This window comes from Microcebus murinus, chromosome 2, assembly GCF_040939455.1.
Source record: "Microcebus murinus isolate Inina chromosome 2, M.murinus_Inina_mat1.0, whole genome shotgun sequence".
In the NCBI taxonomy this organism is placed as follows: Eukaryota; Metazoa; Chordata; class Mammalia; order Primates; family Cheirogaleidae; genus Microcebus; species Microcebus murinus.
Genome location: NC_134105.1, coordinates 125201542 through 125318231, shown reverse-complemented (window position 1 = coordinate 125318231; position 116690 = coordinate 125201542). Strand labels below are relative to the sequence as shown.

Sequence of the window (116690 nt, the reverse complement as noted above, 5' to 3'; positions counted from 1 at the left end):
AGTTCATATTACTAAAGATAGTGATGTTAATTTGTTTCTGTTTCAATTTTTTAAATCAATCAATAAAGTAATATATTTCATTTGGAAGCCTCTAAGTTGTATGGTAAGGCCTAGCATGCCTATGACTCACCAACCTCTAAGCTAATGAATCGGCTAAATAGTGCCAGCCACTGAGATAATTTTGACCCTTTAAATAGCTTTTAATTGATTTATACTTTTATCTGTTGAAGACAGGAAGCATAACGAGCACTGATGTTAAAATGATACAGATACAGCATGTGAAAGTGCATCATTTAATGGGAATAAGGCTCATCCATGCACAGTTTATTTGTAGAGAAATACTTTCAAATAGCAGCATGAAACTTTTTTTAAACATGAAACCTTTTATTATTTATTGTTAAACCAGTACATCTTTATAAAGACCATAATATTTTATAAAAGCAGTTTTTATCTTTTTTTCAAGTTGAATATATAGTTAAATGCTAATCTTCATTTTAATGTCTTCACCAATCTGAGTATATTTCATTTTAAGATTTACTTATTGAGAACTTGTGATTTTGGTTTTTGTTCAAAATTCAGGTACCTTGAACACTGCATCACTTGTTCAACAGGAAAATCAATGCTTATCTTTATAGGAAATACTTGTTGTGAATAATAGATTGGCAAAGATGATGTTACCAGTTACAGGAAACTAAATAAAGTTAGATATCCATGTAAAATTTCCCCACATGACTTTAAAATAAGCCTTATTTTTATTTATGTCAAGTTTTAGATACTAGGTTGCAAAATACATAATGACGTGGGCCTAAATTTGCCTTATTCTAATGAGGCTGGGCTGTTAAAACTCTTTTCCAACTAACATACTGCCCTATAACTTCTGAGTCTACGCAGCAAAGTGCACTAGACCAATTCAAACTGCCTGAGAACACAATCAGCATCTTCTAATATGCAAAGACATAAATAATTAAGGCTTCAATGCCTTTCCTTCCAGTATTACCTGCATTGTCTGTGTGGCCTGCTTTGATGTCTTCAAAAATACATAAATTGGTTCTTGTATTGGGAAGTGGTCTCCCACTTTTCCTTAATGAGGCTCATAAACTAAATTTGCTCTTGGCTAAGAACAGTTATATGAACCAAAAAGGATAGTTCAGACTTAGGAAGCGACAGGCTGAATACCATTGCAGTAGGCAGAGCTGGCAAGATGTTATGCTTGCCAGCCCCAGCCCCACAGCAGTCCCAGGCTGCCTTCTCCCCTAGCCCAAACAGGCCTCAGCATCATATCAACACAAAACTCCAGGCAGGTTTCTCCTGGTTCATCAGAGATCACAAGAAATTTAAACCTGTTTGCCATCCCTGTCATAAAAGAAAGAAGCAGCACACTGACTTTCAACCCCAACTGCATTTTGCTTATTTGTACTTAAAAAAATAAAGGGGCTCTGCCAGTGTTAATGTCAGAGTTCTTGGCATTCCCTTTCTACGTAACTGATTGCTTTTGTATTTGTTTCTTGTGGATGTTGAAGAATGTGCCTTCTTCAGATTAGCTGTCTGGTTATTACCTAAATAAATCTTAGTCTTTCTCAGCTGACTAATTTTCGATTAATGTTCCAAAAATAGCAAGTTTGTAGAAATGGGCTTGTGGTCATTAATAGTGGGAAAGGAAACTGCTTTCATTTGGCAATTAGCTGAAGAGCTAAAGAATCCTGTGAGGGTTGGGTGGCATTTGTGGCCATCTGTGAAGTAGTGTAGTACAGACACCAAATAGAATCTACTGCAGTTCTCAGGTTAAATCCTCGTGTGCTGTTCCTACTTAACAAGACTTTCTTGAGTGGAGGAGAAGAGATTGGGTAGTAGGTAGATCCCTGGGAATTGCTCCCAACCTGGAGTGTGTTATTGTGAAGATGTTTCTTAAATGTGAGCATCTCTTGTGTGGGGAGTGGGGAGGCAGAGGTGTGTTAAGAATGTCTTAACCCTTTGCACTCAGATGTCGAGTGTGACTCGACACAGCAAAAATTATAGAGATTAAAATTACTCTTTGAATGTATCGATAATTTGAAATATTAAAAAATCCAAATAAATAAGTTTGTATGAAAAGAAACTCCAGTTTTTTATTCTACTGCCGTGCTTTTTAAAATCTAGGGTATTTAAAAAATTAAATCCTGAGTAGAATAAAGGAATCAAGAAAAAAGCAAGCGAGTACAAAGGGTTAAAAGGCACCTGAAAAGCAATAGCCCCTCACCTACCATCTCCCAGCTTTCTGCCCCTCTGTCTACACGCAACTAAAACCAAAGGACTTACACTTTTTACAGAATATTTTCTACCAAATCTGAATTGAATTTTGAAAATCTTCAAGATTTATTTTTGCAGCTTAGAAAAGTAGGAAGTCTCAGGAGTTAGCATATCATAAAATAAGAGCTTTCAGTGAAATGGGCTGAAGTCAAGTGTAAGATGAGCCTGAAGGTAAAGAGCATAGGATTTCCTAATACTCATTCCAAATATCCACATTAGGTTAGCAGCAACATGATTTTCTTGATGCATATACTCAGCACTGAATACCCAGGAACAGGCCTCAGTACTGATTCCTAAGGAAGGGAATGACTGAATTAGTTACTGTTGGAAGCGTAATATTAAACAGGCTACGATAAAAATGGTATCAAGTCTAAAGTTGCAATTTGGATCATGGAATATTTGGTGTAGAAGCAGCTCCATCAAACTAAGCTAGGAAAAGATCTTAGCTACTGGGCCAAGATCTTAGCTACTTTAAGAAAAGGAAATGAGTGGATAAATTTTGTATATGTGCAGGGCACTCATTACCAATGAGCCCACCCACATGGTATGTGACTTTAGGGTCCACAGAAGGTCCTCATACATACATTAAAAATGAGACATTGTAACTCATTTTTATCTATAACCTGATGCTTTCTAGGATCCTTAATTTTTTAATATACAAATCAATATTTAAGATGAACCATTAATTTAGTAATGCGATTATCATATTACCTGAGGTGTCATTTGAAGTTCTCACTAGGGACTGGCACTCCTCTATAACTCCAAACACAACAATAATAGATAAAATATTTCAAGGGAAAATGTAAAAGATAGAACCAGGCTCAAAAAGAAGGGATGCGTCTTTAAGGATCAGAAACAGCATAAAAACTCAAGGGCTGAAGCCACAGACCTACTAGACCCTGCATTCAAAGTCTGGAACTAGGAGTACTCAATGTCGGGTACACAGGTTACATAAGCAACGTTGCTTGCTTGTTGGCAAGCCCTATAATACTGGTATTGCTATCTGCAAATATTTAGTAATTACTTTGTCTCAAGCAGCCTTTTAAAAAACATCTTGTTTGCCTCATATAAAGAATGCTGAGTCAGTTTCGTAGTTTCTTATTTGTCATGTAGTTTGTCTTTGACAACTACTAAACACTAGTTTAGGTAGCCTTGTGATTATGTTATGGCTAGAAGAGGCTAGAAAATGTGTCTCAAATCTAAACATTCATATCTGAGTTCTAACTTTTGTGCTATAAAAACGCCAATTTATTTTTTAATTTTTTAAAAAATTATTTGTTTTATCCTAGGCCGGGCGTGGTGGCTCACGCCTGTAATCCTAGCTCTCTGGGAGGCCGAGGCGGGCGGATTGCTCGAGGTCAGGAGTTCGAAACCAGCCTGAGCAAGAGCGAGACCCCGTCTCTACTATAAATAGAAATTAATTGGCCAACTAATACATATAGAAAAAATTAGCTGGGCATGGTGGCGCACGCCTGTAGTCCCAGCTACTCGGGAGGCTGAGGCAGGAGGATGGCTTGAGCCCAGGAGTTTGAGGTTGCTGTGAGCTAGGCTGACGCCACGGCACTCACTCTAGCCTGGGTGACAAAGCAAGACTCTGTCTCAAAAAAAAAAAAAAAAAAAAAAATTATTTGTTTTATCCTCTTCTGATCATAAACAACAGCATATTGACTGGTACTAGTATTGAACTCTTTCCATATGCTATCTCCTTTAAACCTCACAACAACCTCATGAGAAATGAGTTGTAGACAGCACAGGTGTGTCACACAAATGCAAAGTGGGAGAGGCTGGCTGTGTGTTCATCAGCTGTTGGACTCCAAAGCCTGTGGTTTTTTTTTTTTTTTTTAGAGACAAGGGTCTTGCTATTTTGCTGAGGCTGGGCTTGAACTTCTGTCCTCAAGCGATCCTCCTGTCTTGGTCTCCTGTAGTGCTGAGATTATAGGTGTGAGCCACCGTGCTTGGCCCAATATTTTTCACACTCATGAAAGATGAGAATAGATTCTCTCTCCCTCTCTCTACCCCTCTCCTTTTCTCCTTCTCTCAATGGATTCTCTCTCTCTCCCTTTTTCTCTCTCCCTCTCCCACCTCCCATCCCCACCACCCCTAGACTGGGAGATTTCCTTCTATTGTCTAGAAGCAAGGAATATTTATTTATCTTTAAAATCACTCAATCACTGAAGATCCTCACAGAGATAAATAACTGCCCGAGTTATGCCTTAACTGCCATAGTTTTCTGTGAAAGGAAGCACCTCTCTACTTGATTGGATTATTTTGCAAATAATGTTGAGTAATAGAAGCTCTATGAAGATAATCATTCATAGACTAAGAATATAAACACCCTCATACCAAAGCCACTGGTGGTCTTTAGTTCTTCAAGTATCTTTAATTATCTAATCATTTTGTCTCCTTTTTTTTTTTTTTTTTGAGACAGAGTCTCACTCCTTTGCCCAGGGTAGAGTGAGTGCCGTGGCGTCAGCCTGGCTCACAGCAACCTCCAACTCCTGAGCTCAAGCGATCCTCCTGCCTCAGCCTCCCGAGTAGCTGGGACTACAGGCATGCGCCACCATGCCCAGCTAATTTTTCTATACATTTTTAGTTGGCCAATTAATTTCTTTTTATTTTTTAGTAGAGATGGAGTCTTGCTCAGGCTCGTTTCCAACTCCTGACCTTGAGCGATCTGCTCGCCTCGGCCTCCCAGAGTGCTGGGATGACAGGTGTGAGCCACCGAGTTGTCTCTTTTCTTGTTTTCTGTAGTCAGCAGATGACAGTGATGCCCCAGCTGTGATCTGGGGCTGGCTGTGTCCTGACAGGCTTCCATGCACAGCACCAACACACAAAACACAGGGGAATGCCAGCGTGCCTCTGGCAGGTCTGCGGGAACAGCCCTTTCGTGCCAGCAGGAATTCAACAGTGGCCTTGGGGAGACCTGCTCTGACGCTGAGAGCAGGTGACGTGAAGACCTGGAGCAGAGGTCGTCAAGACAGCATTTAATCCTCATCATTTAGGCCCATCCGACTTCCTGGGGGGAGCATCTTAAGTTTTTGTCACACAAAACATTAAATAAAGACCAATGGGTGGCTCACGCCTGTAATCCTAGCACTCTGGGAGGCTGAGGTGGGCGGATTGCTTGAGGTCAGGAGTTCAAGACCAGCCTGAGCAAGAGCGAGACCCCGTCTCTACTAAAAAAGAGAAAGAAATTAGCTGGACAACTGAAAAAAATATATATAAAAAGTTAGCCGGGGAAGGTGGCGCATGCCTGTAGTCCCAGCTACTCGGGAGGCTGAGGCAGGAGGATCGCTTGAGCCCAGGAGTTGGAGGTTGCTGTGAGCTAGGCTGACGCCACGGCACTCACTCTAGCCTGGGCAACAAAGTGAGACTCGGTCTCAAACAAAAAAAAAAAACGAAAGAAAGAAAGAATGAGAGAAAGAGAAAGAAAAAGAAAGAGGAAGAGAAAGAGAGAAAAAAGAAAAAGAAGAAAGAAAAAGAAAGAAAGAGAGAGAGAGAGAGAGAGAGAAAGAGAGAAAGAAGAAAGAAGAAAGAAAGAAAGAAAGAAAGAAAGAAAGAAGAAAGAAAGAAAGAAAGAAAGAAAGAAAGAAAGAAAGAAAGAAAGAAAGAAAGAAAGAAAGAAAGAAAGAAAGAAAGAAGGAAGAAAAAGAGAAAGAAAAAGAGAAAGAAAGAAAAAGAAAAGAAGAAAAAAGACTAGTGGGATGGCTTGTTCAGGTGCATAGACAGCTTTTTGTACAGGAAAGATAAGAACTCCTAAGTGTATGTTCCATGTTTCAATTAGCTCTCCGTACACCAAGCCCAACTGGGGCATCCACGGCAGGCATTTCCACCGTCATCTAGGAAAACACACCATATTAAACAGTTAAGCAAACAAATTTATTTTATAGGGGGTGGGGTTTCGAGATGTATTTGGGGAAAATTAGTAAATGGCCCTTTGCTAACCGTCTTCGCTCTGTTTTGTCTTGGGATCACCTGTCCCACCTAGTGTTTAACCCCTTCGGGACCAGGTGGACCACAGCCGACAGCCACAGAGGAACGCGCACAGCGACTTTGGCCCACAGCCGTGATATGACTTTTCTAATTTTTCGTTTATCAAAATAAAATTGTGAACGTCTAAAATCATGTGATGAAAACATATATGTATAAGTTACCTATTCTGATTCACATGACAAGTAAAGCTGCCTGTAAAGTAAAACAAGCTGTCAGTGCTTTCAAGCTTTCCTCAGCGCACAGCGCAAAGCGGCTGGTGGACGGCGGGCGGGGCCCGGGCGGCTGGTGGACGGCGGGCGGGGCCCGGGCGGCTGGTGGACGGCGGGCGGGGCCCGGGCGGCTGGTGGACGGCGGGCGGGGCCCGGGCGGCTGGTGGACGGCGGGCGGGGCCCGGGCGGCTGGTGGACGGCGGGCGGGGCCCGGGCGGCTGGTGGACGGCGGGCGGGGCCCGGGCGGCTGGTGGACGGCGGGCGGGGCCCCGGCAGCCGCGGGCGCCGGACCGAAGTGGTTAAAGCAGACGCCTCCAGTAGGAGCAGAAATGCCCCTGCGAGAGAAACACAACTATGCGTTGTTATCTGAAATTTGCTCTAGTTTCGCTTTTTTTTTTTTTTTTGAGACAGAGTCTCACTCTGTTGCCCAGGCTAGAGTGCCGTGGCGTCAGCCTAGCTCACAGCAACCTCAGACTCCTGGGCTCAAGCGATCCTCCTGCCTCAGCCTCCCGAGTAGCTGGGACTACAGCCATGCGCCACCATGCCCGGCTAATTTTTTCTAAATATGTTAGTTGGCCAATTAATTTCTTTCTATTTTTAGTAGAGACGGGGTCTCGCTCTTGCTCAGGCTGGTTTTGAACTCCTGACCTCGAGCACTCCGCACGCCTCGGCCTTCCAGAGAGCTAGGGTTATAGGCGTGAGCCACCGCGCCCCGCCTTAGTTTCACATTTTTAACACATTAAAAAATAGAGTGAGAACTGGCTTCTTTGCTGTGAGGCGATGCTGAAAACTGGCAGTGGCCAGGGAGCTGCGGCTGTGAGGCGGGCGGAGGCGGCTTCGCTGAGCGCCGCCGGGCCCATCACTCCCGCGGCGGCCGGCGCCCTTAGCTGCCCAGCGAGGATGTCAGATCCCGCCGCCGCCTCCGCGCGCTGCCACGGGAGTGATGGGCTGCCGCGGGCGGGCGGCGATCTGGCCTCCCGGCTGAAGCGAGGGGCTGCCGCGGGCGGGCGGCGATCTGGCCTCCCGGCTGAAGCGAGGGGATGCGCGGCGGGCGGCGATCTGGCCTCCCGGCTGAAGCGAGGGGATGCGCGGTGGGCGGCGATCTGGCCTCCCGGCTGAAGCGAGGGGATGCGCGGCGGGCGGCGATCTGGCCTCCCGGCTGAAGCGAGGGGCTGCCGCGGGCGGGCGGCGATCTGGCCTCCCGGCTGAAGCGAGGGGATGCGCGGCGCGCCTCGGCTATGCGATCGAGCGGCGCCGGCACGCGCGCGCATGCGCGGCTGCGGCGGCTACAGCCCCTGTAAACACACTTTCTTGTGGAGTCACAGAGACGCAGAAAGTCCTGCATCTTCTGTCTGCTTCTCGCCCACCCTGTAGCCACTCGTGGGTTCCCTCTTTTCGCCCTTGTGTGACTCCATTGTCTAAGAAACTAACACATGCGAATTATAGCCCCTTTTTATTTTTTAAGTGTCTTCTGCCTAAGTTTTTTCTGTAGCTCAGACCTTTTCTTCCCTTTTACAGAGCTGTGGCAGGGGCTTGAGTCTTCTGAGAGGGGTGAGGGCAAATGCAAGGCTTTCTCTGGAACCTTCGCAGCGTTCACCACGGCACTCGCCACGCCCCAGCGGCCGGGCCTGCCAGGACTGGCTTTGCCCTGCAGCGAGCGCCTCGCACTCCAGGAATGCCTGATCACCCTCAAAACTGGACACGTTTTCCTGTCAGATGGTTGCCGTGGTCCTGCTTCGAGGTGAGGTGACGTGATGACCGCAGGTGGTCCTGGCCCTAAGACTGTGACCCTGACAGCGGGGGTCAAGCCTTAGCACCGTCTTCTTTCTTCTCTTGTCTCTTGAATTCGCATTATCTCTTTCCACCCGCTCAAGACTCCAGCCTTCCGCCCAGCACGTCCTCTGCGCGTCTGCACACGTCTCGGGTTGAATTTCTCTTCACTGACTGCAACTGCTTTGATCATGGTTCTCTGCCCTCCCCTAGGGACCTAGGACCCATCCTTAGTAATTTCACTCTTTTCTCTCTAACCTGAGCAAAAAGTGTGGTGGGAGAGAAATGCTGTCGCTTATGTTAGCTTCCCAAAGTAACGACGCCATCTCTGGCAGGCAGGCAGCCCACCTGGCCTCCGACCCACGGCAGTCTCAGAACACTCGACTCTACTTCCCGCCTTCGGTCTCCACTGTGTTTATTTCAGTCCAGGGCAAGTAAATACTTGGGAGGGTTTAGTATTTTATCTGTGAAAATGTGTTAATTTTCTACCCTAGAGTTCAATACATTCTAACGTTTATTAACCTTGCGGGCAAGTGTGGTATTTTAACCACTTCGGTCCGAGCGCAGGGCCGTTGCACCGCCGTCCACCGGCGGCTTTGCGCTTGTGTGATGAGGAAAGCTTAAAAGCACTGACAGTTTGTTTTACTTTACAGGCAGCTTTACTTGTCATGTAAATCAGAATAGGTAACATGCACATATATGTTTTCATGACATGATTTTTAAATGTTCACAATTTTATTTTGATAAATTAAAAATTAGAAAAGTCATATCACGGCTATCGGCTGAAGTCGACGCTCGTACTGAAATGGTTAATTTTCATTTCACTAACACCTATCACAATGTTTGCTACCTAGAGTAGGTCCCCAGCAAATGTTAGTTGAATGAACAGTTTTGCCTCTAATGGCAATTTTTCAAAATCCATGCATGGATTGGCTTTGCTGCACATTTCAGCTGAGGAGCACTTTGGTTCACTGTTAGAGTAACAGTTGGATCTGAAGGGTCAAAGCTGTGCACACAATCATGGAGGAAACCACTGGGCTCATGAAGGGAATGATGGTTTCAGGCCACTTTAACTTTATGCAACACACAGATTCCTGAAAGTTACATGTGAGTTAAATTTCTGGAAACCCAAGTTGTTGTATCTTTACTCAGATGTTGTAACTTCATTTGATTGGATTGGACTCAGATAACCAATAGATTCCTGACATCTGGCTTTAAGTTTCTTTGCTTAGAGGCCTTTAAGTCAAGAAGATATATAATAGATAAGAAAGGGCATGACAGTAAAATGACATGATTGAAAAGGTCATATAGCCTCAAATCATTTTTTTTTCTTTTGAGACACAGTCTCACTCTGTTGCCTGGACTAGAGTGCCGTGGTGTCAGCCTAGCTCACAGCAACCTCAAACTCTTGGACCCAAGCAACCCTCCTATCTCAGCCTCCCGAGCAGCTAGGACTATAGGCATGCGCCACCATGCCCAGCTAATTTTATCTAATTTTTTTAGTTATTTGGCTAATTTCTTTCTATTTATAGTGGAGATGGGGACCCACTCTTGCTCAGGCTGGTCTTGAACTCCTGAGCTCAAGCAATCCTCCCACCTCGGCCTCCCAGAGTGCTAGGATTATAGGCATGAGCCACCGTGCCCAGCCAGCCTAAAATCATTTTACTTTTTATTTTTATTTTTTTGAGACAGAGTCTCACTCTGTTGCCTGGGCTAGAGTGCTGTGGAGTCAGCCTAGCTCACAGCAACCTCAAACTCCTGGGCTCAAGTGATCCTCCTGCCTCAGCCTTCCAAGTAGCTGGGACTACAGGCATGTGCCACCATGCCCGGCTAATTTTTTCTATATATTTTATGTTGTCCAGCTAATTTCTTTCTATTTTTAGTACAGACAGGGTCTCGCTCTTGCTCAGGCTAGTCTCGAACTCCTGAGTTCAAACAATCCACCCACCTCGGCCTCCCAGAGTGCTAGGATTACAGGTGTGAGCCACCGCGCCTAGCCGGACTTTTCTCTTATTAATCTACTTTATTGTGAGTTGATTTTCCAGCGAGCCTTCTGAGGGCAGGGGTTCCTCCATCCCTCTATCCTGGACTCTGTCCCATCTGGGAATTCCTGCCTGGGAAGAGGTAGACCCCTCCCTGGGGCTTGAGCTATGTCCTCCTTAACTACACTGTCATTATGGGTATCAACAGCAACCGTTCATCTGAGAAGGCTCTGCCTGTTCTTGGGCCCATATGTTTGAGGGAAGAGTTCAAAGGACTTTGCGAGAAGAGTTAGGCCTCTGTTGTTTAATTAGATCTAGAGCAAAAAATCCCATGAGGCAAGTGTCAAAGAGCATACTAACAGGTTTTATTTCTTCCCATCTAAAAAGCACCTTTTTCCCTGCTTCAGAGAAGAGAGAAGAGGAAAAAGCAAAGGTACTATGAGCTGCTGTGATGGAAGCCCCGTTCTACCGGTACCCACAGCAGGGCACAGAAGAGATGAAAGCAGATATGTGCAGATGGTGGGTGGCAGTGGGTGGCGCTTGGTGGGCTGTCCAAGTCTTCTTGCTGGCCATCCCCCTCCAAGGGTGCAAGAGAGGTGGTTTGATGTTCTTTTATAGAACTGGCAGAATTAGGCCCACAGGGTCTCATGTCCCATACTTCAGTTGCCTAGCACCAGTCAAGCTGCCTTAACTCGCCGTGAAGAGGAAATAAGTCTGTGAACATGACATTCCCTAAGGCATGACATTCCCTAAGGCGGCCTGCACTAACGGAGAAAACTTACCTAAATCATACAGTAAGTCAGGCGTCCTTGAACTACTGCCTGGGGGCCACATGCCGCCTGCCTAGGACACTTACCCGGCTCGCCAGGTGTTTCTGCAGCAGCTGCCTGTCCTGCTTAGCAGCCATCTTGTCCCAGGCCCACAATGGGCACTCTCCAGTGATCTGAGGGACAGTGAACTGGCCCCCTGTTTAAAAAGTTTGAGGACCCCAGAAATAAGTAGTATGACAAAACCAGTACAGATAGTCCTCAACTTATGATAGTTCGACTTATAATTTTTTTTTTTTTTTTTTGAGACAGAGTCTCACTTTGTTGCCCAGGCTAGAGTGAGTGCCATGGTGTCAGCCTAGCTCACAGCAACCTCAAACTCCTGGGCTCAAGCGATCCTCCTGCCTCAGCCTCCTGAGTAGCTGGGACTACAGGCATGTGTCACCATGCTCGGCTAATTTTTTCTATATATATTAGTTGGCCAATTAATTTCTTTCTATTTATAGTAGAGACGGGGTCTCGCTCTTGCTCAGGCTGGTTTCGAACTCCTGACCTCGAGCAATCCGCCCGTCTCAGCCTCCCAGAGTGCTAGGATTACAGGCATGAGCCACCAGGCCCGGCCCTGACTTACAATTTTTTGACTTTACAGTGATGCAAAAGTGATAAACATTTAGTAGAAATCACACTTCAGGTACCTACACACTCATTCCATTTCTCACTCTCAGGACAGTATTCAGTAAGTTATGTGAGATAGCCAATACTTTATTATAAAATATGCTTTGCATTAGGTGATTTTATTCAACTGTAGGCTAAGTGTTCTGAGCACGTTTAAGGTAGGTTAGGCATATTAAATGCCTTTTTGACTTATAATAATTTCAACTCATGGCGGGTTTATTGGGTCATAACCTCATGGTAGATTGGAAGCATCTACATTTGTGACATGAACAAAGACACAGCAGGTTGCAGAGTTGGCGTAGCCATTTTGTAAGCTGAGTAGAGAAAGAACCTTGATTTTATTTCTCAGGGAGTTTACATCCATTGGATCTAAGTGATCATATGGTGATTGGTCAGGGAATAGAGCCCCTGTGACCCACGGGTTAGGGTTTATAGCTGTGTCATCATTTCTCTTCCTTTTCAGTGGAGCCTTTGAGGAGGGTTCAGGGCAGGGGAAAGGTAGGTCCCATGGAGCCAGCACTGGCAGGAGTGACAGGCCTGTGGCAAGTCCAGTCCCTGGGTGGTTCTCCTTTGGTCCTTTGGTTTCCTAACCCTGGGAGATGCTGATGGTGCTCTGCAGAGTGCTTTCCCTCCCTCCCGCTGCTCGTTGGGCACGCTCCCTGCTGGGCTTCCTGCCCTCTCCTCTCACCAGCACCCCGAGTCCCTGCCCACTCTGGTGGCAGGAAAGTCAGAGTGTGCAGCAGGTCCTGAGTGAAGGCCAGGGCAGCCAGGGACGAACAGGCAGAGGAATCAGGCTCAGGGGAAGGGCTGCAGGTCTTCTGGTCCCTTCTGAACTACCTTTGAAACCCAAGCCTTGAACTTGGAAGCCCAGGAAACAAGAAGCAGAGCCAAGCTGAGAGCTGTGCTCTTGAGTTGGATTATGAATATTCTCCTTCATTCATTCACTTTACTGGGGCAAATGTGAGGCAAAAATGCAGTCCAGTTGCAGAGAGCACTGGTTCCTCAGAGTCGCAGGCAGACTTATTGGGAAGGAGTTCCAAATGAAGTGACAAGCACTAGTGAGCAGGAGGTGGCCCTGGCAATGCCTGGCTTGGGCAGGGAGAGGGGACAAGGGGGCAGGGCTCAGCAAGAGTGGAGGTGTGGGGGGGTGGAGGTGAGGCGGGGTGGATGCAGCGGGACCTTGCATCCTGATGCTCCTGGGGCCCTGCTGCCTCCGGAACTCAGATTCGGTCTGTCTATAAACCCTACTAATGATGGGGCTGCCATGTGTGCCAGGCCTCAGCTCGCTTAATTTCCACAATGGAAATAAGGTGGCCATCAAGACTCTAATTTTACAGATGAGGAAACTGAGACACTGAGAGGTCCCCAAAGCCGCCCTAAGTCACACAGTAAGTGCTGGGCCAGGATTCGAACTGAAGTCTGCTTTGGAACCCCGCGCTGGAACCCCACAGCCAGGTTGCTGTGTCTGCTGGCCCACAGGGAGAAAAGAGGTGCCAGCGCCCAGGGGCTCCTTCTTCCCATCCTCGTGCTGTCCCCACACAATGCCAGCAGTGGCAGGGTGCTGCGTGCGGGGGCTGGAGGACGGGGCAGCCCACCAGTGCCCAGGCATGCTCATGGCGCCGGCCCGAGTGCCACCGGCTCTCCACTGAGGGTCACGTGGGCGTGGGGAAGGCGGCCACTGGGATTCGGGACAGAGGTGGACGGAGGGCCAGACAGGGAGGGGAGGGACGAGCAGCTCGACCCAAGCTAACGAGGGCGGGCGAGGGGCTGGCCGCCTTGTCCCTGCTGACCCGGCGACCCTCCCTCAGCGCCTGAGGTACAGGCGTGGGCCGCGCCCCTCCTGAGCGGAGCGGGAGGGGACTCCTGGCTGCGCCCTTTCTTGCTGCTGTGTGTCCCGGGGGTCTCAGATATGGCGGTCTGGTGGCCGTCCCCTGGAGTGGCCTCTGGGCAGCTCTCGCCGACCGGAGTGCGGAAAACTGGGCGAGAAGTCTTCCTGCTGTGAGGAGCTTTCCTTGGAAGTCCCTGCAGAGACCCCAGGGACAGGGTGTGGGGACCTGGGCTGGACGACGTGCTCACAGGGTGGCGGTGACAAGGGCAGAGCATGTGGGTCGGAGGGCGCCAGGGGCGGGGCGCGAGGGCGCCAGGGGCGGGCGGCGAGGGCGCCAGGGGCGGGGCGGGAGGGCGCGAGGGGCGGGGCGGGGCGGGAGGGCGCGAGGGGCGGGGCGGGAGGGCGCCAGGGGCGGGGCGCGAGGGCGCCAGGGGCGGGGCGGAGAGGGCGCCAGGGGCGGGGCGGGAGGGCGCCAGGGGCGGGGCGGGAGGGCGCCAGGGGCGGGGCGGGAGGGCGCCAGGGGCGGGGCGGCGAGGGCGCCAGGGGCGGGGCGGCCGGGCCGAGCAGGCGCCGCGTGCTGGCGAGAGGCTGGAGACGAGGCGGCTGCAGCCATGAGATGGGCCTCAGGGCCCAGCTTCTGTTCCCAGAAACTGTGGTGCTGGAATCGTGGCCCGGCGCGTCCTGGGCTGAAGCTGAAGCTGCGCCCCGGGCACCAGGGGAGGCCCGCTGGGGGGCGGAGGCCCGCGTGGCCCGCCCAGGGCAGCGAGCGAGCCCTCTCCCGCGCTCCCTCCACAGGGCCGCGGGCCCCGCCGCCCCTTGTCCCCGCCTTGCCGAGGACGCCCGGCTCCCTCCCTCCTCTCCGCACGGGCTGGCCGCGGGCGCCGAGTGCCCAGAGCCGGCCGGGCCTGGCCCGTGCGGGGCAGGAGGGTGGGGCCCGTCCCGGCTGGCCGCCCGGGGCAGCAGTCACACGCCCGAGTCCTCCGCAACGAGCGTCTTCCCGGCAGGCGAAGGCCGTCTGCGTCTGCCGCCCGGGCGCGGCGGGCGGAGGGGCGGGCGAGGCGCAGGCGGGAGAGGAGAAGCCGGCAGACCTCGTGCTGGGAGCGAACGTGCTGGGCGTTGAAAGGAGTGCTTGCTCTCAAGTCCGTGCCCACTGCCTCCTCCCCAGGCGAAGGGTGACGGACCCTGTGGGATTGCATTTCAAATTCTTCGTTTATTTTGCGCTCACTTGGTTGCCGCTCCAAGTCTTCGGAGGTGCAAGACACGACGTGCGTAGTGGGAGCAGTGGCGGGAGGCGCGCCCCTGCCCGCTCCCCGCCCGGACGGGCTGCGCGAGCGCGTGCAGACGGCTTCCCAGGGCACAGACTCCGCGGCGAGGACAGTGCAGGGACGGGGCTCCCCTCCCGGAGCGCGCCCACCCTGGGCTGGGTGGGAGCCTACCCGAGCAAGGTGGGTGCACGCGGAAGAGCTGCGGCCACCCTCTCTCCTACGCCCGAACTCTGGTTTTGATTTGTGGGCTGATGGCATTCGCAGGAAACAGGATTGCATAGGATGCTCTGTACTCAGGGACTCTGCTAGATCAGGGGCAAGAAGCAGGTGATCGATAGTCAACTGGGTTGTCTTGATTAAATCAACACGGGTAGGATGACATTGACATAGCTGCTGTGGGATTCCAGGGGAGCAAGGCACTGGGGCTGGTTTGTCAGGAAGTGGGGAGCACTACCAGGCCCAGCAGCCCGTCAGGGCTTGCACTTGGCCCAGTGGGGGCTGGCGGTGGGCTGGGGCGTGTCAAAGCTGCACTGGGACACAGACCTCATGAGCCTGCTTTAGAGCTGCTTCCTGGTGCAGGAGAAGGGTTGCCATTTGAGGCCACTCAGTGGGAAGGTCAGATGAGCATGTTTGCGTTTTCACCGACAGTTAAAACTCTTTTGCTGCTGCTCTTGTGTTTTGTTGTGGTCTTTCACCCCTCAAAAAGCATCTCTATACACAGGGTCAGACAGGAAGGTAAGTCCTGGCAAGTACATCCAGCCCCTGCCAGGACCAGTGCGGGAGGGAGTGGCAGATCTCTAGGAAATCCTCACTTTGGGGATCACTAAAGGCCCTTAGAGTCCACCTGGGCAAGCCTTGCTTCCTTGTAGAAAATGGAGTGCCAGAGAAGTGACTAGTCCTAGAGCTGACGAGTGACTAAAATGTGACTAGAGGCCAGGTTGTCTGTTTCTCAACCCAGGGCACTTTAATTCCAGATCAAGATGCAAAGTGACAAGTTGAACAGGGTTATGCAAAAGGTGTCCAATCCCTTTCCCATCCCCTCTCCCTCACTGCACCCTGCCCTTTGTCAAGTGCAAAATCAAGATTTCAGCAAAGGGGCCAGCCCTTTCTCTGCTTCTCCCTCTGTAGCATTCAGTGGCTCAGGAGTGGGTGGGGGTCAGCTATGCCCTGGGGAGGAGAGGGCAGCTCCTGCAGAGGCAACTGGAAAACTCATCAGGCATACTTACTCAAAAGGCATTAGGCCACTGCCGAGTTATAAGTGGGCAGTGGGAGTTGGACGCAGGGCCAGAGTGAGACAGCAATACGTGGCCATCACCAGGAGGCTGGATGGTAGGGTGGCTGAGGAAAGGCAGTGAGCATGGAATCTAATAGCTGAGTCACATCCCTCCAATCCTCAGGATTGGGGGCTGTAGCTCTAGGTGAGGTCCTGCTCTAGGTGTCATGGGTGGATGCCCAAGTAGAACATCAGCCTCTAGAGGAGCTTATGTGGCTTCAGCTGCTGCAGCGTTGCCCCATGAAGAGCCCAAGCTCCTCCTGTTTACCAGCCAGCTGGTTGCCATGGGATTTGCCATGTTAATCACCTTTTGTTCATGCTGTCTGGGGGTCAGACTTTTCTTTCTAGATGCTACATCTGAGACCCTTCCACTCTGCAGCTCCTGAAGGTGTCTGCTGGTGGTGACGTGTGTGTGTGTGTGTGTGTGTGTGCACACTTGTACACAAACACACCCTCCCAGGCCTGCATCCATGCACTGCTCAGCGTGGTGGACCAGGGCCCAGAGACCATCACTGAGGTCTCCTCTGCCAAGCTACTAGGACTCTAGCAACAAAACTTAAAAAAGCTTCTCCAGCAGTGGGCAGCTGGTTCCTAAGGCAGAGAGAGGATTTTTTTTTTTTTTTTGAGACAGAGTCTCACTTTGTTGCCCAGGCTAGAGCGAGTGCCTTGGCGTCAGCCTAGCTCACAGCAACCTCAAACTCCTGGGCTCAAGCGATCCTCCTGCCTCAGCCTCCCGAGTAGCTGGGACTATAGGTGTGCACCACCATGCCCCGCTAATTTTTTTTTTTTTTTTTTTTTTTTTTTTGAGACAGAGTCTCACTTTCTTGCCTAGGCTAGAGTGAGTGCCGTGGCGTCAGCCTGGCTCACAGCAACCTCAATCTCCTGGGCTCAGCGATCCTACTGCCTCAGCCTCCCTAGTAGCTGGGACTACAGGCATGCGCCACCATGCTCGGCTAATTTTTTTTTTTTGTATATATATTTTTAGTTAGTCAATTAATTTCTTTCTATATTTTGGTAGAGACGGGGTCTTGCTCAGGCTGGTTTTGAACTCCTGACCTCGAGCAATCCACCCGCCTCGGCCTCCCAGAGTGCTAGGATTACAGGCGTGAGCCACCACGCCCGGCCCGCTAATTTTTTTTCTATATATTTTTAGTTGGCCAATTAATTTTCTTTCTATTTTTAGTAGAGACGGGGTCTTGCTCACTCTTGCTCAGGCTGGTTTCGAACTCCTGACCTTGAGCAGTCTGCCCGCCTCGGCCTTCCAGAGTGCTAGGATTACAGGCCTGGGCCACCATGCCCAGCCCAGAAAAAGGATTTTTAGGAAGCTAAGGTTAGATAGTCACTTGGTGCAAACCCCGCAAATAACCTCAGGCCATGGCCTTTAAAGTCAACTCAAGGCATTCCATGAGGAAGGGGCCAGATGGAGATGTGGCACATTCAGGAATCAATGTCCTTATGGGAGGAGCTATGGTGCAGCAGTGTCTACGATAACCCAAGTACACAACTAGACTGTGAATTAGCTCTGGGGTTCGTTTTAGCAGGTGAGTCCTCAAGAAGTCCCTTTTCCATGCCTTCTCCTCTCTTGTTAAATTCTGGAATGTCTTAGTTCTCACTTCTCCTCTTCCCCTTTGTCCCTCTTTCTTCTGGGCATGGACACTTCATCTCCCAAGGACTCTGGAAGCCTCCAGAGCCTGTGCTTAGCTTTCCCTGGTGCTCCTTGTCCCAGCGCAGGACAGGCAGGGGCCGGGGCGCTGCCAAGGGCTGCGGTGCTGCTGGCCTGCCAGGGCACGTCCCAGCCGGGAAACTGGCCAGGCCGCAGACTCGCCCTATCGGGTCCCCTCTGGGCCGTGGGCTTGGAGCCGGGCCTGTCCTGGATCTCAGTGCACTCAAAAGCTTGAGTCCTGGTGAGCCCGCCACTGCAAAGCAAGAAAAGCCACAGAAGCAGAGGCGACCCTTGTGGGGCTGCTGGAGGGCCTGCCACTCCCCTATCCCCGCCGGGCAGCAGTGTGGTGTGTGCGGTCAGACGTGGAAGTGGTTACACGTCTGTACTGACAGCCCTTGGATTGGTGAAGGCCTCACGCCCAGAGCCTGGCCAGGTCACCGGGTAACTCTGGGGCGCTGCCAATTTGAGGGATGGGGGACCCCCCTCTTTGTAGTATGTAGGGGCAAAGGAGAGCCTCTCGCCTCCACCCCCATTGGGCACCATGTCAGCCGTCCGTATGTAAAAGGGGGAGCTATATGGGGAGCAGGTGGTGCAGTGGCTCCCCCCCACCCCACACGGCTGGCTGCAGGGCTCGCCAGTGAGAGGCGCCAGGCTGCCTCTGCTGTCCAGCGCTTGGGAGCTGCAGGCATTGCAGCTGAGGCCTCTGGGATGCGCCGGGCGGTCGTGCTCCTGCTGCTCCTCCTCCTCCTCTGCACCCTCAGATCCGCTCTTCTTGCAGCAGTAGTACTGGGGGAGGGAGAGGGATGCTTCAGAGGGGGCGGATTCTTGCCCTGGCCCCGGTGCCGTTATGCACACACAGGCACCTGCGTCCTGCTCCAGCGAGGCCCTGGGGTGGAGCCCTTTGTTGGTGCTGCAGCTAAAGCCGGACAGCGCGGCCTCGTTCTGCAAGTCACGTTCCCAGCCTTGCAAGGGCCACATCTCCTTTCCTTTCCCCTCCCTCCACTCCTCAGTGTGTTAACACGGCTGCAACTGGGAGGCGGGAGGCAGAGGAGGGATGTGCACATGGTGTTGAGGACAGGGCTGCTGGCAGTGGCTCTCAGGGTCTCCCAGGACGGTGCTCTTCCCACCACTCCTGGGGCCCCAGAGGCACAGGAGACACAACACGGTGACCAGTATGTTGCCAGCACATTCCCTCCAGGTGCTGTGAAGGGTCCAGGGGTGGGGGTGCACAGCCTCCTCTCACCGGCCCCGACTCCCAGCCTCCCGGACTCATGCCTCCCACATTCCATGGCTTTGGGCCCTGTCCACACCAAAGTGGGCCTCTGGTTTCTGCTTCCTTGACCAGACGTGGTTTGCTACTGGTCTGGTGGCCATGGCTGCAGGCCCAGGGGACTGACCTGGAGCCTACAGTAGCACAGGACAGCGATGATGCAGAGGAGGATCACCGTAGCCAGGATTCCACCGGTGATCACAACCGTTCCCGCTGTCATCCGCCCGACGCCCCATCAAACTCTGTAAAGGTGTGTGTGAAGGGGTGCGGACCAGCCGTGGCTGCCCCTTGGGCTGGGCTGGGGGAGCCTTCCTGGAACTCTCTGCTGGGCTGGAGGTAGGGGCCCGGGAGCAGCAGGGGCAGGAGGCCCTGGCTGGCACTAAGCAACCCCCATCACATCTCACTGAATTCTCACAGCATCCTTTCAGGACAGTTATTAATTATCCCTACTGCACATCTGATGAACTGGGGCTGGGATTAATTGGCTGGGATTCCACCCAGCCTGGTTTACCCTAAAGGCTGCGCTCTTTGTTGCTGCCTAAGGAGCACACACGCCAATGGCCGCTGAGCCCTTGGCTGGAGGGGACAGGGCCCCAATCTCAAAAGTTCCACTTGGTTCTGTCCTGGCTCAAACCATCGCTTCTTTTGGGGCTGTCTCTCCTCTCCTTCAAACCCTCCTGGACAAGGGCAAGGACAGGACCAGGTGAGCCCAAAGGCAGCTCCTGGCGCTGTGGCCAGGTTGGGGGCTGGTCCTGGCTAAAGGGGCTGAGTGAGCAGGATGGGGCAAGCCCTGGGTGTGTGGCTGTCCTGGCCTTGGGCAGACTCTCCATTCAGGTCACTGAAGGAGGATTTCTGAGCCTCCCCGGGACCATGGGAACAGGAGGGTGGGGACTTGGCTTCTTGAGGGTGGAAGAATAGCTGCAAGCACTTACGTTCAGTAGCGGGAACGGTGACCTGCAAGACAACAAAAGGGACAGAGATGTTGGGAGAAGAGTGGTACCTACCAAATAAGGGTCTGAGGGTCAGATGATTTCAACCCCACCCTCATCTTGCTTTTTCCCCTGTGTGGTATATCATTGATAAACCTACAGACCCAGAGTCCAGGTCTCGAGCTATGTCTCCAACTGCTAGTAGGCAGACATTTCACTTGGATGTCCATGACAGGCTAGAGTCACCACTTTGCTCGCCAAATGAGCTCCCCACCTCTGACCTTCGTCTCTGTTAGTGGTTCTACCAGGGCCGCCCCAAAGAGTTTTGCAGGTTGTTCATGACTCGAAGGGCAAGTGTGGGCTAAGACCCAGCTGCGCTCTGCTCACAAAGCCGTGCGCCTGGACAGGCTCCCTGGGTGGAAGGGGAAGGCTTTTCTTCACCCAAAGACACCACATGCCTGCACTCTGCTCCCAGAGGGGCACCGCCCAGTGGCAGGCACTGCTCCTGACCCACTGAAAGGGCCTGCAGCTGCACCGCTCCGTGTGGTCTGTGGGCCTGCAGTGTGGGCGCCACCTGGGAGTGTGTTAAATTTGCCTCTCAGGCCCACCACAGGCCTGGTCGGTGAGAGTCTGCACTTCCACAGGGTCTTGGGTGATTAGTTGGCACATTAGAGTTGGACAAGACCATGGGATGTTCCCCTCACTGCCCAGACTTTAAAATCCTCAAATTCTTTGTTCTTCTGATCCCCATGCCAGTCAAGGCTCTTCACATCTCAAGCCTGCACTTGAGACAACCTGCCTGGTTTTGTCTCTGAGCACCCTTCCTAGCACTGGCAGGTCAGCCTCCCGCCACACACCCGTGGCCCTGTGGCTCCAGCGCACCATGCTACCCACAGGACGCATTTATCTGGGCACACGACTTTAGATGGAGCTGCAAGGGCCTTGCCCTCCCCCTTCCCTGCAGCTCACCACCCGTTTATCTTTTCCCCTCACCCTCCACTGTTCCCCCAGTCTGATGGCATTAAGACCACTGGGACTTAGGGGTGCTCTGTCTTAGGCTGTGAGAGGAGAGAAGGTGAAGCAGCCTGACATAAGTGCAGATGTTAACTGTCAAGTTGGGGGACATATACCAGCGATCTGGGAGTACAGCGAAGCATGCTCCGACCTCAGAGCCTGAGGGGCCTCATGCATGAAAAGCCACAGGTGGTCTGACATGGAAACTTCTCATGGCTGTAGAGGTGGATTGCAGTATGTCAGCCCGGGAGAAGGGTCTCAAGGCTTCCATGGTGTTTGTGCCCTGGGCCATGCTCCTTCTCTCCCTTTCTGTCAACAATCCTCAGTTAACGTAAATCTAGTCTCCCAGTGGGAAGCATGTAGTTTCTTTGTTCCTTGATCAAATGGGTCGCAGCTTCTGACATTAAAGATTGATATCCATGTACATAGCTTGAGTTTGGGATAAAATTAGCTAGTTTACCTTGGGACAGGTTGTACCTACTGAAGAATTACGTGTTTTTCACTTCTAGAGAGGAGAAGGAAATTAGCTAGGATACCTTGTGATTTTGGGGAGAGCCCCGAGACCTTTGATCACTGTATCCCATGATTTTTCCACGTGCAATCACTGTATTTTGCAGCATGGCAAAGAGAATGAAAAGCAAGTGCTGGGGTTCAGCCGCCGCCACATTGGCACCGGAGTGCTGGTGGTCCCCTGGCCTCCCCGCTGTCTTAGCTACTGTCTCTGTGTCTGTGTTTCTTTCATCTCATGCAGCACAGCCTGCCAGGGGACCCATCATCACAGGGGCGTCGAGAACCCCGATACTACACGAAACCTCTGCCCCACCAGGCAGTCCCAGGTCCTGAGCGTGTAGCCTAGTGATGAAGAGGCAGCACGCCGCAGGACACTGCATGAGACGCAGAGGCACAGCCCGGGCTGCAGGGACAGAGGTGGCACAGCTCATTACCGGGAGAGACGCTCCACAGGAGATGCTGTGTTTGAGCTGAATCCTAAAAGCTGAGTGACGGCTTGTCCACTAGACGAGGTAGAGAGGGCAGAATGAACAGTCTCGGGTGTGAAAAACATGGGGCAAGGGTGGCTGCAAGGAATCTGGACAGGCTGGGGCAGGCCCGGCAGGCATGAAGCTGGAGAGGCTGTAAGCCCAGCAGGGAACTAGGGTTTAACTCTCTTGGATGGGACAGAGGTTCCTGAGGGGCTTTCAGTAGGGAAGGCCATGACCCTTCTTTCTCTAGTTAAGTCCTGCCCATCCCGATGGTCTCTCATTTCTGGACTTCTACCACAATGCCTTTCCCTGCTCCATTCTCCAAATCCTAACTTGGTGGGGTAAGAGTTTACTTTTCATGTGGAAAAATCTTGACTCTTCCACTAAATTATCCGTCTTTTGGGACTGCATCACACGCTGTAAGGAAAGATTTCTGCACTCCCCTCCTAATGGCAGCACGGCTAAGCAACTACAGAGAAACATTGACTAAACCTCGGCCTTCTACAGACTTTGTAACTTCCATCTTGTTATAGCAGAACTGCAAAATAGTATGGCTAAGCAACTTTTATAACCCTCATCTCATGTGAGCATTATAACAATTTTTTCTTCTGTAACCAACAACTTCCTCATAACAACACATAAAAACCAGCATATTTTTAACCCATTTGCTCAGAATTTGGAGGCTAGACCCCGAGCCCACGGGTAATAAAAGCCTGTTTTGCAGTACTCTCGTGTGACCCTTGGTTTGTTTCCTGGTCCTGCTTGCTGTAACATTTGGTTCCCTGACTGGGAAACCCCGACAGACAGCACTGCCGCTGGGGCCACCAATCGGGACAGGACGCTGGCCAGCAGACCCCGACAACCGGTGAGGATCCAGGGGCACCACGACCCCGACTGGGGACGCTCTCCTGTTCCCTCAAAGGGGCTCCAGCCACCGCTGGTCCTGGAACCCGTCTGGACACTGAAAGAGTGCGTGCAACCAGGAACCGGGAATGGCCATCTGGACTGCGGAAAGGTACCGGGCACCTGTCCCAGGACAAAGGCTAGACTTCTTGTTAAGGAGAGGCAGGAGCCTTATAGGACGGAAGAGGAGACTGACCACCTCCTGAAAAGGTTATAGGGTTCCCTAGGAGGGGGAATACAATAACCTCTTGGCTTGCCGGCGTGTGAGTGTGAATGATGGCCGTGGCTCCGGGGCGGCGACAGCTGTGGAGTCTGACGGGGTCCCAGCCTGCAGCTGGTTCCATGACAGCGTCATGCGGCATCACGGTGACTCGCTCTTTCAAAAGGAAAAGTGACCTGGCCCGGGCTTTATACGGGTGCACCTTAGCCAAGACGTGCCTCCGTCCGCACGAGGGGAGTGGCCAGGCAGATGCCGGGAAGTTACCCCACCCTGTGCGACATGATCAGTAGACACGCTATAGGAGAGTCTGAGTCTAACCCAACTGTTCTCAGCTGTATAATCAAAAATTAAAAAAAAAGATTCTCCAGAGATTATGGAGTAAAGATAAGACCAGGACGTCGGCAGACGCTCTATAAATTAAAACGGCCCTCTTTTAAAATAAGGTGGCCTAGTAAAGACTTTAGCTGCCCCACTGTTCAGGCTGTCTAAAACCAGGTTACTGACATCCCTGGAAACCTAGATCAGTCCCCCTATATACACTGTTGGTAAGAATTGTTCAAACCTTGCCACCCTGGGTCCAGTTCTGCTCAAAAAAAAAAAAAAAAAAAAAGAGTAAGAAGACCTCCACTTGGCGGCTTAGCAAGTGTTTAAAGCCCAAGCCAGCACACCAAGGCTCACCGGATGACAGAGGCCTCCTGCTGCCTCCCTCTGATGGTGACAGCCCACCAAACGCCACAGCACTGTCAGTATCTAATAGCCTGAGGCCTGACGGCCCCGCGGGAGTGGTTCTGGTAGCCCACCACCTCTGTTCTGCCCAAAGCCATGGCCCAGCCCTACAGCTGCCGCCCCGTGAGACTCATGTCCCGCCCACGGTCACAGTGGATGTGGGGGGCCAGCCAATGACTTTCATGATAGACACAGGAGCTGACCACTCAGTAGTGACTATCCAGGTGGCTCCTCTCACCGGACGTGAGGTAACAATAATCGGGGCCACTGGTAACCAGGTGACTGGGCCTTTCTGCCAGAAACAATTGTGCCAGCTCAGGGGACGCTAAGTGACACACAAATTCCTCTATTTCCCAGACTGTCCAGTACCCATATTGGGACAGGACCTCCCATACAAATTGGGGGTCCAGATCATCTTTTATCCCCCAAATATCACAAATCTGTCAGCGGAAGTCCCACGGTCCAGCCGTAGGAAAATGGAGTGGTGCCACCACGACCGTCGGGCATGTGGCTGCAAGGCGCATGGGCGCAGCCACCGACCACTGGGCCTGCAAAGCCCTTACGCCCATGGCCACATTTTGGACACTGAAGGAAGAAGACAGCCGGGGCATGAGCGAGCACATGTGATCTGCTCCATCCAAGGACCAGCCACCCGTGGGCAGCTACCGGAGCTCCTGGGAGCGACACGACTCTGTCAAATATGGATATGGGTTTCGCGCTAATGGCCAACCCCTCCATGAGGCCCTGCAGGGACCTGAGACGCAGGAGCTAAAGTGGGGATCCAAGCAAAAAAAAAGCCTTCCGAGACCTAAGAACCAGCTACCCCGATCCTCAGCCCTAGAGCTGCCGGACCACACTGAGGACTTTAACTTGTGTGTATTGAATGTGACTGTGTGGCTGTGGGCCCTGGCGCAGGCCGAGGGCCCTTGGCAAAGACCGGCAGCTTACTTGTCCAAGCAACCCGATGTGGTGGCCTCGAGCTGGCCCTCCTGTTTGAGGGCAGTGGTGGCAACGGCCCTCCTTCTCGGGGAGGCTGAAGGGTCACACTGGGAGCACACACACGAGTTTGCATCCCCCATGGTCATCCGCCTCATTGATGACTTGGATCGCTGTTGGCTCCAGAAGCCGACTGGCCCAATACCGAGGACTACTCTGTGATAACCCACAGATAACCTGGGAAGCTGTGAGGACTTTATACCCCGCGACCCTCCTGCCCCTCGATCCAGGGCTCCCAGGCGATGACTGCTTTGAGGTGATAGAAGACATCTACGCCAGCCAGCCAGGATTGAAGGATACTCCCCTGACAAATCCAGAACTGGAACTGTTTATGGGCAGTAGCAGGGACAGGCAATGGAAGGTGGGATATGCAGTCACAACTGAGGACGAGGTGGTCCTAGCCGAGCCCCTACCGGCAGGGTGGTCCGCTCAAAAAACACACTGTAAGCCTTGATTCAGGCACTAAAACACACACACACAAAGGGCAAGCATATACACAGATTCCAAATATGCATGCAGCACCCTGCACATACATGGGGCCCTCTATCAAGAACAAAGACTCTTAATGGAAAAAAAAAAAAAAATCTTACAGATATTAGACGCCGTGTAAAAGCCCCAAAAAATAGCCATGACATACTCCGAATGGACTTCACTGAGCTAAAACCATGTTAATAATAATCATCTTCCCGGGATGGGTTGAGGCCATCCCCACCCAAACTAAAATGACAAAAAGTAGTAAAGGTGCTTCTAAAAAACATTGTTCCCCGCTACAGGCTGCCACTTTCAATAGGCAGTGACAACAGGCCAAGCTTTACGGCAGATGTCACGCAGGCTTAAACAAAGGTGTTGGGGGGTAAGTAAAAACTCCGTACAGCACACATAGGCCCCAAAGTTCAGGGAAAATAAAACACATAAACCGGACCCTTAAAAACACCCTCAACAGGCCGGGCGCGGTGGCTCACGCCTGTAATCCTAACACTCTGGGAGGACGAGGTGGGCGGATTACTCAAGGTCAGGAGTTCAAAACCAGCCTGAGCAAGAGCGAGACCTCGTCTCTACTACAAACAGAAAGAAATTAATTGGCCAACTAACATATATAGAAAAAATTAGCCGGGCATGGTAGCGCATGCCTGTAGTCCCAGCTACTCGGGAGGCTGAGGCAGAAAAATTGCTTGAGCCCAGGAGTTTGAGGTTGCTGTGAGCTAGGCTGATGCCATGGCACTCACTCTTGCCTGGACAATAAAGCAAGAATAGGTCTCAAAAAAAAAACACCCTCAACAAAGATATGCCAAAAACCTGGACTACCCTGGATAAACTTACTCAGCCTGGCTCTACTAAAAATCAGATACACCCTGGAGCCATCAAGATACTCACCCTTTAAAATTCTTCATAAAAGGTTCCCACCCATAATTAGGCTACTTAAAAACATATTACCCAGATAAAAAAAGACACTCTATAAGCCCAGCTTGTTTCCTTATCTAAGATCCTAAACAACATTCATCACACAGTTATAAAAAAAAACACCCATAACAATGGGGTACCCTGTTCACCCCCATCACCCAAAAAATTCAATATGGGTTAAAGATTAAAAAAAAAAAAGATGCCTCTTTAGCCCACCTAGACAGGCCCCCACACTATAGTCTTAATCACGCCCACTGCAGTTAAGGTTGCAGAAATAACTCCCTGGATTCACCACACCCAAATAAAAAGAGTATCAACTGAGAAAAGCGAGGTATCTAAACGACAGAGCAAGACCCACCAAAGATCCGTCTCCGAGGTGACAACCGCCGAACAGACGCGCCAGCATCCTCAAGACTGACCGGACTCACCATCTATGCCCCTGGGCTTGTCAGCACTGTTGGCCCTGTTACTGGGCATTGGATTTACTCTATAGTTCCCCAGAACTGGGGGACGAGTAAAAAGGTGTGTTTTGTCATATTGTTCTAGGTTGTAATAGCTTTCTATTTCTACTCCAGATATTCCTATAAACAATCAACAAGACCCAAAAAACCTGCCAAAAACCCATCTCTGACACAATACCAGGTAACTGCACCCAAGCCTAAACAACTGGACTGATTTCCTACACTCCCATTGGCCTATCAAGACTATCGGCCCTACTGCTAGACATTAGACTTTGCTCCACAGCCCCCCAAACTAAGGGATGGGCATATTACAGATGGTCTATATAGGTTATGGTGAAGTTCACAGAAAAATATTCATTACAAAATTTTATATATGGTTAAGTTAGCCATAACAATTTAAAAAGTTTTTGTTAAAATCACAAGGTTTTCTTAAAATATTAATTTGCTCTTAAACTACAGTCACCCAAAGGACCACAGCCCACCTCAAGGCCCACCAGGCATGCTAACTAACCAGGTTAGGCCAGGCCCACTGATGGGGCAGTAGCCATGGCGCATGTGGGGGCAGGGAGAGGGGCACTCCCCTCATAATGACAGCATGGTTAAACAACTATAAAAAACATTTGACTATGCCTCGGCCTTATACAAACTTTATAACTTCCATCTTATAATAAAATTGCAGAATAGCATGGCTAAGCAACCTTTATAATCCTTATCTCATACAAGCCTTATAATTTTTTCTTCTATAACCAACAACTTCCTTATAACAAAACATATAAAAACCAACATATTTTTAACCCTATTTGCTCAAATTTTAGAGGCAAGACCCCTCTAAGCCCACGCATAAAAGCCCGTTCCACAGCACTCTCTTGTGGGCTCGCTCCTCTCCCATGCCATCGCGGCAGAGGCGCCCCTGGCAGCGGAGCAGTCGGGCCAGGTGCGACTCCGGGCGACCCGCAGGGCGACAAGCACGACGCAGGGCCAGGTGCGACCGCCAGGGCGACAGGTGCCACGCCCGGCGACAGGCGCGACCCGCAGGGCTACAGGCCCGACCCGCAGGGCGACAGGTGCCACGCCCGGCGACAGGTGCGACCCGCAGTGCAACAGGCCAGGCTCTCAGCCCCGCCCGCCGCTGCTCACGTGCAGCAACTGCGCCCGCCCGCAGGGGGCGTGCTTCGGGGCTGGGCGTCCGCCGGGGGCAGCTTAAGGGACACAGGCAGCGGGGACCCTCCCGAAAGGCTGGTCGGGAGTTCGGGAGGAGCCGCGGAGGGGCGCGGGCAGGCGGGGGGCGGCGCGGGCAGGCGGGGGGGGGGGAGGCAGGCGGGGCGGCGCGGGCAGGGGGGGGCAGGCGGGGCGGTGCAGGCGGGGGGGGGGCAGGCGGGGCGGTGCAGGCAGGGGGGGGCGGCGCGGGCAGGCGGGGGGGGGGCAGGCGGGGCGGTGCAGGCAGGGGGGGGCGGCGCGGGCAGGCGGGGGAGGGGGAGCGGCGCGGACAGGCGGGGGGTGGGGGCGGCGGGGGCGCGGGCAGGCGGGGGGCGGCGGGGGGGGGGGCGGCGGCGCGGGCAGGCGGGGGGGGCAGTGCGGGCAGGCGGGGGGCGGCGGGGGGGCAGTGCGGGCAGGGGGGGCAGTGCGGGCAGGCGGGGGGCGGCGGGGGGGCGGCGCGGGCAGGCGGGGGGCAGTGCGGGCAGGGGGGGCAGGCGGGGGGGGCGGCGGCGCGGGCAGGGGGGGGCGGCGGGGGGGCGGCGGCGCGGGCAGGGGGGGGCAGTGCGGGCAGGGGGGGCAGGCGGGGGGGGGCGGCGTGGGCAGGGGGGGGCTGGCTCGGGCAGGCGGGGGGAGGCAGGCCCAGGACGCCTCACACGCATCTCTCCTTCCCTCCCAGGTATGACATGAGGCATTGTCATCGTTATCAACGCCTTTCCTCGGAGTTACCAAGTGTGACTGTGAGGAAAAAGTGAGAGGTATGTATGAATTCTTTGAAACTCTAAAAATCCCTACCAACAGGGTTATTTGTGGAGGAATGGAAGGTCCAGACGTTTTGTGGCTGTTTAAGTCTTAAAATCATAATCCAGAAAGGCGTGAGAGAGCTAACCAGCTCTCAGCCAGTTTCCTCAGGGCCCCAGTACTAATGGTACAATTTGGTATTTAAATTCCTGCAGTGACTCTCTACTATTTCAGGTGGGCTCATTTTCCCTTTGTGTCGGGGATGTAAATGCTGACAACAGCTCCCTGCACCTGAACAGCACCCCACAGTTTACAACGGGCTCCATCTATATTCCCACCTATGGCAAGCAGGCTCCGAGGTGGCCCCACATGCTCCCTGCCTCCTGTGCCCCCTCCCCTGCTCTGTGCCCCCTCCCCTGGGCACGGGTGCAACATGTGACTTGCTTCCAACCAATGGCATACAGGAAAGGTAATGGGATGTCACTTCCATGAATAGATTATGTAAGATTCTGGCTTCTCTCTTGCTAGCTAGTGCTCTCCTTTGCTGGTGTTGATGCATCAAGTTGCCTTGTTTGGGATGTCCATGTGACAGAACTGGGGGAGCTTCTGGCTACTTGCCATCTAGAGACTGAGGCTCTCAATCCAGCTGCTCAACAGCAACTGAACAAACACATAAAGGAGAGTGGAAGAAGATTCTCTTTCAGTTGGGCTTGCAGATGAAACTGCAACCCTAGCTGAGACTCTGCAGCAGTGGACCCAACCAGCCACGCCTGGCTCCTGACCCACGGAAACTCCAAGATAATCAGTGTTGTGTTGTTTTAAGCTGCTTAGTTTATAGTAGTTTTTTATGCAGCAAAAGACAACTAATGCACTTTCCTGAACCTTAAGAAAAACCCACAAAATGGGGCTCCACAAGGTAGGAGGTAAGCCAGACCACTAAGTAATTTGCCTGAAGTCACAGGCTATCGACTGTCTGAGTCAGGATGCAAGGGCCAGTACTGTGGAGCTGCCACCACACCAGCTGCCTCTTGAGTGGCTTCGTGAGCACAGGAGAAAGCAGTCTCCAGGTTCCCACCAAAGCCCTAGCAGATCTGGGACAGAATGATTAGTGGTGGCCAACTCAGGGGCTGGGGGCAGCCAAAGAGGACAAAGCTGATGTTCACCAAAGAATCCCGAGGGCCTGCCCTCTGTGACCAGGACTTTCTGAAGCTCCTTACCCACCCAGGGCCTCACACCTACGTGAAACAGCAGAGCCGCGGCAGCTCAGTCACGCAGGCTGTGCCTGGGCAGACAGCAGTCGCGCTGCGTCATGGCCAAGGCATCAGTCCCTGCCAGAGAAAAGAGAGGGGATCAGTGAGGCCTGGACAGGGAGGCTGAGAGGGCAGCCAGGCTCGGGCGGCACCTGGTGTGACCCTGTGGATCCTCGAGTGGAAGTTTCCAAAGGGGTTTGCTTCCTGATCTCTGCAGCTGCCTTGGTCTGTGCAGCCTAAGATCCTGAGGACAGATCTGTGAGGTCACATGTTCTTGTGTCCTAGTCTCCGTCCCTCAGTGCTGCTGTCTGGGAAGTAAGGTACCACTGGAGAATTCAGATCAGCCCCCAGTTGAAGTGTCCTTGGGCCTGTGTGAGTGATCCCTGTCGGGCCCCACATCTCTCTTTCCAGTTCCATTCCCCACTCTTCCCTGAGCTCGTCCGTTATTTCCCGTGTCTGGCACTGCATACTCCCTTCCCTCACTCCGATATGCTGACTTCCATCAGGCCAAACGCATCAACTGTGGGATGCACGGGTTCAGGCTGATGTGCTGAGGGAGGGGGAGGTGGGACCCTCCCGAGACATCTACTGTGTTTCCCCGAAAATAAGACCTACTCATAAAATAAGCCCTAGCAGGATGTCTAAGCATTTGCGCAATAGAAGCCCCACCCCGAAAATAAGCCCTAGTGACGGGCGTGGCTACGCAGCGCGTCTGCACAACCCATGCGTGTCCTCGCGGAGCGGGAAAGACGACGAGCAGCCCTTCTCATCCGCCCCGTGAGAGCTCTATGGTTCGACAGGAGAGATCGGGGCCGATGGTTCTAAAGGAAACAGTCGCAAGACATTCAGGATGGAATTCGGGGTTTGGAGAGTAAGGATGATGTTCCAGAAGATGACTTAAGTATATTTGAATCAATGTAGATGGTTGTACCGTACTTAACAAAAATATCACATCTCCTGAAAATAAGCCCTAGGGTGTCTTCTTGAGGAAAAATAAATAGAAGACCCTGTCTTGTTTTTGGTGAAACATGGTAGGAACTCAATGTAGGCTGATTACCAGGGGTCTCCTTAAATTCTTTAAACACTCACTCCACATTATTTAGAAGAGTTTGGGCCTTATGCTGGGAAGGGAGGAGGGGAGGCCTCTAGGGTGCGTGGGGAGAGAGAGGGCGCCTCTAGGGGAGGGAGAGGAAGGGAGGAGGGGAGGCCTCTAGGGTGCCTGTCTGTCCTGGGGAGAGAACCCAGCCATTAGCCACATCCAGAGAGCCACTTGCCAAAGGGGACAGGGCTGACCACCTCTGGGTTCTTGGCCTTGGCCAGAAGTTAGAGGTCAAAGGACGGACATTGGCATGTCTCAAGGAGTGGTGCTTGTCTGAGTCTAGTAGGTCTTGGGACCAGAGCTCTGGGGGAAACTGGAGGTTTCCCAGGAGGTGGCAGAGTGACCACAAGACAGAGCAGCTCTGTCTCCACATTTGCCTCCCTTCTAGATCTGGCCGTAATGCCGTCTCCCAGCTCCTGCCTTGGGCATTCAGGGCACTCAGGCTTTCTTTTCCCAAATATGTTCTCAGTCTCATTAAACTGAAAGTCACCTGGGACTGGCTGTTAGAGGGTGGTTCTTCCTACTCAAGTTTTGACTGATGTGCCAAAAGAGAAATCAGAAGGCTAAAGTGAGCTCAGCACAGATCCCTCTCCCCTGGCAGTGTGCAGTCTGTACAATGGAAATCTAAGAACATCTGTGTTAGGACCTGTGAATGCTTTCATCTATTCTGTAAAATACAGATGGGACAATGATTTGGTGAAGGTCTGGTAAGAAAGATTTCTGAGGTGAGCTGGGTCCTGAGCTACAGATCCCGGGGGAGAGGGCCATGGAGCTGCCCGTCTTGAGTCCTGTCTCAGTGCCAGTGGTGGGAAGACCTCAACTGTAGGGGCTAGGGGTGGGCTCCAGATGCTCAGGGGCTGAACAAGAGGTTGCAGGAGACCCCTGGAATAGAGATGTGGCACTTAGCACTGTTAAACTGGGAGTGTTTTGATTATTACTCATTATTACACCTTTTAATTTCTGAGTTGAGACTGTATAACAAAGTAACTGTAAGACAATTAAGAGTGGATGAAAATAACAATGGATTGGCTTAAGTTTTTTTCTATGGGCAGGGGAAGGTTTTTCCTACTGAATATATTTTAAAAGTAAAGGGGCATTCAAAGAAAAAAATTAAAGTTGCTTTTTGAGCACAAGTAATGCAATGTGCTTCTTTAACCTATCAGTTACTTATAGAAAAATGATCCATAGAAATGTAAAGACTCCCACTATCTTTTTTTCTAGATGAATAAACTGAGTTCAGAGAGGATAAGTGACTTGTTTAACACACAGAGCAAGAAACAGACGGAGTCACAGAGGCACTGGGAGTGGAGACCCCTGGCCCCAGGCTAGGGCCCTGCTGTTAGATGCTGTCCCTCCTTCCAGAAGATCTGTACTTACTTCATCAGGAGCTAAGGTGTCCCTGAAGTAGGGTTTCTCAAACTGGCTGGCTGGTAACAGTCACCTGAGCCACGGGCTGAGAGCTGGAGATTCCAGAGGCACAGAAGCAGCACGTGTGGGGTGGGGCCCAGGAATCCCTGCTGTTGCCAGGTGTGAGTCTCACCATCTGGCCCTTTTGGGAAATGACCTGAGAATGAAGGCCTTTGGGAAGATTTTAGTCTGGAGGCAGCAGGGGAGGGGTCACCTTGCAGAGCCTGTGGCATCATGTGGTGCCCAGCACAAGACTGGCTCTGGGTTCGGTGTCCTTGGGGCAAGCGGGCCAGAAGTCAGGAGGAGGAAGAGGAGGAAAGCCTGATGGGAACCAAAGGTGTGTGGTGTCAGCCTGGGTGGGATGGGGCCAACAAAGTGGTCGGAAGGAGGGACGTTAAAGGCCATTTCTCCAGCAGCGGCAGAGGCTGGGCGCTAAAAGCCACTCTGATAGAGTGTGTTGGTCCTTCGCTCCGCACAGGCCAGAGGTCTCTGTCGTCTCTGGAGGGCCCTGTCCTTAGTGGCTTCAGCCTCACTGCAGCAGGGTCACCTCATCTCACGCCTGGATGAATTCAGGAGGCGCCAGCCGCACAGCTGGCACCAGCATACGTGATTAACCATCAGCTGCCCCCTGCTCCTAGATCCGCCCCTTTAGGAGCTCAAGTTAATTGAGTGCGGCCTAAGCACTGGCTGATCTCAATTTCTTCCAATGCAGTCAAGCCTTCTCCAATCATTTATTAACTTGTGAAATTGACACAGCAGGTTAGCAGCCCCAGAGAAGAGGAGCAGTTCCCCCCCCTTACCTGTCTTCCTGGATTGCAATCCTCAGGCATGGCTGGCAGAGGGGAGCTGGGAAGGGGCTCCTTTTACTTTGATTGTATGTATGCCCATTACCAAGGCCTGACCCCCAGGAGGAGGGGCTGAAGACTTGGTGACATGGATCGCTTTGCCCCAGGTGGGTAACTACAAGCCGCAAAGAGATGTGTGCTATCTGAGAAGATGCGGGGAACTCTTGCAAATCAAGAACAAACCCAAGAACCTCAATGTAATAATGGGTAATGAACAAGGTGGTTTATGAAAGGTGCAGCCCCTAAAGGCTGACAAGGAAGTGAAGAGCTGCACAAACTCATTAGTAATCTGCAGACTGAAACCACAAAGAGCTCTCACTTTTTACCTGCTGGACTGGCAAAAACTAGAAGCAGGATGGGTGCAGGTGTGGGAACACAGGAGCACTGTGTCGGGTGTAGGGCAGCGCTAAGGGAGTGACCTGGCCCCACTTAGCCGCAGGAAGTACCCGTATACCGAAGAAACGGCAATTCTGCTCCTGGGTCTGTGGCCCCCGAATTTCTCAACACAGCCATGAGGGGTCATGTGCGAAGATGTTCATTACTGTACTGGGTTGTTTATGGTGGCAGGGAATTGGAGGCAATCTCAGGGATCGTCACTGGGGAGTGGAGAAGTCAAGTCAGGCAGGTGCACACCGTGGGGGCAATGCAACTGCTGAAAACAACGGACCAGACATACCTCAGCAGTATGTGGCAGAAAGGAGAAATCTCAGCACAGTGCCAAATGAAAAAAACAAAGAACCCAACATGAGCTGCATAACAATACTGCTTACATAAATTTAAAATATAAGCATACAGATCAACAATTCCCATTTTTCAAGAACACATACCAAAAACAGATACATATTATAGCTGCCTATGAAAGAAGGGGAATGAGAGTGGGAGAAGAAGGAAAAAAAGAGATGGCCTTGCAAAGAGCAATGATGAAGGATACTCTGCTGTGATCTGAGGAGTATAATTAACTTAGTCTTCTGCCTCTGAGGTCCAACTCAAACAAAAAGAGAAAAGAAGGAAGAAGGCTTTCACCTCCCCCAGGGAGCCTTCTATGATCAACTTAATGCTGATGTTTTTGTTTGGCCTTTTTAAGTCCTATCTGTCCTCAGGGATCCATTTATTGATATGCTGATGTCCTGTGGGTATGTTTTGCTTCCTTCACCAGAGTATGGGCCATTTGAGGGCACAGACTTGGAGTCACGCATCTTTGGTGGGCCACACTCCACGTTCTGCACACTGGGTGACCAGGTCTCACGGGCAAGTGGCTTCGCACGCTCAGTGCTGTCTCGGCACGGAGCCTTCCCTTCTGGGCTGCTCTGCTGCGTAAGAGTGGAAAGAGCACGAAAGTAGGAGTCCCAAAATTTGGGTTTAAATTATTTTACATACTCATTACCTGGATGACTTTGGACAATTAATGATCTCCTTGAGGTTCATCTGCAAAACGGAGATAAATAATACGCTTTTCTTTACAGGGTGAGGGTTACATGGGAAAATGGGGGAGGGGTGTTATTTAAAATTATGCCCCTTCTAAGGAGGGTAGAAGTTGTCCCAAGAGCCTCAGGGTCCCTGAGGTCCTCTGTGCTCCTGACAGAGGAGACGGCCCTTCACGCCCACTCTTCCCTTGGTGAGTCTGGCCACGCTAAGGTTTGGGAGTAGGCCTGGTGTGAGCTAGACCACTCAGCAAACAGAGTAAGAAAAGAGTGTTGGGGCCGGGGAGGCCAAGGCAGGAGGATCACTCAAGGTCACGAGTTCGAAACCAGCCTGAGCAATGTCTGGAGCCGCAGCTCCTGATGGCTGCCACAACCTCACATAGCCAGCCTGAGAAGGATGCCTGGTCGTGATCGGGAGACAGAAAGTGCATACTTTCTGTTCCTGCGACATGACGTAGCCCCCAGACCCTTACTGCCTTCCTTATACGGTTGTCCTTTGCCTCTCAGAGAAACCCGCCGAGCTACTGGCATATAAGTCTGCACTCTGTTCCTAATAAACGAGACTTGATCAGACTCCTGTCTTGTCTCCATTTCTTGTGTCTTATGCCTTTCCCAGGTCCCACTCCCTCCTCCGAGGACCCCACTAATAACTGGTCCTGCGGGTCGGGACAGAGCAAGAGCGAGACCCCGTCTCCACTAAAAATAGAAAGAAATTGGTTGGCCAACTAAAAATATATAGAAAAAAGTTAGCTGGGCATGGTGGCACATGCCTGTAGTCCCAGCTACTCGGGAGGCTGAGGCAGGAGGATTGCCTGAGCCCAGGAGTTTGAGGTTGCTGTGAGCTAGGGTGACGCCACAGCACGCTTGCCCGGGCAACAGAGTGAGACTCTGTCTCAAAAAGAAAAGAAGAGGAGAGGAGAGGGGAGGGGAGGGGAGGGGAGGGGAGGGGAGGGGAGGGGAGGGGAGAAGAAAAGGGTGTTGGGCGTGGGGTAGCTGGCAGATCAGAGAGGGTGGGGAGGGAAGACATGAGCCAGAGAGCACAGCCGAGGCTGGGGTTCTGTTGGGTCTCCTGGCCAGTTAAAATCCCGGCAGTTCATCAGTGCAAAAGGCTTTTAGGAATTGGGAGGTCTCTTATTTAATTCTAAGTTCTTGTAGTGTTGTTTCCTCAAATGTGAGTGATGTCTTTCTGTCTGTGGCAATCAAATGAAGGGGCTGAGCACACATCCGGGTGCACATCCATGGTGTTAGGGTTGTTCCAGGTGGGACCTCCAAAAGCATGTATAGGACAGAATGTGGATGACGCAGAGCTTAGGCTTGTAGACAACAGCCGCAGGAGTCTGGGAGTCCCGGACATTGCAGATCTGACGGAAGCTGCAGCCAGCACCCCTTGCCCTCCCTGCTCGGTGGAGACCAAGCTGTCCCTCCCCGGCTCTCCTGATAAGGATGACGCCAGAGCGGGAGGATGGATGTGACTGGGGCAGAGGGCTCGCAGGAGTTGGCTGTTTGAAGAATTTACTACAACAGCTGTTCTGCCCACCGTCCTCTGCCACGTGTGAGCTGCACGTCGCAGGAAGCGATTCTGGTTTGGCCCAGAAACAAAGAACTGAACGGGGCAGGTGGGAGGGGTTGTCTGTCCCGTTTATAAAAACCCTCACTAAACCCCATCTGTGCTCTCTTTTCGGACTCAGCCCCGGCATCCGGGTGCGGGAACTAGCCATGTGGGCCCCTAGCCTGTGTGTGACACATGCCCTTTGGTCACTCGCCCTTTCGCGTGGTATGTGATGACACACAGAATTCAGTGGAGGTAGAAGTTTAGAGCCAGAGGTGACCATAGAATGGTGGTGCTTGAGACAGACTTTGGGCTTTCTATGAGCCCTGTGGTGGGGGTTTGAGCAAGTCCTTTCTAGATCCTGCAGAACACGTGACCCAACTCATATCGAGTTGTGCCTGAGGCAATGCCTGTGAAGCTGCCCCATCATTCCTCTTCCACTCTGCTCTTGACCTGCCGCTGGGCTTAGATCGTGTCCCTAAGGCTCCTGGGCATGACCTTGACTAGCACTCTGACCGGACCTTTTATCTCAGCATGCTCATGGAAACTGTTATTCCCCCTTTGCTGATTCCATGTCTGCTAGTTATTGAGCACGAAGGAAACTGCTAGGCATGGAGCTGGCTCAGGGACACGAGATGAGAGGCAGAGTGCTCCCAAGGAGCTCACAGCAAGGGGAGATAGTAAATAAAAGTGGGTATGGCCTGTCCTCAGGTTTCAAGATGGGCAGGCCACCAGCAGAAGGCTAGGGGTGACACTGTAGTCTCTATCAGATCACCCAGGTGCTTGGAGCCTGCAGACTCCCTGGAACAGGCATATCCATCAGGCTCGTTCAGTGTTACCAATAAATATTTGCTATAGATAAATAGCAAAAAGCAAGCGGGGCCCTGCTCCTCTCAGCTGAGGAGCTGCCTGCATCCTTGACGCCTCTGTCAGGGGCAAGGGGGAGCTCGCTCCTTCCTGGTGGGGTGACACAGAGGCCGCTCTGCATGTTCCATCAGCAAACGCCACGCTGCTCATGGAAGAAAAGTGGGCACGGTCATGTGGGAGCCCCACCACCACAGCCCAAGAACCTGGCTATGGGCCCCTCGGGCTGCCGAGGGGAAGTGACTGTGGCCTGAAGCCCCATAAGCACGCTGCGCTGTGTCTGCCTGGCTCCCCAGTGAGCTGCTAGCTCTAGAACGCAGTAGATGCTCAATACACATTTGTCAAATGAAGAAGCTAGTGAATAGGTGTGTGCCAAGTTTGTGGGAAGTCTTCCTTATCACCACCCACCCCAGCACTGCCCACCTGCCCTGCTGTGGAGCAGCACAGGCGCCTCGAGCCCCACCTGCCCTCCTCACCACCTTCCCTATCCGTTCCCGGCCTCAGTTTTGCCTATAGTCTATATGACACAATTGGGGTCTACTTATGTGTCATTTTACATGTGTGTGGATAATTTTACACAGATAACGCTTGTCTCTGTTGCTCTTGAGGTTCTAAAATCATGGGTCTGTCTTCTCTGCTTCGGAGAGGCCAGAGCTAAGAGCAGTATACTTGTTAGGGTCTGGCTCACCTTGGGCTTGGCTTTGTTCCCTTCTGCCTTTCATCACGATGTTCATTAGTATTCACAGAGCTTTCCTATGCATTGTCTTGTTTGGCCCCCAGGTATGGAAGTTTTTGATTTCTCTTATTTTTCAGAAAACACTAAGTCCAGGAAGGCCACAGTGATTTGGCCAAGGTCACACAGCTATTTCCAGGAGAGCTGGGACACCTGCCCCCACTATTCTTCCATGACCACATAGCTTTTACTATTCAGGGAGCATGCCCAGCGGCCCATCTCTGTGTTGCCCAGCTCTCCTGACTCCACGCTCAGTGCTCTTTCCTGGCTTAACCATGCAGCCTTAATAGTGGACCGTTCACAGGAGGGCTGGGGGCACTGTGACCTGGTGTTGTGGGACAGGGGTTCACATTTCACAAGGAGTGTTGTGTTGCACCTTATGCTCGGATTTCTCTCCATCTGTCCTTGATATCTGCTATTGCTTGGAAGGTGTTCTGAGATCCCAGGCAGCAGGCCTCCAGCCCAACGACTGCTACACAGACTTGTCAGGAAAGGAAAAAGCATCTATGGCCCTTGTTTCTCCTCACTGATGAGATGTCAGCAGACTGGAAGAAATCCAATGAGAACACAGGACACTGAAGGGAAGGAGCGTTTGCTGTCTGAGGCTGGATGGAGAGAAGGAAGAACATAGCATTAGGCTAACAAGATGGCCAGAGGGAGCCAGCTGCAAGGACCAGGAGCTGTCAGGCCCAGGGTAGCAGGAAGTGGGAGGCTTGCTCAAGGCTTTCCAAGGAGAACAGGATTTGAATTAAGGAGTTAAAATTATACCAAAGAAATTTTAGACCAAGTCCAAGGCAAATCTCACAGAAGGACATAAACAAATGCATCAGGGAGATTTGGAAACTGTCCACCCACGTGGTGCGGGCATCTTGGGGAGCACTGAGGAGCCGTTGTCTGATCCTTTCTCCAGCCCAGAAGGCCTAGCCTGTTTATCCCGCCAGTCAGATCTGGCGGGGCCAGGCTGAGGGCTTGTCCCAAATGGGACAAGGCAGCTTCTGGGTTTGGAGGCCTTAAAAAAAAATGTATCAGGGTTTATTCAGAATCCTCAATCACTTCAAAGAAAATATCCTAAAACGGGCAACAGTGCCCTGAGGAGGACTGCCCCAAACCCAGTGCCAGGTGATCTGGAAAGGGAGGCAGCAGGCTTTCTGCTGAGTGGAGGTGGAGGTGGCATTCCCTGGAAAGTCCAGGAAGTGCCTTCAAGAGGGGGCTGCTGAGACAAGGCTGAGACCGCCCCCACACAACAGGGCCACATGGGGTGAACCCAGCATGAGAGAGGGCAGAATCTGTAAGGAGAGGACCCTACTGGATCAGAATAGAACTACGCCCTCAGCCGTGGCAGACTGGAGCTTCCACCCCCACTTAGTGAGCTGGAATGGGACACTCACATCCAAACATCACTTCTTCTCTTCTCCCTCTCCCTCTCCTCCTCCCCCTCCCTCTCCTCCTTTTCCTTTCCTTTCCCTTTCCTCTCCTTTCCTTCTCTTTCCGTCTCTTTTCTTTTCTTTTCTTTTCTGACAAAGTCTCGCTCTGTTGCCCTGGCTAGAGGGCCGTGGTGTCAGCCTAGCTAACTGCAACCTCAAACTTCTGGGCTCAAGCAATCCTCCTGCCTCAGCCTGCCGAGTAGCTGGGACTACAGGCATGCGCCACCATGCCCGGCTGATTTATATATATTCTTTAGTTGTCCAGCTAATTTCTATTTTTAGTAGAGTCGGGGGGTCTCACTCTTGCTCAGGCTGGTCTTGAACTCCTGACCTTGAGTGATCCTCCTCCCTCGGCCTCCCAGAGTGCTAGGATTACAGGTGTGAGCCACCATGCCCGGCCTATATTCTTAATAATTATACACACACATGCTCATGTCAATGAACATCACGATATATACGGCTCCTATTCCCCATATGGACTTGGTAATTCTCAAACAATTCTTTGGGTGTCTTTGTGAAGTTCCAAGTTAAACGTAAAAATTGACCTGTTTGACTAACAGAGTCAATATCATGATGTGTATAGAGGGAGCAAAACTAGGGAAACAGCATCTGTATCTCAATGAATCTTTTTCTTAAGGTTTTATTTTTTAATTAATAAATCTTATACATATTTATGGTATACAACATACCTCACATAATTTTTTGTGTGTGCTGAGAACACTTAAAATATACTCTTAGCAGTTTTCAAGCACATAATATATCGTCATGAACTATAGTCACCATGCTGTGCAATGGATGTCTTGAACTCATTCCTCCTGTCTCAACAGATCTTATTTCTGTCTGAGTTACATACAGTTCTGTGATAGCTCTTAGAGCTGAATTTCTATTACTTTGTATCCTATAGCTGGGGTGAGGGAGGCTTTGGCTGATTCTAAACTACAGTTTCTAACTCTTCCCCCAGAAGTGAAGATGAAAGTGGACAGGAGCCTCATGTCATCCACTGGCACCTGCAGACTAAAGGGGTGAAAACTTACCTGTAGGGGAAGCCTCCAGAATAGGATGGTACAGGTAAACCTGTTCCAGAGAGCAGGTTAGGTAGGTTAGCAAAAGGACAACCTCATACCTTGTTTATGTAATAGGAAAACACAGTAGGTTAAGATGCAATGTTTATAGCCTTTCCCCTCTTCTACTTTCTGCTAAACTATGTCTACCAGCTCATCTTCTTGGCTGGGCAGATTTGGGTAAAAGGTAAGTTGGGAGGTGGCATGCTGTTTGGATTTATATAAGTTAGCAAGATCAGAGTAACTGACCTGAATATACTTAGACTAAGAGACGAGAGGAGGATACATCAAGGAGCTAGCATGAGAGGTATTTGAGGAACATTCTGGAGAGACTATAGAGAGGAGGAGACTTTGGGGGTAGCTGCCATCTGTGCAAGATATTGGGAGAGATGGAAATGGGGAAAGAGGATTTTTTTTTCAGTCCACTATAGTAGTAGCATGGGAAAGAGGACTTTTTAAAAGTTTTAAAAATATATTATTAATGAAATTCCTCTCTTTGGAATTTTCCCAAAATCTTCAATAAAAAATGTAATTGCTTTCCAAATATGGCTTGCATATTAGATGTGAGTTTCTTTGAATGAGACACCTTGAAGAGACTGAATCCACAAGGCAACTTTTTTTTCCCTTTTTGGGTTATCATTATGAAGAAGGATGACTTGTCCAAAGAAGAATAATCAGTAGGAATTATTAGTAACTCTCACAGATAAGAGGATGCCAATTTAGGCAGAGTTGGGAAGAAACAGACAGATTAGCATTCATGAATTTCCTCAATTTTAAGTTTGTGTGTACGCACTAACATTTTTGTTGGAGAGGGGGTTCAGTCTTTCATCAGACACCAGAGAGTTCTGTGGCTACAGACGGTCAAGGACAGTGAACAGGATGATGAGTAGAAAGGAAGTAGCAGAGAAAGGAGATGGCTGAGATGATAAAAGCAGTAAAATAATAACAACAGGAATGATAATAATAAAGGAGAAAGAATCCCCTTGTGGGACCTACAGGTAGAGGAAGGAAAAATAATTAAATTAAAATCAGTTATGAGTTGCCAAGGCAGGAAATCACTTACATAAGAAAAACCAAGCCAAACTAGGGAATATAAAAAGACAAAAGGAGACATGGATGTGACAGGAAACATGAAGGGTAAACATTTCTCAAAATGTTCCTATTGGATAACGTCTGGGTCCCATTGCTATTGAGCACTCAGCCTGTGGACAAGGCCATAGCACTAGCACTGTTGGTGGGAGTACATTTTAGTCTGCTTTCTGCCACAGACTGGGTAATTTATAAATAACAGAAGTTTATTTGGCTCACAGTTCTGGAGGCTGGAAAGTCCAAGAGCATGGCACCAGCATCTAGCAAGGGTCACTCCATGGCAGAAGGTGAATGAGCAAGCAAGTGCATAAGACAGAGAGAAAATAATGGGGGCTGACTTTGTCCTTTTATCAGGAGCCCACTCCTACAGTGCTGGCATTAATCCCCTCATGAGGGCAAAGCCCTCATGGCCCAATCACCTCTTAAAGGCCCAACCTCTAATATTCTATGACAATTAAGTTTCCAGCACGTGAACTTTAGGGGAACACATTTGAACCACAGATTTCTGCACCTGGCCCCTGAAATTCATGTCCTTCTCGCATGCAAAATATACTAATTTTATCCTAATGCCCCAAAGTCTTAACTCATTCCAGCATGAACTCAAAAGTCCAAAGTTCAAAGTCTCATCTAAATCAGATATGGGTGAGACTCAAGGCACAATGTATCTTGAGGCAAATTCCCTTCAGCTGTGAGCCTCTGAAATCAAAAGATGTTATCTACTTCCAAAATACAATGATGAGACAGGCATAGGATAGATATTCCCATCCTAAAAGTGAGAAATAGGCAAGAAGAAAAAACTAACACCACCTGGCTCCCTTCCACCCATGACAATCTCTTTAGCAAATGGTCATGTGGCAACACCCTTGGTTCACTCTCCTAAAGATACCTTTTCACTCTTTACATGGTCAGGCTGGGAATTTGAAATTGTTTATGTTCTGCTTCTCTTTTCATTATAAATGCTGGCTTTAATTTGTATCTTTCCTCTTGCATCTCATTGGATGTAGTTAAGAGTGGCCATGCAGCAGCCTGAAAGCTGTGCTGCTTTGGTATTTCTTTCATCAGATACCCAGTTCATTGCTCTTAAGTTATACATTATATAAAGTACTAGGACATAGACCCAATTCTGCCAAGGCCTTTGCTACTTTATAATAAGGATGGTTTTACTCCAGTTTCCAATACCTAGTTCTTCAATTCCATCTGAGATCTCATCAGAATGGTCTTTACTCTGCATATTTCTACTAATGTTCTGATCAAACCACTTAAGCAATGTCTAAGATGATTTAGACTTTCTCTACAGCTCTCCCTTTCTTCTGAGCCCTCACCAGAAATGCTCTATTCATGGTCATACAGGTTTTGTAGCCTGCTTCTCCAACTCTCCTAGCCTTTACCCATTATCAAGTTCCAGAGCAGCTTCCAAATTTTCAGGTATTTGCTATAGTAACAACCTGACTTCTGAGTACCCACTTTTCATCTTAGTCCATTTTCTGCTGCTATAACAGAATAATACAGGCTGGGTAATTTATAAAGAGCAGAAATTTATTTGGCCCACAGTTCTGCAGACTGGGAAGTCCAAGAGCATGGTGCTGGCATCTGGCAAGGTTCATCCCATGGTGGAGGGTGAGAGGGCAAGCAAGTATGAGAGGCAGAGAGTGGATGGGGGCCAAACTTATCCTTCCATCAGAAGCTCACTCCCACAATAACTAACCCACTCCTTCAATAACAGTATTAATCCACCCCTTCATAAAGATGGATCCCTCATGGTGGTCTAGTCACCTCTTTAAGGTTCCATCTCTTAATACTATTACAATGGCAGTTAGGTTTCCAACACAAAGTTTTGGGGGGATACATTCAAACCATAGCAGAGTGTAAACTGGCAAAGCTGACTTGATGGCACTTTGATAGTATGTATCAAAATTTGAGCCGGGCGCGGTGGCTCACGCCTGTAATCCTAGCTCTTGGGAGGCCGAGGCGGGCAGATTGCTCAAGGTCAGGAGTTCAAAACCAGCCTGAGCAAGAGCGAGACCCCATCTCTACTATAAATAGAAAGAAATTAATTGGCCAACTGATATATATATAAAAAATTAGCCGGGCATGGTGGCGCATGCCTGTAGTCCCAGCTACTCGGGAGGCTGAGGCAGAAGGATCGCTCGAGCCCAGGAGTTTGAGCTAGGCTGGGCTGTGAGCTAGGCTGACGCCACGGCACTCACTCTAGCCTGGACAACAAACCGAGACTCTGTCTCAAAAAAAAAAAAAAAATTTGAGATATACATCAACTTTAAGGCAGTGATCCCCAACTGTTTTGGCACCAGGAACCAGTTTCATGGAAGATAATTTTTCCAGGGATTGGGGGGAGGGGGCAGGAGAGGCAGAACTCAGGTGGTCATGTGAGTGACAGGGAACGGCTGTAAATACAGATGAAGCTTTGCTATTGCTCACTTGCTCACTGCTCACCTCCTGCTGTGTGGTCACCCCAGCCCCCCAACCCCTGTTCCTAAGTTTCATGAAAGACAGTTTTTCCACTGATGAGGCGAGTTGCAGAGCTCTGTGGTCTGGTCCCTAACAGGTCACAGATGGGTACCAGTCTACAGCCCTGGGGTTGGAGACCACAGTTCTAAGGAACCCATCTTACAGAAAAATACATGTACATAGGTACATGTACAAGTACATTCTAGGTAGTATTATTTGTAATCACAAAAGTTTGATAAATATTCATCAGCAGAGGAGTAGGTAAATTAAAGTTCTATTTTTTTTTTTTTTTTTTAAGTAGAGACGGGTTCTCGCTCTTGCTCAGGCTGGGCTCAAACTCTTGAGCTCAAGCAATCCTCTGCCTTGGCCTCCCAGAGTGCTAGGATTATAGGCATGAGCCACTGTGCCTACCCCATGTAAATTAAAGTTCTTACATGGAATACTAGGCAATTGTTAGAGAGAATGAGATAGATTCCACTTATATTAAAAATTATGTGTATGAGATTAACACTTAACCTAAAAAACTCTCATACTATTTGACCCAATATTTCTATTTCTAGAAACATACCCAGAAGGAAGTGATCCAAAATAAGGAAAAGGCTAAAATCAGAAAAAAATTTCACTGTACCATTATTTATAGTAGAGAAAAAATTAGAAGCAAACTAAATATCTAATGATAGGAAAATTATTTGTTTACTCATTCTTTAGGTACTCAGTGGCACAATGAGCAGTTATTAAGCACTTTATCATGATATGAAAAACTGCCTAAGCTGACAAACTTGGACATAAATTCATAGAAAATATCACAAGCAAGCAAAACACTGAATGTAATGGCGGGACAAAGGCAGGGCCAGCACAATGCTTGGCTGGGGTGGGTGCGAGAATTATAGATGGTTCTTCCCTCTATTTTTATCATTTTCTCTAATGTTTTATAATAAAGTTTTATAAATTCCTTTTTGTCCTATGAATCTTCTTTAGATTAATTCTTCCTTGTTTTTCACTAATTCTAGTCACTCTGATAATCCTCTCCCACCCCCTCTTCTCACCACTTCATTAAGTGTTTTACTTACCACGTGCTTATTTACCTCTGGGGCTGAAGCAGGCAGGCTACATATTTCTGTGGTTGAGTATATTATCTGGGGAAGCAGCCCAGGCCCAGGCCTATTATCTGAGGTGGGGGGCCCAGGAAAGATTCATGGTTCAGTGGGACTCTGGATAAGTCACTCAGCCTCTTTGAATTCCCAGCTCCCTGTAATAATATCCTTCCTGCCTGGCACGGTTACACCATTGTGTGTGTGCCTCTGATTCAGCATCTCCTCATTGCCCAGCATTCACTCCCACTCAACATCTGCCTGAGCTCCTTACCAGATGTAAACTCCTCTAATGCAAAGGCCTACCTTATTTATCTCTGCATCTCCCAGGGCATCTAGCAAAGGGCTCTGTACACAGTAGGGACTTGTATTTGTTAATTCAAAGTCATACATTTAAAAGTACCATATAAGCCCTTTACAAAAGCAAAGGATTACTGCTTTTTAAAATTAATGCTATTGTAATGATTTTTGGTTTACCTACTTTCACTTCACCATCAGAATTTCTCAAAGTGTGCCTATCCACCTGCAATAGAAATGCCAGTATGCTAGCCTAAAATCCAGACTCCAGGGAGCCCCTAGACCTCTGTGGGTGTGGCCTGGTAATATGCATTGTAAGTAGGGCAATTATTCAATTTATTGCCTAAACTGGGACACTTTTGAGTAAAAAGGGTTACTATTAATAATTATGCTGGGACAACTGGCATAAACCCGGACAATCACCCTGATTTCCAGTATTTCTTTGGACAATCAAGGTGAGAACTACTGCCCAAAGCTCTAATTCTTTGAGTGGGAACCAGGTATCTTTTCCCCTTTAATTCCCTAAACTTCATAGCAAAGACAGGGCCCTGACAGCTGAGCAGGGAGTCACAGTGCTGCTGTTGAGCTGAACGGGCACAGATGGCGGCCAAGAGTGTGAGGCAAACGCAGCCGGTGCCTGGGAAGGGCCTGGCCTGCTCCCTTGGGAGACGCTGGCTGTGGCCATGGAGAATGAAGCTTTAAGGGACTGGTGCTGGCGTGCCCTCTTCTAGCCATCCTTCAAGCACCAGGCTCTTTTTACTCATAAATGGGGCTTTAAGGGAACTGCATTTACACAAATAGTGCCTTCTAGTCAACGGTGAGAAATAACACCTGTGTCAAGTCAGACAGGTAACAATAGCCACCTGGCATGTGGTGGCACTCTGCAATCTGACCAGATGCCCACTGGGTCATTTAAGACCTCCAGCTCCTGTGGCACTGCTGTTGCTTCTTTCCAGGGAAAATATCCTGCTGTTCATTTTGCTTTCCCTTTTAATTTATAATCAAGGAAAAGCACCCAGTTCTATCCAAGCCAATTCTAAGGCCTTTGAACCCGAGTGAGTTATGATATTACACCTGAAATATTAGTTCTAGACCTATCTTGTCAGCACCCTTTGAGGTTTAATAAGACACCACCTAGAGCAGGGATGTCACTGTCTCCTAAGAGCATTAAGCCAGCAGGCCACAGAATCCCTGTGCAAGTCCACGTTTTCTCTCGTTTCTAGGCCCCACGTTCTCATCGTAAGCCAGGCCCATTCATCACTACGTAGATGGGTGATGTGCCTTCTGATCTATAGTATGACTCATGGACTTGGAATTTTGGAAAGTACAACCTGCTTTAAAATAAGGCTTTATTAATAATTATGCTATGGTTAAAGAACTGGCTATGGCAACATATCTGACATATGCAGACATACATGTGTTCCCTGTCACTGGGACATGTAGAGAAGGGACCATATTCAGAGAGCCTGGGGAGACTTGCAGCCACCTAAGTGAGCAGTGGTTGAAGAACCTGGGCGTGCCGCACATGCCTATGAGGAGATATTAGAGAAAGGATGGGGGACAGGCTGTGATAACTTTGTCAAATATCTAAAGACCTGTCATTTGAAAGAAGGATTAGTTTTCTCCTGTATTTCTGTTCTATGAAACTACATGACTCTATGCTTTTTTTTTTTTTTTTTTTTGAGACAGAGTCTCGCTTTGTTGCCCAGGCTAGAGTGAGTGCCGTGGCGTCAGCCTAGCTCACAGCAACCTCAAACTCCTGGCTCAAGCAATCCTCCTGCCTCAGCCTCCCAAGTAGCTGGGACTACAGGCATTCGCCACCATGCCCGGCTAATTTTTTCTATATATATTAGTTGGCCAATTAATTTCTTTCTATTTATAGTAGAGACGGGGTCTCGCTCTTGCTCAGGCTGGTTTCGAACTCCTGACCTCGAGCAATCCGCCCGCCTCGGCCTCCCAGAGAGCTAGGATTACAGGCGTGAGCCACCGCGCCCGGCCTACTCTATGCTTTTTTAAAATTATATTCCCCTCCCTACCACCCTCACCCCTCTCAAATGCTATCTCCTCTGTGCAGCCTTCCTAGGGCACAGCCAATTGTCCTTGCCTTCAGCCATTTGTCCCCTAAGGTGCTAGCACCTATCACATCATATTCTATATTTTAAAATTATCTCTTTGACTTATCCAGTAGAGTGCAGGTCCCTTGAGGGCAGGAGCTGGGGCACAATTTTGCATTTCAGCACCTAATACAGAGAAGCTCTTTCATGTATGTTTATAGAATAAATAAATGAATAAGTGACTTTTTGGTTGGGGCTTTCTAATAAGAGCTCTGTGAGGTGATGGGGATACCATCAGCTCCACTTTACTGACAGGTAACCGAGGCACAGAGAGGACAGGTGACTCCTCTAAGGTCACAGCTGGTAAGTAGTGATGCAGAAACTGGTTCTCGTGTCTTCCTATGCCAAATGCCAACCTCTTTCTGCAAGGAGAAAAAGTGTGAAAGCACTTAGACAACAATGAGCAAGCCACTACTTACTGGCACTAATTATGTCCCTCATCCCTGAGACTGGGCCTTCTGCTTAAGATATCAAGAACGAAAAATGTCTATCATAGGGATTACTCACAACAGCCCTTTCAAGTGGGAATTATCACTTCCATTTTACAGATGAGGAAACTGAAGTTCAGAGAGATTAAGAAGTCTGCCCAAGGTCACACATCTAGTCAGTGGCAGAGTCAGGATTTGGACTCTGGTCTACGTGAGGTCACAGCCCATCAGCCTCTACACGCCACTGCTTGGCAGAGCAAGCCATCACGCGTTACTGCTAAATGCTGTTTCTGGAACAGAAAGACACTCTGACTCAGAACAAAGGAGCGCTCTTTGCAGTGAGAAGAGTGCAGGGACAGCATGACCTGGCACCTCGGGAGCAGAGAAAAGAGCGTTCAGCCCCAACTGGAGGCGTCTAAGCATCGGGGGGCCCGAGCTTGGCTGGAGTGAATGGCTTACCCGGCTCCTTCATTTGTGGGGCCCAGGGCAGGAGGGTGAATGGAGGCCACAGACTATATGTCTAAATATTTAAAAATTAAATATCAAGCTATCAACTATTAAATAACAAAAGCTCTTAAAAAATAGAAATCTAAAGAAAAAATGTTCTATCCTCCTATCTTTTTGAATATGCTTTTATAACACTGGAAGCCTGGGCTCAGTTTTAGAACTCCAAGACCAGCTCTGTGTTGGCAAGGGGCAGCGTGGGAACAGGGGCCCCGTCGCCGGCCTACAGGCCTGCCCCTGTCTCTTCCCACCCCAGACTTGGTCCTGTGCCCCCGAGAGCCTCATGCGGATGCAGTGTGGACACTCCAGCCCTAGTGCCCAGGCTCCATCCACTGTCCCCAAAGCACTGCCTCCTCGCTGTCCCGCAGGCACAGGGACATGCAAACCCTTGGAAGGACAGATGGGGGAGAGGCCTGCACGGGCCCTGGAAGCAGCTCAGGGCCGTTTGGCCAGGGCAAGGGTGTGGCCCAGAAGGGAGGGCACAGACACACCCTCCTGCCCCCACAGAAGTGCCCTCCTTGTGGGAGCAGTGTGGCCTGAGGAAGGCCAGAGTAGGGGCCTATTTTGCCTGTGTGCGAGGGGCAGTGCTACTTCTAACACTAATGTCTCATGATATTAGGGGTCCTCGGGTCTTCTCTTTCTTTTTTTTTTTTTTTTTTTTTGAGACAGAGTCTCGCTTTGTTGTCCAGGCTAGAGTGAGTGCCGTGGCGTCAGCCTAGCTCACAGCAACCTCAAACTCCTGGGCTCGAGTGATCCTTCTGCCTCAGCCTCCCGAGTAGCTGGGACTACAGGCATGCGCCACCATGCCCGGCTAATTTTTTTTTATATATATCAGTTGGCCAATTAATTTCTTTCTATTTTATAGTAGAGACGGGGTCTCGCTCTTGCTCAGGCTGGTTTTGAACTCCTGACCTTGAGCAATCCGCCCGCCTCGGCCTCCCAAGAGCTAGGATTACAGGCGTGAGCCACAGCGCCCGGCCGGGTCTTCTCTTTCTTTTGGATGTTTACATCATCTAGAGATAATATATTATCTGAGTTTATGACCAAAATCCTCTATCTGAGAAAAGATATCTAGGCTGGATGATTCTGAGCCGGGCTTTAGGGGGCTTTACCGGGCTATCAGACTTGGGTGCGGTGGCCTGAAAATGAAGATGGCTGGAGAGCCCCAGACACATCACAGGGGGAGAGGCTCCAGTTCACACCCTTTTGTGTGCTGTTCCTTTCTCCCTGTTGGCTGGCATGCGGCATCCCTTAAGAATGTTCTGGGTTTTGGAGGAATTCCCCTCCTCTATCCTGCAACTTTCTTCCACTTATCTCTTCTATCTCCTGATTCTCTGACGAGAATCACTATCTTCCCAGGTCTGCCCAGAGTCTGAACTGGAGTCGCCCCCTCCTGCCCTGTAGTGGACCTTTTCTAGAGCAAATATCTTCACAGAAACCCCAGCCTCGGTGAGTGCTGACTGCCACCTACCCAGGCCAGTAGAATGGTGACTCTGGTCTCTTAGTGGATGTGGCAGCTACAGAGGCCAGGTCTGCCTTCTCACAAAACCAACCCGTTTTGTCCTAGCTTGTGTCTGCAGGGCATGGAGGGGCGAGGTTAAGAGTATGCATCCTGCAGACCATCAGCAGACCTGGATTGAAATATTGGCTCCACTGCTTTTAGCCATGTAAACTGGACAAATCACTTCACCACTTTGGGCCTCAGTTTTCCATCTCTAAAACTGGGATAATAATAGTAACTGTATCAGGGGGCCATTAGGAGACTTAATGAGAAAGTCCACAAAAAGCTCTTGATTTTGCAGTGCCAAACACATAACAGCTGCTCAGAAAATATGTGAGCTGTTATTACTAATGCTTCCTACTCCTGATGGTGGTATTCCTCTGTCTCCAGGCTTGGAGCCTTGACGTTATCTTTGAGATCCCTTTTTGGTCCTACCGCTACCATCTGAATTAAGGGTCATATTTCGAATAGTTCATCTTCTACCAATCTCTTCTCCTTTCTTTCTTTTCTGCATGCTGCTGCATTCACTTTCCCAAATCGTTCTTGGATTATGTTTCTTCCCTTTTCTAAAACATTGAGATTTGCCATCACCCACTACATAAAACACAACCTCACCTGTTCAGCCCTCCAAAACATAGGCCCAGTCTACTTTTCTGCCATTATTTCTCGTGATCTGAAGTGTGGTTGGTTTATTTATGGATTCTGGTAGTCAGCTGTCCTGGGTTCCAATCTATGCCATTTGTATGTTGTGTGATGCTGGACAGGGCTCTTAGCCACTTTCAAGTCTCTGTGTTCTTATCCTGCAAAACGGGGGTAGTAACATTACTTTATTATTTAATGACTTTTCCTTCCTTGTAGGCTGGTTGTGTGATCAGCTAAGGCAATGGGACAGTACCCTACAAATACTAAGACTTTAGTCATTGCTGCTCTGGCCCAGACACTCTTTGTCCTTCCCTTTTAAGGGATGCCTCAAGGTGTACTTCCTCCTGGTTGATCAGATCTAGGACTTAACAATGTTCTGAAATGAGGAAAAGGAGGAAAAAGAGAAAGAAGACTCTGATCTCTTCTTTGCTCTCCTGGGAATGCACTTGAGGATTTTGAAATTAAGTAACTGGAAATTTCACTTATTTCAAGTTGTGGTTTTGATGGCTGACCAGAGCCATCTTTGGGCTCATAGAAGGGGTCTGGTGGCAGACATGTCCACAAGGAACCTGCTCTCTGTGTCAGCACGGGGCTGCGGATGGAGGGTGACATGTGCTGAGGAGGCTGCTGCAGGGAACATGGTGGGGCAGCAAGGGCAGAGGTCTGGACACAGTGCCACAGTGGACATAGAGGGGCAGTTTTCTGTGCCAGGTGAACACAGCACCTGGAGAGTGGGGGAGGCTGGAGGGCTGGGCCTTGCACTGGAAGGCAGTCACCAACCAAGCCAGAGTGCCTTGTCTGCAGACTTCTTGAGCCCTCTTTTTGTGACATCTCTCCTCCACAAAGCTGCAATGCTGCATTTCTGTATTCCTGCACAATGCCATACCAAACACATAATGCACATTATTTCATTTCAACCTTGTAAGATCCCTGGGACATAGTATTATTTCCCCCATTCTAGAGATGGTGAGACTGAGGTTAGGGTTAGGGTTGGGTTGGCGTTGGGTTAGGATTGGGGTTAGGGTCAGAAATTTAAATTGCTTGTCTAAACCCTTGCCACTGGTAAGAGGCAGGACTCGGATCTGCACACAAGTCTGCATGCCCCAAAGCCCCACACCACACTGAGGTTACCTGGACTCAGCCTATTAGAGGTCTATACTGGCTCTCCCAGGCTTTGGCAGGTACAAGAAAGCAGCAGGGCCAGTGGAAGAGCAGGTCTTGGCCAGAGCAGGCTTTTCCTGTGAGGTTCAGGGCAGGGAAACATGCCTGAGAAGAAGTACATGGGCTCTGGATGGTCAATAAATGCAGTCTGGGAGTAACAGTTTCATTTCAAACCAGAGGACTATCATTTGGATTTACCAAAACTATGAGCAGGTGAGTGTGTGGAGGGAAAGAGGGAGGATTATTCATTTACAAAATGGTTCCCCTTGGCTAAAGAAAAATTCTCTTTTTGCCTTGACTGTTTGAAAGCTAGAGGACCAGGGAGATAGATGCAGAAGTGTTGGAACCTTGTCACCAATTACACATTGTGAGAAGAAGTGATTGGATGGGGATTAACAAAATTACTTTGATGGAGAAAATCCTGAGAAACACACTGCTCATATTTGCATAGCAGTTTACAGCTTACAAAGCCGGTATATTAACTTGTCTCCTAGAATCTCTGAGTTGGAGGACACCTGAGCCAGCAGTTCCCAAGCCTGGCTGGCATCGGTGTTGTCTGGGGAGCTTTGTAACCACACAAGTCCCCAGATTCCACCCACATCTTGGGAATCAGAATCTCTACAGGTGGGGAGCTGTATGGTTAAATGTTCCCTAGGGCTTCCCAGGGTGAGCTGGATGTGGGCACCCCTGATCTTCACCAGGACAACTGCCACCACCTCCCACCTGGGCCCTGCAGTGGGCTCCAGTCCTTCCATGTCCATTCCTTTCTCCACTCTGCCACCAGACTAAGTTCCCTAAAACACATCCAATTAGATCCTTCCCACCCCCACCCCAGGATAAAGCCTGGTGCTTTGGGGGAGCTGTAGAGTGGTGTGTCTAGACCTTGCTCTCAGGCCCAGCGCTACTTCTCATGCAAAACTCCTCTGTGAAGTGTTTCCTGGTTTCACCTGCGCCTGTGTAACAGGTGCTGTGTATCTTCTATTTGCACTGCTCTCAGGGGTATGTAGTTATTTGATTACAGATCCATTTAACTACATAAGATGGGTGACACAAGCTTCAGGGCAGGGCTGTGTCTTATTCATTTCTGTGTTCCTGGTGCCTGGTCCAGGGACCAGCACATGGTAGGAGCTCTAGAAACACCAGCTGAATAAGAACATGCATGCTGGTACCTTGAGCTATCATTTATGTCCACTTTAGATCAACAAGTTTCAAGAATAGAGGTGTTTAGGGTGAGCTCTCCTTGCTCAAAGGCCTAATAGCCTAGCTAAATAGCTGACTCTATTTACTACAAATTAAGAGGAGCCTTGAGCTAAAGAGATTGCTTAGGAACTGGAATACTCCGCTTTGGATTTGATATCACTTGTTCTAGGACAGATTAATGTTTTTGAAATGATCTCATTTCAAACATTATTAATAATACTGCTCTGTATGTCAAAGGATGTCAAGGTTTGCCTAATGGACTTTATCTAATTCATCCTCCCACATTCTTGATGGTTAGAAAGGTCTCTCTCCCTTTTCCTGGCAGCAGGCATGAAGTGGCAGGGGTGCAGGCAGAACTGGTGGCCAGAGTACAGCTCTAGCACCCCGCTATCCCTGCCAGCTCATTCCACTGCCAGGCCCTTGGGAAAAGGCCTTGGCTCCTGGCCAACTCACAGCAATACATAAGGACAAGGACAGACCTTGGGCTGAGAAATGCCAGGGGCCAGATAGGTTACAGGCCACATTAGAAATGCGCAGGATTTGGGGCCTGATGTCTCAATTTAAATCCTGGTTCTCCTTGTGACTTTCAGAGAGTTACTCAATCTCTCTGAACTGTGATTCTTTGTTAATGGGGATAATATTTATGTCTTCCTTATTGGGTTGTCTTGAGGATTAAATGACACAATTATGTCAAAGGGCTTACCAGGTAGCTAAGTGCTGCCATGTGTGGCTGGTATTAGTCTTATCCCTTGAGACTGAGCCCTGGAGCTCCCTCTTTGCAGCTGAGCAGAGGGTACTGGTGGGGAAGTAGAAGAGCCTGGCTCTGCTCTCTTGGGTCCGCATCCTGAGTTCGTTTTACTTTGTGTATGACACTCAGGCCTACAACCCAGATTGGTGGCTGGCCCTGCAGTGCCCTTCTTTTGGATTGAACAGGACCCTTCAGCCAACCTATGTCTGGTGCTGGATCCATCCTGGGGAGACTTGAGACCTTGGTGCTGTCACTGCCACAGTCCTGAAGGTGAGGGAGCTCAGAAGAGGCTAGCTGATGTTGGTGGGAAGGAACCACCACTTCAGGTTAGGTTCCTGTGTGGTTCTGGGAGCCTTTTGTGATGTGTCAGTAGGTACTAAGGGACTACTTAGGTTGAAACAACATGACATGTTTTTTAACACAACAAATTTGTCAACATTAAAAGGTAGATATTAATAGTTTTTGGCAAGGGTGTGGAGAAATGGTCACAAGAATACCCTAGTAGAAGTGTAAATAGGTATTATAAACCTCTCTAGAGGGCAATTTAGCAACATATACCAGTATTAAATAAAGATTGAGGGCTCCACTATCTCCACTTCAATTCAACATAGTGTTCGAAGTCCTTGCTACAGCAATTGGACAAGAGAGGGGTATTAAGGGCATCCAAATGGGGGCAGATGAGATTAAACTCTCACTCTTTGCTGATGATATATCTAGAAAACCACAAAGATTGATCCAAGAGACTCCTAAAATTGATAAATGAATTCAGTAAAGTCCCAGGTTAAAAAATAAATACACAAAAATCAGAGGTATTCATATAAGCCAGTAGCAGTCAAGCTGAAACTCAAATCAAAAACGCAATACCTTTTATAATAGCCTCAAAGAAAATTAAATATCTACGAACATATTTAACGAAAGATATGAGAGACATATACAGGGAGAACTACAAAACACTAAGAAAAATTGTAGAGGATGTAAACAGATGGAAAAATCTACCTTGCTCATGGATTGGTAGAATCAATATCGTTAAAATGTCAATACTTCGGAGGCGGAGCAAGATGGCGGACAAATAACACCGCCAGACAGAGGGTTTCTGCAGAAAACACAGATTCTAGCAGAAACTAGAGGAAAGAAGCAAGAAGACGAGCATACAGCGGACAAGGGCCGGAAGGAGGGGTACCTGAGACCCCGGGAGACTCCACGGGAGGAGGCTGCGGAGGAGAACTGGAGGCTGAGACCACCGGAGCAGCCCGGAGACCAGCGGCAAGGGTAGGTGGACTTGCTGTTTCCCCTCCCTTGCATCTCGGACTGCTGGTGGGCTCCCCAGCGGGTGGAGAGACCTGCGGACACCAGCCCAGAGACTGCCGCCGCCTGCCAACGGTGAGCCTGTAGCAGACGTGGCACCAGGTTCCCAACTTCCTCCGGGCACCTCCGTGTGCACGGACCCGAGCCGCGCGGCAGGCGCCATATTGCCTCCTAATCCCCTCCACCGACCCTACCCCGGGCTGCCCAGAGAGACAATACAGCCACCAGCCAGAGGCACCTCCAGGGAACGGGACCTTCCCGTTTGGGACCCCGCCCGCCCTCCCAGGTGCTGCTGGCACCGTGTTCCCAGGAAAACGGTGCCGACTCAGAGGCTGAGAGACCTAGACCCAGCTTGGGCTCCCTGTGGGTGAATTAGGACCGGAAATCCTCTCCCTGGTGGGAATACAGTTTGAACTCTGGGACCCAGAGGTCGGACCTGCACACCAGATCCCCTGCACCGAGGGCTAGCATTGCCCAGGGCACAGAAGGGTTATACGTGAACAGCCTACTGAGGTCTGTGTGCCTCCAGGGGCAGATCGGTGTCCTAGAGGGCAACCCTCCTCCCAGGAGGAGGCCGTGCGCCCAACCCAGGTGGCGTTCCTGTGCAGGGAACCTCCCCACCGGCATCACAGTCCGGGGAGGCCTGGTGGCTTGTGGTCTGGCCTGCTGGCAGAGGCCCAGGAGCAGCTGCGGAGTTGGAGAAGGTGGAAAGAAGCGAGGCCTGCTGCAGACTGCGGGTTTCAGACAGCCCCACCCCCACACCCAGACTTTCTGGCTGAGCAGGACCATTCCAGCCCCGCCCTGACAGCTTTCCCTGGAAGCAGAGATTAGAACTTTGACCCCTGCTAACGGCCTGAGGGCAGGCTTACCCAACCCAGCTCCGCCCAGAACGAGAGCTGATAACAGGACTCAAAATCAACACCATAGCCTGTTGCTCCAAGCAAACGCCACCTACTGACAGGGACGGCATCTTGCACAGCCTTTCCACGGCACCCACTGACTCAATATACAGGGAGTGGTCCAATTTCACCCACAGGCACCACCTAACGCCTCAGAAACTAAACAAGGTGTGTGAATACCCAAACAATAACCTAAGGAAAGAAACAACAACTGATCGACATGGGAAGAAATCAGCAAAAGAACTCAGGAAATATGAAGAACCAAACGGAAAACACACCCCCAAAGAGGAGCACCAGCCCCCTAGAAACGGACACCGACCAAAATCAGGCAACCAATATGACAGAAGAGGAATTTCGTATGTGGAACATAAGAACACTCACCCAGCTGCAACAACAACTCAATAACCAACACCAAGAAACCACAAAAAGTCTCCAGGATATGAGAAAAGAAATAGACACATTGAAGAAAAGTGTAACCGAACTCCTGGAAATGAAGAATCAATTCAAGGAACTACAAAATACAGTGGAAAGTCTCAAGAACAGGGTAGATGAAACAGAAGAAAGAATCTCAGAGCTTGAAGATAACACCCTCCAATTAAATAAATCAGTCACAGAAATAGAGCAGAGAAACAAGAGAAAAGAGCAAAGCCTACAAGAGCCGTGGGATTATGTGAAGAAACCTAATGTGAGGGTCATACAGTTACAAGAAGGGGAAGAAGACAACACTCAAGGGTTGGACAAGCTGTTTGAAGATATAATAGAGGAAAATTTCCCAGGCCTTGCTCAAAATCTTGATATACAAGTTCAAGAAGCTCAGAGGACCCCTGGGAGATTCAACGCAAACAGGAAGACGTCACGACATGCAGTCATCAGACTAACCAAAGTATCAACTAAAGAGACCCTTCTAAGAGCTGTAAGACAAAAGAAGCAAGTAACATACAAGGGAAAGCCAATTCGAATAACATCAGACTTCTCTAATGAGACTTTACAAGCAAGGAGAGACTGGGGCCCCATTCTCACTCTTTTGAAACAAAACAATGCCCAGCCTAGAATATTATTCCCTGCAAAACTAAGCTTCGTATATGAAGGAGAAATAAAAACATTCTCAGGCAAGCAAAGGCTCAGAGAATTCACCAAGACAAGACCAGCCCTACAAGAAGTACTTAAAACAGCGTTATGCACGGAACATCAAAATAATAACCCACGAATATAAAAACAACCAAAACCCAAAGATATTAAAGGCCAGATATCACAATGGCTCAAGACAGAAATCACAGCAACAACATCCAACCCAACAGAATGATCAGTAATCTACCTTACCTATCAGTTCTCTCAATAAATGTGAATGGCTTAAACTCTCCACTCAAGAGACATAGGCTGGCTGAATGGATAAGAAAATACAGGCCAAGTATATGCTGTCTTCAGGAAACACATCTAACCTGCAAGGATGCATATAGACTAAAAATAAAAGGGTGGAGATCAATATTCCAAGCAAATAGAAGCCAAAAGAAGGCTGGTGTGGCAGTTCTAATTTCAGACGATTTAGTTTTTAAACCAACAAAAGTAGTAAAAGACAAAGAGGGTCATTACATAATGGTGAAGGGCACAGTCCAACAAGAAGAGATAGCAATTTTAAATATATATGCACCCAACTTAGGTGCACACAGATTCATAAAGCAAACCTTACTGGAGCTAAGCAAATGGATTAATAGCAACTCCATAATCGCCGGAGATTTCAACACCCCACTGACGGCACGAGACAGATCCTCCGAACAGAAAATTAATAAAGAAATAATGGACCTAAACAAAACTCTAGAACAATTGGGTCTGACAGACATCTACAGAACATTCTACCCAAAATCCACTGAATATACGTTCTTCTCATCAGCTCACAGGACATTCTCTAAGATTGACCATATCCTAGGACACAAAGAAAATCTCAAGAAATTTAAAAAAATAGAAATCATACCATGTACCTTCTCAGATCACAGTGGAATAAAAGTAGAAATCAACCGTAACAGAAACTCACATTTCTACACAAAAACGTGGAAATTAAACAACCTCCTACTAAATGATTACTTCGTAAATGAAGAAATCAAGACGGAAATAAAAAAGTTCTATGAAGAAAACGACAATGGAGAGACAAGTTATCAACTCCTCTGGGACACAGCTAAAGCAGTTCTGAGAGGAAAGTTTATCTCCATAAATGCCTATAACCAAAAGACAAGAAGATCACAAATAGATAATCTAATGAAACGACTCAAAGAGCTGGAAAAAGAAGAACAGACCAACCCCAAACCCAGCAGAAGAAGTGAAATCAACAAGATCAAATCAGAACTAAATGAAATTGAAAACAGGAAAGCTATTCAGGAGATTAATAAAACAAAAAGTTGGTTCTTTGAAAAAATAAACAAAATTGACACACCATTGGCTAAGCTAACGAAAAGCAGAAAAGAGAAATCTCTAATAAGCTCCATCAGGAATAAAAAAGGAGATATCACAACTGATCCCAAAGAGATACAAGATACAATTTATGAATACTACAAAAATCTTTATGCACACAAACTGGAAAATGTGGAGGAAATGGACAAATTTCTAGAAACACACAGCCTCCCTAGGCTCAACCAGGAAGAAATAGATTCCCTGAACAGACCAGTCTCAACAGCTGAAATAGAAACAGCAATTAAAAATCTCCCTAAAAAGAAAAGTCCCGGTCCAGATGGCTTCACACCTGAATTTTACCATACTTACAAAGAAGAACTAGTACCTATCTTGCAGAAACTATTCCACAACATCGAGAAGAACGGAAACCTCCCCGACACCTTTTATGAAGCGAATATTACTCTGATACCAAAACCAGGAAAGGATGCAACAAAAAAAGAAAACTACAGACCAATATCCCTAATGAATATAGATGCAAAAATTTTCAACAAAATCTTAGCTAACCGAATCCAGACACTTATCAAAAAAATAATCCACCACGACCAAGTGGGCTTCATCCCAGGGATGCAGGGATGGTTCAACATACGTAAATCTATAAATGCAATTCACCACATAAACAGAAGCAAAAACAAAGACCACATGATTCTTTCAATAGATGCAGAAAAAGCTTTTGACAAAATTCAACACCCTTTCATGATACGAACACTTAAGAAAATAGGCATAGAAGGGACATACCTAAAAATGATACAAGCCATATATGACAGACCCATAGCCAACATCATACTGAATGGGGAAAGATTGAAATCATTCCCACTTAGAACTGGAACCAGACAAGGCTGCCCACTATCTCCACTTCTCTTCAACATAGTGCTGGAAGTCTTGGCTACAGCAATCAGACAGGAAAACGGAATCAAAGGTATCCAAATAGGGGCAGAAGAGATCAAACTTTCACTGTTTGCTGATGATATGATATTGTATCTAGAAAACCCCAAGGATTCAACCAAGAAACTCCTGGAACTGATCAATGAATTTAGTAAAGTCTCAGGATACATAATCAATACACAGAAATCAGAGGCATTCATATACGCCAACAACAATCTAATTGAGAACCAAATCAAAGACTCAATTCCCTTCACAATAGCAACAAAGAAATTAAAGTACCTAGGAATATATTTAACCAAAGAGGTAAAAGACCTCTACAGGGAGAACTATGAAACACTGAGGAAGGAAATAGCAGAGGATGTAAACAGATGGAAATCCATACCATGCTCGTGGATCGGCAGACTCAATATCATCAAAATGTCTATACTACCCAAACTGATCTACAGATTCAATGCAATACCTATTAAAATCCCATCAGCATTCTTCACAGATATAGAAAAAATAATTTTACGCTTCGTATGGAACCAAAGAAGACCCCGAATATCAAGAGCAATTCTAGGCAACAAAAACAAAATGGGAGGCATTAATATGCCAGATATCAAACTATACTACAAAGCTGTAGTAATTAAAACAATATGGTATTGGCACAAAAACAGGAACATTGACCAGTGGAACAGATGTGAGAATCCTGATATAAAACCATCCTCATATAGCCATCTCATCTTTGACAAAGCAGACAAAAACATACGCTGGGGAAAAGAATCTCTCTTCAATAAATGGTGCCTAGAAAACTGGATAACCACCTGTAGAAGGCTAAAACAGGACCCACACCTTTCACCTGTCACAAAAACCAACTCACGCTGGATAACAGACTTAAACCTAAGATATGAAACTATTAGAACTCTAGAGGAAAAAGTTGGAAACACTCTCCTAGACATCGGCCTGGGCAAAGAGTTTATGAAGAAGTCCCCAAAGGCAATCACAGCAGCAACAAAAATAAATAAATGGGACATGATCAAACTACAAAGCTTCTGCACAGCCAAAGAAATAGTCATGAAAGTAAACAGACAACCTACAGAATGGGAGAAAATTTTTGCATCCTATGCATCTGATAAGGGACTGATAACTAGAATATACTTAGAACTCACGAAAATCAGGAAGAAAAAATCAAATAACCCCATTAAAAAGTGGGCAAAGGACTTGAACAGAAACTTTTCTAAAGAAGACAGAAGAATGGCCAACAAACATATGAAGAAATGCTCAACATCTCTAATCATCAGGGAAATGCAAATCAAAACCACAATGAGATATCACTTAACCCCAGTGAGAATGGCCTTTGTCAAAAAATCTCCAAACAATAAATGCTGGCTTGGTTGCGGAGAGAGAGGAACACTCCTACATTGCTGGTGGGACTGCAAACTAGTTCAACCTCTGTGGAAAGCAATATGGAGATACCTTAAAGCGATACAAGTGAATCTACCATTTGATCCAGCAATCCCATTGCTGGGCATCTACCCAAATGATCCAGTGACACTCTACAAAAAAGACACCTGCACTCGAATGTTTATAGCAGCACAATTCATAATTGCAAGGCTGTGGAAACAGCCCAAGTGCCCATCAATCCAAGAATGGATTAATAAAATGTGGTATATGTATACCATGGAGTACTATTCAGCTCTAAGAAACAATGGTGATATAGCACATCTTATATTTTCCTGGTTAGAGCTGGAACCCATACTACTAAGTGAAGTATCCCAAGAATGGAAAAACAAGCACCAGATATATTCTCCAGCAAACTGGTAGTAACTGAGTAGCACCTAAGTGGACACATAGGTGCTACAGTAATAGGGTATTGGGGAGGTGGGAGGGGGGAGGGGGCGGGTATATACATACATAATAAGTGAGATGTGCACCATCTGGGGGATGGTCATGATGGAGACTCAGACTTTTGGGGGGAGGGGGGGAAATGGGCATTTATTGAAACCTTAAAATCTGTACCCCCATAATATGCCAAAATAAAAAAATTTAAAAAAAAAAGTCAATACTTCCTAAATTGATGTACAGAATTAATGCAATCCCTATCAAAGTACCATCATCATTCTTTACAGATCTAGAAAAAATAATTCTACACTTTGTATGGAACCAGAGAAGGCCTCTTATAGCCAAATCAATCTTAAGTAAAAAAAAAAACAAAAAAACCCTAGCAGGTTATCAGTTTATCAGACTTCAAGCTGTACTACAAGGCTATAATAATTAAAACAGCTGGGTACTGGCACAAGAACAGAGCCATAGATCTTTGGAACAGGACTGAGAATCTAGAGATGAAACCATCCACATATGGTAATCTAATCTTTGACAAAGCAGACAAAAATATACACTGGGGAAAAGAATCTCCTTTCAATAAATGGTACTGGGAAAACTGGATAGCTACATGCAGAAGAATAAACCTAGATCCCCACTTCTCACCTCTCACAAAAATCCATTCAAGATGGATAACAGACTTAAACCTAAGACAGGAAACCTTAAGAATTCTAGAAGATGATGTTGGGAAGACTCTTTGAGACATTAGCCTAGGCAAAGAATTTTTTAAGAAGACCCCCCCAAAGCAATCACCACAGCAACAAAAATAAACAAATAGGATCTGATCAAATTAAAAAGCTTTTGCACAGTGAAGGAAACTATCATTAGAGCAAATAGCCTAAAGAATGGGAGAAAATATTTGCTCTCTACACATCTGATAAAGGGCTGATAACAAGAATCTATCTAGAACTTAAAAGAATCAAAAAGATCTTCCATGATGTTTCTGGTAAAAATAAAAAATAATAATAATAAAAAAAAAAGAATCAAAAAGAAAAAATCAAACAACCCCACCAATAAATGGGCAATGGAAATGAACAGAAACTTTTCAAAAGAAGACAGAATAGTGGCCAGCAAACATATAAAAGAAATGCTCAACATGGCTAATCATTAGAGAAATGCAAATCAAAATCACAATGAGATATCACCTAACCCCAGTGAGATTGGCCTCTATCAAAAAATCCCCAAACAACAAATGCTTGTGAGGATGTGGAGAGACAGGAACACTCTTACACTGTTCATGGGACTGCAAATTAGTGCAACCTCTGTGGAAAAGAATTTGGAGATACCTCGAAGAGCTAAAAATTACCATTTGATCCAGTAATAGCACTATTAGGCATCTACCCAAAACAGCAAAAGACATTCTATAATAAAGACATCTGCACCAGAATGTTTATGGCGGCACAATTCACTATTGCAAGGATATAGAAACAACCCAAGTGCCTATCAATTCATGAGTGGATTATTAAGATTTGGTATATGTATACAATGGAATATTACTCAATTATAAGAAACGACAGTGACCTAGCACCTCTTGTATTTTCCTGGATTGAGCTTGAGCCCATTATTCGGAGTGAGATAACACAAGATTGGAAGAATGGGCTCCACTTGTACTCGCCATCAAATTGGCACTAATTGACACTATGGTGCTCACATGGTAGTAATATTCTCCAGGGATTAGGGGGTTGTGGGATAAAATCACAACTAAAGGACACAGTGAGCATTGTAGAGGGGAAGGGCATGCCTCTAACCCTTGCCAGGGAGAGGCAAAGACAAAATGTAAGCAAAATGTATCCTCAAAATACCCTGAAATAAAAAATTTTTAAAAAAGTTCAAGGGCTCAGCAAATCCACTTGAAGTATTTCACTGAAAGAAATTAATTATGGCTATGTGACACTAACTCAATAATGTTGATTGCAGTGTTATGTATGAATGAAAATCTGTAAGCAATCTAAATGCTTAACGGGAAAGTAAATACATTATGGCACACATAGAATATTATGTACACAGCACATAAATACTGCTGAGTGAGCAGGCTACAAAACAGTATTACTAAATGACACTCTTTAAACATGTCTTTGTAAAGAAAAACAGACGTGTACATACAGACTAGAAAATAAAGCCTAGAATATATCCTAAACTGTTAACAGTTTTAAGGGGTGGAATTACGGGTTATTATTTCCACATTGTGCTTTTCAGTGTTTTCCAACTTTTTGCCTTGAACTCATACATGTCTTATACATTGTGAAGATATGATTATTTATTATGAACTACCCCCACCCCAAAACCAAACCAAAACCAAATCTGGAGTCTGTTCTGGGCTGGGCTGCCAAAGGCATACAGTCATACCCCCAAAGGCTCAGAATTCCCAGGTGCATCCAAGAGGACAGGCTGCAGAATGAAAACCGAGGGAATGCCTTTTTGATCTTGGGCTGGATGTTCTCTCATTTTACCAAAGGAAAACCTCAGCTGGCAGATGTGGGTGTACAGGAGAGAATATGCTTCAGAGATTTCCACGCATAGTTTAGAAATGCCTGTATTTATAGCCTGTGCAGTGACCTTTCTAGATGACCCCAATTTATGGTTTCTTAATTGGTTTTCTGGAAACAAGCAGTGGTAACTTATGTACCAGGCAAGGGAGGAGCAAATCCCATCAGCTGCTGGGGTGAGTGTTGGGTGGGTTATGGTGGGGGATGGGGACCAGGGGGAGCAGGGGAGGCTGGACATACTCCCTCCACACAGCCCCCCTGACGCACTGAGTTGCTGCGCCTTTAATTGACCTGGTGAATCACAGTGAGGAGATGTTGCAGAGCTGGGCTCTAAATGAATAACCTCTTGATGTTCTATATTTACTTGTCCTCCCACAGTGATGTCCATGACCAATTTCTAAGGTTTCTTTGATATTTGGGACCACCTGCCTGGTAGCCAGGCAACAGAGGGTCCACTGTGCCTGACAGAATTGAAGGGACAGAGCTAGGGAGGACTAAAGTCATTTGTTACTCAATCACAAGGACAGGACTGAAAGGAATACCCCAAACTCCCAGCATCTAGATTTTTGTACACTGCGAAGTGTCACAATACTAGGCTGTCTTCTACATGAAAGAAAAGAGAGGCAGTATCCTTTTTCTTTTTGTGGCATATAACAAGAATTCAGCAAATGTTAGTCTATTTTTCCTTCTAATTTTGTGTTTCATGTGTGCAGGTTTTATGCCTTGAAGATGAGAAGCCCCTCAAGGGAAGACACCATGTCATGTTTTCTCTGGGTCTGAGTAAGTAGGTACATACTCATACAGGGCCATGCTGGACAGAGTGGCTAGGGAACTGCTGAAGGTTACACTGCAGGGACACCTGCCATGTGCCAGGCACTGTGTTCACTGTGAATTTAGTTCATCCTCACAACAAATTATATAATGCATAATAGTCTTCATTTTCAGAGGAGACAACAATTTCAGAGAAATTAAAGTAACCTGTCTAGTAAGTGTCCCTAGTAAGTGACAAAGCTGGGATGTGAACTTTGGCAGAGTGCCTTTGGATCCCACACTCTTACCTCCTCCCCCACTGTTCTCAAAGAGGAGGCAAGTCTGGCTCAAGGTGGAGGCATGGGCAAGTCGAGCTGTGGCCAGGTTATTCTTGGTGAAGACAGAAGGTTCTGCAAGGCACAAGATTCTGGTGGGTGTAGGGTGGGCTTCTCTTCAAATATAACCAATTGTGCCCAGTGCTGAACTGTTCCCTAGCCTTCTAGGAATCCTCCAGATGCAGACCTGTGGCTCCTATGCAGAAAAACCAGATTTTTGAGGTCTTAGAGGCAGCAGGAATCTCACCTGCATCTCTCTCCTTCAGGACTTCTATTCCAAATGTGCCCCTGGGGGTGAAGGCCAGTGTTTGAGCACATTCCTGAGCCAGCTAGGTATAATTGGGGAAATGTTCCTTGCAGCTGGCTGGCCTATCCCATCAGGAAGTAGAATGTTTTTTTTTTCTTTTTTAATATGCTCAACTGTAGAAAATTTGGAAAGTATAAAAAAATACAAAGGCCAGGTATAGTGGTTCATGCCTATAATCCTAGCACTCTGGGAGGCTGAGGAGGGAGGATTGCTTTAGCTCAGGAATTCAAGACCAGTAAGAGCAAGAGCAAGATCCCATCTCTACTAAAAATAGAAAAATTAGCCTGGCTTGGTGGTGCGCCCCTAGTCCCAGCTACTCAGGTGGCTGATGCAGGAGGATCACTTGAGCCTAAGAATTCGATGTTGCAGTGAGCTATGACACACATTGTAGCCTGGGGGACAGAGAGAGACCCTGTCTCAAAAAAAAAAAAAAAAGAAGTGCAGAGTGTGTTGCAGTCCCACATAGTGGTTGACCGTTCATACAGACTCTGGATTTGCTACTTAATATTTATGTGACATTGGGTAAACTTTTCTGTACCACACTTTTATCATATACTATATAGGATTATCTTTTCCTATTCTATTATTTCAATGGGATGTTGGAAGGTAGGAAAAATAAACACAGGTGTTTGACTAGCTACTTTGAATTAGAATACTTTTTAATGCACATTTAAAAAAAATAAATATTGCCAAACTATTTCCCCAAAGGTTTTCACAAAATTTCATTGCCACCTAGCAACACAGGAGTTGAACCACAATCTTAACAACATAAGGCCCCTGTTATGATAGACATAAAACCCAATAAATATTAGTTACAATGTTAACAATAATCACCTCACTGCCAAGACCAACAACAGTCTTTTCCCATATTTCTACTCAACTGTTTCCATGTGTTTTGTTCTTTATTTTTATTTTTTTATTTTTATTTATTTTTTATTTATTTATTTATTGGCTGCAAAAAGCTTTATTTCCATTTGGTCCAAGGCTTGGGAGAGGACTCCAGGGTGGTTAAAAAGCTGCCTAGTGGCTAGAGGGAGAGGCTCAGGCAGAAGCCCTGATACTTTGAGAGGGGCTCCCCAGTGGTCGCTGGGCTTGGGGCGTCCTAGTCGTGCTTGAGTGAGCCTTTCCAAGACATGCTCGCCCAGCCCCGCCTGGGGCCGGCCGGCCTGCGGAGGTTGGTCAGGTGGTCGCCCATCTTGATGCGTTTCACTTCCTCATCTAGGAAGTGATTCTCCAGGAAGTCACAGAGATGGGGTCTGTGCGGGCAGAACCCGGAGCATGAAGATCCAGAAGAGCCCGGTCCAGGCTCTTCTCCAGGGCCACGCGGCTTCCACCGCGACCCGGGCGGGACCCGTCCTCTCCAGACGGCTTCTGCGCGGCCCGGAAGACAGCGCCCGCCTCGCTGGTTTTGCATCTTCAAGAGACTCGGCGCCCTCGCGCTTCTCATCAGCCCATTCGCAGAAAAAGTGGCCCAGCCTTCCAGAGCCACATCGTCGCCTCGAAATAGTAGCCCAGAGAGAGGTAGGTGCAGGAGGCCCGCAGATGCAAATTGACCAGGCGGGTGACGGCAGCCTCCACCTCGGCGGAATAATTCTGACGCATCTGGGAGCTCATGGTTGCTCGGCAGTAAGACGCCAACCACAAAAAAAGGTGTTAGCTGGCGCCAGCAGCAGGAGATGGCAGAGATCGTCTCTTGGTCCGGAGACTGCAAGTGGAGAGCGATCAGAGAGCAGTCGGAGGCTGGAAGGGAGTCCTCGGGTCTGTTCCGTCCAAACACTGCTGAAGCAAGAGAGAGAGCCACGAGACCACCCAACCCGCTGCCTGTTTTGTTCTTTAGATACAGACTATGCTGTCTATAGTTTGGCACCCTGCTTTTTGGATGAATTGTTTTCAAGCCATCCAGGTGGTTGTGCAGGAATGCACAGGCAGGCTGAGGACAGAAAGGCTGTGAGGATGATGTGGTGAGACAGCGCCAGCTAGGGGTGGGAGGCCTGAATTGCAACCCTGACACTGGCTAACAGTTGGGTGGTCTCAGACAAGTTCCTAAACTTCTCTAGGAAACTGTTTTCTTCTCTGCAAAAAATGAAGGTATGGACTCTGGACCTTTCAGGATCACTCTGGCTCTAATGATCTTTATTCTCAAACCAAGAGGCTGCCTGACAGGGTGGGCCTAGAACTGTGGGTTCTGGAAAGGGTAGGAGATGGCAGCAGCTGCAGGGTCCCTGGCAAGGAAGAAGAGCACAAGAAACCGTCCAAAGCCCTGGACAATGGCCTCTGAGAATCCAGATCCCCATGAACAAAGCCCACCAGACCAACTTTACCAGTACCAAAGTAGTGTTGGCCTCATCCTGCTTGCTCAAGCTTCCTTGCCAAATGACAAGACGTTCACGTGCAGACCCCTGACTCCATCATAAGGCCTCACTATGTCCTTGCTGACCGAGCCCTTCTGGGCCCCCTTTGCCCTTTCCCCATCTCAGCCCCAGCATCCCTACATTAGTGCCCTTCTTATCCCCTCTACATTTGCTAATTCAATGAGTTCCAGCTCTGTTAAATTAAGCCCACCGCCGCCCCTGCCAGAATCCTCTAACAGCTCTAATTGGAAAAACAGCCTCAGTCTCTGTCCATCAAAGCTGATTATATCCGAGAGCAGAGGGACCTGGTGCTTGTCCAGGATGCTCACTCCACCACCACCCCCCGCCCCGTGACATCATCCTGCCCACTCCCTGGGGCCGTCTGTTGGCTGCAAAGGAGTCAGCCTGGGAGAGAAGCCTTCTCCACATCAAGGAGTAGCAGCTGGCCTCCCAAGCTTTTCCTCTGACAGCATAAACAAATTTGTGCTAATCACAGGGAGCTGGAAACAACTCGTGCTCAAAGGAAGAAGTCATTTTTAACTAACCTGCATTTACTCCCTTCCCCTATCCTGGTGGAATCTCTTAAACTGGAGGTGAGAATTGAAAAGGTACACTTGCCTCAGGGAGCCACCCCAAGGGAGCACAGGTCAACCATGTACTAATTCCCAGGTGCCTGCTCATGTGAACCCCTTGCTCAGGGCTCAGGACAGTCAACCAAGCAACTGAGAGCTCTTTGAACATGTATTATGTGCCCCATGCTATACTGCAGCTAGATGTAGGACAAGGAAAAATCAAAGAGAGGTATGAGCATGCCTCCCCGTTAATTCAAAAAAATTTTTTGAGATAAAATTCACATAAGATCCAAATTGTAACCATTTTAAAGTGTACAATTCAGTGGTTTTTATAATACTCACAATGTTGTTCAACCATCACCACTATCTAATTCCAGAATATTTTCATCACCCTAAAAAGAAAACCTGTACCCATTAAGCAGTCACTCTCCATTCTCCCCTCTCAGCCAGGCCCTGGCAACCACTAATCTACTTTTCAGTCTCTATTAAATCACTGGTTTTAGAGCCATCCTGTATTCTCCCCTTGTCTCTAAGATTTTCATAACAAAGGTACCACATCAGATGCTTTTACTTCTGAGATCTCAAAGCACTTATAATGCTGCAGCTTCCTTGATTCTTGCCACACATTGTGATTGACAAGTACCCTCTGTCCCCTCACCAGTAACATGCTCAGAAGAACACTGGTTATTTGGTGTAAGTCTGGGACTATACCTCTAGTCTAGCTGATATAACTAGGTAGCATTAGAAGTTCAGCTAATGCCAAGAATCTCAGTTATTTTGTCATGAAGAATGAGGCATTTTAGGCAAACACAAGAAACCACAAAGACAGTTAATGCAAACTGTCTTGGGCAGGTACCTGTGTAGGAATCATACAACCTTCAGCAAGCATCAGAATCACCTGAGAGACTTGTCAAAACGTGGACTGCTGGCCTCAGCCCCAGAGTTTGATTCCGCAGGTCTGGAGGGTGGGGCTTGAGAATGTGTATTTATAACAGGTTCCCAGGTGATGCTGATCCTGCTGATCTGGGAGCCACACCTGGAGAACCACTGACAGCATATGCACGGTTGCCACTCCTACATTGACTAATGGCCACAGCAGAGAAGAATGATCACTCAACTTATGCATTAGGCTTTGTTTATATGTCACTTCTTAATGCTAACTGATTAAGTTGAAGTCTTGTCTTGATTATAATCATTGGTAAATAACATTGCTTGTATTTCCACAAGTACATTTTATGTTCAAAATTTTCCATTTCACACTTGGGAGCCAAGATGGTCAATCTCTAATATGCTTGCAGCAGGGCATAATCAAATAATAAATCATTTCCTTTCTGAATAGAAATGTGACTGTGGATTTTTTTCCTACCACTTAGGTTAACCTTTGAGGTCTTTACCCATAACATAAATATATGTACATTTACACAATCCTGAGCCTTTCTGGTCCGTTACCTAGAGGCCTCTTCTTTGAACATGTGTCATGGCTTGTATCACAACATCCATGCGAACCTGCCTGATCCCAACCCTCCATATCTTGTGCTCTAGGAATAGAGCCCACGAGTCAAGGCTTTAGGTCATAGCCAGGGCATTCTTCAGAGCATGTATTCTTTATGAAGACAACCATTTATAGTTTACATGGTATTTTCATGTTTCCTAATATAAACCTCAATGCAACCCTATCATATAAACTGGGCTGGTATTACAAATCTCTTTCACACATAAAAAACCTGAGGCTCAGTTTACTGAGATGATTTTCCCAAGATGCCTCAACTAGTGGTGAAGCCAGGCCCCTAACCAAGGCCATGGCCACATATCTACCACTTTATCATTCGCAAGAATTCCCAGACTTAAAACTCCACTTGCTGTCAGCCTAGCTCACAGCAACCTCAAACTCCTAGGCTCAAGCGATCCTCCTGTCTCAGCCTCTCAAGTAGCTGGGACTACAGACACGCGCCACCATGCCCGGCTCATTTCTCTATATATTTTTAGTCGGCCAATTAATTTTCTTTCTAGTTTTAGTAGAGACGGGGTCTCACTCTTGCTCAGGCCAGTTTCGAACTCCTGACCTTGAGTGATCCTCCCGCCTTGACCTCCCAGAGTGCTAGAACATAAATCTTTTATCTGCAGTAAGACAGCAAAAGCCAATGGGAGCTTATAAGCAGGAAATATAAATGCATATTAATATTCAGTTTTTAGTCTCAAATGTCCAGAAAGCCAAGACCATGTTCCCTGGAATATTTCAGTCTATTCATTTATCTTAAACATCATCTTGTCACTGCCTGAGCTGCTTCTCTGAGACCTACAAGCCAGGTCCCACTGGGGCTTTTAAGGCCTTTGGGAGGAAGCATCTTCTGTGCCAGCTAAGTGCCTTCCAGTCTCCAACCCCCACCAGTTCCCATTAAAGTACCAGGGGAGCAGAAACACCGATGGGCCAGGGAGGCTCTTGGGCACTCCAGGGGCTGCTTTAATCACAAAGTGAAGGTGTGACCCTGCCTGCTCCAGCCCATTTCATTCACATCCCAGCCCCCAGCCTAGGTTAATTCCCTCTTCAAAAAGGCTGAAACTCAAGCTAATCTTTCTACTGCTGCTACCAATACCCTGGGGTTCAGTGTCTTATTACCCCTCATAGACTATTGCCAGCATAATTTTTCTTTTTTCGGAGACAGGGTATTACTCTGTTGCCTAGGCTAGAGTGCCGTGGCGTCAGCCTAGCTCACAGCAACCTCAAACTCCTGGGCACAAATGATTCTCCTGCCTCAGCCTCACCAGTAGCTGGGACTAAAGGCATGTGCCACCATGCTTGGCTAATGTTTTCTTTTTTTTGTTTTTGTAGAGACAGAGTTAGCTCATCGTTGCCCAGGCTGGTCTTGAACTCCTGGCCTCAAGTAATCTTCCTGCCTCGGCCTCCCAGAGTGCTAGGATTACAGATGTGAGAAACTGTGCCTGGCCCAGCATAAAATATTCTGTTTATTTTGATATAACTTTTATTGACTCCTTTTCTAATAATATCAATACAAGTAAAGATAAAAGTGTAAGGAAAATAAAAACCACCCAGATTCTTAGTACCAATATAATTTTTTTAATATTTTAACAAAATGCTTAATATTTTGTATCACTTTTCAATACATGAATGTATATTGAGAGCCTTCAGGTTTGTGAGTAATTTTCTAAAACATAACTATGTTGTTCCCCTGCCTAAACCGTTTGAAGGCTCATCCAGCCTCTAAGATAAAACTTAAACACTCCCTGCCTCCCTGAGTCACCCCTCTCTCTCCTTATAAACCTCCCTCCCAAACCCTGCAACTCTAGCACGGGGCCTGCATCAAGCTCGTGTCTGTCCAGCTGGCTGGTGACGCCCCACAGTGTTGGAAAGGACACCACTACAAGGTGGGTTGGGTTATCTGTGGACCTACCACAGACTCCTTGGCACCTACTTCCTTACACTTCCCCACACCCTATACACACATGTTCGCTGCACACCCCTGCAGGCCTTTGCATCTGTGGCCTGTGTGTCCAGCTACGTGGATCCATGTACCTTTCCTCACTCTGTCTATAAGCCTTTGCTCAAGTGGTTTCTCTTGCCTGGAATGCTACTCGCCTTCCTACCACCACTTGTCAGAACATCCAGATCAAACCTTTATTTTTTTCAGAACCCACGGTCAGAGAAACCTCTTCCTCCCTTCTGCTCCTGGGGCATGTGATGCTTCACTCCATTCCTATGCACCAGCTGCACATGTATGCACATGCCGCTTTGTCCCCTAGAATCCCTAGTGGCCTACGATCATCCTTATTTTGCCTTTTATTCCATAAAGTGTTTTTATTGCATAAAGTGCACAAGTAGGTGCTTGGGGTTGGTTGAACTGAAGCTGATAATGGCTGTAGGCGGCCTTGGGCTCACCTGCTTCCACCTGATCCATCCTAGGATGGTGTCTCTTTCTTGGAGTTTGGGCTAGTGGGGTGCAAGGAGGGATGTTCTGGCTCTCCTTAGGATCTTACCTGGACCATCTCTGGGTTCTATGCCTCAGAGTTAATGGCAGGAAGACATCTACACTCACAGATGAGAAAATAATTCTTTATATCTTACCTCAACCTAAATAGGATTATAGGTGCTTCAGAAATACAAATACTCCCTGACTTATGATGCTTCAACTTCTCATTTTTCAACTTTACGATGGGTTTATCAGGGCATTAAATGCATTACATCCCAATAAACCCACCCAACATAAGTTGAGGATCATCTGTATCCTCCATTCAGGAAGATAAAAATTAAACGGACAGCAGGGAGGGTAGTATAGCAACACATAGCCAGTAATAAAGTTGGTATACAGAGCTGCTGGACACGAGCTGCAAAGGTAACTCTGAGCTTCCTAGCAATGAAAGCAAAAAGAGAAATACAGTCCATTAAAACAAATAACCATTTAGGAGGAGCTCAGTTTTTCTTTCCACTAAGCCTTGAGAGAAATTTCTCCTAAGCATTCTCTTAAAGGGGAGGCTGAGGGGTGAAGTCATTACTGTCAATACATCGTGACATATTTAAAAAGCAGCTTCACATTGTACTGAGCGCCATGAAAGGCCAACTGGTTGACTAGGCCACACATAAGTGTAACTAATTCCTGAATTCCCCCACCCCCACCCCATATGATCAATTCATTCATCATTGTCTGCTATTTTTGTCCAATTTCTAGCAAAGGATTAATGAGAACAAATCTTTCCTGCCAAGGACCCTAGAGGGTGTTTGGTGGAATTTGGCCTCCCCTCAATGGAAGTACTTCACAAGCTCAGCCTCATCTTTGCCCTGTTCATTCCTGATAGATTAAAGATCAGTCCCAGCCCTTTTGCTGATGGTCCTCAAAGTAGTCCCTGGGTATCTGGTCTACACCCATAAGACAATGTCTTCTAGTTTTTCACCCATCCATCCCCTGGTATTCACTGAATGCTGAGTGTCTGTCACACGCCAGGCACTGTGCCAGGCTGCAGCTGGGGGACAGCTGTGGACGCGACAGGCAGGGCTCCCCTGAAGAGGGAACAGAGACGCTGGTCACAATCACAGGGTGCTGGGCTTTGACAGGGGACCTGTGGGGTGCTTTCTGTGGGACAAACTGGTCTGGAGGCTCAGGGAAGGTCCCCTAGCTTGAAGGATTCACTAAGTGAAGATAAAAGATTAGATCAGTAGGAGCTGGCATGGAGAAGGGTTCCTCCAGGGCTGTCCTGGCCAAGACTCCTACCTGGACTGAGAGCAGGTCGGGACATCTAACCCCATAGGGAACCAGGGGACCAGTGTTGCCCGTACCCACGCAGCCCACAAGCCAGAGCTAGGACTTTCTCAAAAGCCTTTCCGCTGTAGCTACTTCTCTGCTCTACTAGGCCCTTTAACTAGCCCTCCCTCACCACTCCTCCCCCAAGCTCCCTTTCTTGGTATCCCTGGTGTCATTTTCAGCTTTTGGGGGCCTAAGGATGCCTCTTTAGAATGTGATGAAATCCATGGACACTCTTCCTAAAGAAAAAAGCACATACTCACAGAATTCTGCCTACAAGATCAGGGGATTCATGGAACCCCTGAAGTCCATCCCTGGATGACCCCTGCCCTCTGGGAGTCCATGGGCTCAGGACTGGGAGGGCCTGACCCATAGCCCAGGAGCCTCTCTCGCTCCATGCGGCCTGGCCACCAGCAGTGTCCCTCAGCTGCCCTGCAATGTGCTCGCCCTGCTCAAGGCACAGGCTCCACCCAACAGCACTCTGGGCAGAGTGCTCTGCTTCCTGGGCACTGATGTTCTGTCCAGGCCCCTTCATGCTCGCCCCAACTGATTGCGTCTCTCTTCCTCACTCTCCCAGGTCTGTACTTGCATCCTCCAGATGCCTGTCCCTCTGCCCCCTGCCTCTCTTTCTCTCCAGAGTCCTTCTGCCACCTAGGTGTCCCCTTCCATGGTATAGCTCCCTCAGCACCTCCCTCTGGGGCACCTGAGAGTCTCAGAAGCTGCTGGGGAAAAGGCTCTGGGAAAGATTCTGGCTCAGCAGAAGCTTCTGACAGGCAGTTTCCTTTCCCGTGGGGTGCAGTCAAGTTCAGCAAAGCTGCCCAGGATGAGAGAGCAGCTGGTGCCAGATAAGGCCTTCAGCAATAAAGCTCCAGACATGCAGAAAGATGACAGGACAGAATTTTTTAAAAGTCATTTTAAAATATGCTTTGGTAACTCCTGCTCTCATTATAGTCACTCAAGCAACATATGGGTCTAAAAGTCCCTCTTTGCTCACTGCCCTTTCCATTAGACAGAGGCCATTTTCATTCCCTGCTAGGTGGGCACCGCACCTGAGAACACTGGTGCTTTCTCAGAATGGAGGCTTCTGGAGGGCAGGAGAACAGGCTTCGCTGGCTCTCTTCAGGGCCATGTGGGTGAAGAGACACCCACAAACACTGGCCATGCCTTGGGGCTGCTCTCCAGAGGTCTATGCTTTAATGCAGATGATGCTGACCTGGCAATGCATGGGCTGCTTGGGAGCTACCTTAATGCTAGATCATGAAGGCCTTGATTATGTTAAAAAGCGTGGACTGCTTACCGTCACGGACGGGTTAGGCCATGGCAGAGACCGCTAGCTGCTTATAACTTCTCCCTTTACTCATTAGTAATGGAACCTTGGTTTTGTTTCTTCAATGTTTTATCTTGAGATAACTACAGATTTATATGCAATTGTAAGAAATAATACAGACAGACCCATATACCCTTTACCCGGTTTCCCCCAATGGAAATATCTTGTAAAACTATAGTGTAAAAAAATCCACACCAGGAAATTGGCAGTGATGCAATCCAATGACAGTTCAATTTCACCAGTTTCACATGAACACATGCATGTGTGTATGGGTATATTTAGCTCTGTGCAATTTCACCACATGTAGATTTGTGACCACCACCACAATCAAGATATCAACCAGATCCAGCATGAAGATCCCTGGTGCTACCTGATAACCACGGTCACCTCCCTCCCTCCCCACTCCCTGACAACCATCAATCTATTACCCATTTCTATAATTTTGCCATGTCAAGAGAGTTATATAAATTGAGTCATGTAGTACTGTACATAACCTTTTGAAAGAACCTCAATTTTTTGTTGGGCATATTGCCATCCAGAAGAAAGAATTATATTTCCCAGCTTCCCTGTATCTAGTGTGGCCTTGTGACCAAATTCTGACACAATCAGGATTTAAGTAGAAGTGTTATTTGGGTCTCTTGGGAAGGCTGCTTACAGGGAGCTGACTCAGATGGAAGAGTCCCTCCTTTTGGCTCTTCTGCTTTTTCTCCTGGCCGGTATTAGGATGTGATGGCTAGAATCTAGCAGCCTTCTTGAGCCGTGAGGTAGCCTTGATGATAGAGAGCCTTGTTCTAAGAATTGAAAGACAAAGCTAGGAGCTTGGGATCCTAATGACATCATGGAGCTGTTATATTAGTTCTGCACTGTTCATTGCCAGACTTCCTTTAAGTGAAAGAAAAGTAGATTTCTATCTTGTTACAGCTAACTGAACTTTATCTTAACTAAAACAAATGTTTTAGGTTTTTAAGCAGAAGAGAAACTTGCTCAGAGCTATGTTTTAGGAGAGTGGCTCTCAAACTTTAATATGTGACCAAATTATCCAACACAGATTGCTGGGCCCTGCCCAAAGAGTTTCTGAATCAGCAGGTTTGAAGTGGGGCCTAAGAATGAGTATTTATAGCAAGTTCCCAGGTGATGAAGCTGCTGGTCTACTTTAAGAACCACTTCTTTAGACAGACACTCTTGGCAGCAGAGTGGACAATGGTCTGGAGTCATAAAGACTGGAAAAGATGATCTGGAGGAGGAGGAAGGTGATCAGATGATGTCTACCAGTGCAGTAAGACCTAAACTAAGGGTAGGGTAGAAGGAACTCAAAGGAGATGGATGAGACAGCCTCAAGGACAGCAGAGTGACAGGACCTGCAGGCTGGCCAGCTATGAGCAGAAGAAAGGAAAGTGCCTGAGGTGGCCATGGGTTTTTGAGCCTGGGGACCAGAGAATGACAGGACTGCTGACAGAAAGACAAGTCCGGAGGAGCTGCTTTTTATAGGGGAGCAGTTTAATATTCAACAAAGTTGGAATGCAAAATAAGAGGAGACGCTTGGGCAGGAGACCGTGACCTCGCAGCTGTCCGCTAGAGAGGCCATTTGGAGCAGAAGCCAAGGCAGGTGTGGCCTGAAGGAAGGAGCACAGCTACAAAACGACAGACCGAAGATACAAGAAAAAAGGGGGCAGGGATGGCACAAGGTCCTGAATGAGGAAGGAGAGGGTGGTATGGAAGCACAGGCCTGAGGGACACTTTGGGGACAAAACAAGGAGGGAAAGAGAGAAACTTTGCAAAGGAGAGAGCAAAGCGGCAGCAGCGCTCACAGGAGCACCTCGGTGAGGCCGGAGGTCCGCGAGCACGGCTGCCGGACTTGGAGCGTCTGAGGGCAGGCCAAAACCCCAGTGCCGGTGAGAGCTATGGTTTCAGTGATTTAAGCAACAGTCTTGAACTAGTTCTGATATTTAAGATAAACAAAAAAAATTCCCACCGCTCAGTTCTTTAACCAATATTATTAACTACCTGCAACACTCCTCGCCACAGACCTCAAGCCCGGCCAGTCAGCGCCCGGCGTCTCCCTCGCCCCAGCGGCTGTGCCCGAGCGCTCGAGTGCGCCTGCGCAGTGCCCGCCGCCCCGCACTGATTCTCTGCATTTCAGGGTCTTCAGCTGGGTGTTGTAAAATGAAAATAAAACCCTAAGCCCTGCAACCAAGGGAACAGACCCCTCTTGGCCAAGGAGATCTCAGAGAATCCTGAAAAACTGAGTTCCCTGCCAGGAAGGGAGGTACGACACTCCTCGTTAAACCCCCTCTTTTGGAGTTTAGATGTGTGAACGAAAAGGAAAACCTCTTAAGGCCCCCCAGCTGACTGAATGGACCCCCTCTTGGTCAAGGGGACCCCAGAAATGCCCTAAAACAGAGTTGCTGGCCATGTAGAAGGGAGGTCAGACATGCCTTATTATGCCCCTGTCCCTTCTTAGAGACATCCTTTCTAACTCATTAACAGACCTAAGGCTATGCAAGACAAACCTGCAGGTCCTCAATTTACATAACAAATTACTTGAGTCTGGGTATCTGGCTGGTGGCTTGTCTCTGATCTTAAAATTTTCCAAGCCTTTAGTCAAAGCTTCATGTCTTTAACCAAGTACAAATCAAAGAGTCTTTAAAACCACCTATAACCTGTGACCCCCACCCCACCCCCTTTTCAGGCCAAACCACTGTGCACCTTCCATGTATTGATTTATGATTTTATGTGTAACCCCTGTCTCCCTGAAATGTATAAAACCAAACTAACCCAGCCACACAAGTCTACTTGCTCAAGGTGTCTTGGGTGTGGCTTCGGGCCATGGTACAGAGTTTGGCTTATTTTTCATTGAGAGACACAACCACTTACCAGCATTAAAATTAACATAGAGATCATGATACTGACAAGACAGACTCTTTGTGACAATAAGATACCAAATTATAAACAGAACCTAAGGCCATACCAGACAAGGGTTAAGTCACACTTTACAACCCATAAAATCCAGTTAAACAGGTCTTTTTTTTTTTTTTTTTTTGCTGGCATGGTATCACATGACAGATAACAGAGCCCCTAAATTAGGCATTCCTCTCTACTGAGTCCAAGTTTTAGACAGAGTCTTACTCCTTTAACCAGTTACAAATTAAAGAATCTCTAAATCCATTTATGACTTTAACCCCCCTGCTTCAAGATATCCTGCCTTTCTGGCCAAAGCAATACATACCTTCTATGTACTGACTATGTCTTTGTCTGTAACTCCCTGAAATATATAAAACCAAACTGTAATCTGACCACTTACTCAAGGTTTCTTGTGTTTGTGTTTTCTCTGGGCCACAGTCACTCATATTGGCTCAGAATAAACCTCTTTGAATTATTTTACAGCTTTTTCTCCATTAACCATATGAATATCACAGGCTTTTGCTCAGACTCCCACAGGCTGACACACAGTGTGACCTTGAGCTCAAGAGAGTGGTCCCCTGACCAGCAGCACCCCCTGAGAGCTTATTCGAAATGTAGAGTCTTGGGCCCCATCCCAGGCTTGCTGAATCAGGACCCGCATTTAACAAGATGCCCAGGTGACGTGTTGCATGCTCCGTCTGAGACACACTGCACTGAGACCCCGCCGCTGCCACCACCAGGTGGAGCGGAGTGGCAGCCACTGTGGTAGGTCAAGGAAGAAAGGGGGCCCAACACAGAAGGGGGTTGCTACAATGTGTGGAGTACATTTAAGTTTGGGGGCACTGAGATGAAATCTAAGGAGGCATTCATAAATTCTGAGATTCTACGGCCTTTGTAATTCACTGACAGGCAGATGCTGACAAAATAACAATCATAGCTAACATTTATTGAGCCCGTCCTGTAAAACAGGCACTACTTTAAATAAAAGTGCTTTTCATGTATGCATTTATCAAGTTCACACAGCAACCTCTTGAGGTACAGATTGTCAGTATCCCCATTTCATAGATGAGGAAACTGAGGCACAGAGAGGTCAAGTGACTTGCCCCAGGTCACATGGATGTATGCCTGAGCTGGGATTTGCACCCTAGCCATGTGCCCTGAGCCCATGCTACCAGGTGAGACCACCACCAGAGAGGACTGGGGAAACACTCTCCCCAACACCGGAGTTTCTCTGAAGCAGTGACATATCTCTAGGGTGACCAACCATCTGGTTTGCCAAGGACTGAGGGGATTTCCTGGATGCGAGGCTTTGAGTGCGAAAACCAGGAAAGTCCTGGGCAAGCTGGTTACTCTACCAATACCTTGCCTCCCCCAGAAGGGTAACAGAAGAGATACAGCGGGAAAGAAAACTGTACTTAGTAGGAATTCCTTGAGGTCACAGAATTTGAACTGTTAGAGCCCAGAAGGAGAGTCCCAGCAACCTGCTTCCATTTGAGGAACCCCAACATCTGTCCCCATTCTCTACTGATGGCTCAGCGTCTCCACTCCTGGAAATGGGTATACTCTGATCCTGCCTCACTGTCTTCCCATCCTCTGCCCAGAGGTTAGGAGATAAACTGGGGGTGCGCCGTGTCCTGAGGGGAGAGGGCAGATGAAAACACTCACTGGTGTCCCCGCCGCACATCCCGCCCCACCGCAGTCTCCACCTGCCTGTCTCTGCAGTGCTGCCAGCGGTTCTGTGACTCTCGTTTCGTTTGAGCCCTGGAAAGATTATTTGATTATCTCAGCTTTCTATGTAGTCCAAGAGTCATTATGATTTTCCAGATAAAATACAAAGAGCTCACTCAGTGTGTGTGTGTGCATGTGTGCACACGTATGCGTGTGATCTTTTAGAAATTATCTTTAAAAGTAGTTCCCCAATCCGAATTGGATGGGGCTGGCAAGGAAGCCCCGGGACAAAGTCTGACAGAGGGCTGAGGGGAGAGATCTGGACTCCTCCCCATGAGCTGGAGCAGGGACCCCTCTATGGGGTCTGTGAGGCCCTCCAAGTGTGGAAATAAAAGAAAATCTTGAGTCCCTTCCAGGGAAGTTCTGGGCACCTGGCTAGCCTTGAAAAGTGAGCAGGCAACCTTGTGAGCAGGAAGAGAGCAGCAACCATGGCCCTCCAACCCAGCCAGAGTTGTGGGCGCTCTCGTTCCCCGCAGAAACTAAAACATGGCATCTTCACATATATTCCTGAGTTGTTTTCAGAAACCCCCACGGGATAGAAAATACAGACAAGGGGGCACTGAGAGATTGAACTCCCATTTTTGAACTGCCATTTTTTTGTTCTAAATTTCTCCCTGAGGGACCTGGACAGAATCACAACCATCTTAAGAATCTTGGAATACCACGACCCAGAGGCCCCTGCTTTAGGATATCCTGCCTTTTTGGGCCAGGCCAATGTACAACCTCCATGTATTGATTCACAATTTTGCTTGCAACTTCTGCTTTCCCGAAATGTACCCCTGCCTTTAAAAACCCTTGCTTGTAAGTCATTGGGGACTTAGGGTCTTAAGCATTAGCTCATTCTCCTTGCATGGTACCATGCAATAAAATGTCTCCTCCTCCTCCTCCAATTCTCTGCTTCAATCTCTGGCTTTATTGCACTGGGTGAGCAGACTCCAGTTTCATTCCTTAACACACACTCCTGACTGAGTCCTCCTGGAAAGTACCTCTCCTCAGCCAAAGGAAGGCAGTTGTCTTACAGCCATTGCACAAGCAGAAGCATTAGGATTTCTCTGCCATTCTAGGGGTGGAGTGAAGCCCTCAGTTTCCATATCTGTAAAATGGGATTTGCTATGATCTACCCCCAGAAACTATGTGCTCCTCTCAAGCTGAGATACAATTCTTCAAAATGTCCTGTGCCCTTTCTCAGAAGTCACCTCCTTCAAGTCTTTCCTGATCAACCTTGTTAGACTTGTGATTAAAGAATTATAAATTCTTACATCAGAAAGAGAGTAGGAAAAAGTAGAGTCCATCCCAACTGCCCTCATTTTTCAGAAGAAGAAACTAACCAGTCCAGTGTTTTACAGTCAGCCTCTTTGCTTACATGTTTTTCCACAAATATTCGATGGCATTGCTCTGTAATCCTAAAGTCAGGACAAATTTTCTTTCCAAGGAAGCTGTTGTAGGAGACCAGAATATGCCACCCCAAAATATGACTATAGAGATCAGAATATGCCATGCCAAAATATGCCTCTTTGGCATAATGATTATTTTGAGAAACAGCAGGTACAGGAGAAGCTCTGTAAACAGAGTAGAAGTTACCTTTTTGTAAGGGAAATTTACATCTATAAAGGAAATCTCTATTTGTAAGGGTGTTTCCCTTTTTGTACCAGGAAGAGAAGCATGACTAACTCACAAGAAATCAATGGCGAAGGCTCCAACTTAGAACTGCACAACAAACCTTAACCTTGGACTTTTCCTGGTCACCTCCCCATAACTGGCCTCTCCCCACACCCTTTTCTCTTCTGTCTTTAGTTGGAGATGGTGTTTAAGCCTGAATTCTAAGCCACCTCTTTGAGATTTATTTCATTTTCCCCTGGTTATCTCTCATGTCAGATTAACAAGAGAAAAACAAACTGAAGACTTTTGTTACAGGAGGTCCCAGCTAAGAACTCTGCAGGGTAGAGGGAAAATTATGGTTCCTCTTCTACACTGAGAACTCCTGGAAGACAAGGACCATCATGTCTTTATCTTCTAACCCCCACAGTGGTCTAAACATAGTGGCCTTCATTCCTGTCACTGGCTAACTAATGTAGAGCTGGAGGAAGGGGCATGAGAGCCTCTTCTATGTGCAGCAAAGAAGATGACTAAGGAGATAAGAGAACTGAACTGAGGCTTCCCTCAACTTCTACTCGCTGACCCAATAACCAGTCTTGAGCATTCCTAAATCAACAGCACACACATGGAGAAAAACAGCTCTTCATTTGATACAACCTGGAAAAGAAAATAAAGCATTTCTTTCACAAATGGTCCAAAAATCTGTGCCATCAGGGCCTCCCCCTCTGTGTCCCTAGACCACAAATGATACAGGCAAACTACTAGGACATGGTAGGACCTTGGTGACCAACAAGAACAGCAGACACTGAGCTTTGTACATGGGAACACAAGCAGGCTAACACTTCTCCTGTGACAGGCCTTCCCGACTCACACACTCCCCTGACCCCAACTCTCACCAGCCCTAGAAAAACAGCCCTCCTGATGTTTGCTCCCATTACAGGCATATACTTGTAAGTCTCGGGTGGGAAACAGAAAGAACTATCGAATTCTTGTTACACTCTCATTTGTGGCAGCTGTGAGATGGGTTTCTAGTGTAATTCTCTCTCCCTGCCTTGATATGATTGTGTGACCTTTTACAACCATTCTTTCCTTTGTTCCTTTATTCATCCATCCATTCAACAAGAGCTTTTGGCACCTACTTCCTGCCAAAACCAATAGGACTTTTTCCAAGCTTAAAAATCCCCTGACTTTAAGCAGCATGCATCAAGTAGGGAAATGGAGAGGTGGGTTGTGGTGTCTGGTGCAGAAACAGCTGTGTTAAAACCCAAGCTCTGTTATTTACTAGTCATCGATTCTAAGTCTCGGTGTTAACAGCTCTAAAATGGAAAAAATTCCTCACAGACCCACCGTGAAGGGAAGGGGAGAGTGTGTATGGCACTATACTCAACGGCTGCACAAAAAAGGCGTCAATAATTGTTAGTGCAAAGACAGTGACCTGACCCACCCCAGTCAATATGCTCTTTTGAGCTCATTTTGCCTCCTAGGATAGTGCTCTTGGAGTTTTAATCCTCTGGTGAGCCAGCGCTGCCTTTGCTCTGACAGATGGGCTGTACTATTTTGAGAATGTGATCTGTACCAAAGTCTGCTGTGAAGCTCCTGGACCTTCTGGGAGGATAAATACATAAAGTCCAGTTAATAAATAAGCACACAGACATCAAGGCTACCAGCTGTCGTAGTAACAAGACTTTATGCTTTCCTGGCTCCTGTCATCTTCGGGACTGAAAGCACTTAACGAATTAGTCTCGCTCGCAGTCCTCCTGGAGAAAAATACCGCGTGTCTACAACGTGCAGCCGCAACAGCCAGCCAGAGATCAATCGCTTTTGTGCACATTGCCGACCAGATCCCTAGGGCAGCTTTGTTTGTTGCTTGTTTGTTGCATAAAAGTAATAATTGCATTTTAGAAAATTTTAAAATTACATGAGTCAAAGATAAAATTAAAATTCTCTATAATTCTGTCCACTTGGAGATAAGCATGGTTAACATTTTGTTATACCCCCATTCACACAGCACACCCATACACTCGCTGGGATTATACTGTGTTCCTGCTGTTTTATAATTAATAATATTCACGACTATCTTTTCAGGTAAAATATGTTTCTACATTATTTTAAGGTGGCTGTTTACTAAAGAAATTCCCTATTATTAAGCATTTCAGTGAATATTAATTATCTTAATTGTACGAACAATCTTGTGTTTTCTCATTTTACAATTTAGGGAGCAGCATGAATGTTGGCATGTTGCATGGAAGGGAGTGGCGGGTTTGTACAAGTACCCGCCACGTGGTGTGCTAGGGCTGGAACCAGACTGTGGGGGCTTGTGGGACACAGAGAAGAGAGGGACACTGAGAGGCTGAAGCAGTTGTAGACTTTAGAAAGTGCCCCGTTGCAAGAGGGGATGCACCGGGGAGACTAGAAGGGGCGCTGCAGACCCCATGCCATCTGCTCCTGCCTTTACCACGCTGTCAGTTGCTCCTTGAGACCCAAAGGTGGCACTCGTGTCACGATCTGGCCCTTCCAACTCCTCCAGCCACCTCTGTCACCTGTCCCTGCTCTGGGCTCTGGTTTCTGTCCTGCCGTGCCGTGGTGTCCTCTGGCTCTTTGCTGGGCTGTGCAGACCTGGCGTGCCCATTTGCCTGCACTTCACTTGGTTGACTGAATTTTAAAAATCAGTTTAGGTGTCACCTTCTCCAGTTTTCCAACTGTTCCCCTTCCCCTAGGCCAGATTAAACTTCCCTGCCACAGATTTCAACACGTCATGCTTATAGAGTCGTGGCACCTCTATACTCTGTTACCATTTTGTGTCTGTCTCTCTACTAGATTTTGAGCTGCCTCAAAATCAGTGTCTTATACATTGGGCATACCATGGGCACTCAATAAATGCTACTAAATAAAGTAAAAGAGGTCCCAGAACTAGTACTTCCAACTCTTGAGTATGATTGAAATACATGAGGCATTAGGAACAAGCAAGGCAAATTCCAGATCCATCCACATCTCTCATCTCAACTGCTGTGCTCCAGGGTACCCTCAGTCTCTTGCCTGGACCACTGTAATCATTTCCCAGGTGATTGCTACTCAGCACACAGATGATCTTAAAATATTAATCTGCACCCATCACTTCCCTACTTAAAACATTGTACAAACATTAGGATTAGTCTTACAGCAGCATGGCTTATAAAGCCCTGAATAATCTAGCCTATCTCCCCAGGCTCATCTAACACCCCTTCTCCTTTTAGTCCCCATACTCTGGCCAATTAGCCCTCTTTCTGTTCTTCAAACAACCAAAGCCCTTTCTTCTCTTGCCAGAAATGTTCAGTCCCCCATTCCTCAGGTGACTGACTCCTTCTCACGCCTCAGGTCTCTGCTAAGTGTCAATTCATCCATGAGGCCTTGCTTCATAATCGAACCTAAAGTCTCCTTTCCTTCTCTGTCACAGTAGCCTGCGTGTTTTCTCCAGATCATCTTTATACTGTGTAATTGTATTTTTATTTTTGTGGCCATTTATATGATAATACTTTCTACCCTCTTATTTAGGGGGGTGATTTTGCTCCCAAGGGAGCAATATTGCCCCAAAGGGCAATATCTGAACATAGTTTTGGCTGTCACAATGTGGGTGTACTACTGGCATGTAGGCAAAGAGGCCAGGGATGCTGCTGGACATCCTATAATACACAGGACAGCAACCCACAACAGTTATTGACCCCAAATGTCAATAGTGACAAGATTGAGAAACCCCCTGTGGTCTGTAAGTTCCACAAAGGTAGGGGACCTTGCCTATCTTGTTCACCAGTGTCGTGCTAGAGAGATGTAAGTGCTTGATATGTAGCTGGAGGGAAAACAGATAGATGGATGCGGGGGTGTCATTAAAACTGTTTAACATCTGGCAGGGCATGTCAGGACCAGTCAGAAATGCTGCCTGTAGCGCTGAAGCTGGGGAAAAGAGGCCTCTCTGGACCAGGAGCTGCCCCTTTGGTGGCTGGACTGTGGGAAGTCTGGGGTCCTGAGGGAGGGGCTGAGGCAGCCCAGGGGAGGAGGAGTCAAGGAACTCCAGAAGTACCCATTTGCCATCTGGTAGGAGAGTATGTAAAAATTCTAACAGCTGCACGGCTCTACCAGCTGCTAAAAGTCAGTTCTGGATGGACAGATGGATAAACAAGGCCAGGAACACGAATGAAGCAGCTAGTGAGTTGGAGGAAGGAAAGGGGCTCGAAGGGGCCTATTTCTAGTGTGTGTATGGACAGAGAAGCTCCATGCCCTTCACATCTATCAGACTTACCTGCTAAGAGAAGGTATGGAATGTGCTAGAAGCATTAGCACATATAAAAATGAGGCAGAGAGAAAGGGTGGAACATTCATTTTTTTCTTTCTGTTGTTTTTTCTCCTAAACCAGAGGTGGGGAATCTGTGGCCTCAAGGCCACACATGGCCCTCCAGATCCAAGTGTGGCCCTTCAACTCCCTTTGTTCTGTGTAGGATTTGTTCTGTAAAATTTGGATTCAGTCAAAAGGCCAAACTCAAGGATCCAGAAGGTCCCATGTGGCCCCAAGGCCTCAGGTTCCTAAACCATTAAGGCCTGTTTCTGAGAAACTGCAGCATTTTTTCCTCAAATACTGTAGTAAAATATCTTAATTTAGACTCTAAAAGAAAATATTTTCAAGTACATTCTGAAAGATCCAGAAGATAAGAGTTACCATTTGTCTGTCAGTAGGGAAACAGCTGTGAAGATGGTCCGGACTGAGGAAAGCTCTGAAATCCAAATAAGCATTCTCTCTCCAGAGCAAACAGCATGTCCTTTGAGCAAGGTTTTGCTGACAGAGACAAAAAGGGGAAAAAAAGGCTACAAGAAGACTTTTTGTCCAGTCTACCTTTCCCTATATGGCCTTTCCAACTAACAAGGCATGAGGAATTCAATGGCACCAACGTCTGTTAGCCACGGCACCTCACTGAGCATCTGATTGGTCTGACCCCTCCTCTGTATGGGGAAGCTGGGCTGAGCAGCTCTGTTGGCAGAGTCTGGAGAGGACGTGGGCTTTTAGCAGCCGCACACCCTTAAGCTATTCTCAACACATGTAGGACTTGTTCACATGGATATTTTTGCCACTGTCCTGAACTCAACAGGTTGAAAAACTTCTTCATCATTTCCCCCCAAACAACAGCTCCCATTTCTGTTAACATAATTGTCATTGTTCAGTTGCCGAGGCTCAAAAACTTGAATCCTTTAAACCATACTTCATTCCCTATAGGGACTGTTTCAAACCTGTACCCTTCTTTTCATGCCCTGCTTGACCAATCCTCTTTATTCTCAGAAAACAACCTTGTCTGTATCACGAGGAGTACTGATGTCATCAGGGGCAAATTCCTTAAGTTTCCTACCCCATCCATACCCTAGCCTAAAATCTTATTCAGCATTAACCCAACCTTCATTGTCTTCACTCCATGTCTAAAGGCTGAAAGGCTCCCCCTCTTGGTCGTCTACTTCCGCCTCCTCCTTTCAGCCCACGTTCCTCTGTGTACTCTCTGCCTGTACCTTCCCCTCTGGACTCCATCCCTTCAGCCCATGGACATGACCAAGTTTCTTCCACTCTTAAAAAACAACTCATTGTTTCTCCTCACATCTCCCCATAACTACTATCCCAACTCTCTCTCTTTTCCTTCCCAACAAAGCTACTAGGGATAAAAAGTCTGCACTCGCTGTCTACACACCTTCACCACCACCATACAGCTGTTGCTGCTTTTCTCTGCCCCACTCAGCAAAACGTCCCTAATGTTTGTTTATACTTGCTGTCTCTGCTTCCTTCCAACATGTTCATTCTGAACTTACTGAAATCTGCCTTCCAACTCCTACCCTCTACTCTGAAACTTCTCTGACAAAGGTCTTCAGTGATCCCTATACTGCACCTCCTAAACACTCTACTGCTGGTTAGACACTCCTGTTTGAAACTTGTTATCACCTAACTTTTCTCTTCTTCAACCATTCATGACACCACCTCTCCTGGTTCCACTTATGCCTGTTCCTTCTCTGACTGCTGACTCTACCATTCCCCTCTTAAACATGAGTCTTTCCCACTTTTTTGTCTTTGCCCTACTACATGTGCTTTAGGCACTCACCCGTTTATAGGTGAGTCCCAGAGCTAGATCTCTCGGTTGAACCTTCCTTGAGTTTTAGACTTGTACTGCCAAGGGACTCCTGAACACTGTATTCTTGGATATCCCACAGGAATCTCCAATTCAAATGGTCTAAAAAAGACCTCATCATTTTACCTGCTCTTTCTCCCAAGTGCTTTTCCTCCTATATTTCTCTTCTTTAATTTCTGGCACCACCATTCACCCAGTACCCATGCTCAGTAACTGAGTCATCGCAGGCTCCTCCTTCCCTCTCTCCCCTCACATCAAATCAGTGACCACGTTCCAGCCATACAGTCTCTTAAGTGTTTCTGGAGTTTGTCCCTTCTCTATTACCTATTACTCTATTATTCTCTATTACCATTGTCTCCATTTGGCTCATTAACTCTTGACTAGAGAGTTACAATAAACATACCTCCCTTCCTGACCACTGGTACCCAGCCCTAACCCTTAAACTACACAAGGCATTTGCTGCCTCTTACTGTTCCAGATGTACCAGCTTGGCTTTTTTAATTAGACTGTGAGACATTTGAGCACATGGATCATGTCTAGTATTTTGTTGAATCTTCCAAGGTGCTCAGCAGAGCACTAGGCATGGAGCAGATGCCCAAAAGTGAAATGAGGCAGCAGTGAGACCCATCCACTAAGAGAAGGCTAGTATCAAACTATCAGCACCCTGAGAGAAAGGCTGCTATTCATCTAATTCCTTTGCCATAGTGACAGGATATATTCAGTGTCTGCAAGACCTCAGCAAAGAGGTGGGAAATGAAGGGTTGGGGAAGGGACTCCATCATGGACATCATCATGGATTGTGGATTCACTGTGAGGGCTCAGCTAAGTTCAGAGATTTTGAATCCATAGACACTCACATCTGTAAGGTTGTATGTGGTCCTCAAGCAATGCTCAGTGGCTCGGCATCTTGGAAACATGCCCTGCGTGTTTTGTGGTTTCACTGTGGAAATAAGAAGCCACAGTTCAAATCTTTCATGAATCTGTTCTGTTTTCTTGAATTAGAATCTAGAGTGTTCTATTTCCATTATCTTGCAAAAATCCTTATTCGTTTGAGGCTCATGCTATTTGATTATTCTTCACTGTACTCCCCCATCCCATCACTGACTCTTCTTCACTCACTGAGAACTTTGGCAGTTGTTTCCCCTATTCAAAAAATTCTACTGTCATCCTAAAAAGCTTCAACACATATACAAACGACCTCTGTAACACTCTAGCCTCAAATTTCCTTGATCTCCTTAATGCCAGTGACTTTTCCTTTCATTTCACTCACCCATTACTGTGGTCTTATCTTGGACCCATATCACTGGAACTGTTTATGGTCAACCCTCACCTGGACTACCATCACGCTCATCTGACCAATCCTTCTGCCTCAAATCACAGCAAATCTTGGCTATAACCCCATCCTCCAACCACATCCTCCCCTACTCTTCTACCCGACTGTTCCTCCACTGACTGCTACAGTGACCTTCCTAACGTGCAAACCAGGTGTTATGCCTCTGCTCAAGCATACGCATCTGCAGGGGCAAGTCAAGGTCCTTTGCCCAGCAGGCTGCCACCCAGCCTCTCACTGCAACCTGATGTTTCATGTTCTGACATTACTGGATTACATGCAGTTCCCAGTTCCACTTGCCATCTCTTGAGCCTCTTGGACCTCCCTCTGCCTGGAAAGGCCATTTTCCTGCTTGTCTGAGAAGATGTTCATCTCATGTCCCAGCTCAAATATTACCTCCCCTGCCTAGTCTGGGCACAGCCAGAGGCTCTTTCTCACTTTGTGATATAATCATACAACTTTGATCTTATCGCATTAATATCATGAGGGAAAGAATCATTTCTATTCACCTGCGTCTCAGCCCCAAGTGCAGGCCTGGCTCAAAGTTGGCTTCCACAGACATCATGAAAAGAATGGGGGAACGAGTGCCAAAATTCTCTGCATACAGGCGAGGTCAGAGGAGGTTGGGCTCTTGAATTAACCAAACCTCTTTTCTCTTCACCCTGGCCCGGTGCCCTGCTCATATGATTAAACCCCCTAATAGTATATGCCCTGGCTAAGCACCATGTACAAATCCCTCAGCACTAAGTAGTAGAAAGGCTTCCAGGTGCTTAGAAAAGGACAAGTTGGCACCTCAGAGATGGGAAGTGAGGCAGGTGGTAGATGGAGAGACTTCTGAAGGACTAGCTACCTGGGAGAACTGGTGAATACTTTATATTAAAACCAATCATGTTTTCCGCATTGTGCAAATCACTGACAGTAAGGACAAAAGTTAAAATAACAGCCCACATTTATTGATCACTTTCTATGTGCCTGTCAGCCACAACTCTGTGGGGTAGGTGTCATTGTTATTCCTGTTAACGGGTAAGAAAATAGGTTCAATGTCACAAAGCTAATAGGTGTTCCGATATTATCATCTTTTTCTAGTTTCCTCATCCTTTCTTTCCTTTTTTTTTGGAGACAGAGTCTCACTCTGTTGCCCGGGCTAGAGTGCCGTGGCATCAGCCTAGCTCACAGTAACCGCAAACTCCTGGGCTCAAGTGATTCTCCTGCCTCAGCCTCCCGAGTAGCTATGACTACAGACGTGTGCCACCACGCCCCGCTAGTTTTTTTCCCCCATTTTTAGCTGCTTGGTTAATTTCTATTTTTTTAGTAGAGATGGGGGTTCGCTCTTGCTGAGGCTGGTCTTGAACTGCTGACCTTGAGCGATCCTCCTGCCCTGGCCTCTCAGAGTGCTAGGATTACAGGTGTGAGCCACCGCGGCCTGCCACCCTTTCTTTCTTTACTGAATCCTTTCTCTTAGTCCTCATCACACCCATTGTAAAATGAACCACTTCCTCTATCCTGCCTCCCCCTCTATCTTCCTTCCAACTTCCTTCTCTTCACCCTCGTACCCTCCCTACCACACACAAACCTACCTACACCTGCCCTTATCTTATCTTTCTCCAGTTACCCCAGGAGAGTGGTCCCTCTTCCTCTGAGGACTAGTCCGTCACCTGCAGTGTGATGCTGTCCACCCATCTTCCCAAGCACAGTGCTGCACAGCAGATCCCTAGAACTTACTCTTCTCGCATAACTGAAATGCTACACCTGTTGACTCTCAGCTGCCCCGTGCCTAGCCCTGGGCAATCACCATTTCGTTCTCTGCTTCTGTGAGTTTAACCATGTTAGATACCTCAGATAAGTGGAATCATGCAGTATTTGTCCTTCCATGTGTGGCTTATTTTACTTAGCATAACATCCTCAAGCTTCATCCACATCACACATGGCAGGACTTCCTTCTTTTTTAAGGCTGAGTAATATTCTGTTGTATGTATATCACATTTTTAATCCATTCATCTCTTAATGAACATTTAGGTTGTTCCTGCTTTCTCTTCTCTTCTTCAAGAAACACTCTACTCTTGGCTTTTATGACATTTCCACCTCTTGGTCTTTCTCTTCTCTTTCTGGTTCATCCTTCTCTGTCTCCTTCTCAGGACCACCCTCCTCTACTTGAGGTTTAATTCCAGGCTTTCTCTCTAAGCCTGCCCTCTCTCCCTAGCAGTCTCCTCCATGCCATGGTTTCAGTTACCCTCTAGATGTAGCTGACTCACAGAGGCATATCTCCTGCCCAAACCTCTTCTCCAAACTCCTGTCTGTATATCCACCTGTCCTCTTAACCCATCCATGTAGATGGTTCAAAGTCTCTGTGAGTACACCCTGGCTGAGATTCACTTATGACGTCTGCCCTGAAGCCTAGTCCTCTAAGACTATTTCCTGTCTCAGGGAATGGCACTGCTATCCACTGGCACAAAGCTGGAAGCCTAGTGCTCGTCCTCATCACCCTTCCCTCAACTCACCTAAACCATACCTTCCTCTCCATTTTACCCTCTGGACCCTCTCTAATCTATTTCTCTCCATCTCCACTGCAGCTCCCCAGCCTAAACACCTGTCACCCTTTGCCTAGACTACTTCAAAAGTTTCCCAATAACTTTCCCTGATCTTTTCTTGACGACCTCAAATACAATGTCCAACTATATAGCCAGAGTGATCTTTTTGAAACAGAAAATCTGTCACTCTCCTAAGTACTTCAGTGACTACCCATTGCTGTGGAAAAAACATCAGAATCCTTAATGTGGCTAATATTCTAACCCCTTTCTGCCACTTCTGCTCACCTTGTAGGAGTCTCCCTCTCTCTCTCTCTCTCTGAACCCCAGCTCCACTGGCCTTTAGCATCTCAGAATGCCATATTCCTCCTACCCATGGTCTTTTCACATTCCATGAACATCCTCTTCCAGCTCCCAAACTCCCCTCACCTTCTCAGCTCCTTCAGGTTTCAGCTCAATCCTCACTTCCTGAGGATGATTTCCCAGCTCCTCCCTGAATGTCCCCAGACTTTAAACACTCTTATAATCCCATATACCTCCACCTTCATAGCTTTTGGCACAGTGTTTCTTTATATTTGTTTTGGGACAAATGTGTTTACCCTGAATGACCTCAACCTTCTGGAGGGCTAGAATTTTGACTATCTTTCCTCCCCAGCCCCAACACTGTAACTATCCCCAGTGACATTCAATAAATACTTGCTGACATCTGGAAAATGCAATCCTCACTTTTCAACTCCAGCCCTAGCTAGCTCCTGGCCTCATTACTCCACTGATATTGTCCTTGCTAAAGTCATCAACCACCGTTGAACTGCCCAAACTGTGTTTCTATGGAGCTCTGGTGTTCTACCAGTGGGACTGAGGGTTTCCTGTGCTAAAATAGAATCTTGGTAGTCTTTCCCCTATTCACAGAAAAATAAATAAGCTGAAAGGATATTTCCAATTTAAAGCTTTTGTCACATAAAGTTTTCTTAACACTTGGCACCTGGTACTCCATGTCTATGGTAGAATCTAGTGTAAGATACCCCCTAATTTTAATAGGTCAAAAATATATTTCCATTCATTTTATTTTTTTTTATTTTTTATTTTATTTTTTTATTTTTATTTTTTGAGACAGAGTCTCGCTTTGTTGCCCAGGCTAGAGTGAGTGCCGTGGCGTCAGCCTAGCTCACAGCAACCTCAAACTCCTGGGCTCGAGCGATCCTTCTGTCTCAGCCTCCCGAGTAGCTGGGACTACAGGCATGCGCCACCATGCCCGGCTAATTTTTTATATATATATCAGTTGGCCAATTAGTTTCTTTCTATTTATAGTAGAGACGGGGTCTCGCTCTTGCTCAGGCTGGTTTTGAACTCCTGACCTTGAGCAATCCGCCCACCTTGGCCTCCCAGAGAGCTAGGATTACAGGCGTGAGCCACCGCCCGGCCCCATTCATTTTAATATTTAATGGTACTCTCCAAATAACACCATGATTTCCAAGGGTTTCATGACATTAACAAATTTTTGAGACCCATTGGCCAAATCCAGAGAAATAGTTTTAGTCCTCTGATTTGTTCTTTTGGTGGTATCTGATACTGTTTATCATGTTCATTCATTTTAGCAACTGGTATTTACTGAGCACATACTATGTTTTCCCACAGCCCATTGTCCCTGCTTTTATTATGGCATTTGCCACCTCCTCTTGTGATCTCTTGCAAGTACTATGAGCCCCTGGAGGGTACAGGGACCACGGCTTTTCCTTTTCTCTCTCCAAAGTCAGCCCAGCACTTATGCCAGGCAAACAGACCGCGTGTGCTGAATGCAGGATTGAATGAGTAAACAAATGAATAAAATGGTGCAGCAGAAGGTGAACCCTCAGCACTAGTGCTCTTACTCCCACACTCTGCTGCCTCCCCACGGAAAAAGCCATAGAGACCCAGTAGCTTTCTACAACAGAAATGTTGATGTCACATATCTAAAATACCAGCCATCATTTTAAAAGGCAAAATAAATCTGATATAAGCTTATTATAGTTTTACAGGTCTTGTGGGATTCACTTCTATGTCTAATTCTAACCCATCATCAATCCCTGTTGATTTTACCATGCATACACAAAGCTATAGTAATTAACTATTAATACTTTATGGGAATATGAGCAGTGTCATTCTATAAGTACTTAAAAATGCCATGTATCATGTCTGTGGCTGAAGTTGTGTAAATAATGAATTACTAATACTAATGTTTCTTTGAACACTCCCAATTCTATGGTAACCCTGTGCCTTTGTCCAAGTTGTTCTGAGGTCTGCCCCTTCTCCTGGGCTTGTCTATCAAAATCATATTTTATTTTCAAGGCCCAGTCCAAAAATCACCTCCTCTTAAGAAGAACTTAGTGATCTCTCAGAATTACTTGGGCCAGTGTTGCATTCGCTGCAGTCACTCTGCATCTAATGGCATGCCACCTGTACCTCAACAGTGTTTGCTTCTTCAGTCTGCACAGTCCTGTCAGTGAGGTGAATGTCCTCTCCCTGACACAGCCTGCGGGCAGCCTGAGCCTGGGGCCCGCGCCGTGCTCATCTTTCTGCCTCCTCAGTGCCTTGCATAATAGACATTTTCTGAATTCAATTTGGTTAAACTGGTCATCCTGCTACTAGTATGCTATGTAAATTTTTTTTTTTTTCTGGTCATAAGGTGACTTTTTTTTTCGTTCTTTGTTTTTAAATAGTGGGGCTATCTGACTTTGCCCCTCCTACCTGGGTTCTGGCAGCCTTAGTTGACAGCCCAGCCCAGCTTCTTGCTCGCAGCCCTGTAAGCAACAGCATCATGTTAAAAAAAAAAAAAAAAAAAAAAAATCAACTGCCTTAAGTGTTCCAGAATTTATTTGGGGAAAAATTCAAGCTTTTTCTTTTTGAAGTAGAATGGGAGTCAGAGGTGAACCCTGGCCAACGAGCTGCGTGGGAGGAAGTTTGCAAAGAAAGAGGCTCTCAGGCTGTTTCTTCTAAACAGAAGACAGACTCCCAGCACAGATCTGGGGCTCAGGGGCACCATTGCTGACCCTTCTCCTTGGGTGCAGACACAAGGCCTCACGAGCCCATCTTCACAGCCTTCTATACCAAAGCACTGACAGCCCCTCCTCCTCCTCCTCCTCCTCCTCCTCCCTTCCCTGGGGAAATCACATACGCAGTCTACTCAGCCCCAGCCCTAATGCACACAGAGATAGAAATAAGATAAATGGAAATCCAAACCCAGAACTGACTGCTTTGTCTCTGAACCATGCCTTGTACAAATTTCTATATATACTGCAAAGATAGCAACTCATCTATCAAAGCATGTAATACTCAGCACATGCTGTTATAACCCAGACTGGGTCTGTAAGCCCCCATATGACACTCCTGTGCCTGTGTTGCAGCTTACTGTGTAGAGAATGGAAACATCAGTGAGGGAAGAGCAGACAGACATGTTACTTGATGGCAAAGAGCCTGGGCTCTCACACACATTCAAATTCAAGAGATTAAATGAGACAGTGCAGGCATCAGCATCAATAGTGGTAACTGCATCAACAACCTTCCTTCCTCCTCTCAGGCAATACAGCCCTAGACCCCAGAATAATTTTCAAACCTTTCTTTCAAATGTATCTCTCTTCTCCTTTTTAAGGTCCAAATACAACACCAGAAATAGACCTCCTCCTTTTCTTTTGCCCTCTCTAATGTCCAATCACAGTGTCCTCTTCCTCCCTTACTCAGTGTTATCTAGTTGCTGACACTTTATCCTGTACGGGGGAACATTAGGGCAATAAAAAGAGGCATGGTTTCTATTTCTGCATGTTGTTTTCAAGGCTGGATGATCATATCTTGCCTACCCAGCTCAGAGAGCCTGCTGTCCAAAGACACCTTTGCAAGTACAACTCGGCATATTTCAAAGGAATTCTGGATGGCCCAGATACTATGGGCACTTTGTGGTCTCACAGTCCTTTAACTTTTAATCCAAAGGGAACTTCTCAAGTAACCTGAAGGGCATGGGGTGTGTCACCCCACAGTTAAGCCAAAGCAGCATTTGAGGGAACACGTCAGGCACAGGGCAGAGAAAGAGGATTTTTAAATAGTTAATGTATTTCCATGGTTCAAAATTCAAAAGGTTTTACAGGCCATGTTTCCTGGAGGCAAAAGACATTATTAGGTTTTGTGTCTATAGTTGCGCAAATACAAGTAAACATCTCGCAATTTTCCTCCTTCCTCTTTTATAACACAAACAGTAGCATATTATAAACACTCTATGAATGTTGTTTTTTACACTTAGCCATATATGTTGGAAATCATTCCACATCTATTATATAGTAAATTTCCTAATTCTTTTTCTATGAATGAATAGGACAGCATTTGACTATCTGGAAGTACCATGAGATATTTAACAAGTCCCCTTTTGATAAGCATGTAGGTTGTTCTTTAATGGTTCAAACAATGCTATGATGCACACGTCTTTGTGCCTGTATGCAAGTATAACAGTAAGTTAAATTCCTAAAAATCACTGAGTTAGATGGCATGGGCATTTCTAATTTTGACAGGTGTTTTCAAAACACCCTTCAAAGAAGTACCAATTTACTCTCCCACAAACAATATATGAAAGTGCTTGTTCTTCTAGAACCTAAACAACAGTTTATCAATCTTTTTGATGTTTGCTAAGTGAAAGGGAAATAAGTATGTTACTGTAGTTTGCACTTTACATGTTAAATAAATCAATCCTTTGTGTATGAATTAAGCCCCTGAGTCCTAGAGGGAATGAAGAGCATCTAGTTTTACCAGACCAGCACATTCTTGAAGTCTAGTGAGGTCACAAACATCTCGAGTCTACAAATAACAGCCTTTAATCATGATAGTTCCGGATTTTCAGCTTTTGTGTGCATCTGTTCTACGTGGGAAGAGAGTGGCACTAAGGAAGGATCAGGGACTTTGGAACCAGAGAGACCTGGGCTCCAAGCACTGCTCTGCCACTTGCTAGCTCTATGGTCTTAGCAAATTATTTAGCCTCCCCAAACTCAGTCTCCTCACATGAAAATTGGGGATAATACTGATTTTGCAAGGTCTTGTGTCTAGCACATAAAAGGTACTTAATAAATGGTAGCAACTTTCATTAGTATTAATAATCACCAGGCTAGATTCTAAGCCTCGGTGCATTTTTCACAATTAACAAACCCTGACATAGCGCAGCCAGAGTCAAATGGCTTTTTTGTTAAATGGCCACCAGAAGATTCCCAGTTCCTCCTCTAATCCACCTCTGCCTTTCCCCAGAGTTTTCAGATCACTAAAATCCCACCCTGGACTCTGGGTGAGAGCTGGACTGTCGCTGTGCCAGGCTCCCCTGTTGCCAGATGATGTTCATACTCAGACTGAGGCACTCCCCGGACCAAGCAGTGATCACTCCCAATTACAGATGGACAAGCCACAGAAGAAACAGATTCTTGGGCAAATATGAAGGACTTGCTCTTATCAGCACCAGTCCATCTTGCCTTGCCTTTCCAGAACACTATTTCTGATGAGGTCTCTAGCTCTGGCAGGAATGCTAGTGATGTCCACTACTAGGGTTTCTGCCTACACGTGTGACCCTCCTGACACCGCCTCAAATGACTTCAGTCGCTGTTCCATTCAGAGACGGTCCTCATTTCATACGCCAGGAGGACAGAAATGACGGCCGCGCTCCTCGCCCGTGTGGGGAACTGCGAGGAGGGGCCGTGCGATCTGCCCAGCACCCCGGCTGAAGCCCAGACCCACATTTCAGTCTGGGTGCCAGCATGCCCCGTGTCTACACGCTGGTCCACATCCTCTTGGGCTCAGCAGCTGGAACCGCCCCAGAAGCTGAGAAGCTGTGACCGCTTTCAGGGGGCGCCTCTGCTGTCCCCGTGCCGTCGGAAGAAAGGGCAGGACGCGGACGGCTGCCACATCCCAGCGCTGTATTCGCACGGAACGCAGGCTGCCTCTCGGCCTCAAGCCCCAGTGAGTGTCGGGCGGCTGAGCCTGCGGGCCGAGCTGGGTCCGGCGGGGCGCTGGGGCGTAGCGGGCGCGGAGACCGGCCCAGGCCGCAACCCTGCCAGGCACACGGCGCCCCGCCCGGCCGGCCCGCCCGTGAGAGCCCCACCGCCCGCCGGTCGCGAGGTGGGCGCGGGGCCGGGGCGGCCGTCCGGCGGAATGGAGACGGCTCGGCCTCCGCGCGCAGCCCCGCCCCGCCGCCCGGCGGGATCGACAGAGAGAAACTTCCAGGGCCCCGCAATTCCGCCCAGAGAGGAGGAACCCTAGGGTGACAGAACACCCGTGGCGTGTGGAGCCCGAGGGCGCTGGCAGAGGGACAGACCCCCAGCCTGCCCTCCAGCCACCCGCCGAGCCCTGAGGACCAAGGAAGCTGCCCTTCCAGCCGCCTCGCGAACGCGGCGCCCCCGCTGCGCCCGGCCTGACCGGCCTCGCCCGACAGCCTGCGCCCGCGAAGCGCCCGCGGCTGGGCTGACGGGCTCGGGCCGGCGGCGCAGGGCCCTCCCGGGCAGGGCGCTGGCGCGGGCTCGGGGCTCGGGAGCGCGCGGACCGCGGCCGGGAGGAAAGTCCGTCTCCCGCCCCGCCCCGGACCCGCAGGCCCTGCCGCCCCGGCGCCCGCCGCGCCCGCGAAAGCGCCTGCCCTCGCTGTTTTATGGGACTTCAGGACCGTCGCCGATAGCGGAGCCAGGTCGCAAGACTGCCCGGAGCGGCCGGCGCGAGCCCGGCGCCCAGACCGACGGCGGCGCCCGCCCGGCCGGCCCTGGCGAGCCCCAGGCGCAGCGTCGCCCGCTCGGGCGGTCGCCGGGAACCCGGGTGGGCGCGGGCGCCGCGGCTGGGGACAAGCGAGGAGAGCGGCTGTCGCCTGCCGGGGGAGGGGGCCTGGCGGGCCGGGCCCCCTGAGGGCGCCGCCACCCGAGCCCGGCGCGGAGGCCAGAGATGTGCCCCGCGCCGCCGCGCCCCTCGGAGCGAGAGGTGCCTGCAGCGGCCCGGGAGAGCCGGGCGCGGGCGCGGACCCAGGCCGGCGGGCGGAGGCGGCCGGGCGCGCTTACCTGGTGTCGCGGCGCCCTCGGAAGCGCTCCGTGGAGGCACACCCGCGCGCCGAGCGCCGTCCTCGGCCGCCGGCCCCGCCCCGCCGCCGCCGCCGGGCGCGGAGGACCTTCGGGCACCGCGCCGAGCCGCCCCGTCTGCGGCTGTCTGCGCGTGCCGGGCGGCGCACGCGGGGCCCTCTGCCGCCCGGGCGCGGAGCCGCATCGCCCTCCAGGCGCCGAGCGGCCTGATTGGCGCGGCCGCGCCGGGAGCCCCGCCGGAGAGGCTGGCCCGCGGGCGCCGAGGGAGGGGCGCGGCGCGGCCGGCGCCTTCCAGAGACCCCCCGGCCCGCAGCCTTCGGCCGGACGCGCAGACGCAGGAGGCGGCGCCCAGGCTCGGGGCGGTGTGCGGGCTTCGCGGCTGCAGGCGGGCCCCGCGCGGAGAGTCCCGCGAGAGCGAGGCCGTGGCCGGCGCGTGTCGCCGTCCTCGAGGTGGAGGCCCCACGGCCCCCGAGCGGCGCGTCTGATTTCCCACATCCGCCTGCACGGGTCCCCGGGAATCCAGGGGCACCGGGACGTCCCGCTTGTGAGGGCGCCTCACGCCCGCGGAGGGTCGCGCGGGAGAGGGGCCGCGGCGCCTGCACCCCAGACCTGCCCGGAAGCCGCCTTCTGGTGCTGTGGCAGAGCCGCGAGCGGCTTCCTTGCTGCGCCTCAGAAGCCTGAGTCCTGACACCAGCGGTTCAGAAGGTGTGTGAGAAAACATGGCAAGTTGAGATGGAAGGACACGGGCACTTCTTAGCACGTCCAAAACATCTTAAGATGGATCTTTTACCTGTTGTGGTCTGTCCATCTTTCTCCTGACCCTGCTTTTCATTCTTGGTTGGACTGAAGACGGGAGGAGAGAGGGACGGCTCACCCTCGTTAGTGCTCAGGGAGGGAGTGTTCCCACTACATCAAAAGTTTTCCTCTTCATATCCAGGGCAGTCTCGGGTTTCAAGGCAAAGGAGATCAATTTAAAAAACAAAACCCCAAAATTCTAAAACATTGAAAACCAAGGATCCTCAGCCTGGGTCCAACTTGCAAAGGAGGGAGCAGGAAATTTAGCATCAAGAGCAACTTTATAATTCCTAATACACTATTTTCTAAAAACAGCCATCCAAGGCAAGCTATCCAACTATTCATTCCAGCAAGTCTACTGTTGTTTCAACACTCCACTTTTTTATTCTCTCCTCACAAATTTTAAATATTGACCTCAGGTTTTTATGTGCTGCCTTTTCTCACACAGTTAAATCTCACACCTACAGTCCTCTCTCATCTCTTCTCAAAGGCAAAATGAGGAACTATGAAGGGGTGCGGTAATTTTGTTATAAACTATTACTCATGGAAAAGTGAATCACTATGAACCAAACACCTCTGTAATCACACCCCAGGTCTTTGCCATCAGCCCAGAAGCTCCCCTCCCCCACCCTCTTCTTTTCAGAAGTCCCTTCCTTATCCCTAAAGCAGCAACTATCCTGGTATAGTAATCATTTCCTTATATAGCTTTATAGCTTTATCAATTTGTAATGCATCCCTAACCACTATAATTTTGCTTGGTTTTGAATTTTCTATAAATGAGAATAATGTAGCAGGTATATGTTTGTGTGTTTCTGGGGTCATCTGCTTTGGTTATGTGTAGTTGCAGTCCACTCATTTCATTGCTACTTAATATTCCCTTGTATGAAAATATAACAATTTATTTGGCCATTCTGATCCTTTGGTATTCGGATTGTTTCCAGTTTGGGGCTATTGCAAATAAGACTGCTAATAACACTTCCATGTGTATATCTCCTGGTATGCAAGTGCAAACTGTTGAGCAGGCGTCCTGAAACCACAGCCCCGCAGACCACATTCGGGTGTTTTTGCCTGTTTGTCTTTTTACTTCAAAATAAGATATGTGCAGTGTGCATAGGAATTTGTTCATAGTTTTTTTTTAAACTATAGTCCAGCCCTCCAATGGTCTGAGGGACAGTGAACTGGCCCCCTGTTTAAAAAGTTTGAGGACCCCTTCTTTAGAGTATATATCCTGAAGTGGAATTGCTGGAGTATAGGGTATGCTTATATTCAGCTTTATTAGATGACATCAAATTGTTCTTCAAAGTGGTTATAAAATTTACACTCCCACTAGAGATGTATGGTAGTTCCAGTTTCTCCACAACCTTGCCAATATATATAATTAGACTTATTTTTTGTCAATCTGGTGGATGTATAATTGTGTCTCATTGTGATCTTCATTTCATATTCCTAATTACTAATGTAATTGGGTAATTATACATATTTCTATAGGCTATTTGAATTTTCTCTTTTGTGAAGTGCTTTTTCAAATGTTTGCCCATTTTTCTCTTGAGCTGTAGGACTTTTTCTTATTGACTCATAAAAGCTCTTTATATATTCTAGCTACATGCCTGTGTCTGTCATAGATTGCAAGTATTTTCTATTTATTTAATGATATCTTTTGATCAAGAATAATTTTTAAAATTAGCATTTTTTTTTACCTCCAAGGTTCTGCTTGAAGCATTTTGATTTTGACATGACTGCAGATTCACACACAGTTGTAAGAAATAATACTGAGACATTTCAAGTATGCTTTACCCAGTTTCCCCCTTGGTGACATCTTGCAAAAACTATAATAGCACAATATCACAACTAGGATATTGACATTGACACAGTCAAGATACAGAACAATTCTACCAACACGAGATTCCTCATGTTGCTCTTTTGTACCCATACCTACTTCCCTTCTGCACCCCGTCCATCCCTGACCTCTTGAAACTATTTGTTTATCATTTCCAAAATTTTGCAATTTCAAGAATGTTTTATAAATGAAATCATTTATATATTATATAATAAGTATGTAATGGATTTTTTTCTCACTCAGCAACCTGAGTTACAGATTGTTGTATCAATATTTTGTTCCTTTTTATTACTGAGTAGTATTCTATGGTATGGATGTACCACAGCTTGTTTGACCATCTTTTTTTTTTATTTCCAGTTTTGGGATATTACAAATAAAGTTGCCATAAACGTTTGTGTGTAGGTTTTTACATGAAGCGTGAACATAAGTTTTCATATTACTATCTCCGTGATAAGTTCCCAGAACAATTGCTAAATCATATGGTAGTTGCATGCTTAGTTTTTAAATAGATTGCCAGCTGTACCGTTTTACATCTCCACTAGCAAGATATGAGTGATCTGGCTTCTCTACATCCTTGCCAACATTTGGTGTGGTCAATATTTTAAAAGATTTTACACATTTTAAAAATTTTACACAAGTGTAGTGATTTCTCATTGTGATTTTAAATTCCATTCCCCTGATAGCTAATGATGTTGAATATCTTTTTCATATGCTTATTTGCCATCTTTATTTTCATCTGTTTGCTATCTTTGGTGAAATATCTGTTTATGTCTTTTGGCCATTTGCTAATTAGATCTGAGGCATTTTTGTAATAGCCATTCTAACAGATTTGAGGTGATATTTCATTGTAGTTTTGATTTTCATTTCCCTGATAATTAGTGATGTTAAGCACCTTTTCATATACCTATTGGCCATTTGTATGTCTTCTTTAGAGAAATGTCTATTCAACTCCTTTGCCCATTTTTTAATCCACTTATTTCTTTTTTTGCTATTGAGTTTCAGAAGTTCCTAATATATTTTGGAAATTAGCCCCTTATCAAATATATGGTTTGTAAATATTTTCTCCCATTCCATAGGTTGTCTCTTCATACCATTGCTATGCAGAAACTTTTTAGTTTGTTGTAGTCCCACTTGTCTGTTTTTGCTTTTGTGTCCTATGCTTTAGATATCATATCCAAGATATTATTGCCAAGACAAGTGTTAAGATTTTCCCCTATGTTTTCTTCTAGAAGTTTTATAGTTTCAGATATTATATTTAAGTCATTTCATCTTATTTTTGTCCTTTCTTGGAGCTTAAAGCTATTAACTTCTTATTAACTTATTAGCTCTTTGAAGCTTTTAAGATGATTTTAAACATATTTTAGCCAACATTTATCTTCAGCTCTACCTTCAGGAGGATGGGTCTGAATTATTTAATCTGTCATTATCAGAACCAAAATTCCCCAGGTGCATATGTTATCATTGTTGTTTAAATCTGGGAGGATTTATTTTGAGTGAAAACTGCCTTTTTGCTAAAGATTTACAGGACTACATCAAGGAAAAGTAATTATCCATATCCCTTGCTTTTTTGGAGGTGCATTCTAGCAAAGTAAGTTGTAACAAATAATTTTTTTGACTTTTGTTATAAAATTAAGGGACCATTCAGACAGAGGCCACATCACTTAACAGTAGTAGGATAAAGCTCAAACCTCAACCTAGGGACAAGTGCGGTGGCTCACGCCTGTAATCCTAGCACGCTGGGAGGCTAAGTTGGGTGGATCGTTTGAGCTTAGGAGTTTGAGACCTGCCTGAGCAAGAGCAAGACCCCATCTCTACTAAAAAAACCCAAACAAACAAAAAAACAGAAAGAAATTAGCTGGACAACTAAAAATATATATAGAAAAAATTAGCCGGGCATGGTGGCACACGCCTGTAGTCCCAGCTACTCGGGAGGCTGAGGCAGGAGGATCACTTGAGCCCAGGAGTTTGAGGTTGCTGTGAGCTAGGCTGACGCCACAGCACTCTAGCCCGGGAAACAGAGTGAGACTCTGTCTCAAAAACAAAAACAAAAAACATAACTTCAACCTAATCTCCTTGGCCACTGGAAACAGCTCTTTCTTCCTTATCTGAGGAGACTATTCCTTTCTTCCAAGGCAGTATGATTGGGGGGAAATCTTTTCACTTAAAGACAGGTTCATCTTGTGGAAGCTCTCTGAGATATTGCAATTAACTGACTGTATCTCCCCCAAATTGATATATTGAAATCTTCACCCCCAAAGTGATGGCATTAGGAGGTGGGACCTTTGGGAAGTGATTAGATCATGAGGACAGAGCCCTCATGAATGGAATTAGCACCCTTATAATAGAGACCCAGGGAGCTCATTAGTCCCTTCCACCACGTGAGGACGCAGTGAGAAGGAAAGGAAGCTGGCCTCCCCTGGACACTGAACCCCCCATGCCTTGATCTAGGAATTCCCAGCCCACAGAACGGTGAGAGATAAATTTCTATTGCTCATAAGCCACCTAGTCTATGGTATTGTTATTAGCAGCCTGAACTGACTAAGACAGATATCAAAAAGGAGTATTAGTTTAATTTCTTCCATTTGGCCAACTCTGTCATCTGGCATTCAGGTTTTTCTTTTTAAAGATCTCAAGTACTATTTAATCAATGATTAAGACCACAGCTTTCTCTAGAAAGGAGCTGGATGATTAAGCCTAGCTCAGTGGTTTTCTCCTATATAGGTCTATAATCTCTTATCTGCAACTTGAATTTCAAAAATCTCTGAAATTCAAAGTTTAGAAAAGATTTCATTTGAGTACAAAACCTGAGCTGAGCTGATCTGATTTGGTGGCAAAACTTAAGCTAGAGTGAGGCTATCTAAACCTTTATCTATTTCACTTGGTGTCAATATTTTTTCATTTTGCTGCAAAAACATTGATGTGTTTGCTGCTCCAGACTCTACTGGGGTGTGTTATCCTAATAACCAGGAATGCACCAAATTATCTTTCTAAAATTAGGGGGAAAACTGATTTTCAAAAAAATGTTCTCCATGAGGCAAGAGGAAGGCATTGTTGCTCCTGGGATAGGAGGAACAAGGAGGAAGATGAGGACAATGGATTCAGGCACGCAGGAAAACACTTTGAGGATTATTGTGTCACCCTTTCCTATGACCCTCCCCTAGATCTTTAGCAAAGTCTCTAGACTAACAGCATGCACTTTTGTGAGCGAGTTGTGGCTGTGTGGGAACAGGTGAAGAAAGTTGGCTTTGTGCCTGTTTCGAGGTAGGTCAGAAAAGAGGCCACACACGTGGATGCATGAGCATAGAGAGAAATTTGAGAAAGTTGGTTCTGAGAACTCCCAGAAATTATGGGGCAGGGGGCATATGTTCTCATGAGGCCTTGGAGTTGGGGTTCTGGTAAGGTGCAATCAATGATCCAAGAAACGGGGCGTGCTACCTCATGAAGGTCTGAATTTTATCTTGTATTTAAGTTTATTTAGCTTTACATTTTTTTCTGTAACTTCCTGCCTTTCCTGGTCTCCCTAATACAAGTGAAGCCTCTATTCTCTCTTGAGACAAAATTTTGTATTTTACAGTCATTTCTTGGTAACCAAGAATTATTTAATTGCATTTCAAATAATCATATTACAAAAGCAGATAGTATAGCTAATAGTCAAATGATTAGCAGCTCAAACCTTATAATCAGACAAACTGAGTTTGAATCCTCTCTCAGCCACAGTGGGAAAGTCACTTAATCTTTCTTAGTGCCAGTCTTCTTTAGTTCCTCAGTTGCAAAATGGGAAATAGATGTGTCATACCTCTTAAGATTGTACATATGGAGAATGCTGAGCCAGGTTCCTTAAGCATAGTTAGTATGCAATAAATGGTAGCTTTAAAAAATATTGAGAGTTGCCCTGGTCCCTGACTCCTTTGTATGTGTTTCATGTTCACATTACTAGTCAAACATCTCTCTTTACTTTCCTATGGTAGGTGGCCTTTCTGAGCAGGTCTCTGTCCACATTGTCTCTTCCGGCTCCTGTCACCTGCCCTTGTCTCTAGGACTGGCATGAGACACACAATCATGTAAACGATCATTTACAACCAGCACAGATGTTCTCAAGATTGAATGTGGTCAATCTCTTCTCTTGGGAGAGTGCAAATATTACTCATTAAAGAACAATGTGCTGAAAAGTACTATAACCATCATGAAGACTTTCTCATGATTGAGTTAAAGTATTAATAATTGGTACAGCAAACCAAGGGTAAAAACATGTGTGGCTGTGGGGAGACACAGTACCATGTCCACACCAAATAAAGCTTTACCCAGCACCAAGGAGCTTTAGGTAATCTATGTTTTCCTATAAAGCAAAGTTGACATCCAATTTCTGTTTTGGCACGGGTCACCGGAAGATATTTAAGGATGAATCAGTTCTTGAACAAAAAGTCACAGAAGAGCTATGGGGTAATTCAGTAAATGAGTAAGGAGCAATTTCTTATTCAGATTGTAACCTCTGTAAGCAGTTCCTGCAACTGCTGTAAGAGCTTAAAGGAGAATGATTTAAATAAATAGAATTAGTTGGCTTTTGGTCTGCTTTTAGCCACTGGAAATAGGCAAGCCCTTAACATATTTATCATTCTCAACATAATACCATATTCGACAGTTCATGTGGTTGGGATCTTCTCTGGGTTCCTGAGAAATAGGATTATTAGCCCATTTACACGTGGGGATAGAGTGTATAAGTAGCTAACTCAAGATTATGCAGAAAGATCTGAACAGACCTAGAACTTCATAATTGGCACTATCGTCTCTTTTTCTTTATCCAGGATGTAATATTTGCCCTCTACATCTTCTGAAACTGCAGTACCCAACCCTTAAGCTGCAGAAAAACTGTCTTCCATGAAACTTAGGAAGGGCCCCGCCCACCCATCAGCACAGCAGGAGGTGTGCAGTGGTGAGCCAGAAATGAAGCTTCATCTGCGTTTACAGCCATGCCCACCCCATCCCCGTCTGTAGAACAATTATCTTCCATGAAACAGGTCCTTGGTGCCAAAAAGGTTGGAGACTGCTGCCTACAATGATGTAATATTTGCCCTTTACGAATATGACTTTACATAGTGTATTTATAAATAGGCAATGGGCGCAAGGGAGAAGAATAGTGCTCCACTAATGAGCAAGGTGCATGTAGACACAAGGGAATCATGATAGGGCCATTCTAAACACCGCAGTTTGGGCAATGCTTGGTCTTGCTGGAATGGCCTAAGTCCAGAGCATTGTTTATTCAGCCCAAGGTCAATATTTTCTTCCTATACCGGAAATCATGGTTAAAAATCCACCATATAAATACACTTGTCTCATATTTCATGCCTTGTAGAGCAAACTGCTCCATTTCCTGTGGAAATGTCTTTCCAATTGATTTCAATACTATTATCAACAGTATCTAGAAAAGAGCCTAAATCCTTGTACTTAATTCAGTATTGCTCTCTGAGCTCTCACGTCAGGAATGATTTGCTCATTGTCATCCAGACATTTACTGCCACTTCACTTCTTCCTTTGCTGCTTCACATCCAAGCTCATATTTGTAGCTGTTCATGGCATATTACATCATAAATCTGTATCTCTTATTTCTTCCCAGGTCATTCTGTCTCAACCCTCCAACATAAAATATATTTGTCCCACTGATTATATACACAATACTAGAAAAATATTTGCTTCAATTAACCATTAGCACAATTAACCATTTCAAAAAATGAGTGTGTCAGGTTTGTATCACTAAAACTAATTGTAGGTGCTAATATATAACCTTCTTTTTTTGCAAATTCATTTCAATTGTAAATTAAATAACTATTAAATAAAAAATAAAATTTCAAAATAAATACCTGGCTCAGCAAAGAAAGTTCTATGTAAACTTTTCGCTTTTCTAAAAGCAACAGCATGTATATTAACAATTAGCTGTGGAAACAAGACAGAAAGAATCAACACTCATAATCTTTCTATTTTCCCAACCAACCCTGGTTCTGAGCCTTGTGTTCCATCTATTTATTGTTTTGCTCATATATTTTTCAAGATTTGCTGAATGCAAATCAGTACTTTTTTACACATCCATGCACACACAAATAGTTTTAAGAAAAGAGCCTTAGGAGCTCACACAAAAAATAGATTCTGGTTTTAGGTCAAGCGCAGTAACTTGCATATCTGAGCGGATGTTAACTTCAGCTGGACAAACAAATACCTCCTTCTGATTCTTTCTATGGCGCTGGTTTCTACTTTACATCAAATGCAGAGAAAGGGGATGGCACTTAGGGGCCTTTTCCTTCCGAGAAGCTTAGGGCCAGTCTTCCGAGGCGAAGTGCAAGTGCTGCTTCTGGCTCACCAAAGCCACCTCAGAGGCCAGGTGTGAAGGCTGTGATATCTGTCACCCGTCATCACCAGGCTTGATCCGAATGACATCGTTTTCTTGGAAGGGGGTGGGGGCTTCTCCCTCAGCACTGTTCTGTTCCCAGAAAGAGGAAATCCATTTCTTAGCCTTCATCTGCTGATGCTGTTTTAAATCACTTTATGGATGCCAGCACACAGCATTCTGATGGCTTCCCCTAATGGCTGTCAGTGCTCGCAAGTGGGGGGGTAAGTGCCCCCGTGTGCTGCAGAAGGTGCCTGTGCTGTCAGGACAGCGAATCGCGCTGCTCTCTGTGCCGCCTGACCTATGCTTGCTTCTGATCACCAAGCTCAAGCACAGTCCTCATCTCAGCCCCGGCCTGGGAGGCCAGGCCCCAGAGGGGGAGGCTGATGCTCAAGGCCCCTGATGGAGCTTGACAGCAGCAGCCTGAAATCAGCACAAGTGCAGCACCCAGAAAGCTGTGCAGGGAAGCACACGCCCTCCCGATGCCACTCTCCTGCTCTCAGCTTTCTTTAGAGAGCTGAACCATAAAGATAAATCTTTTCATAGAAATAGAGGTTAAAAAAAGAAGAAGAATGGTGATGAAAGGGCTTTGGAGAGTGGGAAAGGAGGACAGAAGTAAACTTCACAGTGATATTTCTAGGGGCCAGGAGCTGGGCTAGTCTGTAGAATAAATCCCTTTTGGGAAGCAGAGAGATCAGTGTGCGAAGGACAAAATGACAGTTGCAGTAATGCTGTTATGCTGGCTTGATTCGTTTGTAAAACCAGGCCAACTTGGAAAGCAGCTGCTGAGTTATTCTCTTGGGGCAATAACAACTATGACAGGCAAGAAGGAGCCTTCTCACAGTGGCCCAACCTGGTAATTCTCTCTCCTTTGCCAGCCTCAGCTCAGTGTCTCCTGGGTCTACATTTCCATGTCTGGCACTGAATTGTTGCTTTGCCCTGTTACTGACCTATCTCACCTGGTATCTCCTGCCTCCCCCATGAAACTCTAAGATCTTTGATTGTGGAGCAATCCATTAAAACTAATTCAAAAATATTTATAACATGTCTATACTATATGCCTAAATGAAGAGAATTCAAAGAAGTTTAAGGAGCTCACAATTATATTAATGCAGTTGGCAAAATGAAACACATACAGAATGACTATATAGCAATGCAAGAAACAATTGAAGTTACAAATACAAGGGGATATATGATGATAGACATCGAGTTGCTTTGGAAAGGGAGGCAATGCCAGGAAAACAAGGAAGGGCCTTGAGAAGCAACAAGTCCAAGTAGAGAAGCCTGAGGATGCTGCCTTTCAGCTGGCAGGAAGAGAAGCAAAAGGGTCCATTTGAAGATGAGAAGGAATGCTGTTCTCTCCAGAATAACAGCTAACCAACCGACCAACCAGCTACAGACAGATGCGTTTGCTGAGAAGCTTGGGTTAAGTGTTTCTTTAACAGGACTTAGATGCTGTGTATATGCCTGGATCTTGAAACAAACATGGATCTACTGCTTGGGCGGTGAGCTGGTGCCCTGACGAAAGGCACGACAGTGACTTAAGGAGAAAACCATTTAGTCCTCTTCCCTCTCTGCGTGGGTAGTTTATCATGTTGTATATATGTTTACCATGTTGTATGTATGTTTACCATGTTGTACGTAGACTATCCAAGTAGCTTTGTTGTTTTGTCCCTGTGGCTGATCTTTGGCCATTTAAGTGCTCATAAACAGTGAAGACTGGGAAAATGTGTCTATGTAGCAGTCATTTAGCAAAAGACCAAAAGCAAACAAATCACAAACCCACAAACAACACCCTTCCAAAATTGTCATAGGAAGATACAGAAATGCCAGAAAACCTGTCTAGAGACCATGACCTCCCTGAGTGCTTGAACATCTGTGCAGTGACCAAGCTGAAGGTGAGACAGAGCCACAGAGAGAAAAAGGAGAAAGATCACTTACTGCCCGACACGGGCACTTGGCAGCACCCTCCAAAGCGCCTTTCAGGCTGAAATGAGCTGTCGTCCAGCCTCATCCTGCCAGCACCAAATGTGCTCCGACAGGCCACTTAAAACACAAAGCCCTTCCATTTACAATTCCTGGAAAAGTAACTTCTGTCTGTAGTGGCAAAAGATATAATCATTCACAACTGCTGGCAATTCTCTGAGTCACCCTATGCATGCCCAGAAATCAAGACAATCAGTTTGAAAACATTTTTAGGAAAAAGTGAACTTTGAGTAGACATAGAAAGGACCATGGACAGGAAATATAATATTAAGAATAGCTATGTGCTCGCTATGCGGCAGGCACTGGGCTGCGCACTTCATTTGAGCTGTGCAGGTGTTGAGCAGCTGTCTATGTTTCCGCCCACTCACAGCAAAGTCTCTAGAGTGAGTTGCCTAACATCATTTCATTTCCCATTCATTCTTCCTCCCATTACCATCAAGCTCCTATTCCTACCCTCTACTCTCAAAGTCACCACCCCTTTTCATGTTGGCAAATCTGGTAGACACATTGTCACATTTTACTTCATACTTAGCATTTGGCAGCGTTTGACAGCACTGACCATGTTTTTCTTGACAGCTTCTCTTATACTTCCAAGGCACCCCACATTCGCTCAGTGCAAGATCATGTCAATAGCTTCATGGTGCTTTTAGAATAATATCCTAACTCCCTGCTGTAACCGAGAAAGCCTGGTAAAATCTAGTTTCTGCCCACCGCCACCACATTCATCTCCTGCCACCTCTCTGTTGATCACATCAGAAATGCCAGAAAACCTGTCTAGAGACCACGACTTCCCTGGGTCATGGCAGCCACACAAGCCTCCTTTCTGTTCCTTGGAAGATCCAGTCTCAGGGCCTTGGCACCTGCTGTACACTCTGCCTAGAAAGCTCTTTCTCTGCCTCACCATCGGGTGAGTTCCTTTTTAATCTTCAGACCTCAGTTCAAGTTAATGTCACTTCCTTAGAGTAGTCTTTCCTGGTCACCCTGTCCAGAGTGTCCCTTATCACCCCCACAGCTATGCTCTCAACTTCTTGTTTCCTGTAGAGTACGCACTGACTTTAAACGTGTGACTTGTTTGTTGCTTTCTCCCTGTCCCCTGCTGGACGTCTACCGCGCAGCCATGGAGTTTGTCCAGGTTTGGCGTATCTCCAGTGCCTAATACCAAGTTAGCAAATAGAAGGAGCTCAGTATTTATCAGTTAAATTAATACATGTCACTTTAACCCCAAATTATGTTGAGAAAGCTGAGGCTGAGAGATCACACAGCTCTAAGTTTTCGACCTAGGATTTGATCTCAAGATTTCAGAGCCCACACTCTTAAAACCACTACTTAATAGTGTTCCATAATTTCTAGCTACTAAAACTTAGTTACTGCTTCAGAGAAAAAAAAATTAGACTTCTTCACTTTATAGAATTGTCTAAGATTTAACAGAAATGATCTTTTTTTTTTTTTTTTAAGAGACAAAGTTTTGCTCAGTCGCCCAGGCTGGAGTACAGTGGCATGATCATAGCTCACAGCAGCCTCAAACTCCTGGGATCAAGCGTTCCTCCTTTCTCAGACTCCTGAATAGCTGGGACTACAAGCACCATGACTGGTTAATTTTTCTATTTTTATAGAGACAGTGTCTCGCTATGTTGTTTAGGGTGATCTTGAATTCCTAGTCTCAAGTGATCTTCCCACTTCAGTCTCCTAAAGTGCTGAGATTATAGGTATGAGCCACTGCACTTGGCTTAGAAGTAAATTTTAAGGTTTTCCTGGTTCAGTTATGCATTTGATATTTTAATCTCTTTCATTCAGTCAATAAATGTGGCCCCTGTTGGCCCCATGAAAGTGAACACTGTGTCTGTACCTTAGATCTGGGTGTGCTCCTTGCACATGATAAACCTTTGAATAATTATTTGTTGCAGAAAATATTTATTGACATCCCTCAAGCAATTTTCCTGGCACAGGAAAGAAAACCTGTTTGAGAATATTCCTCTGGCATCAAGGAGCTCATATTTGTTATTTCTCAAAATGTAGTCCCAGAAACACTAGCATCAGAACCACTTGGGGTGCTTGCTAAAATTCAGATTCCTGGATTCAAGACCTAAGACCTAATAAATCATCTTTCCACATGATTCTCATGCATCCTGAGCTTTGCGAACCACTTCCCTCTAGGGAGACAGTCATTTAAATAGCCTTCTACAATAGCATGATAAGTTTTCAAGAAGGTTAGCATGGAATCTGAGGGGACCAAAAATTAGACTTCTTCACTTTATAGAATTGTCTAAGATTTAACAGAAATGATCTTTTTTTTTTTTTTAAGAGACAGGTTTTGCTCAGTCGCCCAGGCTGGAGTACAGTGGCATGATCATAGCTCACAGCAGCCTCAAACTCCTGGGATCAAGCGTTCCTCCTTTCTCAGACTCCTGAATAGCTGGGACTACAAGCACCATGACTGGTTAATTTTTCTATTTTTATAGAGACAGTGTCTCGCTATGTTGTTTAGGGTGATCTTGAATTCCTAGTCTCAAGTGATCTTCCCACTTCAGTCTCCTAAAGTGCTGAGATTATAGGTTATAGACTGTGTATAGATTATACACAGTCCAGACAGATGGGCAAGGTGGGTGCAGATTCCTAGAGATGACGCCCTGAGCTGAATTAGCTGGAGGAAGGCAGAGGGGAAGCCACTCCAGGCAAGTGAGCAGCACGTGCAGAGGCAAGAAGGGTGTTGCTGGAGGACAGATTGTGAGGGTGCGTGGAAAGAGATGGAGTAGAAAAAATGGAACTTGGAGCTGGATTGCAAAGGGCCTTCCTTGTGTACTGTTCAGAGGAGCTTGAATTTACTCCCAAAGGCAATGGGAAGCCATTGAAATATTTTTAGTAGGGCGCTCATGTGATTATCTCTGAGAAATATGAAGTTGGTGGCAGTATGGAGTGTAAATTCAAGGCTTAAGACTGGAGAAAGGAAAAAGGCAATTAAGAGGCTATTGCAATAACTTGGACAACAAATGGCATCCTTACCTAGAGCTTTGGTGTGGAATGTGAGGTGATACTTTAAGAGATTTATGGGTAATAGAAGGGATTTGGTTAGGAAGCCAATATCTCATAGTTGTTAAGAACATTGGCTTTGGGATTAAAAAGACTTAGATTTGCATCCCTGATTTACCACTTTATATACTTGGTCCAATTTCTTAGCATCTCAAGCTTTAGCTGTAGAGTAGAGAGAGTAATACCCACATCACCTGAGTGTTGTGAAGAGTGGGTTGTTTTCTCCAGTCTGGCGTGTCATTGTGGGAATGGAAAGGGGGTAGGGGATGTGAGGAGAGTTGTGAGAGTGTAAGTAGAGATTGTGCTTGGGGAGAAATATGATTTTCAGACAGTGCTGAGGATCCAGCTGAGTTTGGAAATATTAATTTGTACTTGTACCAGTTTGCATAGAGAATGACTTTTCCCCAGTGGTATGTGGCACATTGCCCATATGAATGGAGAAGGCAGATTCATATTAATCAGGCTTGTGTTTTGACCCATGGGTGCAGAAAAAGACAAAAAGAGCAAGGAATTCAAAGCTGACCAGAGTTCTTAGAATGACTGGAGAGAAGAGGAAGGGAAAGGCAGACAAAGCCGATGAGAGAAGTCAGAAAGGCCAGGAAACCAGGGTGTGGGGGAGTGAAGGCATGTGGTAGTGGTGAGGAAGCCAAGAACCCAAACAGCGGGAGGCTGCAGTCAGAAAGCAGGATGTTTGAGTCCATATTTCAGAAGTTGAGCAGCTTCAGATCCCAGTGAAAACCAAAATGTAGCCGGGGGGATGAGGGAATGGAGGGAAGATGAGAATCAGTGGAGTCAAGGTGAAGACACTGCCAGCCTGAGTCACTGGGTGGGTCTTCAGCTGTTGGGCCGTAGGAATGTACAGCCCGTTTGGGAGAGAGACGACCGCCCAAAAAGACTCAGAGTCCAGAGGCTTGATGCAAAAGAGCAGGAGGTTTTTATTTCCAGCGCAGGGGCGGACAACATCACCGAGCTAGGGGAGCTGCCGCGCCACTTTCAAGCTTGGGGGGTTTTTTATAAGCTAAAACCGCAGCCGGTGGTTAGGGAGTTTAGGGTGGGGAAATTCCACTGGTCTTGTCTTGTATAACTGGTTGCACTTAGTTCTGGGAACTTGTAACAGCTATAACAGCTATTTCCTGGAAGGGCGGAAGGGGTGTGGGGTCTTGGTTTTCTAAAAGCAAGCGTGGTTACAGAAGCAGAGAGCTGGTTAGGCTAGTCTGGGGTCTTACACAGCATGAACATTTCAGTCTCCCGAGACCTAGCGTTAGCTGCGCTGGCGAGAAGGCCACACACAAGTCAGGTGCACAGTCTCTGCCAAGTGATTTTTTAAATCTCTGATTAAGATTCATCACTGTATATAGTAGTCTCTTTGTTCTAAGCCTCCTCTGGAGTCTATTATGTCAACAGTTCCCTGCTTGATCATATATGGGCTTTTCCTCCTATCAAAAGGCTGTTTTTTATTAAGTTTTTTAAAAAAGATATAATTCACATGCCATAAAATCCATCTTTTAAAAATATATTAATATAATTGAATGGTTTTTAGTTTATTCACAGTTGTGCAAACATTACTACTATGTACTTCTAGAATATTTTCTTCACTCCAAAAAGGGACACCATACCCATTAGCAGTAACTTCCTATTCTCTTCTCTCCCTAGTTGCTGGCAATCATTAATCTACTTCTGTCTCTATGGATTTGCCCATTCTGGACATTTCATATAAATGCAATCATCCAGTATGTAGCCTTTGTGTCCGGCTTCTTTCACTCACCATAAAGTTTTCAAGGTTCATCCATGTTGTAGCATGAATCCGTACTTTATTCCTCTTTATGGCCGAATAATATCCCATTATATGGCCATACTACATTTTGTTTATCCTTTTATCAGTTGTCATGAATCATTTGGGTTACTTCTAATTTTTGGTTGTTATGAATAATGCTTCTATAAACATTCATTTACAGGTTTTTTAAAGGATATAACTTTTCATTTCTCTTGGATATATAGCCAGGAGTGGAATTGCTGGGTCAGATGGTAATTCTGTGTTTAGTCAGACTGTTTTCCAAAGTGGTTGCATCATTTTACATTCCAAACAGCAGTGTATGAGGTTTCCAATTTTCCACATCCTCACGAACACTTGTTACTATCTGTCTTTTCTCAAATAGCCACACTAGCAAGTGTGAAGTCGCTACATTGTGGTCTTGCTTTGCATTTCCCTGACGGCCATAGGTGTTCAGCGTCTTTCCATGTGTTTATTGCCCATTTGTTTGTCTTCTTTGAAGAAATGTCTATTCAGATTCTTTACCCATTTTTAAATGAGGCTATTTACCTCTTTGTTATTGAGTTGTAAGTGTTCTTTATAAATTTTAGATATAAGTTTCTTACCATATATATGACTTGCAAAATTTCTCTCCCATTCCGTGGGCTCTTTTTACTTTCTTGATGGCATCCTTTGAAGCACAAAAGTTATCAATTTAGACAAAGTCCAATTTATCTATTTTTTCTTTTGAAGTCCTTTTTTTCCCCTTTGTTGCCTGTGTTTTTGGTGTCATATCCAGGAATTAGTGCTAAATCACTAAGATTACTAAGATTTGTGATTTTTTTTTTTAAGAGATAGAGTCTTGCTCTGTTGTCCAGGCTGTAGAGTAGTGGCATGATCATATTAATCACTCACTGCGATCTTGAACTCCTGGGCTCAAGCAATCCTCCTCCCTCAGCCTCTCAAGTAGCTGGGACTACAGGCATGCGCCACCATGCCCGGCTAATATTTAAAATTTTTATAGGGATGGGGGTCTTGCTAGGTTGCCCAGGCTGGTCTCAAACTTCTGGTCTCAGGTGATCCTCCCTCTTTTGCCTCCCAAAGTGCTGGGGTTACAGGCAAGAGCAACGGTGCCTGGATTGATTATTGTTTTTTTCTAAGAGCTTTGTGGTTTTAGTTCTTCAATTAGGTCTTAGATTCATTTTGACTTACTTTTGTATATGGTGTGGTGTAGAGTCCAGCTTCACTCTTATGCACATGGCCAAGTTGTCCTGGCTCCATTTGTTGAAAAGGCAACTCTTTCCTCATGTATCACATTTGTGCCCTTGTCAAAATTCAATTGACCCTAAATATCTGGGTTTATTTATGGACCATCAATTCTACTTCATTGTTTTATATGTCTATCTTTACACAAGTACAATCTTGATTACAATAGCTTTATAGTGAGTTTCGCAAATTTGGAAGTATGAATACTTTGGGGTTTTTTTTTTGTTGTTGTTCTTTCCAAGATTGTTTGGGCTATTCTTGCTCCCTTGTATTTACATATGAGTTTTAGGGTCAGCTTGTCAATTTCTATGAAAAGCCAGCTAGGATTTTGATAAAGATTGCATTGAATATGTAGATCAATTTGAGGAATATTGACATCTTAAAAATATTAAGTCTTCTAATCTATGAACTTGGAATGTCTTTTTCAGTTAATTTAGGTCTTCTTTAATTTCTTTTAGCTATGTTTTGTAGTTTCTTATGTACATTTCTTGGGCTTCTTTTTTAAAACTATTTCTAAGTGTTTTATTCTTTCTGATGCTATTGTGAATGGAATTGTTTTCTTAAGTTCATTTTTAGATTCATTGATAGCATAGGAATATCAATTGCTATTGATAGCAATATGAATACAATTGATTTTTATGTATGGATCTTGAATCCTGCAACCTTGGAGAAACTTATTTCTTAGCTCTAATATGGGGGCTGATGTGTGTGTGATTTCTTAGAATTTTCATTTATGTAAGATCATGTTATCTGCAAACAGAGATTTGGATCTTGGGATGGTCAGATCAGTAGAACATTCCCTAATCACAGTATTATTCCCTAACCACACCATTTCTAGCAGGATTCAAGATGATTTCCAGCCAGGTGTACACTTTTTGAATTTTCACAGGGTGAAAATGGTTTTGGTGTTCTCAAATGAATCTCTATAAATGTATATACTTTCTGAGAGAATATTTAAACCACAAGGAAAAACATAAATTAATATCTCCATAAGGGCCCCAGATGAAGCAGTAAAAAACTATTTCAATCCTAGGTGTACATAGGTGGCAGAACAATAGTTGAACTCATTGCCTAGATGAAAGTGCTGAATCTAGAACATTACCACAAATCATTATTTTTCTTATGATAGAAAAGCAGAGGATAATGTAGTTAATTACAGTTGGGTAATGTCAGTGAATTGAAATGTTTATTGACCAAAAAAATTTTAGAACTAATAAACATTAGTTGTGTTGCATCAAAGTTGCAAGATACAAATCAGAACACTAAATTCATTAGCACTCTAATACACTAACAATGAACTATCAAAAAAAGAAATAAAGAAAATAATTCCATTTATAATAGTATTGAAAAGAATAAAATACTTAGGAATAAATTTATCCAGGAGGTAAAATATTTGTACACTGAAAACTATAAAACATTTATGAAAGAAATTGAAGAAGACAGAAATAAATGAAAAGATATTCTATATCCATGGATTGGAAGACTTAATGTTATAAAAATGTCCATATTACTGTCAGAGATCTACAGATTCAATATAATGCCTATCAAAATTCCAATGGCATTTTTCACAAAATTAGAAAAAACAATCCTAAATTTATATGTAACCACAAAAGACCCCAAATATCTAAAGCAATCTTGAAAAAGAGGAGCAAAAGGAGGAGGCATCACACTTCTCAATTTTGAATTATATTACAAAGCTACAGGAATCAAAATTGTGTGGTACTGGCATCAAAATAGACGCATAGATCAGTGGAACAGAATATAGAGCCCAGAAATAAAGCCATGCATGTACAGTAAACTGATCTTTGACAAGAGTACTGAGAAAACACAATAGGAAAAGGATAGTCTCAATAAATGGTGCTGGAAAAACTGGATAGCCACATGCAAAAGAATGAAGTCAGACCCTTATCTTACATCATATACAAAAATCAACTCAAAATGGATCAAAGGCTTAAATATAAGACCTGAGACTGTAAAACTCCTAGAAGAAGACATAGGGGAAAAGCTTCTTTACATTGGTCTTGCCAATGATTTCTTGGATGTGATACAAAAGGTACAGGACACAAAAGCAAAAACAGACAAACAGGAGAACAATAAGCAGAAAAGCTTCTGTACAGCAAAAGAAACAAAGGGATGAAAAGGCAACCTGTAGAAAGAAAATATTTGCAAACAATATATT

The 116690-nt window shown here is 46.9% G+C and overlaps 1 protein-coding gene across 2 annotated transcripts; it reads right to left on the bottom strand.

Annotated features, from left to right (window-relative positions):
- Window positions 1-15003: 15003 nt before the first annotated feature.
- On the bottom strand, window positions 15004-98259 carry FAM163B (family with sequence similarity 163 member B). 2 transcript variants are annotated; one of them, XM_012772564.2, is made up of 4 exons: window positions 97457-98259; window positions 19914-19935; window positions 19109-19223; window positions 15004-18497 (listed from the first exon to the last, which is right to left on the bottom strand). In XM_012772564.2, the coding sequence occupies exons 3-4, from the start codon at window positions 19199-19201 to the stop codon at window positions 18084-18086; spliced, it is 507 nt and encodes a 168-aa protein (XP_012628018.1). In that variant the 5' UTR covers window positions 19202-19223; window positions 19914-19935; window positions 97457-98259; the 3' UTR covers window positions 15004-18083. The 2 variants fall into 2 exon arrangements, with proteins under 2 accessions (XP_012628018.1, XP_075856536.1); XM_076000421.1 differs by lacking the exons at window positions 15004-18497; window positions 19109-19223 and having other exon boundaries at window positions 19244-19935.
- Window positions 98260-116690: the final 18431 nt, after the last annotated feature.

Coding starts and splice junctions, on each gene's coding strand:
- FAM163B (XM_076000421.1), bottom strand. CDS start 98,195: ATGTTTTCTCACACACCTTCTGAACCGCTGGTGTCAGGACTCAGGCTT. Junction 19,936..97,456: donor CGAGGGCGCCGCGACACCAG/GTAAGCGCGCCC, acceptor GTTGTCTTGCAG/GTCACCGTTCCCGCTACTGA.